Raw genomic sequence first — 103254 nt, 5'->3', positions numbered from 1 at the left:
ATAGAATCAAAATATTAGCTGACGTACAAAATTTCAGCGCTCTAGCTTTAAAACTCTTGGAGATACAGTTTTATCCGATTTGCCACGCCCCCAATGGGTGGAGATATATCCGCCATAGCTCGTGACCTTGGGTGGTCGACGCGGACCTATATACCAAATTTCAGCTTTCTAGCTCTTCAACTAACATGATTTTCCTAACATGCATTTTCCGATTTGCCACGCCCATAGTGGGCGGATCGGGAAAATTTTAACACTATAAATCGGAGATATACACGAGTATGTGCTCAAAATTTCAAGTCTTTAGCTTCAATAGCGCCGAAATAGATTGCGTTCATTCGAACAGACGGACAGACGGACGGACAGCCAGACGAACATTGCACAAAACCAATATACTGATTCATTTTCGTGAATGAGTATAATAGTATGGCCTAATATATACACATTTTTTAAAATTAATTCAAATTTGTATTCTGCGGCAAGAGTTAAGGAACTGATCTTGGCCAACGGCCTTGACTCTCACCCTGTCAATCTCTATAAATAAAAGCGAAATTACGAACACAAATTTCTCATTTGTCTACGGAATCAATCTATTATTTGATGTATTTAAATATAGAAGTATATACTTACATACATACATATATCTTTATATATTTTTATTAGCGTAATCAGCGTAACTCTTTTACCAACTAATTATAGCACTCAAGATTTTGTTATTGATATGTTTATTAAACCTACAGCGCGCTCGTGAGACGTTAACTCAAAATAAGACACATTTTGGTTTCAAAGCACAGCTTAGAGGTGTTAAGGTATTTTGCTCTCTATAAAAAGATGATTAATCAGCGACTAATTGAAAAGTTTTAACAATATTTATTTTAAAGTACTTTCAGAGAATTCGTGACGATTATTATTTTTTTAAATTCTTTATTTTATCAAAAAATGTATTCCCTCTTCCTTTCAAAATCGGACATGCTAAGGTTTTTCAATTTCCTAATTCGGACTTAAGATATTTTCTTAAACTTTTGGCATAATAATCAGAAAGGCCAATGCACATATAAATACTTAAATGCTGTTCATTATAAATATTGACAAAAAATGAGTATTGAGGTCATTGAAGATACTATTCTTTAACTGAGCTCAACGCATTATAATTTAGTTATGAGCATTGTTAGTTGGTTAAATTGCCTTTTTGGGTTTGGTTAGGGTATAGCAGCGAACAATGAGCCAAATACAAAAACACGCCTTCCCGCTTCGTTGCAAATATAAAATAAAAATGTTTCAGGAATACACGAATAACCAGTTATGGGGGACAATCAGCCAAATTTCAGGAAGCATTTGAGCGACGTCATCAGCGTTCACTGAAAAGCGAAAGGAAATAAACAGTTGTCGATGTTGCTCTTATATAATTTAATTGCAATACACAACATCGACAACAATTAGCTTAAACGGTATTAATTAGGCCTCTTTCGCTATGCCCCTTAGCCTACATAGACCTCAATGTACACATGGGGCTTTCCTAGTTACCCACCTATAACCTTATTACAATTCAAACCAATAGACGATCTCTCACCGTACCTTTTAATTATTTGTGGTTCATTTAATAACACCTGTGTTCCGGTCGCCTGCGTTGGTTTTTTAATTTTCAGTTTTTCTTTGTCAGCTGTTTAATGGCAAAGTTTTTGAGGCTTTCGTGTATTGGACAAGGGCGTTCAACTATATTCGTCAAGTATACCATCATGAACTTCTCATAATGTGACATCAAATTTGTTAGAATCAAGACAAATTAAAAACAAGTTTCGGCCTTGCATTGATCAAGATTGGCATACTGTTGTAGCTAAATTTAAAGTTAATTTGAAGAATTAACAATTCATCGACTTTAAATTAAGCTAGTGATTATGAAAATTATATTTGCCTGCATAAAGTACAGATTGCTTTATGTGGCCTGCGAAGGTGGGGTTTAGGGCATCAACTACTCGGTAAGACTCCAATGGTGCTCAGTGGCTCCAGTAGAGCGTCGATCGGTCTGTCTGAGTTCAAAGTGTCTTGTCGCCAGTCCCCTTCTATACATTTTATACTCCCTTATTTACCCAGAGTCCATGTGAAATGGAATTTTTTTAAATGAAACTTTTAATCACATACTTTCCATAAGATTTAACTGCTGTCGTCTAGTATACTCTTAGTTTTTAGAAGACTTTCTTTTGCAAGAGATTAAGATTGTTAGGTTTAAGCAAAAATACATACGTGTTTTGATTAAAGCACTACATGAATTATACGATAACTTGTTCCAAAATGCAAACAAAATACCAAATTTGACCAATGTCTAACAATAGTGTTATACTTTATTGTTTTTACGGGCTACGATCAATACAATGTTCTCAGTATTTACAATTTCTTATAATATAATTTATTATAACATACATCCTCTTCAATCTCGGATTTAATTTGATTTTTATTTTATTTTTTTAATTTTTTCTGTTTGTTTGTTTAGTTTTGAATAATAAAAATTATCGCATTTAACTCGGTCCATACTATATATTGAATACACATACATATACATTTTGTTTCCTGTATCTATATCATTTATATTTTCTATTTTTTATGCTTTTGATGCCACGTTTTACCTTTTCTCTATCTCTCTTTGTGGTATTCTGTTTTTGTTTTTTGTTTTATTTTTGTCCTATCACACATCGCTAGGTAATAAATATTATTCTTGGTTTGTACTTGGGTAAAGAAACATCGTACCTTTATCTGCAATGATATTGAAAGCTTTATATATAGTTAAATGTATGTAATTGTATAATTATCACAGCTAACCTGGATTGTTGTAGAAGTTTGCGCTTAGACTAGGTTTTGGTGGAAGTTTGGGTGTGCCATCATGGCTCGTGGCAATAGGAAAGAATTCCTTTGGGGACGAGCGTCTGTTCGGGTGATGTGATGGATGCTGATGCGTATGTGGATGCGAATTCGAATGATGCGGCTGTTGCTGTTGTTGAAAATTATGTTGTCCACAAGCCACGGGCTGTTGAGATTGCGTTGGCGGCCGATGACGATTTTGCTGCTGCTGCTGCAATTGGTATTGCTGTTGGGGGTAACTGCTGGAACCGTCTACAGTGCTGGGAATGTACGGTGACATGGGCGTCATAGGTGTCATAGGTGATGTGGTTGTCGAGGAGCTTAATGCTGGCGAGATCGACTGTGGTGGTTGCTGCAGTTGTTGTTGTTGTTGGTGCTGCTGGTGTTGCTGTTGCTGCTGCTGCAGCTGCTGATGTTGTAACTGTTGCTGAGGATCTTCGCTACCCGCTGCAATTGTTGCATTGGTGTTGTTGTTATTATTGGAGGTGCCTGACGTATTGACGCCCAGCGATGGTTGTTTGGCCGAATTTCGGCGTATCATAATACTGCTCGTGTTTGGCAACAACAAGCTGCTACTTTTGCCTACAAACTCCTTGGGCTGACGACCATAGCCCGCTGCCGTGGAATAGTTGAGGCGAGGCGGTATCGGCGGCGGACTTAGCTCACCATCACGCGGAGGTAACTGCCAAACGAGACAAATTATAAATAGTTTTTATTAAGTCAGTTAATCAAATCATATTTTTAGCTTACTATAGGCGCATCAGGAGCTTGCCGCTTCTGTGCCATATCCGCGCAGCTTTCAGTGCGTTCCTTACGTCGAGGCGGCAACGGCGGCGGCACAGCTCGGTACTCCATGCTATTGGCCGCTGGCACATTTACATGCGGGGATATGGGCACCGCACCCGGTTGCGGCTGTCCCTGCTGCTGGCTCTGTTCACTGTTGCAGTAGAAGCCCCCCAGTTGCGGACTAACATCCCCTAAGCCGCCGCCCCCAATAAGTGTCACCGTGCTAGCTATGCTGTGCGTAGGACTGTATTGCGTTTGTGCAGCGCGTCCATGGAATGGTGAACGGTTGCTGGCTGGTGGCACCGGCGGCGGTGGTGGCGCTGTTGCCTCATGCCGCGGACTAATCATCAACTTTGGCAAAGGCGATGGCGGCATCGTTTCTGTATCTGAAATCACATAACAATCGGACATAGTCCAGTTGCTGCCTGTTGCTGATGGCAACTGTTGATCTGATGGCAGAAATCCTTCCGTTGGCACATAGCTGTTATTCTGTGTCCAAACATGCGCAGCCGGTTTGCGGGGCAGATGCGGCGCCGGCGCCACCTCCCCATTGTCTGTAGTGCGTGGTTGCACCGCATGGCTACTCCAGCTATGCCCGCCATTACGCTCCGGTATTATGACCGGAGCAAACACTGAATACGCGTGCGGATTATGCTGCGGACTTTGATCTCCAATACTGCTGCTGCTGCTGACTGCTGTCGTTGTAGTTGTTGCTGCTGCTGCTGCTGCTGCCATTGGAGGAGGATCCACGTTAGCTGCCACATTGCTAGGCAACTTGTTACTGTTGTTATTTTGGTTCTGCCGCCGTGGTTTAATGCCCGGCGATTTGAGCGGAATGTTTGGCCATTTGCGGGGCTGCAAAGAAAATTATTTTAATGAATTCATTGTCCCAGTTGTGGCAGCTTTTAGACTTACAAATTTTGGTATTGTTTTACAGGCACGCGGCTCAATGCGTAGACTTTCATTATACAAGTAATCCGACATCTCCTTGTCAGACATTCCATTAAAAGGATCGAGCTGCTCGAAAAAGTGCCGTATGGTTGGCTCTTCGTTCAGGCAATAAGGCTGATTCTGATATTGTTGTATTTCGCCAATTATTTCCGACACTTTTCGCCGCTTTGAGAAATTTATGAGTTCTGTGTTGGTCAACAGATCCGGATTACCCTCCTCCAAATGCAATATATTTGTGAGATAGCGACCAAAGAATGGCACACAGGGTGGATTAATGGAACGTAAACGCTCCTGGTATTTCTTTAAATGATCCTCGCTCAGCTCCCTGCATTCATCCAAGAACTTGCGGTGCCGCTCCGGGAGTCCATTGAAAGTGGCACGTAAACGAAACACAGCCGCGGTGCCCATCGCTGCCACAATCGAGAGTATGCCATTGAAATTGTTTAGCTCCAGCATTACCATCATCACCTCAATGGCTCGTTGCATGATGGCCAGGCGTTCGTCATAGTTCTCTGCCTCCATGATAGACTTCTCAATCCAACGCGTCACATTTGTCGTATGCTTCATGATCTTTAGCAGATTGGGACTCTTTAGCTCTTTATCCTTTTTGGTCCAGGGCGACCCAACCAATTCCGATGGCTTTACATTCTTGTACATCTCAAACTCCAGTAAAGTGAGTTGACGCGCCACCTCCAGTGGATGTAGGGTAAGCAGCGTTATCTCATCATCAGGCACATTCAGATGATATTCAATGGGCGGTGGATCATGACCGTAGGCATAAACGATCTTTTTATTGCTTTGTTTATTCTACAGAAGAGAGAAACGAGCATTCAATTAAAATATTTATCAAATTGGATAAACCATTAGACTTAAAATCCTTAAGTCAGTGCAACGCATATATCTAGCACTTATCGAATGATCAACAGATACAACGCTGCAACAAATATTTACCTTGCGATCGACTATCTTGCGCACCGAGTCAACCCATTTGCGCATGGACTTGCTGTTAACTTCATTGAGAAACTGCAACAGTCTTTCCAGCAATGTTGGGTCCTTCTCAAAATCATAGAAATGATGATCCACCCAATGCCTTAGTACATTTAGCACACGAAATTGCACTGGTTGAACAAACTCTTTGCGATACCTTTTCCAATCCTCACGCTGCGAGTTCTTTAACATTTTATCGCTATCCACCGATGTGGCAGCAGCATCCTTATCGAGATCGGCATTGGCATTACTGCCTATATTATTTGAATGCTGCTGTTGCTCTTGATAGACCAAACTGGGCTCAGGTATTTCGAAACGCTCCATTAGCAGAGTGAGCAGCTGCTGGGGCGAACAGAAATACCGATATGTGGTGAGGAAGGTGCGCACAAATGTTGGATCCGCATAGATGTGATAGGTCAGCCGTTCGATTAGTTTGCACAGGGTAGCGCCCTTTATCATGGGGACCACCCCACTGTCCCGTTCTTCAAGCACAATATTCTCTGCACTGTCGGGCACAGCGAATTTGTAGATCTCCGGGCTGGGCATGCGCAACGGATGCTTGCGCTCAATATCCTGCAGTATACTATCCAATATGCGATCTAACATTGACTTTGTGTTCACCATAATCAAATCAGCCATCCAATCGTTTTTGTGTTGTGCATTCTTAGCGGACAAAATAATAGCAGGGTGCATCCGTGTGATTAGCTCAAAGCTATGCTTCAGCTCTTCCGTGTCCGCACGATCGTTGATCTCCACGCGACGCATAAAGAACTTTTCTTTTAAACGAAAGTCATATGCAGTCGCACCTGCCGAAGGGGTTTGCTTCTTCGTATTCGCTTTGCAGAGCACCATCAAACCATCAAAAAGAAACACCTTACGCTCGCTCCAGATACGTTTCCCGGAGCCGAGTTTGCTGAGAGCGTCCTCTGCGAAATATGATTGAAATTAGTAAAGTGCTAATGGAAGCGTAGCTACCACATACCCCGTATAAACTCGTTGCAATTGAGACCCACGTCCTTGTCATCCCAGTGCTCCACTTTCAACTGCAGCTCACGTGTGCGCTCGATAGCCATTTGTCGACGCACGCGACCGCTGACCGGCAAAAGTCGCTCCTTCGACAGATTGGCCATCACCTTCTCAAGATCGCAGTGCAGTGGATGAAGCAGTCCCTGCACCTGGGCAAAGCTCTCGATGTCATCTTGTGATGTGCTGAGATCCATCAAATGTTTGATATAATCAAAATAAACAAATGCATGGCAAATGGGCACCAGTAGCAGCTTGGGCAAATAATACTTGACTGCCTCTCGAAAACCATGACCCGCCGACATTAACGACAATGCATCAGGTTTGGCCAGCAGATTACTGAGTGCCTCTCGTGATGCCGCCGATGTTACATCGTGCGCGTACTTCTTATACACATCGAACTCTTCGGCCTCAGCTAGCTCTTCGAAACAGCTCGCCACGCATGGCGCATTCTGCTCCTGTGACATCTCAATAACATCCTCCAGAGAGCCCAACAGCGTCACAGTCACCTCGTATATATCCATAATGTTGGAAAATATAGGTTCAAGTTCCTTTGGATCACGCGCTATTTTCACCAGCTCTTCGCGAAAGACACGTATAATCATATGCAAATCTCTTTGATACTGTTTCTCATCATTGATAAGCTCCTTTACCGTCTCCTCATATGTGGCACTTGCTCGTTGCGCCGGCAACGACAACGGACTAGGCAGGACATTGCATTTGAGCTCCTCGCCGCTACTATTGAGCATGTCTAGTATCATGCCATCCGCGTTCAAGACCACTTCAATGTCCTCCTTAACAATCTCGCTATGTGCAATACGGCAAACATAGTCGGCGGCCGTTCTTAATATGTCAGAGGAAATACACTCCAGCACAGCGACTAGATATGCCGATACTGAGCTATCAATTTTATACTGAAGGACATCCTTCTGCAACAACGTATGGACACGTTCTGTTGGAAGCAGACATTTGCGTTTCTTCGAATTGATTAGCTCGTTGATCTCCTTAAGGGCCCGCTGGTCGAGTGGCGATGGGAATGATTTGATTACTTTAACTTCCACATCCTGCACTGAATGCGGCAAGGGTTTGGCACACAGCTTGGCCAATAGGCGCACGCACAGATGCTCCACATATAGCAAGGCATCTTCTTTGGCTGTTACGCGCGGATTCACCTGCTCCAGCACCTTGCGCAAAGATTGTATAAATAGCCCGCGCCAACGGGCCGCATTCTCGTCCTTTGTGAAGTCATAGCCATCGGTGTCCTGCACGGTGGAGGCAATGCCAACGCTAATTCCATGGCTGCCAACGCTGGAAAACATTTCTGCACTCCACACACACACATGCGTATACACACACACACATGCACATGCACACGCATACACACACGCGCGCTCTTGTTATTAGTCAACAGAAACGTCTTTTTCGGGCAGCAACATTTTCTAGCATTTTTTTCTCTTTTTGTTTGGTTTTCTTCTTTCTTGTTTTTGCTTGGTGATTTACGCTACGCGTTATGTATTTGCAATCGTAATGGAACAAAAACAAAACTTTGTTTTTACATGCTATACACACAATTTTTTCAATATATTTTCTCTGCAAATTCTGCTTATTACGGTGTTAAGTTAGCTGCAATACTCGTTTGTCAGTGCTGTAAAACGTCACTCATATATATTCGATAAGCGATAACATACATGCTGTCTTGCATATTTTTAAATGTAAATAAAATGTCCATAACAGAATCCAATTCTTAAAATCTGTTTTTAATTTTTTTTGAATGAGAATTATGAAAATATAAAATTAATATTAACAATTTGATTTGAACATTTTAAAGCGGGCCCAAAATGTAATTATTATTTTTTTAACTATACTACATTTTCAATCCAATCGCGATAATAGAAAACTCTAGTGTAATGTGTAAATGAATTATTCAATTCGCAATTGTCTCCCCTAGAGACCCCAAAAATTTCAAATAACCAGTTAGTAAGCTTCGGATGTGAAGTAAATAACGGACCGCCAGAATCATTTGGGCAAACATCTCCAAAGTTTTCTTTCGGCTTTGTACAGATGAATCGATCCGCGTTCAGCTCTTCTTCAGGTTTTCACAATGTTTAATATCCACAGAAACCAACTGTCCCGATTGCAAAGTATCCGCTAGCTGGTTTGGTTTTACAAAGCCCCAACCAGCAACTTGATACTCTCCATTGGCACTTAACGGATTCTTCGGTAAGCAAGCAGGCTTCACCTTATGTAATATATTTGCCGGTTCTGCCAATTTCAATAGAGAAATATCTGCCATTATAGTCGGGGTGTACAATTTCTGTGGCATAATATCGTGTATCAGATGAAATTCTTTCATGGGCACCCAGTCGAACAAAAATCTGACTATTAAGATTTATTATATAATTTAATATAAAATAATTCTTTCAATTATAATTGACTTACAATCCTGACTCGTTTCTTCTCGCATCGAAGACAGACAACTGTGTAATCTGAACTTTTAGTTTTCACCTCTACCAAGGCCATAAAGGGGTATTCATTCTCAGCTGCTGTAGAAGAGTTCCTGATAAGCAATGTTGTTGGACAGAAGCCTTCTATCTTTGAGTATTTCAAACAATCTGATATATATATGATTATATATATATATATAAGAAAGAATAACTAAATCGACTGCCACTGCGAGTCAAGTTTTGTGAAAAGTATGCAACAATTAAGTTCCCATAGTAAGCCACCACTTCAGCCAATGAGCGTTTATGCGTGCGTGCGTATGTCTATGTGTGTGTGCGTATGTGCATGTGCGAATAATTATTGAAATATCAGTTGCTCGAAGGGCTCAGGGGATCTTGTAGTCGGGCAGACTCGACTAAAGCTTTCCTACTTGTTTACTTTATAGATTATGTAGACCGTGCACAAACGGATCGATCAAATTAGGTATTCATATCATCGCAAACCAAAAGGCCTAAATATATACATATATATACATATATAGATTATGAAACAAGTAAGAAAGCTGCAGTTGAGCGTTACCGACTGCAGAATATACATTGTCAGATCCATATCCTGATTTTTTATATTTCAATATGCGTAGTTATATTCGGCATATCTGATTGATTTTGGGCTATCAACCTGAGGATATGTTCAAAATTTCAAGCCTGTATAACCATATAGTCAAATCCGTTTAGCCACGCTCCCCCCTGTAAGCTATTGTGGATACTTAATTTGTGATCGGTCTTTATAGGGTAACTCATGTCTAAAATTCGGGCTTTCTAGCACTAAAACTGTTGAAGGCAAGTGCGTCCGCCTCTAGTGCGCGGATCGACGAAGTCTTGACACTTTATAATTTGAAGGTACATATATAACAGTATATGTTCCAGATTTCATGTCTCTAGCTTTAATAGCGACTTAAAGGCTTAAATTCATTGTGACAGACGGGCGATCAGCAAGACGGACATTTTACTTTTTGAATGAGTATTAACATTCTTAACCATATTTGTTTTAGTAGTGCAGTACAGGGTGTATCATGGCTCTGATAACTTTTTTCCAATCCTAAAACTTTGTATTTCTCTGTATTTATACCCTGAACTCATTGAAAATGGGAAATCAAGGTAATGGTTTTATAAAAGTATTTAACAGGCAGAAGAAGGCGTGGCAGACCCCTCAAAGTATATATATTCTTTATCAGGGCGACCAGCTGACTCGATTAACCTCTGTCCGTCTGTCTGTACAGTCGTCCGTCCACCTATCGGTATGTACGCAATAGTCAACTTAACGGGTGTAGTCAATATTAAGTACTTACGCTCTTCATATTCAGGAGCAATTGTTTTTTGTTTTTCCGGACAGTGAACTGTATAGGTTGTTTTGTTGCAAAAGTTTACAAAATCAAAGCTACTGAGCCTTGTAGCTATATACTTTACATCTTTGCAATCGTTAATAGGAACACAGTCGTCACTGGCAGATATTGTATTGCTTGGATAACAATTACAAAAGGCTAACAATAATAAAAGTAATATTATCCTAATATTGCAACACATTTTATAGATCGTTTGCCGATATGTCGATTTCATCTGATTCAAGTCTTGACCAGTACTGGGCATCATGGTCTCAATATTATTTAAATAATCCCAATGCCGAAAGTGCGAATAAGGTTCCGACTTTAAAAGAAGACTTTTATTATCAGTAACTCAAATTTTAGGTCTTTAGCTTCAATCATGCCCAAAATATATATTTTGAAGCTAAATTTCTTATATCAAACGAAAAATCCAAACTCGAAACACTTTTTAAAGCTATATGCCGGGATGGCTCGTTGCGAATTAGTTTTTATGTCTTCATTGCTTTCAAAACGGGATCCATGAAGTGGTAATTTTTGTTTTGGAATCAGGAAAAAGTCACACGGGGCCATATCTGGAGAGTACGGTGGTTGTTCGATGATATTTGTTGAACAACACCACGAATTCTTCAGTTGAAGAAATCAAAGGTCATCCTGAGCGTGGTAAATCGTCACTTCTTCTCGCCCCTCTTTGAACGATTTATACCTAACGTAAGCTTGAGTTTTTTACATGGTTGTGTCACCAAATGTTTTTTCAACATTTCCAACGTTTCCAAAATTTTGTTTGAAACACAAAATTTCACACAAACTTCTTATTCGATATTTTTATCCATAGTAAAAATCGCAACGCACACAAAAGGTTGACTTGTTCCTAATGACGCCGTAACCAAACAAATGAAATATACATAGCATTAAAAATTCACAGAATAGTGGCTAACAGTTGTGCCAACCTAGGAAAATTTTATGTAATTTAAAATAAAAATTTCCGGGAACTTATTTGACAGAATCTATTTACTTATTATTTCGATCCGTTTTACCACGCTCCTAATGGGAGTCTGTTAAATTTTAGCTTCTAGTTATACCCTGAACCCATTGAAAATGGGAAATCAGGGTATAATGGTTTTGTGAAAAGTATGTAACAGGCAGAAGGAATCATCGCAGACCCCATAAAGTATATATATTCTTGATCAGGACGACGAGCTGAGTCGATATAGCCCTGTCCGTCTGTCCGTCCGTCCGTCCGTCCGTCCGTCCGTCCGTCCGTCCGTCCGTCCGTCCGTCCGTCCGTCCGTCCGTCCGTCCGTCCGTATGAGCAAAAGGATCTCAGAAGATATAAGAGCTAGAGAGCTGAAATTTGGCATGCATACTCGTGTATATCATAGGCAGTACAAGTTTATCATATTTTTTCGATAACTCATCCGATAACTTTTTTATCGAGAATAATCGAAAAATCGACATTGTTTTTTCGGCCTAATTTGAATACTTTTAGACCTTGAGACTTCAAATTTGCGTTGTATATAAAGTTAATGGACATGCAGATTTTGTAATTTACAGATTTTGGATACCACGCCCCCTTCGCCCCAAATTTGTAAAAAACGTATTTCAAGTACTAGAGACTTGTGCTTTGGAATGTACATACATTTTAGCTATATGATCATGTTCTGAAAGTTTCATTGAGATAGTCTCACTACAACAGATATTATTTAACTAATAAATTCCCATAATATTGCCCACACTGCAGCGCAGCCCAAGCGCAGTCGCTGCTTACTGCGCAGTTAGCAGAGCGCTTGCTTATGTGCCTGCTGACGTTAATATACATATATATGAATCAGGCAAAATCATTCGTCAATAAAGTAAATCAGTTCAGTCTTTAAGAAATTCCCTTTAGGTAGCACTATGGAATTCAAATGAAGCCCTTTTTATACCCTGAACCCATTGAAAATGGGAAATCAGGGTATAATGGTTTTGTGAAAAAGTATGTAACGGGCAGAAGGAGGCGTGGCAGACCCCACAAAGTATATATATTCTTGATCAGCGCGACGAGCTGAGTCGATATAGCCCTGTCCGTCTGTCCGTCCGTCCGTCCGTCCGTCCGTCCGTCCGTCCGTCCGTCCGTCCGTCCGTCCGTCCGTATGAGTGCGTCGATCTCAGAAGTTATAAGAGCTAGAGAGCTGAAATTTGGCATGCATACTCGTGTGTACCATACGCAGTACGAGTTTTTATTTTTTCGATAATTCATCCGATAACTTTTTTATCGAGAATAATCGAAAAATTGATTTTGTTTTTTTTAACCTAATTTGAACACTTTTAGACCTGGAGTCTTCAAATTTGCGTTGTATATAAAGTTAATCGATACAAAGATTTTGTAGTTTACAGATTTTGGATACCACGCCCCCTTCTCCCCCAATTTGTAAAAAACGCATTTCAAGTACTAGAGACTTGGGCTTTGGAATGTGCATCCATATTCATCCTATGATTACACTCTGAAAGTTTCATTAAGATCTTATGTCTACAAAAGAAATTATTCAACAAATGAATTCTCAAAGTATTGCTCACACTGCAGCGCAGCCCAATCGCAGTCGCTGCTTACTGCACAGTTAGCAGAGCGCAGGCTTATGCGTGCGTGTGGTTGCATGTGTATGTATGTGTGCATAAAAATGCAGAATGATTAGAAAATCAGCTTAGAGGGTTCAGGGTATCTCCTAGTCGAGCAGTCTCGACTAGAGCCTTCTTACTTGTTTTAAAACTGTAAAATGTACAGTTTTACCCGATGCAACGTCCCAATGGGCGTAGATATATCCGACATACTTCTTTGATCTTGGGTATTCAACATGAGTAGACATTCTAAATTTTAGCTTTCTAGCCCTTCAACCAATATTATAACGGGAAGATATGTTCCTAATTTAGGTTCCCAAGCTTGAATATCGTCAAAAAAATTCATTCATACAGACAGACAGTCATTGCACAAAACCAATATACTCATTTCACTCTCGTGAATAAGTATAAAAAGACAGCCAAAAGAATACATATACGAAATTAGCTCAGCTTTCCAGCGCAGCAAGTTCTTCAGCATTGTTCATCAATTAGCATTAAGCATTTTATTGGCTATTTGCAATGGTCCCACCATTTGATAAGTAGATTAACAAAAATAATCAAAAACTTGACAAGCGGAACGGGTGTATCTTGGACAGTTTTGTACATTTTTTAGTACTGAGAATTATGTCCTAATTTACTACCGACTGTAACAACCAAAAACAGCAGTTACTTAATCTTAAGTCACAATATACGATTGATTGGATTTTCAATATAAGAATAATATTACTTTTATCTAATTCCTAAGTAGATACATTCACTATTAATACGAATTATCTCTCCAGCAGCGTGCCTCGTTGCTTTTTCTGTGGAGGCGCGATTTCTTCGCCCTTGGGCTTCGCACCAAGATCCGTCAGTTTGCCACCTTTGCGTTGCAGTTGCTTCTCAATGATACGGGCGTTGTTTGCATAGCTATCGGCGATCTCACGCTGCAATAAATATCAGTTAAATATTTTGTACAACAAATTCTTATATATTATTTGGCTCACCGCCTCAATTTCATCCTCTTCCTCGTCTATTGTGGATACGGTTACCGAGCTAAATTTGCCCATATTCTTGGTGTGGCGCGTGACCATAACTTTTTTGCCACTGGCATCCACAATGCCGGAATCCTGGCCGCTGGGAGAAACTGTTGCTGCCATTAATGTTGGAGCCGTTGCCACATGGGTTGTGCTGATATTGCTGATGAAGTTTTTGTTGTTACCTGCTTTGGCTTTTGCCTCCGCTGCCAGAAGCTGGGCGAGCGGTTTTTCTCCTTTATTCTTATGCAAGGCATTGTTCATGACAAAGGTCACATGGGAGTCGGAATCATGGCGATAGTACAATGGCAGATTACAGTTGCGACACTAAAAAGTATATTATGTTTAAATGTAATTCGTTTTGTATAGGGTAAAAGCTTTTTTGAGTGGATAAAAGATTAAATGTGTTGACTGTGTTAAAATCTTTTGCTTTTGTTTATCATTTTATCTTTACATAGACTTCACGGACTACGAGTCTCACATTCAAGTCCTAGCTATTCACTCATTGACAGTTTTTACTGTGCTTCTTTACCCTTACACATATGTATTAATATATATGTACATACATTATAGCGGTACTGCTTTTCAATGCCCTTTCCTTTGCGTCGTATGTAGATCATCTTAGGCGTTGGGTTGTAGGTCAGCTTATTAGCGTGCTCATTGGCATCAATAACACGAGCATTGTCTGCCTCGCGCAACGGCAACTGTTCTAATGTGCAATCTATAATAAACATTTGTATATTTAATATAAACATTTAATCATAAAAAACACATTGTTACGAACCCAAAATCAGCGACATTTTGCTACACAAGCAATAGTATATGTTTAACGGTTTCTCTTCGTTATATTCCTCTTGATCTTTTGTATCTGAGCAGACAATGCTACGTGATACAACTTTCGGCATATTGTTTTTCTATTATTAAAACAACAAAATGTATTTGAATCAATATTTATATTTTGGTCACAACGACAGCCAATTTTTATTCTCAGTGTTGGATAAATACATACATATGTACATCTCGCTCGACAATCGACTATCGATAACTTTACCACATTGTTGCTTGTTGTTTTTGCATTACTTATGTATATTATTGTTAGCAAGTGTTTTACATGAGCCCTACGATTAAACCTTCACTAAAAGAAATTGCGGAATTGTGTTACAACAAATTTCGTGATTTGCCAAAAACTGGGAAGCCCGTAACAAAACAATGGACAGTTTTAGCAGGCATAGTGCAGTACGACAGAGGAGCACAATCCGGCAAAGTTGTTGCTCTTGCCACAGGGTTGGTACGAATTGAAGAAAAATTAATTTTTGTTTATGTTTATCCAGTTTTAATTAGTACTAGGTGTATCGGCGCAAGTAAACTTTGTAATAGAGGCTATATACTCAATGATTGTCATGCTGAGGTGTTAGCCCGTCGCGCCTTTTTACGTTATTTGCAAAACGAGCTCCTGAATGCAATGACGCAAGCGGGTGATGTGGACCACTCCGTTTTTATCTGGAAGCCAGCAACAGGTTGCTTTGCGCTCAACGAACAGCTGGAGTATCATTTTTTAAGCACTCAAACGCCGTGTGGCGATGCATGCATTGTAGCTGACGATGCACACTTAAGTGGAGTTCCAGCAAAACGATCGCGCTTAGACTTGGACACTGCGCAGCCACTAATAAATAAATCTTCGGTATACACGGGTGCTAAACTAATAAATCGACCGACTAATCCCCTCTTTGATGACATGTTGCAAACACCAGCAGAGCTGCGGACGAAACCGGGTAGAGGCGAACGCACTTTGTCTATGTCATGCAGCGACAAATTGTCACGTTGGAATGTACTCGGAGTTCAAGGGGCGCTGCTCGACATGGTGATAGACAAACCCATATACTTTATTAGCTACAACTTTTGTTGTTCCGAGGCAAATCCTAAGAGCCTGGAACGTGCCATTTACCGTCGCTGGCAGGGCAGAGAGTGCAATCTGAAACGCTATCAACCACAGCAGCCATGCATACGCGTAGATGATAATTTAACCTTTGAGCTGGCGCAGCGCATGGATTGGCAGCCAGCGCCCAGCAGCTTGATATGGGCGCTAGTGCCAGATTTGCTAAGGTGAAGTCTTCAAATATTATTTAATATATATATAATACATATATATATATATATTTATATATATAGACCATTTGAGATTGCAGTAAATGGAAAGCGTCAGGGTGTCACCAAACAGAGGCTAAACACAATGCAATCCGCGTTGGAAGTGAGTAAATATAAATTATTCATAAACTTTATGGATTTGCTATCAGGCTGCTCAGAAGTGCGTGAAAAACTGGGCCTGAAGTTAGAAGAGGTTAAATACTTGAGTTACTCCGAGCTAAAAGCCTTGTCAAAAGATTATCAATTAGCTTGGCAACAATTGAAAAGTAAATACTTTAAGTTATGGACTACCAAGCCTAAGGAACTGCTCGAATTTAGAAAACAACCCGTAAATGATTTCGAACTCAGCAAAAATACTGAAGGAATTGAGTGAGGATAATTTCGTTACTTTATAAAGTTATAAATTCAACAAATGTTTTTATTTCATTGTTTTAACACTTGTCCTTAATATTAATAAGATATAATAAAAAAAAGTAACAATGCATTCAAAATGACTATAAGAATTTTACATTTACAAATGTTCATAAAAGTGATCTGCTATATAAATTTCTATATATTTTCAAGCAGATATGCTAAAGCTTCATCATCCGACAGTCGAACCGATGTTTTTTCTAGCCTTATTAAGGTTACACGGAGTAAGAAATGTATTTTTTAACACAAAGGATGATATATTTTTCTCGATCGATTTTCGGCCGAAACCGCGGTGACCCTGATTTACAGTTAAATCGGATAAAAGTTGTCTCTGCTGGCGGCGTTAACATATTCTATGGGTAGGCGTCCAACTGGTCTTGATTTGATAATAATGAACTTACTGTTATAGCCATATAGGACAAAAGCCATTTGGTATGTTTTGTCATAAATCTGGACATACTTATATTACATTTTGCCAAGCTCTTTTTAAAAGATTCTCCCATTGGTGCTGATTTTTCTTTCATTTTTCTTCGGGCTTAAGTGGAATTATTTCAATTTATCCAACCCGAAACGGCAGATGCGCGACGCTTAATTTGTATGTAGATCTCAAGCAGTTGCTCTTAGGCGAATTCAATCACAACTACAATATTAGGGATTTATACACATCGGAGCAAAATGGACCAAAACACTTTGCACTATAATGACACATAATTACTTTTTGGCACAACTTGGCACAAAATTAGTTATAATCCACAACAGACGAGTTAGCAGTTTAGCTTTTTTCTACTTTTGAGCACCTCAAATAAACGCATGATGAGTTTTTTTATCAACAGGCATGAACAAAATATTTGTATACCCTGAACCCATTGAAAATGGGAAATCAGGGTATAATGGTTTTGTGAAAAGTATGTAACAGGCAGAAGGAATCATCGCAGACCCCATAAAGTATATATATTCTTGATCAGGACGACGAGCTGAGTCGATATAGCACTGTCCGTCTGTCCGTCCGTCCGTCCGTATGAGCAAAAGGATCTCAAAAGATATAAGAGCTAGAGAGCTGAAATTTGGCATGCATACTCGTGTATACCATAGGCAGTACAAGTTTATCATATTTTTTCGATAACTCATCCGATAACTTTTTCATCACAAAGATTTTGTAACTTACAGATTTTGGATACCACGCCCCATTCGCCCCCAATTTGTAAAAAACGCATTTCAGGTACTAGAGACTTGTGCTTTGGAATTTACACACATTTTAGCAATATGATTACGCTCTGAAAGTTTCATTAAGAGCGTATGTCTACAAAAGAAATTATTCAACAAATAAATTCTTATAATATTGCCCACACTGCAGCGCAGCCCAAGCGCAGCCGCTGCTTACTGCGCAGTTAGCAGAGCGCGTGCTTATAAGTGCATGTGTATGTATGTATGCATAAAAGAAGTCCAGAATGATAAGAATATCAACTTGGAGGGTTCAGGGTATCTCCTAGTCGAGCAGTCTCGACTGTAGCCTTCTTACTTGTTTAACACAAATATTCTAGTAAAGAAAAACGACATTTTGTGAATAAATTTATATATACGTAAATTGGTATAATGAAAATAATAATAGTTAGATGGATTAGATTATCTGGTAAGTAATAAATCGTTTATAAAATATATTTTTAGAGTATACAGTATATAAAAGATACATATATTAGATATATATATATATATATATATAAATGTTACCAGATCACAATGGAAATGGTTCGCGGCGAAGATAGTTGATGTCCACCCAATATTCGTGACTTGCGTTCAGGTGTAGTCCCAGAACTAATAACTCCTGATTGGTTTTCAAACTAATGGGATTGCCACCCCTCTTGCGACACTCTTGCACCGCTTGAAACCAATTGAGTTCGTCGTTGGCAATGTAATAAAAGTTACGACCGATCTGCTGGAAGGGCATTAGCTGTACATGATGTTCTGCTGGTACAATATCAACTTGCTTGTACTCCAATCGGGTTCTAAAGTTAAATGCTATTCCAAATTCTTTCAGCTCATACAAGTTTCATAATTGATGTATAATTTTCTCACCTTCAATCAGACGCATTTGCGTCAGCCATTCAATCAATACCATGCAGAAAACCATATATCCAGACATCTTGTATGATGCACCCACTCCACTTCTGCTTACTTAAAAGTTATAAATCCAATTACGTAGATTAGCAATATGCTCGCACACTGAAGTTATTTGCTCTTATCAAGCTTCAAATATGACTAAGAATTATTTCCGATATTGGCTATATATAATTATACCCTGAACCCATTTTCAATGGGAAATCAGGGTATAATGGTTTTGTTGAAATGTATGTAACAGGCAGAAGGAGGCGTGGCAGACCCCACAAAGTATATATATTCCTGATCAGGGCGACGAGCTGAGTTGATTTGGCCCTGTCCGTCTGTCTGTCCGTCCGTCCGTCTATCTGTCCGTCCGTCTGTCCGTATGTATGAACGCGTCGATTTCAGAAGATATAAGAGCTAGAGACCTCAAATTTTTTCTCAAAATGTCCGTAATTACAGTGCGGATATCAAGTTTATCATTAAAAATCGATAACTCATCCCGATCTTTTTTATCGATAAAAACTTTATCGAAAACCACTTATAAAATTATATCTTCTACACCTTTATTGCTAGAGTCTCCAAACTTTCAATGTATGCTTATATGCAATTTATACAATTTCGGTTTTTGTTAAAATTTACCCCCCACCTCTAAATTCACCCCCTCACCCTCACTTTTGTAAAAAGCGTATTTCAAATACTAGAGACTTGTGCTTTGGCAATTACATGCATATTCATGTTATAATCATAATCTGAAGATCGTACGTCCATAAAAAAAGTTATTAAACAATTAAGTTCTCATAGTAAGCGCACACTGCAGCCCATGCGTTTTTACGCGTGGCTGCTTGTGTGTGTATGTGTATGTGTGTGTGTGTGTGTGTGTGTATGCGTTTGTGTGTGTATGCGTGTGTGTGTGTGTATGTGTGTCTGTATGCGTGTGTGTGTATGTATGCCTGTGTGTGCGTACGTGCCTGTGTGTGTGCGTGTTTCTTGTGTAAGCTGAAAGACGCGAAAAATTATTGAAATATCTATTGCTCCAAGGGTTCAGGGGATCTCGTAGTCGAGCAGTCTCGACTAGAGCTTTCTTACTTGTTTTATTTATAATTTGTATATAATGTAATTTAGCATTACTCAACAAGCAACTTGATTAGAGTCCCAATAATAATTGAATAACAACAGCTACGAGTCTTGTTCAAAAAACTATATTTTGAAAATATTACCACGTAATAATCGTATAATATTCACAATAAAATATAATATTGAAACTAGTAAGAAAGCTTTAGTTGAGACTGCTCGATTACGAGACTCCCTGAATCATTCGAGCAGCTTCTATTTCAATAATATTCATGATCAGAGTTGATTTAAGTCGACTTAACCCTGTCCGTCTGTGTGTCCGTCTGTATGTATGAACGTGTCGGTCACAGAAAATATAAGAGCTAGAGACTTGAAATTTTGTTTCCTAGGTTAAAAGTTTCATGAAGAAAGTCCATCCACAAGAAAAGTTATTAAACGATAGGTTCCCATATGTCCCGTATGCGTGCGTGCCTATTTGTGAGTCTGTATGTTAGCATAAAGACGCGAAGAATTATTGAAGTATTGGTTCCTTGAAGGTTTCAAGGGATCTCGCAGTTAAGAAGTCTCGACTAGAGCTTTATTACGTGAAATCTCTCTTTTATTTTTGAAAAACATGCTATTTCATAGTGATGCGACTTCAAATCAATGTTTTAATTGCTTGCTACAAATGCCGATTTGTCACGCCTCCAGTGGGACCCAGTCCTTAGAAGGAGCCTATAGTAATATAATTGTAAAATTTTTATCTTATATTGAGAAAATTACAGGATTTTTTTCGATATGCCACGTTTTAAAGGGGTCATCGGTAAAGGCTATTAGTAACTCAACTACCCAAATTTGAAGCTCTTGCCCTAACACTAGTAAATACGAAGCTTGAATTAGAAGTCAAATCTGAGGTGACCGTCATGACGGTAAGTTATAAATATATTGAGATTGATCAATATTAAATAAATATATAAACCTTCTGGATATCTGCTACGTTGGAAATATTGTATGTTCTACAGCTGTTAAGGGGATACCGTTGTTTCAATCTTATTTGAAGCGATTTAGAAAACTATTGCGATTGCATTTGCCACGTTGCAACGCGTTGATTTATGAAATATTCATGAAGTCCGCCTAAAAGCATGCTACCGTTTTCTTGTTCTTAAGCACTCATAAAATGTGATATAAATGTATGTACAATATGTATTCCAGGTGTCTCGAAGAAACTCAATATTCGAAATTGTTGTATGGAAGATACGAAGAATTATCTATTATTCGGTCAACAATTGCAAGAATCCCATTTTTGTTGCAAAGTGGAAATATATGATTCATACAATAGCGAGCCGATGTGGACGTGGCCCTGTCCGTCTGTCTGTCCGTCCGTCTGTCCGTATGTTTGAACGCGTCGATTTCAGAAGAAGCCAGAGACTTCAATTTTTTTAAATGTTCGTATTTACAGCGCAGATATCGAGTTTATCATTAAAAATCGATAACTGATCCCGATCTTTTTTATCGATAAAAAGCCCTATCGAAAACCAGTTATAAAATTATATCTACTACACCTTTATTGCTAGAGTCTGCAAACTATTTATGTATGCTTATATGCAATTTATGCAATTTCGATTTTTGTTAAAATTTACCCTCCACCTCTAAATTCACCCCCTCAGCCCATGCGTGTTTATGCTTGTGTGTGTATATGTTTGTGTATGTGTGTGTGTATGTTGGTGTGTGTGTATGTATGCCAGTCTGTGCGTGCGTGCGTGTGTGTGTGTGTGTGTGTGTGTGTGCGTGTTTCTTGTGTAAGCTGAAAGACGGGAAAAATTATTGAAATAGCTAATGCTCCAAGGGTTCAGGGGATCTCGTAGTCGAGCAGTCTCGACTAGAGCTTTTTTACTTGTTTAAAAATTCTGTTACTATCTTTACAGACAGCTCTACACACCCGAGTAATAAAACAGCAGTTGTTCATTTTCAATATGCAACATCTAAAATTAATATATTTGTTATGTAATACCATTAAGTGTAATCTAATTGTCATTTAGCAAACGTTTAACAAACAAACGTACAACGCACTCACACAGGTGCAAGACGCAAGCTACAAATACAAGATACAAGTACAAGACAAGCAAATATCTATATATGTAAACATATATATATATATATGTATAACAAGAGGTAAAAGTGATTGCTTTATCAAGTAGTACAAACTAAAACGAGACTTTAACAATGTGCATCTGATGCTCTGCTCAGCGCGTGGGAAAGTGGGGGTATATATGGTGTGGTGGGTGAGGTATGTGGGTCAGAGCAGCTCATCCGATTCGCAAATGCGGTGCACGCTGTGTACATGTAGGTTTTTTATATACAAATATAAGCAACACGACTCGATTCATTTCGATTTTGACTTTGACCGTAAGACCCTTTCAATCCAATCATCAATGTCCGCCAATTTCGCGCAGCTCTCGTTTGCCGAGCGGCAGTGGAGGGCGGAAATTGTTGATGACCTTGCCATTGAACTCATTGCAAGGACACTCCTCCTTGACGTCGTAGGCATTGAGGTTGCGCATGGCATTCAGTTGATCGTCAGACACTTGAATGGGTGTCTTAAACACAATCCAAATGACGCACTCGGAGCAAGGCGGCGTGGTCAGTGAGCCCTCATATGTCCAATACGTATGCACATCGGGCAGCAGCTTGCCAGGATCGCAGCCCTGGGGCAGAGTAACGCGATCGCCCTTGTGCAGAACAAACTGCAACAAGCTGCTCACTTTGTCCAGCTCTGCGTGATGATTGCCCGGCTGTAGGAATACACCCAACACGGCCAGTCCATCAGGTGCGGCAGCTGCCTCGCCGAAGGACTTGTACTTTGTGGTGTTCCAGTGCACGAGATGCAGCTCACCCGAATAGGAGACGCCGTCGACCGTATGCTCCGACCCCTTCGAGTTGGTGCAGCCCCAATGGCAATGAAACTGTTCCAGTTTAAAGATCTGATCGCCCAGCGGTCCTCCAGTTAGCTCAGAATTGGCGCCGTTGACATCCACGCGCCAGCAGTATCCTGCAATGATATATAAGAAGCTAACTAGTACTTCGCTTTCTACCCGATTCAATCTGAAACCCACCTGGATTAACCAGACTCTTTGTGTCCTCCGGCACATATTTCCATTTGAGCGGTGACACCTTCAAATCACTGCCCTTTTTGGCGCTCGAGGGAGTGATGTCCACGGGCGACTGCCGATGTCCCGATGCCTGCGGGTAGTCCTTGGCCCAGTGTGCGGGTCCTGCGGAGGAAACCATGCGTTAATTAACAGCTCCTCTAGTCAAAGGTAATTTAGATTAGTTGCTACCACATGTTACAATCATTTATTAGCTCGACTTAATCATTGTTTAATTACGATCTATTTATAAAGGCTATTGTAGGCGATTTGTCATTGTACCAAAGAGTAATCAAGAAGAATAAGAAATTACTTTTCGCTTAGCTGTCATCAATCAAGTTTAAGGACCCAATATCTTGTCCTTAAGATCACCTTCAAATATTAATATGTTTAAAAAAATTACACCAATATATATCTTCTCTAATATTTACAGTCCTATAAAAAATTATATAAAGAAAAGTTCGAATTAGTTTTCATTAGAGCGTAATACCCAGAGAATATCAAACTAATTTTTAAGATTAATTGGTTTTTGCGTTGACTTCGTGTCGGAATTTTTAAAGCTCATATATTATGTTCAATGTCGAAATTCTTTGACTAAGTGAACTTTTAATATGTCGGAATTTATAGTCTGAGAATTTATTTCCGTCGGTGCACAGTTTATGGAAGAAATGCGATGTCTAAAGCATTTTACTTAGAAAACTTATCTTAATATCTCAGATCCTGTCTAAGACTTGCGCCAAACTTTAATTCCCTTGGTGGAAGGAATTATAAGTCGAAAACCTTTTACGTAGATTTGTCTACATATTTCATTTCTACACTAAAGCAGTTAAAGCTTTTATAGAGCTCTTGTCTTTAAAGATAAGAATATCTATGAAGACAATAACACGTATATTATTTTAAGGCTTGAACATTTTAATATCTAGGGATCTTAATATTTAAACAAATGTTTTCATATGCTTTCTCTTTTGACCTGGCCTTATAGCTTGGCAAACATTGAAAAAATAAATAAAAAATATAGAGAAAAAAATAAAAACAAAGTAAACAATTAAAAAATTTAGTTAAAAAATGTTGAAAATCCTAATAGAAGCAAAATCTATTAGAATTGATGAATTACTTAAAAATCGTAAAGTCGGCGTCAAATATCAACAAACCCGTTTACGCTATTAAATTTTAGCTCGTGCTCGTGTTCGTGTTCGCCTGCTTCTGCTGTTGGCAGATGTTAATTAAAAGTTCATAAAAAGTTAAATAAAGTAAATGTCAACTGCCAGCACAAAATTTGTTGCAAAGTAAAATATGACTAATTTTTACATCCATCTGCTTGACATAGAATTTTTATCTTGACACAGAGCAACCAGCAGAGAAGGCAGTATAAAATGATTATTTACTTTATCATAGTCTTTTATTTTCTTTTATTATTTTGCTATTGTTTGCCGCTGCATTTGCGCTTTTAATTATTGTCGTGTGCTGCAGAAAAACAAACAGCAACATCAACTCAAATATTGACTGGGATGAGGCGTCACGTGCTGCGGCATAGTGAATGACTAGGGCTGGAGCCGCTCAAGTCATGTGATATTTGGAATACGTAACAGGCAAAAGTGGGCGACATGTGGGAGTGGGCGTGGCAACTGATATATCATGCAAATACAAATGTAAAGGTGCACTTATTCTGGCGCTCACCTTATCTAAGATAACTCATTTGTCTTTTTGCCTGTGCCACATGATACATCATTGGGGGCTTAAAGTATTTAATTCTTGTGATTTCCAATAAATCATGTACGTATTTATATCAGTACATTTTCCTTATCGACATACAGGCAGTGTAGAAAAGCCCGACAATGAGCTTCAAATGTGCAAGCAATACGCAATTTCACCATGTGACAGGCAAATTGATAGGGTGTACAAATGCATATATATTGCTATATATAAAAATATGTACATATATAGTACAAACAAAAAATCACGTATACGCCGTGAGAGCCGCTATGCAAATGGAGCTCCCAATATAAAGCCATTTTGAAGTTTGCGATTAGCACATGTGACACTGCATTTTCGAATTTTTGTTTTTCGCGGATCAGTTATGCAAACATCCCAGGTAGATGTGGATGTGATAGTTGTGATATCACTTATATGCCAGCTAGGCTAACGCCTAAGTTTAACTTACTATGCGAAAACGTCGATAGTTTAATTCCGGGCGATCAATTTGGACTTGCCATCGACACTTGACAGCGAAAATAAATAGAGTAAATAGGAGCAAACGTTACTTGTAGCTGTAGAAGTCATGCAGCCATATGACTAAATCAATGATCCTTTGTCTGAACTGAACTCTCCCTTTCCCCTTTTGAAGTTGCTTCGATCACCACGAACTAATAGAGTTTGCATGCATTTGAAACACGTACATACATATATGCAAAACACGTATACGCCGTGTAGACTTTCATCAATCTCGTTCATTCATTGAAGCCCTGTTAATAGCAGATAAAGAAATCAGTATGCCAATAGAATTGTATTTATACATTCACCTAGATATATACGGCCCACAGAAGCTAAAACAGCGATTCGCTGGGATTGCCATTTCGGGTCTGTCTGAAGAGGTGCATCACACACCTGTCGTCTGTATGTATGCGCCATTTGTGGCAGCTGTTATTGAATTTTTGTTGCAATCCTCTTACATATCCCAATTTTAGTGCAAATATCCGGTTGATGATAAATTAACCAAATATTTCGTACGCTTATAAAGCTGTCATTTTACCAGCTGGGTTCTGTTCAGCTGGGTCGCTTTCCATATGCTCTTATTTGCTAACTTCATTTCATATTTTATTTTTTATTGCAGCACATTTTGCGCAATTTCAGGCAACAGCTGCCGCTGCTGCGGCTACTGCCCTGACTGGCAAGCATTATGCACAGTCAATTCTACAGATCCACACGCTAAATCGGATAAGCAACGGAGGAGTAAATGCGAGCGATAGCCACAGAAGTCCCGGCTCAACTACCCTGTAGAGATGATTTGATGCTCTAATTCACTTACCTAAAGGACTAAGGAGTATTTATTGCAAATGTATGTACAGCAATAAGGCTTTCGAAATTGTTTGTCTTAGCTCGATGAGTGCTGCAAAACGAATGAATGAAACGAATCATGCCCTTTGAAAGATTATCAAGTTTTTGCATGTACGCAAACATCCGCTACGGAAATGCACGCGCCTGTAATTTACAATATTGATTGATGTAGAATCTTGTCAGATTAACAACATTTGCAGTATATATATATATATATATATATGACAAAACGATTTTCAAACAGTTGCTAACTTTTACAGAACGAAAAAAGTAACGTAAATTGCGATGAAAATCGAAATGAATATTTAATTGAATTAACAATAAACTGAACGTTCTGAATTCGGCATAGCATATCTAATCTCAATACATATATTTATTAATATGTATTATGTGTATATCTGTATGCAACGATCAGTTGAACAGCCGGACTAAAACTTGTTTTGTGCAACTTTTGCCGGAGAATAAGGAGTTAGGTAACATTTTCATTGGAATTTATACAACATTTCTCAGCTATTTTCTTTCGTTTCAGTTTCAAAACAAACAACTATTTAGTTTGGCAGATGCTCGAATGAACGACTAGGACTGCCCTGTAAACGTATCGCAAGTGAGATCATATTCATTTACTACTTTAATCGACATTGTCGAAAGCGCTGGAATCTTCTTAGTTCAAATAGTGAGTAGAGAGACATCTGTGATGTAATAAGCGCACAAGTAAAAGACCCATAATAAAGACGCGATTTGCTTAGAAAGAACCTATTAACCGATCTGAAAGGATATTGGAAGCTGTTCCAATATATTAACTTAGCATAATTCAAAATAAAGCTACACGCATTTACACTGCTTACAGGGTATTCATTTGCTTCGAGTACAGCGTACATATGTTGTTCACGTTGAACGCAGGAAAGAAAAACTGTTTCTGCTGACGAACAAAAAACGGGTAGAAAAGTCGCAACTATTAACTTAAATTGCACGATCGTATCTCTTAAGTGCACAGTAGGCAGCTCGAACTTATAGAGACAGTCTCATATAGGCAGTTCATCATGAGTTTATTGCGTGTTTGTTGTTATTGTTTATGAGCTAAGGAACTGCTTGCTAATTGGACCCTGGGATAAGCAACGAACTGACCCCGCAGAATGTCGTTGGCAATTCGTGATTCGGCTTGTTCCTGCGTGAGTCAGGCATATAGAACATTGTATATATGTATATATATACATATATTGCCATATTTATATATCAATTTATTAGACATTGTCAGACTGAAATGACCCAACGTTGCTGCTTATATAGCCCGTCTCGCATCCCGTCGATTTGGGAAGCCCCATTAGTGCGGTAAGCCCTGGCACTTGCTTTGAAATTCAACCCTACAACCCTCCAGAAGACAAAACCCCTTTCACAGACCTCTTTGTACTTTTAGTGCAAATTATTTATTTGCATGTGACCAAAGAGCTACAGAAATAGATTTATTGAATGACCATAAAAACAAAATAAAGAAAACCTAAAAACAACTTAGCAACTTAACAGCTTAACAAAACACAATTTTATAGAAGAATAACATGCAAATTTTGAAAATTTATTGAATTGTCACGTACAGCCCGAAATTTCTGGAATGCTCATCTGCAGAGCAAAAGTTTTCCAACTCATAAATTTGATAGCTGTTTTTTAAATGTATGTACATATATATGCATATATACATTATATATTATATATACATGCACATATCACTTATATAGATATTATCTAACACATATGTCTGTGATACATTTTTTATCGCAGCAAGCGCTAATTTTATAGCCTTAGCCAAAAATAATAGTCATATATTCGAAATATATATTAATATATGTGGCGAATATTATCCCAAGCATCATTTTCTGACACCTTCAACATGGAGCTTTAGAAAACTTTGATCAGCTCTCAAGCACTCGGGATGTTTGTTTTCATAATATGTCTATATCTGTTTCTCACAGATCAGCAGCAGTTATTATGCGATTGCTTGAAATGGGCGTGGCAATGTGATATATTCATATTTTTGTCGATTGTTTTGTAATAAATATGTAGTTGTGCATCAATCCGTTTATGGCTTAGAGACGTCAATGGAATATATTACAAAATCGTAATAGAATAAGTCGATATATATATATATTCTAAAATATAAGTAGAAGGTATGTTCCGGTAGCATAGAATACGAAATAAATGTGGTTACATTGCTTGTTTGTTTTTTTCTATTCCGAATTTCAACACAACCAACAATGACAAATTGATAAGAAGAAACCTTTTCCAATTCAAAAGTAGGATATTTTTAGTGGATATTACTAATTTGAGTTCTTCAGTCCATTGAGTCATAATGATAACAAGTAAAGTATATACGTATATTTGTATATGTGTATATTTATACATAGATTAAATTCCATGGGATAGGTAATGAATAGCGTCAAAGGAGATAAGGAGAGTACAAAAGAGAAGTCTCATTTATAACCGATAACTAAGTAATGATTGACGAATCTATACGTCAGTTTAGAGAATGAAAATGAGTATATTGGTTTTGGCTAACTGAGCCAAACACCTCAGTCTGCATAATAGAGAGACCAAGGATTAAACTTGTTAGCAGTCGTATCCTCCATTTCTATCTCATATCGATGCTACCGAAAACTCAACAATATTGATGTTTGATAAGACTTTTGTGCTTTTAAACAGGGTATTATATAGTTGATTATGCCAGACTACAACGTTGTTACCACTTTTTTGTTTTCGGCTATTGTTATTTTTGTTACTCTTATCAATAAAAGGCGATTCGCGTCTTAAATGAAATTGATTTACAAAATATAAACACGCGACTTTTAATCTGCTACTCATCTAGCATAGAGTATAGACAGTTCTGCAGTTTTGACTGGGCCAGAGGTAGATTTGATTAGAAACATCGCGTAATCTGTATATGTATATATATATATATGCATGTCTATGTGTATATTCACATTTATATATATAATTTTTTACTGCTGTATATATAGGAGGTTTAATATATGTAAATAAAACTCGAGTGCTATGCACTTATGTTTAAGCTAAGGACCACTCTAGACTGGAGTGGATCATAAACAGATTCCCGGAGAATGTGTATACATATATAGAGAGATCGGCGGGCAGCGATAACGCAGCATAGTCATATAAAAGACATTGGAAAGTTACCAGAGTCAAATCAATCAACGCAATCAGCGACATTTACCGCAAATCAAAACAAATTGCCGAAATAAAAAATGGATCCCAACTTTTTGGTAGATGCACACATTTTTCTTTATTTTTATTGAACGATAAGTGACTATCATGTGACTATCATGGCAGGGCTTTGATATGGCAGACAGAACGTTTGCCAGGGTTTGGTCATGACGAGTCGCTCATGATGAAACCGGTCTTTAATACGTCCTTAAGAACCGCACATGCACTTGACCAACCGGGCAAAAAGCAAACGAACTGCCTTCAAAAGGCAACACACAACACAAAGAGAAGGCGAAACAGAAACAAACAGCGAGAAACCAGTTGACTGAGGCTAAGCGCATATATTAACGCATCGAATATTAAATACCCTAACTTTGGGTTAAGAGCAAAAAGATCTCAGGTCGATGCAAATAGTCTGTAAAAGTATTGTGGATCTTTGAAGAGATGAATCGATGTGGAGGTTCAGTAATTGCGAAATGAAGTATATACATATGCGATTAGAGCTAAAAAGCTCAACATATCATAAAAAGTATAGAGACGCTTCGATGTTGCGTTTCTTCAGAGGCTAAACAATGCTGTGCGGCAGTTGTATAATAGAATGTGAAATATGTTTAGCTTGTAATCAGTGCACACTTTTGTGTAACTAAAATCGATAATTATCGATTTGGGGCATAGTTCCTTATTCACAAAAATATTTACTTAATACTTGCTTAACAACATTTTGCCATATTTAGCAGTTCATGCGAACTGGGAAATCGATTGAATTCGAAGTTCGACTGGTTCCATGGGAATCACCTATATCCGCGACCTCACCCGCAGCCGCCGCAACTAGCGCACAGTTGCGATCACGAGACGCAGCCCGTGCAAAGCGCCGATTATCGGACATTGTCTACCCAGTCTACAGACCCCGTTTTTGCTGATTTGTTGGAGCTGCGCCGCGTAGACGATTTAATTACGGCTGTCGCATATTTATGAGCAGCCGACGAACCTATGAACGTGCCCAAGTCTCTCGAAGAGTGTGTACATTCGTTGTGTGGAGTGGCAAAGCGATGATGCATGTAATTGAGGCGCAAAGCGTCATTTCTCTGGTTAAACTGAACTTTATTGAATTAACAGCGAATGAACGAGCTGAAGTTTCGGACCAGTCTCAACCGGAATGAACCCAAAAATATACATTTTTTCAGCTGAGCAATCCAATAAAAGCATTTATATATAACATCGTCTTACAAAAGTAGCTTGGACTCGCATTCTATGTCCCTTAGATCGGAAAAACAGCGCATCCATATACATATATACGTATTATTCATGCATCGGACAATTAAATCTAAACAACAAAAAATTGAACAAATTACTTAAGTGTTTGTTATCAGTTAGATAACAGACCTGTATTCAATCAACAGAGTTGTCTCAATTAAACAGACAGCATAACAGCCACGTTCAATAAAACTGCACCCAGATCGCACATGTCGAAATCTCTAATGTTGTTCATACTTCTTTTTCTTATTTAAACTTGAAAACTTTCCCAAAGTCGTTGTTCGCATGCGCAGCGTGCGTCACGTTTGTAAACAAAAAATCTTAGCAAAACAAATAGTCGAAACGAAATTTGTGTGTAATTGCTCGAAGTTTGAATACCCTTACTCGATATGCATACATATTAAGATTCATATAGTAATAGTATAAAATCATATTGTCCAAGCTGTTAGCTTGGTGAATTCATTGCATAAAGAAATATCCATTGATTTATAAAGCTATCATTCAAATTAAGCAACTGTTAAAGGTTTCTCCGTTGTTTATATATGTTAATTAAAGCTTTTTTAATGCTCGACACTAAATTAAAGTAGCGCTTCTAGAGTATATAAGTTGCTTACCATTCTCTTCGGTATAGCCCCAGTGATGGCTCATCGTAGATCTGATCTTTGGTTAAAAGCAGAGTATAGATATGTAGAGAAGAAAACAAGCTTTTGTTCTTGTACTCGCGGTCGCTGTCGCACGTTTGATTCTTGTCGCGAATGCAACGGAACTTTTTATATAGACCCGATAAATGGCGGTAGAGTAACGTTTACAATTTTAGTTACGGTTTGCTAAGGTGAGCGCGTCTGCTTAGCTAGTCTGCTGACTGTATACTGATTGACTCGCGCCAGCGTCGCTGACTTCGAAGCCAAAGAAGAAAAAACGGGAGAAAAACACGCACGGTTAACCTGACTGAAACACAGTGCGAGAGAGAGAGCGGGAGAAAGAGCACGCTGTAAGCAGTGCATGAACGAGCAAGCTAGCGAATGAGCGAGCGAACGAAAGAGAGAAAGCCCAAGGAGAGCGTGACAATTGAGCAATTAAATTAGACCGCTGTGTTTAGCCGCGCTCACGCTGCGCTGGGATTGGGAGAGGAGTGAAGGGAGAGAGGAGAAGGGGCTAAGAACGATGGAAACGTATGCTGACAGTTCAAAATCGGACTGAGCTCCGCGACCTAACATTAATTGCATTGTGGTGCCAATTACGCAATGCTGTTAAGTGGCACTTAAAGCTGAAATGCATGTCGATCAATGGCTGTTAACTTGCTGTTAATTTTAACTGGATTGCTTCTAGTTGGGGTAGGATATTTAATTCATATTTAACTGTAAATTATACTGCGAGCCCACTGTGTCCACACATGCCGAAGAAATTGTCGCCTTAATTTATTGTTGAATTCTAGTACATTCTTTTTGCTGTTGTAGTAAAAGGCGTGAACATGATCGGGTGACACAGACTGTCATAGGACCACTAATAGTCACAATTTAACATAACTGTTTTTTTTTCCATTTTTTTTGTTTTTTCTTTGAAAATTTAACTACAGCTCGCGGATCCATTTGATGTGGGGTGGCTGGCGATGTTTGTTTTTTGGGGGCTTCGTTTGTTGTCCCGCAATTTTCGTCAACAGCAACGTTATTTCATTATAACACATTGCACACTGTCAGTTTAGCGAATTAAACCAAATTTGCAAACGAATTTTCAAATATATGTGTGCTTTAGCTCACATATAATAGAATAATTCCTAATATGATTGTCGCAGTATGGAACCATATCCGCGCCCGTCCCACGCTGCGTATGCGCCATATTTAGGCACAATTTTTTAATTATGAATGTAGACACGGCTTTCATATTTGCACTTTGCACAGTTTTTGTTTTTGTTTTTCATCTGCTCACGTGCACGCCAAGCGGCAAACTTTAAATGCATTTCCGTAATTGCAATTGCACAACAAATATTGCAACAATAACCAGAAAAACAAATGGAACGAAGGGGAATACGGAACAAGCAGAAATTGGTATCCAGATTTTTCAAGGTCAAATACATATATTAAATAGAGAGAGGAGAAAAAATTAGAGAGAGTGTCTCTCACACAGAAAGAAAAGCTAACTCTAATGAATTTTCGATTAAGCCAGAGTCGACACTGATCAGCTTAGCTCGAATGGCTTTTAACTGTTTTATACACCTAGAATTGCTCTTTCACCTATTCGTACAGCTAAAACTTAGTCACACTTCATGTTGATCTTACCAAAGAACACTTTACGTAAATTCAACTCAAGAGCCCAGCATAGGTCGCAATTTGAACTTTTTCATGGTCGCATTTTTTATGTTTCCTAGTTGTTGCTCTGTTTTTGTTTTGTCAACTAATCCATTTGCTTGATAATGAAATCAAAACACAGACTGCTGCTTTATTCGCCTAACCAATTTACCGCACTACTGTCCTTTTTTATTTATTTGACTTCTAACTAAACACGGCTACAGCTGTCATTGTTGTTGGTGACTTTTCAGAGCAACTAAGTTTTTATCTCTTAAATCTTTTATCTACCAGCTATCATAGAGTAGCACTTGACGCAGCTTGAGCAAATAATACTGCGATAATATAACATAAATGAGAACTTAATAAATTTTCTTAATTTACCCAGAGCTTATGCTACTGAAAGGTGAAATCTTGTACGCAAGATTAAACTAATTTTATAATGTACAAAAATGTAGTATACATGTGTCTGTACTATCTATTTATCTGTCTTGTCAATACCTATCAATTTACAGTTGTTTTTAATTTTGTTTATCATTAAATTAGGCGTTTCAAAAATAAGCGTTCGTTTGCAATTAACACTTATCGAGATCTTCTGATCTCAATAGATTCAAGTTCGTTCGAGGCGTCACATCGGCACATCAGCACACTGAGTGAGTTAGCCCGATTCAGTTTCCATCGAAATTGAGTTATAAACAAGATTCATTAGCATATCCCTTCGAATTTGTAAATCACACACTGGAAATATATTTGTTGTCCAGTCTCCTTCTTATACTCGAAACTTTCCTTTGCACGCTTCTCTCTGCTGTCTCGGACATTTAGCGAAAAGCAAATTCAATTTGCAAGGAACGTCAAATATTATTTGAGTTTGCGGCACGTGAGCAAATCTTCTGTTTGCCAGCAATTTAAAAAGCTGTTTATCAAAATCATTTCTAGCCATGCATCGTACGATCCCAGAGAGCTATTAAAACAAATAGCACTTTGTATACATACACATGTATATACATATATACATGCACGGTCGTTTCTTCATTTCATAAATGAAATCAATTTTTTATTAGTCTTTCAAAAATAAATTTTGGATTAAAGTTTATTGCGCTGATTTATTAATCAAATTCTTTCCAAGTGCCAAAGTCTTGCGATCTGCTGATTCAAAATATATATTTCTTTCTTTTCTTTTTTTATAATTTTAAGAATATTATTTATTTCGACATACATATACACATCTGCTTATTATAATGAATGCGACGCACACACATGCGCATCATAAAAATGCCATAAATGGATGCCAAAGCATTTGCAAATATAGTTAAACAAATTATCGATCGTAGCAACATAAAATGCTCGACTAATATATACTCAGTATTTGTTAAAATCGATGAAATTATATATGTATGTGTATATATATGATATGTTAGATATGAGTTTACCACCTGTGATCAGAAGTGATAATTGCAAAACTTACTTCCATCCAGATTAGATATATCAAGAAGAATGTCAACATGTGTATGGAATGGTTATAGAACAACAGTCCAGTTGAATCTTTAACTCTTAAAATGGTCAGAGATTAACAGTCCAGCTGAATATTTAAAGCATTTTCAATTAAATTTAACTCAATTTGACTGTAATACATTTAAAAAATAAACACATGTAGTCTTCGAATCGTCACAAATTAACAATTAAAATCTTTGGAGTTTCATCACACGTGCATGTTTTAGGACGCGCCGTTTCACCAAACACAGAACTCGAATATATATTTGTTGTTTACCATAAACAAAACTTTTATATAAGTTGTATGAGTGGCCCATCAACTACTCCTCTTTTCCTGTTCTCTCTGGCAAAAATGTAGAACGTCACCTTTAATGTATTTTGTATTATCGCGTCGAAAGATTGTAAAAAACTTTTTATTTTTGTATCATTTTTGAAGGCATATTTCTTAAATTTTATTTAATTATTGTTCTACGTTAGGGACTTTTCAGCCCAAGTGTAAAGACCCTCATATATATACATATATATAGATATATATATAGTTGTTAATATATATACATGTTATATGAGAGACGAACTTAAAACTTAAAAGCTAAATAATCAAAAATTATTTGAAATGTACAAATATTCCGCTATTAGGGACTAACAGATTCTGAGCAGCCCAGTTTATGCGAACTGTAGCTGTAATAAAGAACTGTTGCTTAACAGATTTGCCGCTAAGCACGCAATAAAATTTTATTATTCGATCGAGTCCCTTAACAGTGCACTATGGTCAAAAAGTAAAATTTTCTGACATAAAGGAAAGGAAACCAAATTCAGCAGCTTAAAACCAACCTTTGGTTATTGATATGTAACCATAAATGTAATGTAATTTCGCAATTGTTGTGTGGGTGATTGAAAAGAGATACAAAACATCAATGCTCAATACTATTATCCTGTTGTAAGTTGGTAAATGTGTAATTGTTGTTAATTTAGGAAATACATTCGCGTTTCGTGGAGTATTAATTGTTGTGAGTACGCTACAGCACTTAACTACAAATTTTATTTTCTGCGTAAAAGTGTGTTGTCCTGTTTACTCCATTACGAATAAATTTTCATGTTGCAGCCGAATTTGAGTTTGCCATTTATAGTTGCTGGAGAAGTCGACATTGGAGAAAATTAATAAAAATAATCCCAGGGTGACACAGTTTGATCATTTGAAAGAAAATATTATAATTTCATCACGCACATTATGAAGTATTTGACAAAGTGGCTCTCAAGGTGCGTTTTGCGGATGGTTGTTGTTATTTTTGTCGATCGGGGGGATATATCCCTCTCCATCTATAATGGACTGATCGGAAGGAGACTGAAAAGAAAATTAGTATCTGTCCTTGCATCACAAACAAACTATTCAACGCATTATTTATTACATGCCGCATCAGTTTCTGTGCACAAAACCGAAAAAGATGATTTGATGAAGGTATTAAAAGCTACTGGGGAAGTTAAACAAAAAACTTAGCTTGACTTAGCAAATCATTGATATGCAATGATCTACCAACGATCTACCAATGATAGGCTATTTGAAAAAGCTGTTGTTATTGTCGCCTTAAATAAGAAAGAGTTATTTTTGTATAGGTATTGGAAGAAGGGGTGTCGGCGTGGCCCGAATGTGCTAGAATAAGTTTGAATATGTGTGGGCACACGTATGGGTGAACTGTTATAGCTGCTGCACATGCGTTTCTTAATTGACCAAGCATTTTGTTATTTTTTAACGTCGATTGACTTAACGGAATTTAATGAAACTTTCAGCTTATGATCTATATATTCTATTAAATATTTGACAAATAAAAAAAATGAAAATTCATTCACAATTGGCTATACTGGCATCTAACTTGACCATAAATGTTTCTAATCGATAAAAACATAACGGGATGATTTATCGATTTTTGAAGATAAACTCAACATCCGCAGTATACATATACGGTCATTTAAAAGAAACAAAATTCAAGTCTCTAGCTCTTATATCTTCTGAAATCGACGCGTTCAAACACACGGACAGTGCCAAATCGACTCAACTCGTCACCCTGATCAAGAATATATATACTTTGTGGGGTCGACCACGCCTCCTGTTGCCTGTTGCATACATTTCAACAAAACCACTATACCCTGATTTCCCTTTTTGAATGGCTTCAGGGTATAAACAAGTAAGAAAGCTATAGTCGAGAATGCTTGACTACGAAATCCCCTAAACCCTTCTAAAAATGGATATTTCAATAATTATTCGCGTCTTTCTACTTACACGATGAACACAGAGGCATGCGCGCATGAGCACGCATGGACTGCAGTGTGGAATTACTATGGGAACTTAATTGTTTAATAATCTCAATGACACTTGTAGATCGCGATCATTTCATTAAAATGCGTGTATGCGTGTAAGGTTGTCATCCGTCCTGGAATTCCGGGACATGTCCCGCTTTTGGACGTAATGTCTCGGTGTCTCGATCTGACACGAAATTGTCCCGGTTTTCTGCTGTTTCGATAAAAAATTCGTCACTTTGACAAAATGCGACTCAAGATGCAAACTTGAAGAGGTTTTTACCGAGACGAATGAAGAATTTGTTTGAGAAAGCAACGTAGAGGAGGAAGTACAGTTTTTTGCAACAAACATACACTCGTGCTATTACTAGGAAGAATTATATATCGCTCATTCATGCGATTTCTGAGCACAATGCAAATTGCGAAAGTTGTTTCCTTATTAAATACGCAGTGGTCAGACGAAAGAAATAAGTTACTGGTGGAGAATGTTAAAAACATGCTTATTGTTTAATATAATATGGTGTACATAAGTTGTTCCCAGTTTTATAACATATTGATTTATGAATATTATGTATGTATGTATGTTTGGAAAAATAGACAGTGTGGAGAAGTATAACTAAGGCAATCATGAATATAAGAACAATGAAATATAAGGATGTCTTCATACTATGTATCAATATACTTGAAATTTGTCGGGGTGTACTTGTACTTGTTTGAGGGGGTGGATATAGTGGTGGAGGTTAAATTACAACAAAAATCGAAATTTTATAAAATACATATATGTACGTCTACATTTAAAGTTTATAGACTGTAGCTTTAAAGGTGTAGGAAATATAACTAAATAACTAGTTTTGGATAAGGTTTTTAATCGATAACAAAATATCGGGAGTAGTTATCGCTCTTTGAACATGACATGCGCGACATATGCACGAACTTAGGAAAAAAGATGTCAAGTCTCTAGCTATTATATCTTCTGAGATCGACGCGTTCATACATACATTACGATGCCTATCCAGCCCTGGCAGCTCACTGCCTTCGGAGCGACTTGGTTCGGCAATAAAATGCGTTGTCAGTGACTCGCCTAGTCGTATGACGGATATTCATATCACAGAACGCGGTTTTATACCCTAAACCCATTGAAAATGGGAAATCAGGGTATAATGGTTTTGTGAAAAGTATGTAACAGGCAGAAGGAATCATCGCAGACCCCATAAAGTATATATGTATATGCTTGATCAGGACGACGAGCTGAGTCGATATAGCCTTGTCCGTCTGTCCGTCCGTATGAGCAAAAGGATCTCAGAAGATATAAGAGCTAGAGAGCTGAAATTTGGCATGCATACTCGTGTATACCATAGGCAGTACAAGTTTATCATATTTTTTCGATAACTCATCCGATAACTTATTCATCGAGAATAATCGAAAAATCGACATTGTTTTTTCAGCCTAATTTGAACACTTTTAGACCTGAAGACTTCAAATTTGCGTTGTATATAAAGTTAATGGATACAAAGATTTTGCAATTTACTGATTTTGGATACCACGCCCCATTCGCCCCCAATTTGTAAAAAACGCATTTCAAGTACTAGAGACTTGTGCTTTGGAATGTACACACATATTCACCATATGATTACGCTCATTAGACGTCATTAAGACTATATGTCTACAAAAGAAATTATTCAAGAAATAAATTTTCATAATATTGCTCACATTGCAGCGCAGCCGCTGCTAACTGCGTAGTTAGCAGAGCGCGTGCTTATAAGTGCATGTGTATGCATAAAAGAAGACCAGAATGATTAGAATATTAGCTTGGAGGGTTCAGGGTATCTCCTAGTCAAGCAGTCTCGACTGGAGCCTTCTTACTTGTTATTCTTGTTTTTTTTTTTTGGACGGATTATAAATTTATTGTGGAAAAAAAGTTAAAAAAAAAAACTCGAAAAAAATTGATATATGGATTTTTTTAAAGTTTCATATCAAATATCATATTGATATACTTTCAAAAGTTAAAATATCATCGATACGATATTTAAACAAGTAAGAAGGCTCCAGTCGAGACAAAATCTTTGTATCCATTAACTTTATATACAACGCAAATTTGAAGTCTCCAGGTCTAAAAGTGTTCAAATTAGGCTGAAAAAACAATCTCGATTTTTCGATTTTTTTCGATAAAAAAGTTATCGGATGAGTTATCGAAAAAATAAAGCAAACTTGTACTGCCTATGGTATACACGCGTATGCATGCCAAATTTCAGCTCTCTAGCTCTTGTATCTTCTGAGATCCTTTTGCTCATACGGACGGACGGACGGACGGACGGACGGACAGACGGACAAGGCTATATCGACTCAGCTCTTCGTCCTGATCAAGAATATATATACTTTATGGGGTATGCGATGATTCCTTCTGCCTGTTACATACTTTTCACAAAACCAGTATACCCTGATTTCCCATTTTCAATGGGTTCAGGGTATAAAAAATATTCGACAGCCCTAGCCTGCATGCAAATGTGTTTGTGTGTAAATAAGTTTCATCTTGTGAATGCAGCAAAGCGAAGAATTATCAGTTCTTCAAAAGGTTCAAAGGATCTTGTAGGCGGTGAGTCTCGACTACAGCATTCTTGCCGTACCTCTTTCTAAATCTAAAATTAGGGTTGATAAAGGGAATGCTAGTATTTTCTTTAAGTACGCTTTAAGTTAATAAGGTTTAATCGAAGCCTTATTAATTGTATACAATTTATATATGATATTTATTGCTGTAATAGATATATTTGAAATATATAATTTGATTTAAATTATAGCTAGCAATATACAGGCTAAAATATAGCATAAGATTTATTATTATTTACGCTACATAATAATAGTTAGATAATAGATAATTCTTTAGGATGATTATATGAATGGTTTCACCAAGAACGTTTGCCAGAAATGAAGATAAACTATAGGCCACAATCGTACACAACATAAATATATATTTTATATGCCTATGTATAAGGCATATATACCAATACACATATAAACACATATTAATGCCGGACACACTCAAGTGTGCGGGTGCATGTATGTGTTTGTAAACATGATATAAAACAACAACACTCTTATTTAAACCTAAGTATAAGCATTACAGTTGCTTAAATAAATAAATATATAATATATATATATATATATATGTATATATATATATATATATATATATATATATGTATATATATATATATATATATATATATGTATATATATATATCTATATAATTTTTTATACAAATATATATCTGCTCACGGAGGAGGATTGGGGCCAATAAAGTACAATAAAGTAGATAACATAACAACAATGCCAGAATATTGGATAACTAAAAGGTTGCCCCTCGGGCCTCTTGGCCATGATCAACGTAGCTGGGGTCGTGGCTTCGTTAAGTGCATGCGCCTTGACTATTTAACATTCACATTCATAATATTGAATACTGGACCGATGCGCATAAATACACGCCTAAGGACACTTCGCAATTCGGGCTTGAGGTCGAAGCACATCATCTCACATAGCAGACTATAGTAGTTGGACACATGCGTGGCAAACTAGAATATTGATGTAAAAAGAAATTTAAATAATGCCAATTCTGTTTTTATATGTATTTATCTTAGCTTACCCTCGCATCGGACATCTTAAGTAGACGTGTCAAAATTAGTAGTAGGAGAGATGTCCATGCATCGCGATGCGCCTCGCTCTGTAGGCTGAGATAGTAGGCCAGCGCCTCCTTGCTGACTTGCACCAACTCCTGCTCAATGCCGGGCCAGTCGCTGCGACGATTCTCATCGCTGTACATTTTGAAAAAGATGCGTAAGACGCAGGCTAATGACGCTGTCTCCTGCTTCAGCAGATTTGGCTTGACAGTGCCCTTAAATCCCGCACGCCACAACAAATTGCGCTGATCCTGATCGGCATTGAAGCGCTTGGCGAAACGATGCGACTGCATCAGGCACTCGGCGAGTGTGAAGAGCTGTCGCGTACGCAGATAGCCATACATTCCCTGTTCCTCGCGTTGGCAATCCAGCTGTAGTTGCTGCTGCGTTTGGCGTCCGGTCAAATCTGCGGCTGCCTGTGCCAGCGTCTCAGCATCCTCCTTGCGCGAGGTGGCTGGGAAGAAGACTATATTGTCCATGGTCTGTATTAACTCCAGTTGCACGACACACTTAATATGTAGACCCTCAAAACTATTTTGCGCCTCTAATGGCGTGGAATGTACTGTACTAGAAGCACGACGTGGCAACTGATGTTGTAGCTGCAGCTGTGGTTCATTGCCCTTGGTGGGGCGCCAGCTGAGCAGTTCCTTGGGGAGCGTTGCATTAAATATGTCAAGGATGCATTGGCACGTCTTATCCCAGGTGACCTCATTAAACTTGAACCCATTCGAGATGACCAGATTCTCTAGACAATTGGTGCCAGAGCGGGCAAGCTGCTCATTATTTTGCTGAACGCACCAATGCAACTGAGCGAACAGCTCTTCCAGCAGTAGATGGCCAAGCACATCGAAGTATTGGGTGAACACGTCGATTATTGCGTACAATGCATGATTGCAGGTGGTGGTCATCCATTCCGACTTTTCGGTCACATGCTCCGGAAGTTTCATGTTGTCAAAGATGCGGAAAATCACATTGAATAAATCCTTCCACCAATTTGGCTTGAAACTATCGCCATGAGTCTTAACAATCTCAAAAAGAACGGTCAGACCACGTGTGCGTACATCCAACTTGCATCTATTGACCACACAGGAGAGAGAGAAGAGCATGGGAAACCAACCGCGAACCCAAACACGGTCTTCCTCCGCCACAGAGGCATCATTCTCCATGCCCGCATGCTCCGCAAACAGCTGGGGTGCATCATGCACACACTGAGCACAGTTCCGCACTAACCGTATGGCTTCCATGCTGGTGTCCGGGAAACGTGCATTGCACGCAAACTCAGAGAGGCACTTAACGGCATCCTGAAAGGAGTCCACCATGACTGCGAATTGACGTCGATAGAGGTCACCAATAATTTTTCCTGTTGTCTGGAATGCCAACTCCACAATTGGTTCCTCATGATCGCCGGCAGCTAAATGAAATATAGAAAATATGTTCTTCCAGCCGGAACGTATATTGTGGGCCTGTGAAAAAAAAAAAAAAAAAAAAAAAAAACATTTTTACAACATACATATATATTGATTGATCAACTGTCTCAATTCATTGACTAACCTGTGAGTTGACCATTTGGGCAATACAACGCACGACCATGTCACGTATGGCCGGCGAGTTGTTCTTCTTCATGATGTGCTCAAAGGGACGCAGGAAGTCCTTTTGGAAACGAAAATTGCTAAATTCCCCCTTCTCCATGAACTTCATGGAGAGCTGTCGTAGAGAATCCAGAGCAAAGAATGCAATCTCCTCGTTACTGTTACAGCCAACCGTATTGAAATGCTCGCCCAGCACCTGCCAGATACGTGACCATTGCAATCGAATACGCTCCATATTATAGTAGCTGATCTCTACAATTTTTTGCAGTGAGAACATGCGTGGCTGCGTCTGCTGCAATTCATCGACAGAGACCTGACAAAGTGCTTTGACAAAGTCCACAATCGCATCGCCATCCAGGCGCATGGAGCCGGTAAATATACGATCCACTGCCACAACTACACTCTGACTGCTCGTCTCACCAATGTGCTCTTTGACACTGGGATTAAGCGTGTCCTTCAGCGTCGTTTGCGCACCGGAAAGGAATTGAGGTCGCACTCCCGTGCCAATTAGCTGTGCCAGCTCCAACTGGCTAATGCATTTGACTATGTCCAACCAACTACTGCCCAGATAATTGCCATCAGTGTGGGCAACCATGATGAGCGTTTTGATAGTATCAATATTCTTAGCCTTCATCTCATTAATGGGCGAATTGGCATTTAGAAGTGTGAAACGTGCGAGCGCCTGAACATAGGCATCACGTTCAAGGGACATGTGGAAAATGCACGCAATGCGTATGGCACATCGAATGCCATCCAAGCAGAGGGTCGCTATTTCTGGATCGTCGCATACCTGCAAGCCCACTGAGAAGGCAGCCAAAAAAGGAGTCCATGCCATTTTAAACATAGGACGAACATGCTCTAGATGCTTGGCCGATGTGAATGGTGACTTAACATGCGATACAGACTGCATCAAATTGGTTGCCGTCAGGGAGATGACTTCCATTTCCATATTCCATAAAAGTTTACGTCGCTTTTCCGTTATGAATGGCTGTTTGCCCGAAGGCTTAGACGCCATCAGCATGGTTGTATTGTTTTTCATTTTAATCTCATGCTCGGCGATCTCATCGTAAATAGATGACAAATACTCCTCGGGTAGATCATCTTTGCTGTCACTAATGCCCCGATTCATTTTGATGTACTGCTCCTTGGTCATCTTGTGTTTAACTTGGGGCGAATGAAGATCTGTGGTCAACATTATAATGCTGAATGCCAGCACATAAACCGTGTCGGCGCTCTGGAAAAGCTGATTTTGAGGATTACATTCGCAGTATCTGCTCGCGAACTTCTCCATTAATCGATCGATCTTCTGCGCCTCACCGGGCAAACGGAACTCTTCAAGCAGAATGCGGAGAGCTGCAACCACTTCGAGCTGGCGAAAGTCAAAGGCATCGATATACGCACACATCACCTCCTTGGAGTGATCATCGTTCTCGCCCAGATAATTGCCAATAACGGTCTTATCGAGACGATCGTCGTCGTGAAGCCAGCGTGCTATATCTGTTGGGCTACTACCCAACAGTTGCTTCTCTTGCAAAAATTGGACGCCCTTTTGGGGCTTACGGTTGAATAGCTCAATGCCCGTCTCCATGACTTCCTTGCGCATCTTGCGCTCCTCTAGCGCTTCGGGCAAATCCAATAACTCCTGATTCTTAACACTGCCATACGAATTAAGGCTGTGACTCGAACCGCCATGTGTTGAACGCAGGCTGGAATTGTGGGCGGAGATCGCATCCACATTATCACCCAATTGCGTCTCTTGCATGGTTGACGTCGGCGACTGAATCGCCTGCACCTGCAATTAGAAGTAAGTTAGCCCAACGAAATAAATATGTATGTATGGAAATGTAAATGTTGTTCACCTGTAGAGCGGGCGCTGGCATATTGGGATTGACATATAGATCCTTACTCCACTCAACCATGCATTTTAATATAGATACAAGGCACTCGAGGCCGCGTTTGCGCATTGATTTCTCTTGCATGGGATTAGCGCCCAGCTCAAGGGCCTGGCGACCCTGCGCAATCTTTGATAGATCATTAACCAGACGCTCGAACAGGTTCGCTGCCGAGAAATCACAGTCGTAGTTCACATAGATGTCCACCACCGATTGCGCATCCGCACAGATACGCGTTAACGCTTGAATTACCATCCATTTGTGCTCAAAAGAACTCGAATTAGCCTCCAGTATATTCAAGAAGATTTCCTTGAAAAATACCTCGATCTGGCGCTTTAAATGCACCTTAAAATTTGAAAGTAGTGCCACAAATATAGAGAGCGACAATTCAAAGACCTCGGCCACCAGGCTAACCCCATTGTTGGATAAGGCAACACACAGATATTGTTTTATGGCCATAACGAACATCTCGTTGGACCGGAAGACGGGTCCGGCATTCTGTAATATAAGCAGCAACAAATGCAGAGACAACACCTTGGAGCGCAGTTCATGAGACTTTGGATCGGGTTGACCCTCGGGTAGTGGCTTCATCGACAGCTTACACAAGGCCCGGAACACAAGAAACGCATCCTTTTGCAGAATGTGCGTAAATTTAGCAGTAACTATAGCATCGTTCTCACTGTGCAACTCAACGCTATCGTGGTCAGAGTGCGAAGAATCAACCGAGCCATTTCCATTCACAGATCCCTCTATTTCAGCCAGTTCCGAGTCAGAGCCATGTTCCTTCATCGCCTCGTTGAAAGCAGCTAAAAGTATATAAATGCACAGCTTAGATTTTTATTTGTGATTACTGATACCCACACAACTTAAGTATTATTCGCATTGTGGATTTTTATTTTATACATCAGTAGAGTATATATAAAAATAAAAATATACATATTTCAAAGTCTTAATCTACATATTAAATACGTTAGCTGTTAACTGACGTATTGGTTAGCTTACAAATATTGCTTTTCTGTACGGCAGCTTACAATATGGGCAACACTGATGTATATATTGTGGACTCTATCTCTATCGATAATTTACAATTACTGACAAATCATTGCATAAGGTCCACTCACAGCACATTCACACTCACCCACCTGTTATTATCTCAGCAAGCAGCTCTGAGGCAATGGCTTCATCACCATCTGATGATTCCGTTACTACTGTTGTTGTTGTTGTTGTTGTCGCCGTTTTCGTTAAATCCTCACCATTACATTCCGGACTGCCTATGCTGCCATTGATCGTTGTCGTCGTCGTTGATGGTGGAGGCGGTACTTCATAGACTTGATTCTCCATTCGCGCAAAGATCACATTTAGCATCTGTGTGAGTGTAGCACGGGCCGTTGTCTGATTGACCAGGTTCCTGCTGGATAGGTAGATGTCATAGCAGGTGCGCACTGCTTGCAGCAGCGTGAATTCATGTATTTCTACATGCTGTGACGTCACAACGGTGAGCAGAGCCTTGATGATCTGCAGCTGAACGCCTTCATCCGTCTGCGGGCCATTAAAGCAACCATAAATGGTGATGACAATGCGATCGATGAGCAAATGACCCGGATTTGCAGAATCTTGAATAGCGCCCGTCAGATGACCATAGGCAATCAGCTTTTGCAAACAGTCCAAAGCTGTTACAACGATGCGTGGCGAGCGACTCTTGCATGCTAGCTCGAAGGGCAGGAAATAGGTTTCTGCGTTGATAATGCTCGCGGCATCGTTTTTGGGAAGCGGCAACGCGGCGCATGGTAATTCATTGCCTTCGGCAATTTGGCCCGCATTGATGAGCTCTGCTTTAATCTGTTCGAGAGCTGTGTCACAAGATTTCTTGAGCTGAGAATGATGTGAGCGCCGTATGTCCTTATCGGCAAGGATTTTCTCTAGAGCACGCACAATAAACATTTCCTTAGTTTTCGAGGAGTTATTTTGCATATTGTATGCAACTCCAAGGTCGTTTTGCAGTTATGTTTTTATTAACAGCCTCTTACTAATTAGTTTCTGCGTGCGTGCGTGTGTCTGTATAAGAAACGACAGCGACAGCGACTGCAACTTTCGCGCTGCCGCAACGGCGTGTGTTACCCCGTATGTTTTTGCTGTTGTCTAGATGACTCTAACTCGGCACCCGCAGTGTGTATGTGGTGTTATTTTAATGTTTTATGCGTTTGCATATTGTTAATGCTTCAATTTTTCACATCAAATATGCTTTAAAAAATACAATTCGTGAAAAAACGTCATCAGTGCTGCACAACATAGCCAGACTGTTAATAGATATCGATTAACGTAACTGACTTGCAATCGATTAAATACTAAACAATATAAATAGGTGCCAAATTGAGTTCATAAATTAAATACTAATTTCTATTGACTTATTACAGGGTATAAAACTTGACACAAAAAACACGACAGAAACACAATTGAGTACAATGATAAAATATTCTCTAACATAGATACATATATGTGCTAGTACTATAATTGCCACTCCTCCCTTGTACAATCCGACAGTAAAACCATGTTGCTTAACTGCTCGTCCAAGAATTTGCCATCTTGTGCTATCGCTTCTTCGCCGCCAGTTGTAAATATTCGTGTCGGTGGTAAGGCCGATGCTGGTATATGCAAATACTTTTTGGCCAAACTGTGCAGAAAGGGATGAAACTGTACAAGATCCTTCCACAGCAACAGTGGCTCCGTCTGTAGGCTGCTAATACCTGAGCAGAAATAGCTCGATATCTCATCCATACTTTCAGTCTCACCATTCATATTGATGTGTTTGTGCTTCTCGTATGAAAAGGCTCTATATGCTGCCCATATGTCGTAGTTGTCCGTGTTGGCTTCCTCATTCGATTCGACAGGCATATCCCCGCATTTCTCCTCGTAAAGCTCGTACAGCTGTGTCATATATTTGGCAACAAGCGATGCGTTTTGGAAGGGCATATTGCGGAAGCGTGGATCTAGAAGACTCGATAACGCGAATTGGGTGTTATTTTCCATGTCCTCGAAGCGTTCCTCCAAAAAACGGATAATAAATAGACGCAAATCATATGCGATTTGATGCTGCTGCTGCTCTGCGCTCTCTGGCTGCTTCAGTTCATTGAGAACGGTGTAGGCAATGGGTAATGCATTACTGGCACTGGGATACCAGCCGATATTTGTGCCACACAATTGACGCACTGCACTAGCTAATGGAGCCAACACTGTTATCAGTTCCGCAGCTAAATCTAACTCAGCGCCCGTCAATGCATCCGATGGCAACAGTTTCTGCTGTTGTGTCGCTTGCTTCACGTAGCGTTCCAGCATTTCATAGCTGCTCAAAGGCTTTCCAACCACATCTAACTTTTTCAATTGTTGGCCGTGATAGCGACGCACCTTGTCGCAAAGAGCACTAAATTCATGTCGCTGGACGACCAACTCGATCAGTTCTTCCAACAGATGGGCAAAGCAAGGCACGTGTCGTTGACTACCCAGCAGCGTAGCTACTGCATTCTCCATCAGTTGATCACTGCGGCTCACAATACAAACAATTTTCGATTTGTCTATATCGAATCGGTGGCAAATGCGCTCCAAACGTTCCACAATGGTGTTCTCATTATACTGCAGTGGCAACCTTTGTACGGAGAGCGCTTTTGACCGTCGATACAGGCCCTCGTTGTAGTGGGCAGCCACCTCCAGGTAGCTCAATTGCTGGTCAGACTTTGCATTGATGACGCAGCTCAGTGACAGACTTTGTATGTGGGCAAATTGTTGCCGCAACTGCGCTATTTGAATCTGCGATCTTTGGCCAATGTGCGCGGCGAGCTGCTCAGAGCTGGGTAATCGGAATATGGGACACAGCACCTGGACCAAGCGCTTAAACCCCTCACCCTGTATAATATTTAGCGGCTGTTTGTCGCGGCATAGAAAGTATGCTAAACTGTTCATATAAACATTGCTACTGCAAATAGAGAACAGTCAGAAACAGAAATAGTCAGCGGTATTTTAATATTGAATAATTGAATACTTGACCGACCTGACTATCAAATGATCTAATTCCTGATGCGTTCCGTCGTTGTGCATTTGGTACAGTGATCGTTGATCGCTGTGTTCATTTGCGTCATTTGGCTCAAATTCTATAATGTCCTCTGCGCTTACGGTCTCCGTGGCGGACTCGGTCTCTGCCCCCGTCGTTGCCCAATTTGTATAAGTTTCCTCATTCACGACACTTTCGACCGCTGCATGTGCCTCCGCATTAACCAGTTCGATTAGGTTGACATCCATATCGTTATTACCTTGTTCGGCATCAACTTCTTGCTGGGGCTCCGATTTAATTTTAATGGACGCATGCTTAAGTTGCTTTCGTCCACGACTTTTGATGGGATTGGGTTCACGTTTGAGGATGCCGCGTACTACAATCGAATCATGGTCATTGACATCGCTGTAAACAAACGCTACTGAGTAGATGTACTCAAATATTCTGAGCTGTTGGCTTACATTTGTGGATGGGTCTTCATGTGCTTCATGAGATTGGAGGTATTGCCACAGGTTTTTATTATCTTTTCGCAGAGTACACATTGTGCTGTTTGGAGATCTATTTTATCATAGTATTTCCAAATTTTACTACGCGCCATTATTATTTCTCTATATTGTTTGGCATCGATTTCGGAATTTACAAATTGTATCGAAACGCTTGCAATCAGTTCACTGAGGCAGCTCAATTTTGAAGTCCTAAAGAACCTCATAATGTTCATTGATTCGGTTCACTCCAGTTATTCGTTGTTCATATGACGTTCACAAAAACTAGCCACAAGTTCGCTCAATTGTCCAACCATTGAAAATAACAAGTAAGGAAGCTCCAGTCAGTGTTGCCGTTTTGGCTTATTTTTGGCCAGATCAGGTTTATTTTCAAATGCGATTGTGGAAGAAAATTTGGAAATCGTGGATAGCGGAAAATCTGGCTTATTATACCCTGAACCCATTTTCAATGGGAAATCAGGGTATAATGGTTTTGTTGAAATGTATGTAACAGGGAGAAGGAGGCGTGGCAGACCCCACAAAGTATATATATTCTTGATCAGAGTGACGAGCTGAGTTGATTTGGCCCTGTCCGTCTGTCTGTCCGTCTGTCCGTCTGTCCGTCCGTCCGTCCGTCTGTCCGTATGTATGAACGCGTCGATTTCAGAAGATACAAGAGCTAGAGACTTCAAATTTTTTTTAAAATGTCCGTAATTACAGCGCGCATATCAAGTTTATCATTAAAAATCGATAACTCATCCCGATCTTTTTTTTTATCGATAAAAAACCTTATCGAAAACCAGTTATAAAATTATATCTTCTACACCCTTATTGCTAGAGTCTCCAAATTTTTAATGTATGCTTATATGCAATTTATACAATTTCGGTTTTTGTGTAAATTTACCCCCCACCCTTAAATTCACCCCCTCACCCTCACTTTTGTAAAAAGCGTATTTCAAATACTAGAGACTTGTGCTTTGGAGACTCTAGCAATAAAGGTGTAGAAGATATAATTTTATAACTGGTATTCGATAAGGTTTTTTATCGATAAAAAAATATCGGGATGAGTTATCGAATTTTAATGATAAACTTGATATGCGCGCTGTAATTACGGACATTTTAAAAAAAATTTGAAGTCTCTAGCTCTTATATCAACTCAGCTCGTCGCCCTGATCAAGAATATATATACTTTGTGGGGTCTGTCACGCCTCCTTCTGCCTGTTACATACTTTTAACAAAACCATTATACCCTGATTTCCCATTTTTAATGGGTTCAGGGTATAAAAAATAAACAAGTAAGAAAGCTCTAGTCGAGACTACTCGACTACGAGATCCCCTGAACCCTTGGAGTAATAGCTATTTCAATAATAATCGCGTTTTTCAGCTTACACAAGAAACACGCACACACACACACACACACGCACGCACACACACATACACAAACATTTACATACATATACACACACAAGCATAAACACGCATGGGCGGCAGTGAGCGCTTACTATAAGAACTTAATTGCTTAATAACTTTTTTTGTGGACGTACGATCTTCATAAAACTTTCAGATTATGAATATAACATGGATATGCATGTAATTGCCAAAGCACAAGTCTCTAGTAATACGCTTTTTACAAAAGTGAGGGTGAGGGGATGATTTTAACAAAAATTTAAACAAAAACCGAAATTGTATAAATTGCATATAAGCATACATTAAAAATTTGGAGACTCTAGCAATAAAGGTGTAGAAGATATAATTTTATAACTGGTTTTCGATAAGGTTTTTTATCGATAAAAAAAGATCGGGATGAGTTATCGATTTTTAATGATAAACTTGATATGCGCGCTGTAATTACGGACATTTAAAAAAAAATTGAAGTCTCTAGCTCTTATATCTTCTGAAATCGACGCGTTCATACATACGGACAGACGGACAGGGCCAAATCAACTCAGCTCGTCGCCCTGATCAAGAATATATATACTTTGTGGGGTCTGCCACGCCTCCTTCTGCCTGTTACATACATTTCAACAAAACCATTATACCCTGATTTCCCATTGAAAATGGGTTCAGGGTATAAAAAACAATTTTAAAATATTAGCTTATTTTTCAGCTAATTGTTTCTGGGATTTAGCTTATTTTTGCATATGTTTTGTCCTGATTCAGCTATTTTTTCTCGGGAAAAACGTCAACACTGGCTCTAGTCGAGACTACGAACCCCTTTCAAGGAACCACGCGTCATTCTGCTAACACAAAAAAAAATACATATGTACACGCACACAGACACATATGCACACACGCGTGCACCAGGGCTGCCAACTTATCCTTTTACCGGCCAGATCTGGCCTTTTTCAACTATCGATTGCAGGAAAAATTTTAATCTAGCTGCTGGCGGGAAATTTGGCATTTTAAAAAATCAAATCAGCATTATTCAAAGTGCCTCCAAATTACTTGAATATTATTGGCACAAACAATTCGTACACTGCCGAGGAGAAAATTTATTTTATCGTGTGTCAATTTTCGAATAAAACTATAATTCATAACAAGTAAGAAATCTCTAGTCGAGCCTACTCGAGTACGAGATCCACTGAAGCCTTCGACCAACTGATATTTCAATAATTCTTCGCGTCTTTCTCTTTACACAAGAAACAACACATTATCACATATGCACGCACGGATAAAGACGCATTTGCTGCAGTGTGTGTCTACTATGGGAACTTAACTGTTTAATAACTTTTCTTGGACTTTTTTTATGGACATTCCAAAAACTCGTCGCCCTGATCAAGAATATATATACTTGTATACCTTGATTTGTCATTTTCAATGGGTTTAGGGTATGAAAACTGAAATGGCTATACTTCTGGCTATTCTTGAATTTGATCTAGCCTTTTCTAGCAGGTTTAAAAGGTTAATTTTGCATTTTCTTGCCCGGAAAAGTTGGCAGCACTGGCGTGCACACGCAGAAAGAAATTGAAGTTGAAATGTATGTATGCATTCGCCAAAGCACAAGTCTAGTATTTGAGATATGCCTTTCACAAGTTTAGGGTCTATAAAATTCATATGAATTAAAAATTTTAATTTTAATTTAAAATTTAAAATTTGGCGACTATAACTTCAGCAGATATATGTATGTAATTATACCCTGAGCCCATTGAAAATGGGAAATCAGGGTATAATGGCTTTGTGAAAAGTAAGTAACAGGCAGAAGGAATCATCGCAGACCCCAAAAAGTATAGCCCTGTCCGTCTGTCCGACCGTATGAACGCCTAGATCTCGGAAGTTATAAGAGCTATAAAGCTGAAATTTGGCATACGTAACTCATACGAAAACTTTTTTCTCGAGAATAATTGAAAAATTGGAATGTGCTTTGGAATGTACACACATTCTAACCATATGATTACGCTCAAAAAGTTTCATTAAGATTGTCCGATTACAAGAGAAATTATTCAACAAGTAAATTCTCATAATATTGCCCACATTGCAGCGCAGCCCGCGTGTTTATACGTAAGTGTGGATGCATGTGTATATATATGTGTATAAAAGAAGTGCAGAATAATTAGAATATCAGCTTGGAGGGCTCAGGGTATCTCCTAGTCGAGCAGTCTCGACTAGAGCCTTCTTTTATCGCTGATTTTCGATAAGGTTTTCAATCAACAAAAAATAACGAGAAGAGCTTTCGATTTTTTGAGATAAACTCGACATTCGCGGTATATAAACATTTTTTTTTTTTAATTCAAGTCTCTAGCTCCCATATCTCTGAGATCGACGCGTTCAGAAATACGGACAGACAGATGGTCAGTGCTACACCGACTCAGTTCACCGCTCTGATCAAGAATACATACATATATATACATATGTATACCTTGTGGAGTCTGGTGCGCTTCCCTCTGCGTGTTAAATACATTTCAGCAAACCCATTATACCCTGATTTCCCATTTTCAATGGGTTCAGGGTATAACAAGTAAGAAAGCTCTAGTCGAGATCCGCTCAACCCTTCGAGGAAATGATATGTCAATGATTCTTCGCGTCTTTCTGGTTACACAAGAAATACTCACACACACACAACGTGCTCAAACATACGGAGAGACCGACGGACGGACAGTCAGCAGACAGGGCTCAGCTCGCCGCCCTGATCAAGAATATATATACTTTGTGGAGTCTGCCACGCCTCCTTCTGCGTGTTACATACATTTCAACAAAACCATTATGCCCTGATTTCCCATTTCAATGGGTTCAAGGTATAGAGAGACAAATATATATAACAAGTGTATATATATTCGCCAAACCAAAAGTCTCTAATATTTAAGATATACCTCCTACGCTTCCTTCGGCCTATTATATATGTACATAAAAGAAACATTGTACCTCGATTTCCCATTTTCAATGGGCTCAGGATATAAAAATATATACAGTGTATATCCACTCGAAGTGGAGTTTGGGATTTTTTTACTTTGAGGACCCAATTGTGGCTGATGGAGTCTGAAAGTAAAATATTTGGTCAGATACGATGCAGGCTGTTTCATGTGTGTGGTATATCGACTTAAAATCGATGTTAAACAGATATTTATCGATACCATTTAATATCATTTCGATTCAGTAAAGTTTTTCGATATACATAATTTTATTTAAAAAATTGGTTAGAAAGTTTACATTTAAACGTAGTTTTGGGAACCCGATGTCGAATGTATGATTGATTTTGAATGTTTTTCGAATTTTAAAAAAATGTCTTCCAGTGTACATTCATTTACTGAATAATGCTCTATTATATTTTCCAAATTTTTTGCCAGATCTTGTGTAGTCTTAAATACTCTTGACCATATGATCTGCTCTTCAGTACAAACAAAGTATGTCAATGATCCTGCATGATTCTCCCGCAGATCCAACTGATTGAATTGTTGTTTAAGCATGTCGGTGATAGTATTGATATTTGTCTCCGTATCCATGTCAATTCGCATTTTCAGTTTAATTGTAAAGCCGCTTAATCGCTTGAGGGCGCAAATGTTATTCAGACATTTGAATTTGCCATTCGCCATGATGGCCAATCGATTGCATAGCTCCTCGCACTCATCCATGCTGCACATATAGAACAGAAGAGAACACCTGTTATTAGCGAGGAGAGTTTCGTGAGAGTTAAATTGGACCCACCTGTGTGATGTGAGAACCACTGTTCGATTTTCAGCCTGGAGGTCCTTAACGCACTTCCATAAGAGTCGTCGCGATTTAGGATCTACGCCCGTTGTCGGCTCATCCAGCAGCACCAGTGATGGCTCCCCAATCAGGGCCATGGCAGCCAGTAGCTTCCGTTTGGTTCCACCAGAATAGTTTTTCACGGCCACATGACGATACTTAACTAGATCCATTTTTATTAACCAGTATTCCACATTGTTTTTAACTGCCTGTCCGCTGTCCTCAGTCCTGAGAGAGAGACCACGTAGGAGTGCCATCAATCGAAGGGATTGCTCAGCAGTCATAAATTGATTGAGTGCATCGTACTGTGGACAGTACCCAAATTGCTGGCGAAAGAGAACTTCGTTTTCCCGTATATCAATGCCGTTGATCCGTATATGTCCGCTATCAAAAATCTCGTTGGCTGTGATCATTTGGAAAGTGGTCGTCTTGCCTGCTCCATTAACTCCCAGCAGTCCAAAGCATTCGCCGGGCTTTGCAGTGAAGCTGATACCACAGACCGCCGGTTTGCCTGCATAGCTTTTGCGCAGATTACTGACGATCAATGGATAATCATGAGAGTTATCTGATAGCAGCCGATTTGCTTGCTGTTCCTCACTGATGCAATCATTAATGTTCTCCATCTCCAACTGCGAACTTATGCCAATTCCAGCTGAAGTTAAGCTACTTTTCGGTGGTATCTTACAGCTCTTGCCATGGAAAAAGTCGAACAATTGCCGGCGATAGTACTTGTTTTCTAGCACAATTGTGAAGAAGCACATGACCAGAAAGAGCACGACAAGTGCATAAGCGAAAAATACGCCAGTAGATGGCGGAGCAACTGACGACTTCTTTCGCTGTGCCAACAGATTTTCGTTGATGAGCCGTAGCTGATGGTTCAAATTGAAATCAGGCAAGAAGCAGAGAAAGGCAATTTTTGTCTCATGAAGTTTCATTGCCTGAATATTGCCGGAGGTGATTAAAGGTGCGATCTCTGAAAGAATATTTAGCCGATTTTTTCATGTAAAGCAAAGTGCATTAAATTACAACAGAAGCCCAACTATGAAGGATTTATTAGTCCTCCTCAGTTTAGTTATAGACAAGACATAATCACTATACTACACACGCTCTTGGAAGCGTGGAAAATCGGAAAAGCATTTTCTGCAATGTTTTGAAGCTAGAAATGAGACTATTGAGATAGTTCGTATTCCTCTCTCACTTCTTAACCAAAAAACATGTATCTTTTGAATGAGTATTAGACAGTCGGTAAGGCCCGACTGCAAGCAGCATCAGAATATAAAATGTTTTTTGTTAGTCTTATTATGACAAAATTAGAAAATTCATGGAAACAACTCTGTTCTGTGTATATAACAGTTTTCAGATATTGATCCAGTTTTGATAAGAATTATACAAACTTTCATAATGCCACGGAATAAACAAAATTAGTTTTATACATCACTTGCTATGATAAGAAAATTTTTCGAAATTTACATATGTATCTGCATAGCAGATATTGATCACTTACCTGAAACGATAAACATAAGTAGCAGATATGTCGAAATTGTTGATATGGACTTAAAGTTATTACCCAAAACGTACAAAATAGGCAAATAGCTGCACCCATAAAAGAATATACTCCATGCGATTAGCTTCTGCTCTTCGACTTTATACAACTCATCGGGCATAAACAGCTGTTGCATCAGAAACAGCATGAGGCAGACGATGCCATGCAATAGCGAATCAAACACAAACGTGGCCCACCAATATGTGAAGCGTGACATGGGCTGCAGTTGACGAAATCCGTTCACATGCTCCCCAAACGGCAAGACGATATAGTAGAACATGTAGAAAAAATTGGCAGCTGATACGATTACTGCAAAGTATTCGAGCCGCGCGGAACTGACATCGCTAATAAAACGCCTAATGGGCTCATAACTGGCATCAATAAAAGATTTCTCCTGTCCACCTAGCTGCTGCAGCATGCACGTGTCCACCATATTTAGTAGTATGATACTGCTGTGGTAGCGATTACTGGCCCAATACATTTGTATACTGGGTTTCTCGCCAGTGGTGCGATCCGCTCCATCGATCGTAATCAGTCCAATGGTATCCTCGAGAAATTCAGCCAGATTATCGCGCTGCATCTGCTTCAACTCTGTAGAAAGTTTAAGCAGATTAGCGAAACCTAATAATAAATATTATATTCGATAATAAATTACCCTCCTTCATGGTAAAGTTTCCTCGTACCACTAACGTTTTAGCATTAAGTCCACTATCTTGAATGTATTGACGCAAATGCTGCTCGAACTGTGTATCATAGCCAGATGGGTTGTAGATATAAACACTGCCCGTGCGTAGTTGTGTGAGTTTGAGTGGCAAAGTATACTCATTATTCACCACAGACATATAATGCATCAGCAAAACAGCGAACACAATGCCAAACATGAATATGCTTAGCTGTATGGAATAAACAACGCATAAGGTAAACAAGTAAGAAAGCTCTAGTCAAGACTGCTCGACTACGAAATCCCCTGAACCCTTGGAGTAATAGCTATTTCAATAATTTTTTTGTATACCCTGAACCCATTGAAAATGGGAAATCAGAAATATTTTATTATCGATTAAAAACCTTTTCGAAAGCCAATTATTTAATTATATCTCCTACACCTTTAGAGCTAGAGCTTGCAAATTTTAAATGTAGACTTATATGTATTTTATATAATTTCGATTTTTGTTGTAATTTACCCCCCACCCCTATATCCACCCCCTCACCATCACCTTTGTAAAAGGCGTATTTCAATAAATTCTTGAAATGCTGCCCACACTACAGCGCAGCCCAAGCGCAGTCGCTGCTTACTGCGCAGTTAGAGCGCGTTCTAATACGTGCGTGTGTATGTATGTGTGTCGTAAAGAAGTGCAGACTGATTAGAATATCAGATTAGAGGGTTCAGGGTATCTCCTAGTCGAGCAGTCTCGACTGGAGCTTTCTTACTTGTTTTCTTTTCGCGTCTTTCAGCTTACACAAGAAACACACACACACACACACATACACAGACAGAGTTCGAGTTGCGTTTTCGTGGAGTGCGGTCGATGTTATTGTGATCCAACGTGTATGCTGTGGGCGCAATGTACCCAGCGAACCTCGAAAGCTACCAGAGACTTACTGCGCGGCGGTTCGTGGAAAACCGCGGTGGTAGAATCCAATGGTGCAAGAGAGGGGAGCAATAGCGTCATTGTTTTGGCGGCAGGGCTTTTCTCTTTCCTTTTTTTTTCAAGCGCGAAAAGTTTTGTCACTAGGCGTCACACTTTCGCAATTAATAACAAGAAAGAAAGCTTTAGTCGAGACTGCTCGACTACGAGATCCCCTGAACCCTTGGAGCAATAGATATTTCAATAATTTTTCGCGTCTTTCAGCTTACACAAGAAACACGCACACACACACACACACGCACGTACGCACACACACGCATACAGACACAAACGCATACACACACTCACATACACACACACATACACAAACACATACAAACACATACATACACATACACAAACACATACACTAACACATACACACACAAGCACCCACGCACCCACCTTGTGGAGGGAGTCGTATCGGCTAGATACTTTTGACCCCGCGGTCTTTTCAGAGGCCATTCAGTCTCTGGGCACAATTGGTAATGCTGAGGCCAGAGCATGCCAAATGGTGGCCCAAATACAGAGTACTTGCAATAGCAGCAGTTAGCAAGCAGTTCACGCAACAGCAAGAGCCTACGTATTGGTGGAATGCACAAATAGGTGACATTCGACGCAAATGCATGCAGGCGAGAAGAAGCTATCAACGGGCTCGGGATAGGTCTACGTTTTTCGAAAAACAGTTAGCTTCCGGCAAAATGGAAAGCCCAGAACCTGGTGTTGCTACTCAAGGCTGGCAAACCACCGGATGAGCCATCTTCATACAGACCGATCTGTCTCTTAGACACCATGGGAAAGGTGTTTGAGAAATTGATCTGCTCTAGACTGGAGACTGCGATTACTAGCGCCGGAGGCCTGTCACCAAATCAATTTGGATTCCGGAAGGCCCGGTCAACAACGGATGCGCTAAACAAAGTTGTTGGTCTGGCCACTTCCGCCATCCATGGCACAAGATGGAAGCATGGGACGAAGCAGTACTGCATTATTGCAACCCTGGACGTAAAGAATGCCTTCAACACAGCTAGTTGGGATATGATACTGAATGCGCTGTCACAATATAATCATTGGCTTTGCTGATGATGTAGCTGTCGTAGCCATAGAAAAGGAACTCAAAGATACAGAGGATATGTGCAGCGAAAGTATCAATCGCATACGAAGCTGGTTGACTGGAGTTGAGCTCGAGCTAGCGGCACACAAAACTGAAGTTGTCCTAGTCAGCAGTCGCAAAAGAGTGGAAACTGCCAATATAAAGATCGGGAGCGTTACCATTGCGTCAAAGAGGGCGATAAAGTATCTTGGTGTCATGATAGACACAAGATTAACTTTCCGCGAGCACTTAGAGTATGTGTATAAAAAGGCAGCTGATTCTTGTAGAGCTCTCTCGAGAATCATGCTTAACACGCGGGGACCTAAACAGCAACGACGTCTCCTTCTAATGAGCGTCATTAGGTCCGTCATCCTCTATGCTGCGCCAATATGGGCAAGAGCGATGGCAACGCCGAGCTACAGCCGGGGCATTTGCGCGATCTACAGACTGAGCGCAATCAGAGTCAGCTGCGCTTTCAGGACTATCTCCGATGACGCGGCGCTCGTCATAGCTGGTATGGTACCATTGGAGTACTTGGTCGCCGAAGCCGTGGAGCGGAATTCGCACGCGCCCGCGCGACTCAACGCTATCAGGGCGAACAGCATTGCACGATGGCAAAGGAGGTGGAATAGCTCAGCTAAAGGGCGGTGGACGCACAAGCTCATCCCGGAATTTTAAGCGCTTTGGCCACGAGGAATCTGACGAGTGCCCCTGGTGCGAGCGAGGGCATGTGGAAGACGCCAACCACATTCTTTTCGAATGTGGACGGTTCCTGGAGGAGAGGCGTCGTCTGGAAGAGGCAGTGGGCCGCTCCATCAGAGCGGACAACATAGTCAACGCCATGCTGGAATCGGAGGAAGCTTGGGAACTAACAAGCACTTTCGCGGCCACAGTGATGATGGAGCTCCGCAGAGTCGAGCGAATGAGAAGACGAGCTGTCCCAGGCTAAGGTATCGCACAGTGCTTGCGAAGCAATGCTTTACGGCCGTCCCGCAAGCATAGCGCACTATCCTAGCCACCACGCAACTTGCAACTTGTATTAAGATTGTCAATAAACGAATATAAAACCCACGCATAAACACGCATGGGCTGCACAGTGCGCTTACTAAGAGAACTTAATTGTTTAATAACTTTTTTTATGGACGTACCGAAATTGTATAAATTGCATATAAGCACACATTAAAAATTTGGAGACTCTAGCAATAAAGGGTATAAAAGATATAATTTTATAACTGGTTTTCGATAAGGTTTTTTATCGATAAAAAAGATCGGGATGAGTTATCGATTTTTAATGATAAACTTGATCAGCGCGCTGTAATTACGGACATTTAAAAAAAAATTTGAAGTCTCTAGCTCTTATATCTTCTGAAATCGACGCGTTCATACATACGGACAGACGGACAGACAGACGGACAGGGCCAAATCAACTCAGCTCGTCGCTCTGATCAAGAATATATATACTTTGTGGGGTCTGCCACGCCTCCTTCTGCCTGTTACATACATTTCAACAAAACCATTATACCCTGATTTCCCATTGAAAATGGGTTCAGGGTATAAAAATCAGGTGCATTCACTCTAACAGCTGTTAGTAGTGCTGGGAATTGCAGCGGACAATCAGCTGCTCACTAACTTTGGTGAGTTGCTAAGTCTTAGCAAAGACAGCAACCTAACATCTGGAGTGAAGACGCAGTTACTAAAAGTAGTGCATACTTTCGGGCTCTTGCTGTAGTTAAGCTGAGTTTAAGGTACTGCGGTCTGTAAACTCAAATTATATTAGTAGCCATTGCCCACTACAGGCTTCACGTCGTTGTAGTCGGAGCAAAAAATGGATGCCAGGATGGAGGACGAGCTGCAAGCTTTCGCGCGTTGTTCCCCGTGGCAGCGATCACCGCAGCAACAATAGAGGGCGCTGCCGCAGCCGTCGACCTTTAATCAGTCCCCAGTGGCTGAGTGCCAGGCACCCAACTCACTAAAAGAAGCGTTAGCCCAAATAGGAGTTACGCTTGACTGCCTTATTTGGGAGTCAGCGGCATTTTAATGCCCTAATGAGAGAGGAGCTGGCTAGGCTGGTCAATCTCCATAAGACGGCCGAAAAGCTCTGCAACTGACCAGTTAAAAACTGCGAGGTGCAGACCATGCCGCTCCAGAAAGTAGTGGAGAAAGCGAGCACTAGCGCGATCTCAGGTAGCAATACGCCCAAGCGGTCGAGGGAAGTTGCCACCGATCAGAGGAAAACACCCTCAAAAAAGCCGAGGCCCAATAAAGGCGCAGCGAACCCAAAAGAACCAATGGCTCTACGGGCTACAGCTGAAAATTCAAATCAGGCAGGTCGACAGACAAACCTGAACAGCTGGACAGCCGTTAAAGGACGCAAGTCCATGCAAAAACGACCCAGAAGTGACGTAATCGCGATTTCAGGCGTGGGTGGTTGCAGCTATGCGGACATGCTTCGTGTAGTCAAGACCGACCCAAATCTAAAGCATCTGAGCGGCGACGTTCAAGGCATTAGGAAGACAGCTAAGGGGGACCTTTTGTTGCAACTGAGCAGAAAGCCGGAGCATAGCGCAGAGGCCCTTCACGAAGCTGTAGGCAAGTCCTTGGGTGACCGAGCGATAGTTAAAACATTTACCGAATCGGCTCAAATTGAGATTCGTGACCTAGATGAGTTAGCGAGCAAAGAGGAGATCTTGGAGTCAATTAGGGCGGAGTTGAAGGATATCTCACTCCCCATTGAGGCTATCAAGTTGGTTCGACCGGCTTTTGGTGGACAGCAAAGAGCTACAGTTTCTCTTCCAATTGGAAAAGCCAAAACTCTGCTCGTGCTGTCCAAAATCAGAATTGGATGGGTTGTATGCCGTATTCGCGTCGTGGATCAGTCTAAACGCTGTTTCAAGTGCCTTGATTACGGTCATATGGCAGCAAACTGCGGCAGCGACTGTGACCTAAAGGGCGCCTGTTTCAGGTGTGGAGAGATGGGTCACAGTGCAAAAGCATGCACTAACCCACCAAAATGTAGCCTCTGCATCCGGAAAGGTGAAAAGCAGACGGACCACTCAGCAGGCAGCTTCAAGTGCCCATCCTACCGCGAGGCTGCTCGTAAAATGAAATGTTAAGGTTCCTTCAGCTTAACTTAAATCATTGTGTTGCTGCCCAAGATCTTCTAGAGCAGACCATAAGGGAAAAATGTATAGACGTAGCATTTCTCAGTGAGCCTCACCACTGTAGAACCAGCTGCCCTAGGACATGGGCAACAGATGCTAATGGCAAAGCGGTGTTGTGGGTATGTGGCAACACAACGAATGTTCTTTCGAATGTTAAGCCATTTAATGGGTTCGTACGTGGCCAATAACCGAGCCTATGGCTCTACAGTTGCTACCTGGCCCCCAGCATGCAGCTCAGTGATTTCACAACGGCGCTTGACGAGCTTGCCGAGGATGCTAGGGGTCGGAAGGCCATTATAGCAAGAGATTTTAACTCATGGGCGTAAGAATGGGGTAGCCACACAACAAATGCCAGAGGCCGTATCTTACTGGAGATTTTCGCTACACTAGATGTTGCACTGCCACGAGTTCACCTTCAGTCGGGCTGGATACGGATCTGTAATTGACATTACTTTTGTCACTTCATCCCTCGTTCGGGAAGCAACATGGAACATGGAGCCACTGCGATAGCTATACGGGCTGCGATCATACGGCACTTCTGTTCACAATAGGTGAGGCCAGGGCGTCAACCTTGTGGAGGGAATCGTATCGGCTGGATACTTTTGATCCCGCGGTCTTTTCAGAGGCCATTCAGTCTCTGGGCACAATTGGTAATGCTGAGGCCAGAGCATGCCAAATGGTGGCCCAAATACAGAGTACCTGCAATAGCAGCAGTTACGCAGCAAGCAGTTCACGCAACAGCAAGAGCCTACGTATTGGTGGAATGCACAAATAGGTGACATTCGACGCAAATGCATCCAGGCGAGAAGAAGCTATCAACGGGCTCGGGATAGGTCTACGTTTTTCGAAAAACAATTAGCTTACCAGGCAGCTAGAAGACAGTTCAAGAAGGCCATTCGGGCAAGCAAAAGAGAATGCTTTCTAGAGTTGTGCGACTCAGCCGAATATGACCCTTGAGGCAGGGCATATAAGATAGTAGTTAAAAGACTATACGCAGGTAAACAGGTGCAGCCGACGGATCGTCTGGAGCTTAAATCGATTGTGGAAACGCTCTTTCCAGAAAGATTAAGCTCCATTCAAGCCCCGGAGTCCGAGTCTGCAAATCAGGGCTCAACGAGCACTCAAATTGTTTTAGTTAGAGACGAAGAAATATTAGTAGCTCTCAGAGGTCTTAGAACCTCGCCTTGCACCCTAGTACGTTCGCCGAATTATTCAACGAATGCTTACTACAAGAGACGTTCCCTACAAAATGGAAGACCCAGAACCTGGTATTGCTACCCAAGGCTGGCAAACCACCAGACGAGCCATCTTCATACAGACCGATCTGCCTCTTAGACACCATAGGAAAGGTGTTTGAGAAATTGATCTGCTCCAGACTGGAGACTGCTATTGCTAGCGCCGGAGGCCTATCACCAAATCACCAAACTTTCAGATTATGATTATAATATGGATATGCATATATTTGTCTAAGCAAATATAGGTGTAGGGGGTAAACTTTAACAAAAACCGATATTGTATAAATTGCATATAAGCATACATTAACAATTTGGAGACTTTAGCACTAAAGGTGTAGAGGATATAATTTTATAACTGGTTTTCGAGAAGGTTTTTTATCGATAAAAAAGATCGGGATGAGTTATCGATTTTTATACCCTGAACCCATTTTCAATGGGAAATCAGGGTATAATGATTTTGTTGAAATGTATGTAACAGGCAGAAGGAGGCGTGGCAAACCCAACAAAGTATATTCTTGATCAGGGCGACGAGCTGAGTCGATATAGCCCTGTCCGTCTGTCTGTCCGTCTGTCCGTCTGTCCGTCCGTCCGTCTGTCTGTCCGTCCGTCTGTCCGTATGTATGAACGCGTCGATTTCAGAAGATATAAGAGCTAGAGACTTCAATTTTTTTTAAACGTCCGTAATGACAGCGCGGATATCAAATTTATCATTAAAAATCGATAACTCATCCTAATCTTTTTTATCGATAAAAAGCCTTATCGAAAACCAGTTATAAAGTATATCTTCTACACCTTTATTGCTAAAGTCTCCAAATTTTTAATGTATGCTTATATGCAATTTATACAATTTCGGTTTTTGTTAAAATTTACCCCCACCCCCATATCCACCCCCTTACCACCATGTTTGGAAAAGGCGTATTTCAAATACTAGAGACTTGTGCTTTAACAAATACATGCATATCCATGTTGTAATCAAAATCTGAAAGTTTCATGAAGTTCATGAAAAAAATTATTAAACAATTAAATTCTCATAGTAAGCGCACACTGCAGCTTATGCGTGTTTATGCGTGGGTGCTTGTGTGTGTATGTGTTTGTGTATGTGTGTGTTTATGTGTGTGTGTTTATGCGTTTGTGTGTGTATCCATGTGTGTGTGTGTATCCGTGTGTGTGTGTATGCGTGTGTGTGTGTGTATGCGTGTGTGTGTATGTATGCCTGTGTGTGCGTGCGTGTGTGTGTGTGTGTGTGTGTTTCTTGTGTAAGCTGAAAGACGCGAAAAAATATTGAAATAACTATTGCTCCAAGGGTTCAAGGGATCTCGGAGTCGAGCAGTCTCGACTATAGCTTTCTTACTTGTTAATGATAAACTCGATATCTGCGCTGTAATCACGGACATAAAAACAAGTAAGAAAGCTCTAGTCGAGACTGCCCGACTACGAGATCCCCTGAACCCCTCGAGCAATAGCTTTTTTAATCATTTTTCGCATCTTTCTGCTTACGCAAGACACACACGCATACACACACAAGCATAGACACACACATATACACACATCATACACACGCACACAAACACAAACAAATACACACACACACGCATACACACACAAGCATACGCACACACATATACACACACATCATACACACACACACACAGAGATACGAACGCACGTATAAACACGCATTGGCTGCAGTGGTGGCTTACTATAGGAACCTAATTGTTCAATAGCTTTTCTTGTGGATGTACTTTCTTCATGAAACTTTCAGATTATGATTATAACATGGATATACATGTATTTGCCAATGCACAAATCGCTAGTATTTAAAATACGCCTTTTACAAATGTGATGGCGAGGGGGTGAATTAGAGATGGGGGGTAAATTTTGCTAAAAATCGAAATTGTATAAAATGAATATAAGTATACATAAACAAGTAAGAAAGCTCCAGTCGAGACTGCTCGACTAGGAGATACCCTGAACCCTCCAAACTGATATTCTAATCATTCTGCACTTCTTTTATGCACACATACATACACATGCATCCACACGCACGCATAAGCCTGCGCTCTGCTAACTGCGCAGTAAGCAGCGACTGCGCTTGGGCTGCGCTGCAGTTTGGGCTATATTATGAAAATTTATTGGTTGAATCATTTCTTTTGTAGACATACGATCTTAATGAAACTGTCAAAATGCAATCATATGGTGAATATGTTTGTACATTCCAAAGCACAAGGTTCTAGTACTTGAAATGCGTTTTTTACAAATTGGGGGGCGTGGTATCCAAAGTCTGTAAATTACAAAATCTTTGTATCCATTAACTTTATATACAACACAAATTTAAAGACTCCAGGTCTAAAAATGTTCAAATTAGGCTAAAAAAAACAAAATCAATTTTTCGATTATTCTCGATAAAAAAGTTATAGGATGATTTATCGAAAAAATAAAGCAAACTCGTACTGCGTATGGTACACACGAGTATGCATGCCAAATTTCAGCTCTCTAGCTCTTATAACTTCTGAGATCGACGCACTCATATGGACGGACGGGCGGACGGACAGACGGACGGGGCTATATCGACTCAGCTCGTCGCGCTGATCTAGAATATATATACTTTGTGGGGTCTGCCACGCCTCCTTCTGCCCGTTACATACTTTTTCACAAAACCATTATAACCTGATTTCCCATTTTCAATGGGCTCAGGGTATAAAAAATACGAGATGAACTCGATATCCGTGCTTGCTCTTATATCTTCTGAGATCGACGCGTTCATACATACGGACGGACGGACAGGGCTAAATCGACTCAGCTCGTCACCCTGATCAAGAATATACATTTTGTGGGGTCTGCCACTCCTCCTTCTGCCTGTTACATGTACTTTAAAAAAAAAAACTATTATACCCTGGTATCCCATTTACATTAGGTTCAGTGTATACAAATGATTAATTGTGTCGCACACTTGTCCTCGGACTGTCATATCATACGGAATGGGTCGGATTTGTTTAAAAATTTGCTTGTATTTACCATATAGACAGCATAGCACCATTCTTTAGATAAAAATGTCCATTTTTTGTAGAAAATTGCAGCAATGAGTTGCAAGAAATGGGGCTCAATATTTGTCAACCGTTTGTATGGATGAATCAATGCAGATTCGCTATTGCGAGTGTCATCGGGCTTATCCACTTGATCGGTTCCTCCAGCACAACTTTAGAACAAAATAATTTATGTAAAGATGTCATAAATTTACGACAAACACTAAAAACTTACTTCAAAAACACGCTCTCCAAAGAGGTATCAGCAATGGAGATTGTTATAATACCCAACCTTTCTTTAGCTCCCTCCAAACTGCGCAGCATGTCATGATATTTCAAGTCAAAATCATATGGCAATCGAATATAAACCGTGGGCTTTACAAAATTCTGTAAGTAAATGATGTGAGTATATAATAAAATAATATATATCTATATATATGCTAACCTCCACGGAAGCATTTTGTATAAACCTGCGTATTTCAGATAAGATGGCATCTTTATTGAAATTCTCATGGGTTTCCAGCTTAAGGCAATAGCCGTTGCCATATTTACGCTTAAGTTCCAAAGGTGATCCGGTCCTTTCCAGCTTGCCGTTTGCCAATATACAAATAGTATCGCCGAGTTCTTCGGCCTCTTCCATATAGTGTGTGGTGACCAGAATGGCCTTCTCTTTGCGTAGCTCAAGCAAAATATCCCAAAGTTCGCGGCGTGATTCGATGTCTAGGCCTGAGGACGGTTCGTCTAGTATAACAATTCTGAACAGTGAAAGATTTTAAAAGTTAGGATGACGTATATAACACATTAGCAATGCAACATTTCGACCACAACCGAATTAAAAAAGAGTAATGCCATATAAATTTAATTATGTGTTTTGTAACTATTAAAAATAAAATAAAATAAAATAAATAAATAAAACTAACTAAAAATTGAAGAGTTTTGTTTATAAAAATAACACGAAATGTACTACTTTTCCGAAATAAGTAGAAAAAAACAAAAAATTAAATATATTAAGGACTATTAGTGAATAACTATTATTGTATTATTGTAGAATAAATTAGTTTTTGAATGTATGTAAAAAAGTTACTAACTTAGTATTGCCAGATATTGCAATACCTAGCGATAGACGTCGTTTCATGCCGCCAGACAACATACAACCATATTCATTTGCCTTGTCTGCGAGATTCAACTTTCGCAGCTTCAATTCCGCCCAGTGTTGTGCGTCAGAGCGCGTCGCTCCTCGTAGCTGGGAGAAAAATTCCAAATGTTGCTGACAGGTCATATAACTCATAAAGACGCTGTGTTGTGGACAGAAACCAATCAGGTGACGATACGACGTAACGTCACGTTCACTGCAAACAAGAATGCTTCCCGCATCCTTTGGAACGATACCTAGAAAAATAATCAAAGACAAGTTTAATATATATATATATGTGAGGTGCGGTGCTGGCCGGTTGCCACTATACTGCGTTGAGGAATACTTGGAACTTTGCCGTGAGTAGTGTACATGCCCGCGGAAGATCTGCTGCTACTAATCGAATGGAGTTCTAGATAACCACTGGAGCTCAAAGGCGACCAACTCATGGAGCTTGTTGGAGGATGGCATATCGAGATAAGCATCTCAGTCTTGGAAGACTAAGACGGTACTCCGCGGCAAGCAGACATTCGGCAGGAGCAAACTTGCGGTAGTGACGCACTACTTAAACAAAAAAACTTAACATTGATAGCCAATATTTTAAAGGATGGTATACAAAGGAAGGAATCGTAGGACTGTTTTTATTTCATATATACCCATAATCATGTTCATCATGGTCGTCTTGCCGGCACCATTATGCCCCAGCAGCACGGTGATCTCCTTGTTATTGATCGTCATATCTAAATGGTCTGCAATGTGAGTCTCGCGTTTAGTCGTCTTGAATTTCTTGCACAACTTTTTTATAATTATCGCATGTGTGCTAAGCGGTTCGGTTGTATACTCATTGCGCTGACGCTTCTTATATGTTTCCGGCTTCAAAAAGCAGAAAAATCGGTAAACTCAATTTTAAATAATATCACATACGTACATTTAGGAAGAATAGAAAGGGGCGCTTAAGACCGCCAGGTCCGGGAAATACACACACCAAGTAGTTGTACAGCAAAGCGTAAAACATGATTTGGCAGATGAGCGTTACATAAACTGTTAAGATGCTGCTGAAGTCATCTTTAATAACTCGAGTCAAGTCAGACAATTCAAAATTGCGGTCTGCCAATTTAATTCGGATCAATGAGTTTGTAGATAATCACATAAAGATCTTTTCGACTTACGTTTGTTACAGAACGTCTGCAGTACATCAAGGCCTTCCAGAAAAGCGTTTGTGGAAAATAATTTAAATGCCAGATTTGTTATCCAACCTCTTACAATACTAAACACGTATGGTATTATAAGTAAGATAAGTCCGCCAATTTTAGCATAAAAGACTGTAAAGAAAAATTACAAAAATATCTGTTTATGTACATAAGGGGGGAATTATTACCACTCACCTGAGAAAAAGCATACGGATATTAAATAGGAATACGACATAGAGGCAATAATATATAATAAATATAGTGTAAATATATATATAAAATGAATTGACCCCAAGGCGCCATATTGCCATGCGATCGTCAAGTTGATCACCAGGAAGCATCCATATAATAGAATACGTAAAATGAAAAAGCTGAGGCCATTCAAAAAGCTCATGGGCGTAACTAGATTGAGAAACTCATTGATGCCATTTTGTTTCTCTTCGACTAAAGGTACCAGAAATGTGCTCAACAGAAGCATTTTGAATAATATGCTAAATAGTGTCCCGAAATTGACCAAGCGATAGCTGTCGGCTGGGCCTAGCTCCAGATTTGGGATAACATTCACCAGCAATTCATATCTGGGATCAAGTTGCTGGTAGCGCATATACTGGAGATCAATAACATGTTGTAGTGTGAAAAATCCTTCACGTATATATTCATCATCATCTATAAGAGGGTTGCAACTAAGTATTAGCATACTTATATATATATATAAACTTTTGGCTACATATATACGAACTTTTTTGATGATTAATTTCATCATCATTCACAAAACGTTTTTTTGGCGAGCTGCGTATACGGTTTGATGAGAGGCTATACTTTATACCGGATCCTGTTCCTAAATCTGGCAATGACTGGAAATTGATGGCAAAACAGCTACCTCTGCACTGCTGCTCCATATCAATTTGCATTTCCGCACTATTGTTGTACTCGCGAATACCTTTAATAAGAAACCTTGCTTTAATTCATTCTATTTTTTTAAGCATATGAAATTGTTTAAAACGTACGTTCATATTGAATTCCCAGTTCATTTCTCACAAGGTCCATTAATCGTCTCGTATTTTCAGTAATTGGCGCATAGTATACCGAATCGTAATCATTTCCAGGAAAATAGCGTAGAAGGGAATCCTGAATTTTAAATAAACAAATAAAGCATGTCAGAAAAATATTTTTACCAATATATAAGAAAATATCAAATCATAGTTATGTATACAACTTTTACTTCATTCGTATGTAGAACAGTTAATGCAGTCAGGCGCTACCTATTGGTATATATGTATGCATACAAATTATATTGTATACAATATTGTATACATAATAAAGAGCTGCATGGCCGCACTCATAACCTAGCAAAATAGAGTGCACTCGAATTGAGACTGAGTGATAGGCATAGAATGTGTGGATAGAGTGGGAGATCGCATGGACTCAATATCTCATATCTCACTGCCTTTTTGCATACATAGGCTCGAGCAGTGCTGCCAACTTTTCCGGGCAAGAAAATGCTAAATTAATTATTAATTAATATAGCCATTTCAGTTTTAATACCCTGAGCCCATTGAAAATGGGAAATTAGGGTATAAAGTTATATATATTCTTGATCAGGGCGATGAGGTAAGTCGATTTAGCTCGGTCCGTCTGTCTGTCCGTCCGTCTAAGAAGACGTAAGAGTTAGAGACTTGATTTTTTTTTAATGTCCGTAAAAAAAGTCTATCCACAAGAAGTGTCATTAAGCACTTAAGTTCCAATAGTAGGCACACATTGCAGCCAAGGCGTCTTTATCCGTGCGTGCGCGTATGTGTATGTGTGCATGTGTTGTTTCTTGTGTAAGCAGAAAGAATTATTGAAATATCAGTTGCTCAAAGGCTTCAGGGGATCTGGTACTCGAAGAGTCTCGACTAGAACTTTCATACTTGTCATGAATAATATTTTTATTCGAAAATTGACACACGATTATCGACCTCAATAAAATCAATTTTCTCCTCGGCAGTCTACGAATAATATTCTAGTACTTTGGAGGTACTTTAAATTTTCCGCCAGCAGCTAGATTACAATTTTTCCTGCAATAGACAGTTGAAAAAGGCCAGATCTGGCCGGTAAAAGGCTAAGTAAGCACCCGTGACGAACACTGCTGTCTACATCAGTGCTGCCATTTTAGCCATTAAGTTGCTAGATTTAACAAATTTTGAATTTGAGTTTGAATTTTTATTATACCCTGAACCCATTTTCAATGGGAAATCAGGGTATAATGGTTTTGTTGAAATGTATGTAACAGGGAGAAGGAGGCGTGGCAGACCCCACAAAGTATATATATTCTTGATCAGGGTGACGAGCTGAGTTGATTTGGCCCTGTCCGTCTGTCTGTCCGTCTGTCCGTCTGTCCGTCTGTCCGTCTGTCCGTATGTATGAACGCGTCGATTTCAGAAGATATAAGAGCTAGAGACTTCAAATTTTTTTTAGAATGTCCGTAATTACAGCGCGCATATCAAGTTTATCATTAAAATTCGATAACTCATCCCGATCTTTTTTTATCGATAAAAAACCTTATCGAAAACCAGTTATAAAATTATATCTTCTACACCTTTATTGCTAGAGTCTCCAAATTTTTAATGTATGCTTATATGCAATTTATACAATTTCGGTTTTTGTTAAAATTTACCCCCCACCCTTAAATTCACCCCCTCACCCTCACTTTTGTAAAAAGCGTATTTCAAATACTAGAGACTTGTGCTTTGGCAATTACATGCATATCCATGTTATAATCATAATCTGAAAGTTTCATGAAGATCGTACGTCCATAAAAAAAGTTATTAAACAATTAAGTTCTCATAGTAAGCGAACACTGCAGCCCATGCGTGTTTATGCGTGGGTGCTTGTGTGTGTATGTGTTTGTGTATGTGTGTGTATGTGTTTGTGTATGTGTGTGTGTATGTGTATGTGTGTGTGTATGCGCTTGTGTATGTATGCGTGTGTGTGTATGTATGCCTGTGTGTGTGTGTGTGCGTGTTTCTTGTGTAAGCTGAAAGACGCGAAAAATTATTGAAATATCTATTGCTCCAAGGGTTCAGGGGATCTCGTAGTCGAGCAGTCTCGACTAGAGCTTTCTTACTTGTTTTTTAATTGCATTTAGCCACAAATATAGCTATTTTCAAAAATTTTTTGTGATTTCACAATAACATCATCTTAAAAAGAACCTAACTTGTTTAAAATCATAACAATATCGATAAATCGCACAAATTCGTTAACAATATTTCAATAGTGGTCGAGTATTATTTGTGCGCTAAGCTTTAAATTGTCTGCTGTTTTGTCAGATTTACTAAAAGTTTTATTAAATATGCCAAAAACCTATACCCAAAAATTTCGCGATGTGTGGTTGACGGCGAGTTTAAAGAGTGGATTCGCAAGCTTTGTGATGTGTGCCACCACGCTGCCACAGCGTACAGATATGGATTGGATAAATGCTGCCATAATTGTGTTGCCAAAAAATTGTTTGGCAAAAATAAGCGACAGCTCAAAATACGCTATTAATGTCGAAGAAAATGTATTCGAATAATTGGACAACATTTTTACTATCATTTAAAAATTTAATCATAAATGAAAGTAATAATAAAATTTGGAAATTTCTTTTAGCAATTTTAATAAAGTTTTTAGCAATTTTAGCAACTTTTTTTTTAATCCTAGCAATTCTTGCCCTCAAAAATATTTGACGAACACGTGTTCGTATCAGTGTTGCCGTTTTGGCTTACTTTCGGCCTGATCTGGCTTATTTTCAAGTGCCATTGCGGAAAAAATTTGGAAATCGCGGATAGCGGAAAATCTGTCTTATTTATGAATTGAATCAGCTAATACATTTTTTGTTTAATATCTGATATTAGTTACCAATTAATAGACAAATTAAGCTGGCAACTATTAAAGGCTAACATCACAAGTTCTACAATACTTTCATCTCTAACATATAGTGGTTAGATAGATTTGCTGTTGCGCTTCGCATGCATTCGTTACCTTGGTGGAATGCCGAAGTTGAAGGGTCTTTAGCCAAGTCAATTTAATAAAATATTAAATAAGAAATAGGATGTTGAGCTATCGAGATTTTTCGAATAGCTTTAAAGTATTAAACGATTGAAGTAACTTAACGATTAGTGATTATTAGAGTTTACAGAGTTTATGTGATAGACGCGAGCAAGCGACTAGGCTATCGTGCTGTCCGTTACTATGTATGTATGTAATAGTCAATCTAACACTGCATCTGCTCTAAACAAGAGTTAATTGCATACTAATTTCAATGCACGCGAGCCGGCTGATTTAAGCTGAGCCGCTGCGTGGGATAAAAAAACCACGCAAAAGGGAGAGCGTGATCTCCTTTACAAATTCTTTTAAATGCTAACATATTCGATGAACTACCGCTCTTAATAACAATGAAGCGATGATTACCGAGCCCAACATAGGATGAACATTGATACTCTAAACTCAATATCAACCATAAGGTAAAGGTTTAAAGAATTACAGTGTCATTAAAACAGAAACTTATATTTTCAAAAATTTACATCCGAATTGAGCCGAGATAACAGATGATGTTTTGATTACAGACTTCTTATAAACTGCCTCAAATCGATCGCAGCCAAGGAATATTTAAATTATGAGACCGAAGTGTCTGTAGACTATCTATTGGCAGATTTATAATCAATGCACTATGGTCCAGATTTCGTTTTTTTTTTTTTTTTTTTGGCATAAAGTCTAAAAATTGTGTTAGATGGTTGAAACTTCTCACATTTTATTGTTATGGTATTAATAATTTTATAAAAAAAAAAAAAATTAGGCCAGTGCGACCACGCCCACTCTTGCCGACTCTGCAAACTGATGGATAGTAGAATTAGAAATAATATATGTTATTTCTATTCAATTGCTTGATTTTCTAAATGCTATTATCTTCTTCATCCAGTTCTATATTATATAAATTCTCATCGTCATCAGAATCGGCCTGCAATTCTTTCTCATTTTCAGCTGTGAAAGAAATGTCCAAAAGATTTAATACCTCTTTTGAAAAGGTTTTTTTTTATTTTTTCTTTCCCTTTCCTTTAAGCAAACACTTGATAATAATGGATCAGAGGAATCCATAGCTCTGTAAAATATGTCAGTCATAGTATTTATCCGACTATTTTTCCTTGAATGTGACAATCTGTCTTTTTTGTAAATTTTATTGCGTGCTTCTGAAGCGTTTTCGCCTAATGATCCTAGGGGAACCAAACTCGAATTATTTATCTGGTATCGCTAAAGCTGGTAATAGATGCAAATAGGATAAGGTTGGGCGTCCCATTTGCTGTGGGGTCTTGTAGTTTTCATTAATAGTAATTGATATTTTCGACGCCAGCCATACAGTATGCTTAGACAAGAACCGTTCAAGCATATAGTTACATTTGGGTAGATATCTATGAATGTAACTATTAACATTACTGAATTTTTTATCTACTTCTTTCTTTATCTCATATTCGATATTGTTTTTATTTATATTGGTGTGATACCGATTGAATTTGCCGGTTGTTGCTGCGCCATATATCAATAAGTTCGTTGTTACTAAACAGAAACGGGCCTATAAATTAACAAATTGTGAGAAAAGGGGGACGAACGGGGATGAGTTTTTGGTTTCCCATGGAAGACAAGACTCACAAGTACAATCTGGACCAATTAGTTGCTTTCAGCATGGAACAGCTTATTAGTTATATTCCACGAAACATGGAGAACGCATGTTAATTTTCTAAGAAAATTCACATAAATTGAACATTACACAAAACTAAAATTCACAAACTATACATAAAATGAAACATTACATTAGATCGTGCATACCTGGAAGTTCACTTTCCATAATTAAGTTCAATTTTCTGGATTAAATTTACGCGTGTGGCAGAACACAAAGTAACAAATGATTATTGCGCCAATTTGTGTTCAATAATCAGCTGATCGATAGTTCACTTTTAAAAGCTCTCATAAAGCTTTCGTTTCACTTCTAAAACTTTTTATTATCATTTTTATAATGTATGATGAATTTACTTTAAGACAAAAAAAAATTTTAACGATTCATTAACATTGAAAAATAGACTTTATGCCAAAAAAAACGAAATCTGGACCATAGTGCAATGTAAACACTTAACATGGATAATGTTGAAATTTCAATTATTTTTCAGCTAATTGTTTCTGGGATTTAGCTTATTTCTGCTTATTTTTTGTCCTGATTCAGCTATTTTTTTTTTCTCGGGAAAAATCGGCAACAATCAATGACTTTATTGTCATGTTGTTTCTAAATTTGATTGTAGCATTTGACCATGGAAGTGATAATATTTCTATTGGAAAAAAATCAATCTCATGATACGAGATGTTTCTGCTAGCATCCTTATATGCCAATACTTCCTACGAAAATTTAACATTATCATTTGTATTTTTGTATTAATTTATGGTATTTACCATGGTATATAATGGTCAATATCATGTTAAACCAAAATGCCTACAAAAAAATTAATTTTTTTCGATTTGCTTTTATAGATAACCAAATAATATAAAATGGCAGAAATACTTTGCTTTTGTATTTCTGCCATTTTATATTATTTAGATTTATGGCTTAAGCATTTCGACAATTTTCCAGACTATTTCATTTCCAAATAGGCTAGATCTAGCCATAAGTAGGTAAAATGGCAACAATGCTGTGGATAGCCCCCTTAAGATCAGTTCGATTCGAGCGTTCAAGCTTAAAGCACGCATTTCAATATTAGAGAGCTGTATGACCGCACTCATAACCTAGCAAAATAAAGTGCACTCGAACTGAGACTGAGTGAGTGAGTGATAGGCATAGAATATGTGGATAGAGTGGGAGATCGCATTGACTCAATATCTCATATCTCACTGCCTTTAGTAAAAAGAATGAAATAAATAAATATAAAACACTTTAAACCACTTTCCTTCGTATTTGCTCGGCTCGGTCGCTGGAGGTTCGAGCAGTGAAAATATTGCACGACAAAGTCAATGCACTGCAAGCGCTCAAACGAAATGGTCCCATTCTTATACAGAGCACATCTACGAACCAGCAAAAACAAACAATCGCCGAATTGCAGCACAAGAAGGGCATAAAATTGATAAACTTTTTTTTTCGCGTTGAGAACATACATACATATGTATGTACGTGCTTATATGTACATACATATGTATGTTCGTGCCTATATGTACATACATATGTATGTACGTATGTATTTATCTGTGTATAGATTAAAAATGGTTGTATTTTGTTATATATTCTTTGTGTTTCGCGAGTAGTGAAATTATTGAGTACGTACATGGTCTTTAATTTCGAATTCCTCGGATTGTGTTTCACTTGATTTATTTGATAAATGTAAATAGGTCCATTGAACTGCTGTCCATATCGTGAAGATAATGATTAGAAGTTTCCAGTTATATCTCAAACTAAGCCAATTTTTCCACCAAAACGGCAGAAATAATGAACGGCTACATGCCATTAATATTTTTCTATTTTTATGCCGTTAGAATTAACATTAATTCAAGCAAAATTTCATAAAATTACTTTCAGTCAGTGACAAACAAAGCTGAAAAAAGGGCATCATTATAATCGATAGTTTACAATCTTGGAAAAATATCGATATGGTCTTTTCAGCCTAAAAACAAAGATAATACGAAATACGTCTGTGGAAAATCAAAGGTGAATTCTTTATATGATTTTAAATTATATGTAAATAATAACTATTCTTTTTTCAGATTCAATCGTTTTTTAAAAAGTTGGACAACACCACCAACCAGAGAACACATAGACTAGACATTTAGAACAAATTTATTCACCGACGAACACACAACTTCGTATTTGCTCTCTGTTCTGTGCAGTGGTGCCAGATTTCGAACGACAAAATAGGCCAAATTTCTCAAAAATATAAGCTAGAATAGGCTAAAAATTCGAAAAAAAAAAACTGGCTTAAAAAAAGGCAAAAAATTAAACAAAACATAAACTTTAAATGTTTAATTATATTATCTAGTTCACAGTCTGAAGGACTTGCGTATTTATCGCTGGAACTTATAAGATAAATATATTTTTCAGGCAATTCGTAATTATGGCAACATTTGCCATGCCGCCGCAATCCATATCTGTATAAATATAAGATATCAGCAGAGATCAAGCAAGTATATTTACTAAGTAATTTTGTTACTCTTATATCCGTGGATTCATCCAACATTAGGCTAAATTTGGATGAATCGATGTCCGCGATAAGATCTTCACGAAAATGAAGCGCTAGAACATTGTTAATGATTTGTGTGCATTTATGTTGACTGCGGCTTTACAGTCGTTAAATTGTTGCACACACATAGTGGACAAATGGTCTGTTGGAGCAATGGCAGAGTGCTCGGCAATATATAGGCATAATGCCGCCTCCTGATCCTCAGTTTTTGTGTTTTTTTTTTTTAAATCTATTTTATTTTTTTGGGCAATGCCTCCAATTGCGGACAAGTGCTTTTTCGTTGCCGCATGTTGCCGAATATCGTACAGTTTGGCGGTAACTGTGCATTTGCAAAAGCTGTAGTACGCCTTTGTTTGGTCGGCAGGTACTTTTACCAGCCACTTCTTAAACTCGTACCTTTTGGCCCAGGCGTCCCGAAAATTCTGTTCATATATTTTCTTTAGCATTATTGCTAATTAATAATTTCACAATTTCACAATTTTGAGCGCAATCAACGAATCAAAATGTGACCAAAACTTTTCAACAAAAATATACCATATATTAAAACTAATGGTATGGTATTTCAGAATTAATTTATGGTATTTACCATGGAATATAATGGTAAATACCATATTAAACAAAAAGGTCTACAAAAAAGTTTAGTTTGGTTCGCTTTGCTTCTATAGATAATCAAATAATATAAAATGGTAAAAATAACAAAACCAAAATATAAAAAAGGCTAAATTTATGGCTATAGGCAATTTGACATTTTTCCAGGCTATTTCATTTAGGCACTGACCAAAGAACGGAGCAACTACGAAGGTGAGTAGTCCCTAATGCACATTTTTTCGGTGGTGAAAAAGTTTGTTCTACATGTCTCATCTATGTGTTCTTTGGTCAGTGATTTAGACTATTAACTTAGTGCTAGACCACGATTGGTCGTTCGCCACTGTTAAAAAAACTCAATTCTGCTTTCGTTTACACATAAATCGGGAGAGTTTCATATTATCGATTGCTCGATTGTTTTGAGAAAATGAGCAGCAAATCAATATTTCCTATTAATTTGGATAGTTTTACGGATAAGGAACGTCACAATTATATTCTTAATCATTATGTGCGGACCTCTATTGCTGAAGGTGAATCGCGTAAGCATAAGCGGGATATTGACGTTATACGTGAGAATCATCGCTTTCTTTGGGACGAGGAGGCTGCAGCCGACATTCGCACATTGAGCTGGGAGCAACGTTTGGCCTTACGCTACTATCGAAAACTGTTCAAAGAGTATTGCATAGCCGATCTCACGCGCTACAAAGAGAATAAAATCGCTTTACGCTGGCGAACCGAAGAAGAGGTGGTTACCGGCATAGGTCAATTCCAATGTGGCAGTCGACATTGTGGTGAACGCGAAAGTTTACGTAGTTGGGAGGTCAATTTTAAGTATATCGAAGAAGGTGCTCCACAAAATGCATTAGTCAAGGTTGGTAGACTCAATGTAAATTATCTAGATTGTTCAATACGCTGTGTCTTACATTTTCTTTATTTATTGATCTGGCTATTAATTTACATATTTTGCAGTTGCGCCTTTGTCCCGTACATACGGAGCAACTCAACTATCGAACTAAGAAAAAAGAACATAAGCGACAGAGGCGCAGAGCGAAAGAGGAACGTAATAATGAGCGTAAGCAAAAGAGACGCAAAATAAATCAAGATAGCGAGAAAGATCTCATTGAAGGCGAAGAGTTAGAGGAAGAGCAACAGGCCACAAGCATTGTAAATGCAGCTGAGGACGAGCAGATTTGGAGTAAACAACTGGACCTAAGCAAGGAACAACCATCAAGAGAACAGGAATTCGAGCGTTATCTAGAGGATTTACTATTATAAAAGTTGACACCGGTTCTTAAAAATGGAAAACAATTATGGGTTTCGTTGAAAAAGTCTTTACATTTGGTTCTGTTGACTGAACTGTTGTAAATACAATAGCTTTCTCTTTATTTATATAGAGCTATAGCTCCTCTATGGCTATATCATCTACAGACTGCACTTTGCAGACATGTACATAAATATACATACATTTACATTTTACATTTATACAATACAGACATGTACAAAGAGTGTAAGAGGTCCTGCAATTATTTAAAGTAGATCCACGGACCTTTCACGGATCACCCATAGTATACATACATACATTTACATATATATTGTAAAACACCAACACCAAAGAAGTTGAACTGGACATTAAGGCTGTGACGACTGTCGTTTTAGAAACAATTGCGATAGAACTTTTTGAAAACAATTTGGGGACGACTCGTGATTAACTAAAAAACTTATTTTATAGCCCTTGTTAGTTTTGCGTTTGTTATTGAGCTTGCGCTAAGAGCTCGGCAAATGCCTGTGGCGGCTTAAAGCGTCGCACTTCGGTGAACACCATCTCCTTCCATTTCTCTACAGTATTTTCATCTTCCTCAAAACTTTGATCGTAGAGCGTTGATGTGGCTTCATCACTGGGATCATGCCATTTCTCCATATATGGGTGTTCAAGGGCCTGCTCGGCTGTAATGCGTTTCTCCGCGTCCAGTTCCAACATCTTTTCCAGCAATTCAATGGCCAGTGGATTGGCACCGCGGAAAACGTCGCGGAAGTTTCGACGCGGCATCACGGGCAACGATCGTATATAAGTGCGTGCGCTCTCCGACGAGATCTTGTTCATAAATTCATCATTTGGTGTGCCCAGCACCTCCATGATTAGATTCAACTGGTGTATGTGGTCGGTGCCTGGGAACAGGGTGCGTCCCGTCAAAAGTTCAGCCATGATACAGCCTACAGACCAAATGTCCACTGTCTGATTGTAGTGCATCCAATTAAGCATGATTTCAGGCGCCCGATACCAACGTGTTGCCACATATCCCGTCATCTCGCTCTCCGCTGGTCGAGCCAGCCCGAAATCTAAGATGCGCAGCTCGCAGTCCTCATTTACAGCTAAATTGGAGGGCTTCAAATCACGATGAATGACGCCGGCGCTGTGAATATACTTTAATCCACGCAATATCTGATAGACTAGAAATTGCACATGCTCATCAGATAGCTTTTGCGTGCGTATTATATTATTTAGATCAGCGTCCATCAGATGCGTCACCATGTAGACCTGCTGGAATTGATCTAACGAATCAGCTGGCTGCCCTGGATGGAAGACATCTAGCAGGCCAATGACATTCTCGTGATCCATGTGCTTCAACAGACATAGTTCGCGGTATGTGCGCTTCGCATGCACTGCTGATTGAAAGGGACGGGCCAATTTCTTAATAGCCACCTTTGTTGAGGTACCTCGTACCACGGCCTTGCATACCTGTCCGTAGGCACCCTGCCCAACAGCCTGAAGATTTTGGTATGTTTCAGGAATTTCCCATTCGGTGCGATTAATCTCAATTTTATAAAACTTCGGCATTTTCAGAGACATTATGGTTCTCGCCACAAAATTCTTTTTATCTTGTTATCCAAAAAATTTCACGAATTAAAGAAGAAGCAGTATTCTGATAGTGATGTACAAAAACAACATAGCGACGACTAGTCGATAGTATTTTACTAATGATGTTCTTTTGCTATCGATATTAAACGAAAGCCCTTTATAATCAGCTGTTATATTTAAGCTTTTAAAGTTTCAATTTGCCAAATTTGCGCCAAGCAGCATCAGCTGTGTGTATTTCAACTTTCAAGCTTTTAGTTCCAATCGGGCGTTTGCGAGCATAGCATGGTACGAACAGGCTATCGCAGTTTGAGTCTTAACATTTTTTGCACGAGTTTTTTCCTTACGTATTTATTCATTGACAAAAACTCAAGCTGCGCTCTGTATTTGTGTTTGTGAATATGTGCGTTTGTAAGGCCGCCTTTTGCGTGTATTGTGCTGGAGTGTGTGTTTGAGCAGCGTTGGCTCTGGATTACTTTGCAAAATATATTTCTCACAATTATATTAAATGTAATGTGTAAATAAATAAATAAAAAATTACAATTCAAAATTAGCATTGTCTTTAGTGTTCAACAGCTTCATAATAACAAAATAGCACTACATAAAAATATAGATCCTTTTTGAAAAAGATCAAGTAATTTACCTTGAGATAAGATTGATCGACCATAGGGGGCGCTGCAGCTGCAACCAATAGGGTGGAACAACAGTCAAACTTACAGAACCGTTACGTGTAAGCAAAATGGCCACGACTGCGGCTGCCGTGGCAGCCACCAGTGTTGTTGTATTGGATCGTGGCAATAATACGACATGCACAATCAACTTGCATGGTAAGTGTGTTTGTATATGTGTTTATAATTAATCATAATTTACCAAAACATAATGCAACAACAATTCGCATTGAATATATCTTCAGTTTTTCGTTGCTTTGGAGCTCTTCAGAAAATCGTTGGCGTTATTTTTAGCGCATGATTAGCAATATTTAAAAAAAATGTATTTTGTTGCTGTTGTTTGTTAATCGCTTTATGGACTTTCATTTTATAGAGTTAGGCTGCGTCAACAATTTATGCAGCCCGTAGAGGTTATCGGAGCTTAAATACACAGCGAAAAAACGCTGGGTTTTACTCAAAATTGAATTGAACTGGATCTTAATTTATAGCTTTTGGTAACCAGCTTTTTCCGGTTAAATGGAAAATAAGTAGCTAAAAGCTAACAAAGGTGTTCAGTTTAGAGTTATAAATCAGGAATTCTTTTACTGACCAACAGCGATTGCCTGTTTCTGTTACTGTATTTATTTTCGCCCAATGTAAAATATGGTGGTAACCTAGTTAACCTTGCAAATAGCGTGTATTAAGTTTACTTTGCAGCCATTTCAAAATAGACAGTGTAACCCGCTCAAGTGGCTTTCCTACTATCTTATCAGTATTGTGAATGATCTATCTATGCTCTACTCGTTCTCTCTCTCCTCTCTCTCTCTCTCTCTCTTTCTGTTTGCCTATGCTGAATGATCGTCATGTCTGTCACCTACTCGCAACACATTTCGATTAGGCGTTATATATATTTATATGTATATATAGGTACATATTTCTATGTACAGAGCACACTTTCAACAATTACGACGACTCGTTCGCTCTGCCCACGTTGCGTTTTGCGACGCGGTTTTCGAGTCGCAGCCAGAGATACATATTCCATACCACCACAAAATGCGATCCAACTGGCAGCCAGGCTTTTTTCCAGTCAAGTCAAACTTTAAACTTTATGCTAGAGTTTTGATTTCCGCTTGCTTAATATATTTGTTTTTGTTTTTTTTTTCTGCAACTTGAATTCTGCAGTTTTGAACGAATCTTAGACGGAGGCAGGCTTACGGCTAAAAACAGGCCTCATCGTACATACAAACTCACATATATGTATATATATACACACACACATCTACACCCACACGCAGCCGTGTTGCACCCACCCAATAGTCGAATGGCTATTGGAGCTGGGAGTCTCTCTCTTGTTCCCTCTAGCTGGAAGGTATAGTGGGTTAGACGAGTCTTTTGTGTCTATGTGTGAGAGTGTGTGTGCGTCATAGTTGCCAGCATTTTAATTCAGTTTGTAATTTACATATGAGTAATTATTTGTTCAATTTGTGAGACAAAAGGATTCAGTTAATGCCAACGTCATACCAGAATACTATGTGAACGGTACTAGTCTCTTAACAGTGGTAAAGAGATATTAGCAAATGAGTTCAAGTTAACTGTAAAAAAATATTAAGTCTAAGCTGTTAATGCAAAAACTTATATACAAATGGCAATTTTGATGTTAACGTGCTATAAGCAGATGTTGTTGATACTAACTAATAAGTAAATACACTTAAATATTTAAAACGTTTTGTACACTACTAAAATATTTAGAAATGATTATTAACATGGAAGCATAGTAGAATTTTTGTTTCATTTTTGGTAGCATACAAGTGTGTTAGAAGTCGTGATTTTCTTACAACTACATATATGTATGTATATATAGCTATTAACACAGGATTGTAGGTATTTATAATTGCTTCTAATAAAATGTCATTAATTAATTTTGTTACTGATGATTTTTATATATATTTATTAATAGGTGCGACTGTTGTGTCTTGGCGTGTTAATAATCAGGAGCAGTTGTTTGTTAGGTAAGCTTTTTTAACATTACGCATACGCCGTACTGGCTACTTTAAGCTCAAAGCGCACAGTCAACCGTTTGAAGTTGAAGCAACTTACGCAAGTCTACGGTAACTAACGGTGAGCAACCAAAAAAGTGTTGGGAAAAACTTTTCTACAGACGAATGCAAGCCAACACACACGAGCACACAGGTATACGCACACGCTCACTTGGACGTAAGCTAGCCACAAAGGATGCCCTGCAGTAGGAACAGAGGCGTATGCTTGTTGGGCAGCCTTAGCCATTCTGTTTGGCGGCAAAATGTTTTCGCTTGATAGACGACAACAAAAACACGAAACGAGCCAAAAGAGACGCACAAAAACCGACCAAAGAGAGGCAAGAGCGCCGCAGCATGAGAGAACGAGAGTAAGTGAGAGAGAGCAAGAGTTTGCCGAAGAGAGCGCGTGCTGCACATGCACAATTCGTAATCTGCGGCATGGGCAGCTTTGAGGGCCGCTTTCTTGCTGCGTACGCTATCCTGCTCTAACCAACGATAGCGACAAAAACAACAACAACAACGAGGAAAACAATGTGCTGGTTTTTATGAATGGAGTTTTTTGGCGCGGCATCTAGATCGATAAATCCCGACTACGGCTACATGATGTGCCATGTACACTGTGCTTCGGCTTGCACAGTGGCCCAAAACGTTGGATTGTGGCGTCGTGGTGGTCTAAAACGTCTTGGCACCAGCTGCTGCTGAGGCTTGCCACTTTCTAAACACCTTGCCATACCAGGTCATAAAAGGGATTTTACTCATAAATGCTTAATTAATTAATAATGAAATCAGTTTGAGAATCTCTACTTTGTTGAAAATTCGAGGAATATTGAAGTTTAGAAATACGAAATATATGGCCAAGACTATTTACAGGGTATGGTAACGTTGGGACTTATTTTTCTTGTGGCACGTAACATTTTCTTTGCTTAGCTTTTAAGTTTTTCTCAACATTTTCGTCTGTTTGTCCGAATGTTCGTTACACATTGCGTTCATTTTTTTTATATTTTTTTTATTACTCTTTTCCTTTTTTGTTTTGTTCATTGGCATTTGGAAACCCAGCAACAGCGGCGAAGAACTAACAGAAAAACTGCAGCGAGTTGAGTTGAGGTTGAAGTTTTGTTCCACAAAAAACCAGGGACACTTTTTTTCGAGTGTGCAAGCCAAAAGGAGCTACGTGTGGTAACGGAAAGATACAGAGCGATATGGAGAATGAGAGATAAAGAGAGAGAGGGAGAGAGAGAAAGAGAGAGAGAGCGAGGAGTGAGTGAGAGTAAGTGGGGGAATTTGAGGATTGGGTAAACTAAAACAGAAAATCAAAGCAGGCAGCTCAGTAGCTAATGCTTAAACAGTTGCCACAATAAATGCCACTTGGTTGAATTCCTCAAAGTGCCGCGCAAAACTGATCCGATGTACGTTGCACGGCCAACAACCTGACAATATTAATGACACAATTGCCTCTCCAGGTTCTTGGAGCACACAAAGGCGCAGAGCCAACCCAGTTGATGGATGCGTCGGCAAATTAGCGCACGCAAAAAAACCTAAAAGGGCCAACTGAATCACTGAGCAAAAAGTTGCCAGCCAAACGCCAATGGCCAGACACTTTTTTTCCTCCATCCGCAGCTCAAGCAAGAGATTCAGAAATTTCTGAATGTCTGCGCGCGTTTTTATGTCTCAACTCGGCAAAGATGCTTTGCTAGCTCTAAAAGGCTTCGCAATCTGCGCAACGGACAACACAAATGAAACTAAAAGCAAACTTCTTCAAATTTAACACAAATCGAAATCGAAATTTAGCAGAAAAATATAAATTCATGCTATCTGCTTAGAGATGGCTTTGGCCTTCTGATTGACTTCTCTAGGTTCTTGCACTTTCACCGAATCTGATATCTGAAAATATACGAAGTTTAGATAATTGCGCCTATCTTTGGGGGGCGTGGCACATAAGCTAACTATTTTCTGAAAACCCCATGAAAAACCCCATCCAAAGCGATTTACTGCTCAGCTCCTTTCAGGTCTTTTGGGTCGTGTTGTTCTAGTTAAAATGATATATTATGAGAAATTTTAATATTGCGTAGACAATCAAAACAAAAATAAATCAATACATATTTTATCTGCCATTTTCAGCAAGTTGGCATCGTTTGATGGTAAAAAGGCTATACGCGGGGGTATACCGTTTGTTTTTCGTAAGTACATACATTATATATGTATAACTACATCACATATCTGCGAAAATCTTTAAAAATTGTAGCACAATTTGGACCCTGGTCCTTTGGTCCACAGCACGGCTTTGCAAGAATCACACGCTGGCATTTGGATCGAGCCCCAGAACGACTACACAATGGCGATGTGGAGGCAATATTTTCGCTGATGGACAATGAGTTTACGCGTTCTATATGGAACTATCAGTAGGTGTCTGGCAAGCCTGTCAGTTGAGGTTGATTCATTCTTCTATTATGTGCAGATTTCGGATAACCTATCGCTTGATTCTGCGTGAAAAGGAACTACACTTTCACATCGGCGTTTATAATCCTAGCAAAGATCTGAGTTTCACATTCAACATGTTGTTGCACACCTATCTAAAAGTTCCAGATGTTCGACGATGTCAGATAACTGGACTTCAGGGCTGCCACTTTATAGACAAGACACGCGAGGGCGCTCTGTATCAGGTAGAGCTTTAGCTGACTCACTATATTATTAATTTATAGACATTTAAAGTTGCATACCCTGTATTACCTTCAGGAGGGTCGTGAGGTGGTCACTGTCAACGAGTGGACAGATCGCATCTATCAGCATACGCCACAGGAGCATGTGATAACGAATGTAGTATCTGGGCGTAAGATGAGGCTGCACAAATACAATTTCCCAGATACAGGTGAGTGAGGTTACTGTTTATGTGCCGTCTTGAATGATATTTGCGCATGACGTATAAAATCACTAGCTATATGACTAGTGATAAAGGTCATAAAACAGGTATACAATGTTAAAGGGACCTGTTGACTCAGCTGACTTTTAAAATATTCAGTAGTTAAAGCTCCTGTTAAGTTTCTTTAAGTTAAGTTAAGTTAAGTTATGTAGTGTTATTACTGTTACTGGTGCTATCTTTTTCGGTTTCTGCTAGCCTTTTAGCCTTAGCCTTTTTATACCCTAAACCCATTTTCAATGGGAAATCAGGGTATAATGGTTTTGTTGAAATGTATGTAACAGGCAGAAGGAGGCGTGGCAGACCCCACAAAGTATATGTATTCTTGATCAGGACGATGAACTGAGTCGATATAGCCCTTTCCGTCCGTCCATCCGTCCGTTTGAGCAAGCCGATCTCAGAAGATATAAGAGCTAGGGAGCTGAAATTTTGCATGCAGAGTGTCTGCTTATGCGTGCGTGTGGATGCATGTGTACGTATGTATATGTGCATAAAAGACGTGCAGTATCTCTCCTAATCGAGCAGTCTCGACTAGAGCCTCCTTACTTGTTTTTTTTTTTTTTGGATTAAACTTATCCATTAAAATCATATATGATGACATACCCACATTGCTTTGTCGCAAAATTGGTGGTGTATGTTGCCTTTTTTCCTTGACTATATAACTAAAGTGTGGCTCGAAGAGCACCAAAGATCTTCTTGTTGTGTGTGGTTCGAAGATCATGAATTTAAATTTGGTAAATATCTAAAAGCTTGTAACACTTTGAAACTTTGTAACGAATTGCAGTTATTTGGAATCCATGGATCGATCGGTCGCGAGAAATGAGCGACTTTGGTGACGATGAGTTTCCCAACATGCTATGCGTAGAGGCTGGCAATGTCAGCTCCCCAGTCATATTGCTTCCGGGCACTTGCTTTGAAGCCAGCCAGATACTACAGGTACATGCATATTCGATATATATAGCGTTATTATTTAATAAGCTGCAACCCACGCCCACAGCAATTTAAGTATCCCTATAATTTGGTACTGCCCAAGAAAAAAGCTCAGAGAAAACTAAAATGATTGCGTAAAATCTTAATTAAATCTATTATACTTTAACTATATCTATCCAGATTATCATCGAAGGAAATGTCAGCCGTAAGACCAAACGGAATCGCTAGCGTTTAAGGAATCGGAACCCGCTGAGGTGAACCGATTCGTACACCATTCATTGAGGTCGTCCACAAAATAAGCAGAAAGTCAGGAAGAATTAGGAACACTTTGTCAGTTGATTATAAGTGAATAACTTAAGTTACTATCCCTATAACTAGCGCATAAATTTTTCCTTCAAAAAAAAAAAAAAAAAAAAAAAAAAAAAAAAAAAGGATAAAAATAAGAATAATAAAATGAGTGCTGTTCAAGCAGAACTATGGTAAATGCTCACATTGAGAATGCGGTTCGTGTCGTCCCCCAAGCTAAAGAAAAATAATACTTCAATACATATTAAATTGTGCATTAACTAAACTAAACTAAATTAGCACTAGCCTCACATAGTACATGTGTATACGATACGATACGATCTACATATATTTTATAGCCTAGATTTAAAATTATCTCTGTGTAAAATACTAAAAAATTGAGGGAAATAAAAAGTTGAATACATTTACAATTAGTTTGCGCTATGCCAATTTATATATGTAGCTATAATCGATATATAAATAAATTCATTTAAATGTATGTACATAACTACACGTGTGTATATATTGATGGATACATAGTTATGTATAATTACAGTCCATTATGTTACTCGATCTTTTGAGGGCGACCAACGTGGAAAAACTGTTTCAGCCATGCTAAACAACGCATAGCTGATATTCCCAACGATATGATGTTTATCTGAAGAATCACGTGTCTGTTAAAAGGGATCAATGATATGTATTATACAGGAACTACTGTATTTAAACTGCATTTAAGAAGATCGACTCACTATGTGATAGTTGAAAAATTTACTCCGTGCTAGCGATTGTTGAATGCGAACTAAACACATGAATATGAATATACTTATTTTCAACATTTTGTGCGACTTTTGGCACACCTTACAACCACCGTCTGTGGCTTTTTCTATCCTACTGTCAAGCTACATATGTGCCGCACAATCGTTTTATTTATTGAAAAGCAACAAAGTTGCTGGAAAGCTGCACATATGTTATAACAGCTGTTGCTGCGAAGTCAAAATGCGCCTGAGTAATGCAATTTCCTGCGGATTCTAAAAGGCCTTTTACGAGCTTAGTTTGAGCAATGACACAAATATTTATCTGCGAACACCAAGTAGAATTTGACTAAGAAACAGTAAAGCTGATCAAATAAATATTTAAAATTATTTATATATATTATGTATATAATTTAAAGATGATAAGCAGGAACAGAATAAAGTCGTTGTTTCTAGTTTATGATTCTATTCTCAACTATCTGTTAATGAACAAAAAGCCAGCCAGCTCCTGACCTTCCGCAGTATTAACTAATAACGAAGGTGATATGGTCTCATTAACCCCTAGCGAATGCAAGTGCAAGTGTTACCGAAGAGGTTAGGCTCTATTCAATGTGTTTAATGTTATTAGGCACAGTTATAGTGGAGGATGACCTAATCTCAAGAGCATATAAACATTACAAGATCTTAGAGAAATAATTTTACTTTAATCACTTGGTCGCCATCTATACTTAGCTTACATTTATTAGATTTCCGGTTGTTTTTAGCTTACGATTAGGATTTTGTTTTTACAATACATATATAAATTAGGCTTTTCTAGAATATTATCTACGCAATGCACTCGAAAATTGAGCGACGCCCGTTAACTCTTAGTAAAGATTCTCAATCGGTGTTTTTGTCGTTAATTAAAGCGGCGCAGCAGCAGGTAAAGTAAACTTATAGCACACTTAGTTAAGAGAGAAGAGGGCTAAATAGCTTAAACAAGATTTTACACATGGCCTTTCTTTATAGACTCATTCATATATACATATGTATATACATATGTATATTGTATATAAATATTATATTATAGGTAATAAGTATTACGATCAAATGATATTGCAGGGATAGTTTGGTGTACAGCATTGTGTGCCAGATAGTGGATGGTTTAATCTATTTTCACGGCACCATAGATTTTAAGTATGAAAACATAGGCAGCAAAGAAGCCAATGGAGCCTGTCAATAGCCAAAACGTTAGCACCATTAGACCTAATAAAAATAAACAAATTATTATCAAATGACTGCAATGTATACAGGAATGACGCACCTGTGTAACCCAAGTAAAGCAGTGTGGGTATAAATTCTGTAATCTCCAGCTTGGTAAAAAAATAAAATATGCTATAGAAAAGCACATACACAGCCGAGCCACCAGAGACAATAAAGCTCCGCCACCACCAGCGATAATCCTGTAAGATAATAAAATTAATAGAGCATTATCAGCAGTCGAGTCTTTTGATATATATACCTCGCCACACAGCTGAAAGTAGGTCATAACGATGGAGATCTGAGCACAGCTAACAACTAGAATACAAAACACCAAAAACAGAAAACCAAACAAATAATAAAATTGATTCTGCCAAATGGCCGTAAAAACGAAGAATAACTCGATGAATACGGCGCCAAATGGCAAGATACCAGCCATTAAGGTGCTGTAAAGGAGAAACGATTAGTTACGATTATCATTGGGGGTAAGTAGCTAACCGACCTCAAGGCTGCATTCATATACCAATGCTGCGTGGGCACCTGGCGTGGTATCATATTCGTTCGCACTGGATGCTGATACGGTTGCTTCCGATAGCCTAGGTAGAATCCTACATAAACGAGCGGCACAGATATGCCGAACCACAGCAACAACAGCGATATCATTGTGGTAAAAGGCACAGCGCCGCTCGAGGATTTGTCCCAAATGAAAAAGTTCAAAATGAATCCCGTGCTGCAATGAATAAAAATACATATAAGTACAATTCAATTTAAAACCAAAGACCAGACTCACCCAAACACAATGCCCGGATAGAGTGTGGCAGTTAGGAAGGCAGCCCGTTTCCATTCCCTTCCCTTCATCGTTTTGTACAGACGCGCCGCATAGTACCCGGCAATGGTTCCCATGAAAACGTACATAAAAATGCCGGATGTCATGAGAGCCCCACGTGACGAGGGCGACAGCATGCCAAGCATAGCAAAAAAGATCGTAATCAAGGCCATAAAAAAGATCTGGATACCGCTGCCAATGATAGCAGAGAAGAGGCGCGTGTTCTTGGGCGGTCGGAATACGTCGCCATGGACCAACTTCCAGCCGGTCTCCTCAAGCGTATCCTCGATATTATCATCCGTATTATACCGAGCAATATCCCGCCTCAAAGTGCGTATCATGATCATGGTGAGTATACCCGATAAGAAGAAGACGACGACCAGCGAATTGATGATGCTAAACCAATGGATTTGCACATCGCGCATGCCCAAATAAATGTCCCAGCGTGAGGCCCAGCTAACCTTAGACTCCTTCCAAACAACAGAGTACGTGAAGTAGAGCTGCGTCTCGCCTGATGGATTAACAAGCTGTGGACTTGGACTGTCGGGGAAATTGCAGCTGTCGCCCTCAAATTTGAGTTCCTTGTGGCTAACGGACCCAGTTATCACTTCAAACCCAACCACCCGATATTTATCCTTTGTGTACATGTGATAGGAGAGAATGAACTTCAGATGGTTGTTAATGTAGATTTTATCGCCATCCACTTGTCCCAATCGGTACCCATGCTCGTACGTCACTTCAGCGGGATTCGTTGCACTGACAATGCGTGTCGCCACCGGCAAATTGTCCACTAGCAAGTGAACAAAATACTCGTGCTGTATACGCTCAGCAACCATTGCCGAATCCTCTTTACTCCAGGTCATGGGTAAATCTTTTTTATTGCAGAGCAGCTTACAATTCACGTCCTCGGCCATTTGAACCTCGTAGGGTGTGTTCACTATGCGATCACCACGCAGAACTTCACCGAGATTCTCTGATTTGAAGATTAGGGTTCCATTCTTGGGATAGCAGAAGCGCAGTGAATAATACTGATAAGGAAGCTGGGTTCGGCTGCTGGTCATTTTAACCGCTTTAACATCGATTTTTTGTCCACGCACGAACTCTACGGGTGCCACGCCGGGCACATAAAAGCAATCAACAATGACGACGACGCTGCTGCTGGCAAGCAGCGTCAACATCACCGTCCACTAGAAAAATTAAATATTATAAAATAAAAAGAGAAAAGAACATAAACAAAATTTGATTGCGTGTCCCTTTTGCCAACGTTTCGTTTATAGACAGTTCGCTGCATTTACTTAAGTTCTGGTGTGCACGTTGCAAGACTCACCTGCATGGCTACCTGCGGAATTGAAGCCTAGAAGCCTAAATGTGCACTGAATGTAAATGTATATATTTAACTGAAAATTTGCCAATTTATAAACTAGCTAAAAAAAAATATATTCTTTCTTCTTATTGCCTCTTCTCGTTTGCAATTGTCGCCCGCGTAGTGTAGAGAAACGTTCAAATTCGTTCTATGGTATTTTTTCTGTTGCTATTAACATAACAGCTGTACATTCAAAATTTAAATCGTAAGAACTTATACATATATATATAGTAGAAGATATATACTTATTTTATTGAGATATATTATGACAATCGTCGATGATTTTAAAAATATATATAATTAGTATTGGTAAATACTTTATAAATACAACATTTTATTTTAATAACACATCACCAATAACAGTCCACAATTCTGTTAAATCAGAAGCAGAAAAACGAACTAGATGAGCAAACCATTTTACACAAGTTCGCTTGGTTTAGTTACCTGAGTCGTTTGAGTGAATTTGTTCCAAGCGACTCTATACCAGCGAAAATATGTGTCTCAAATAGTGTAAAATTGTTCGAAATTAAACTGAATTTGATCTTTTGCGTTTGAATATATAAAGCACCAACAACGACTCAATAGTGTTCCGTTCGAAATACCGCTTCGCCCATCCTATTGTGCACTGCTGCTTTGTTGTTCTGGTTGTTGTTGTTGTGGCTGTTGCTTGTTCCACTTGTTTTCTATATTTGTATGTACAAGGACGGTGCTGCGACGCTGCTGAAGTTGTGCTCGTCCTTGCTTGACAAAGGCGCAACAATTAGCACGCGCAACAAGGCGGGTGAGTCTATGTGTGCGTGAGAAAATCAATACTAAAAAAATAACGAAAAAAAAAAAAAAAAAACAAAATACAAAAACTGCAATCATTGCTTATGTTTGCGTGTATGTGCGGGACTTGTGATTGTGTTTGTGTGCGTAGGTGTTGCGTACTAAACTTTCTTTTTCTATAAACAGCCAAACAATTGAAGCAGTCAGGAAAATACCAAAAAGTTAAATAAAGAAAATACCAAAACCTAGGCTACACATAGTATGGAAAATAAACAGAATGCTGCAGTTGCCGCCAACGCCGCTGCCACTGCCGCTTCCCCCGCCGTCGCCGCCAGCAGCAGCAGCAACAATGCCGACGACAATGACAGTGATAATGATGTGGTCACCGATTTTCTAAATTCCAATTGCAACAGCAACACCAACGGAGTGGGAGACGTGTCAGCTTCTCCCGCTGCGCCAAATGCGAAAATCTTGCATTCTGCTCCTCGTGTTACAGTGGAAAGTCAAAATTATTGCATACCTGTTATTAATGCACCTGTCCCAGCTGTGGCGCTTCCTGCAAATAACAACAACAACACTAACAATATAACACAACACGGCAACAACAACATGATACCCACAATTAATGTGACACCTCATAGCCCGGCCTCGGCCTCCAAGTACAACAACATCTTCGAGGACACGTTGAGCCAGTTGCAAAATATACGCGAAACGGTGCAGCAGATGAAGAACTCCTCCTCCAGCCACAATCAGCAGGATGGGCTGGCCAATAGCTATGGCCTGCTTAATGCGGCGATACTTAGCGCCTCGCTGCCCGATCTCAGCAATACGGGAGGCAGTGCCAACGTCAACGGCGCCGGTGGCATCAACAACATGGGCATCATGTGGTCAGCAGCGCCACAGCAATGCCTTCTCCTGCACACAGACCGACGGAAATCCTGGACGGCGGTGGATGATGGCAATGCGACAGGTGATTGTACCAACAAGAGCGTCAGCCTGTCCAGTCTGGACAGCGAGGAGCAGGAAACCATACGCGTTACCGAGCAGCGAAGGCGCTCCGCTAGGAACAGCACAGGCGGTAAGAGCATGTTTACTATATAAAATACTATTTTTCACTACTGTATCGGACTGACTTAATGATAGGCGATTTTTTTTATTCCTATCTAGGAAAATGAATGATACAAGTAGGATTAGAATAGTACATTGTACATTGACAGAATCGTATGCGTCCTTGGAATATGTTAAATTTTCATTTACTTGTCGGCTTACAGCAGTAAATATAAAGCATTCTATTAATGATATTTTGAATATTCATTAAATTGTAAACTATAAATATTGATACTATTATTATAAGGATGCTCCTTTAGCGATTTGCTCAACTTAAATAATGAATAGAAAGCTAAAGGATTTGTTTAGTCAAATAATCTGTATGGAATCATTGCTGATCTAGGAGTAGATGACTTTGCTAAAGCCGAGCTCTTCAGGTAATTGAATCCATTTTCTGATAATAAATACAAAAAGATCGAAAGCTTTGAAAAAACTAGTGATACAATAATTGTTGTTAATATAGCGAATTAAAGTCGAATATGAATTAATTTGAGAAGAAATTCGTGCGTCACAAACGCATCTTACGCGCTAATATAGCCCACGGGTCTAGTTCTAAGGAGTGTTTAGTTTCGATTACGATAAGACATTCCACAAAAGCCTCACCGCGCTCGTTATCAGTGCCTAGTACCGGAGTCCAAGAGTCGCATTCACATTTTTGCTGTTATTTCACTCGATTTTCATTTAGCATTTCCGTACATTTTTTCACATACTCATACTTTTCACTCGCAGGAATTTCAACTCATTCGCTGAACGAGGCGGAGCTGGCGCGAGATTTCGAGCGTATTGCGGCTAAGAGAAGTCTAGCCACGGAGATTATTAGCCGAATACCGCTGCAGAAGAGCATATCAACCTCATCGATCATTGCCAAGGAGGACATCAAAGCAATCTCGCGGCACCTCACAGATAGCGAGGATGAAAATCAGTCCTTGTTACGCTCACATGCCAAGATCGAGGTTTATGATCACGTAGAGAAGCGTCCAAAGCGTGGTTCCCTATTCTTTCGCAAAAAAAAACCAAAGACCAAGACGAAGTCGCTGGTGGGTGGCGTTCAGCTAAGCGATATGGAATCGCACCTGGAACGTAAGAAACTATCAGCAGGCCAGGACTATTGTGATGGCTCGGAGAGCTTGCACCACCAGCATTACCACCAGCATCATCAGATGCAAGAGCAAGAGGATCAACAGCCGCTGATACGTGCCGCCGAGCTGCAATTTCTTAATGAGCCGCCAATCGAGGCGCAGGACTTAGGAGCTGACCCCGTACTGGGCATTGTACTGCAAGAGCCCGACTCCTGGACGCCGAATGTACCCAAAGAGCAGCTAAAAACGCTTAAGGAACTGCAGATTAAGCGGCAGGAGCACATTTACGAGTTCATCATGACCGAGAAGCACCACTGCCAGACGTTAATTGTAATGCGCAAAGTCTTCGTGGAAAGTATGGAGCGGCATTTCCCAGCGCTGAATACGCACAGCATGTTTCCTCGGCTCCAGCAGCTGACAGAGCTGCACACCTGCTTCCTGCGCCAGCTGCGGCAGAAGCAACGCGAACATCTCGTTGTGGATAGCATTGCGGATATCCTGCTCGAGTTCTTCTCACTGGAGCAGGCGCAGTGCCTGCGCTTGGCCTACGGCGAATTCTGTGCGAACCATCGCAGTGCTCTGGAACAGTTCAAACAATGCCTCGCTGAGCCGAACTTTGCAGAATGGTATAAGCACTGTCTGCAGAATCCCCTGCTCAAAAAGAAGGGCATACCAGAGTGCATATTGTTTGTCACTCAGCGATTGACTAAGTATCCGCTACTGATTGAGCCTTTGCTGAAAAGCGCACGAGATAATAAGTTGGAGACGGATAAGCTGCAACATGCGCTGAACTTGGTCAAGTCTCTTCTGGTTGACGTTGATGCCTGTGTTGCGGAGAAGGAACTGCGTGAACGACAGTTGGAGATATATGCCCGCGTCGATGCGAAATCCTTTGCTATCTATAAGAATAAACCCTTCCGCAAGACCGAGTTGGGAGTGGAGTCAAGGCGACGTCTCAAGTTCGACGGGTTGGCCACGTTGATGCAGGGTCGAGCTAAGACGCAGTTGGTTTTGATTGTAGTGCTCACAGACTGCCTTTGCTTTCTTGTCGAGAATTCAGCGCATAATAAGTATGCGTTCTTCACGCCCGAGCACAAGGCGGGCGTGGTTCCGTTGCAGAAGCTGCTGATACGCGAGAAAGCGGGGACCGAATCTCGTGGAATCTATATCATCAGCTCCAATCCCGATTTTCCCGAAATGTACGAACTCAAGGTGCAAACGCCAAAGGACAAACAAACCTGGATACAGAGCATCAGGCAGGCAGTGCTCGACTGTCCTGCCACGGATATCATCGAAGCTGAAGCACTGACGGCTGAAGAGAAGCTCCGCATTGGTGTCAACAAGCGCGAGATCATTGAGAAGATGCGCCAAAAGGATATTGAGCAGGCGTTACTGCTGGAGGAGAAACTGATGCTACAGTTCAATCTGCTCAAGCAGCAACAACCCTTCGGCGAAGATCTGAATGCGGCTAACACGAATGGCAGTGCGGCCAATTTCCTGGCTGCCTTTGGCTCCTATAAGGAGTTGGTTTCTACAGACTGCGATACTGCGGAGCTCTGGCGACGTGTCCTCAACACTGTGCAGGACATTAGCCAGCTGGCGGCAAGCATTTATAGCGCTGCCACTGGGCTTCCCGTCTCTCGCACCGTCAGTAGCGTGGGCGAGAAACAAAGTGCCCTCTATGCGTCGCCCACATTGCCGAAACGTGCGGAAACCTTTGCGGGCTTCGATGAGAAAAGGGGTAAACTGAACGTGGGACGGGAGGCCAAACTGACGCCGCGGCTGCAGGAGCTAGAGGAGAAGCGTGAGCTGAAGACCCAAGCACCAGTTGAATTGGCTGCAGCGCCAACGCAGCTCCAACTGCACGCCAGCACGCTGCCCACCAATAGCAAGGAGCACAATTACGCGGTGCTCCAGGTGTCGCATCATTTGCACACGCTGCTCTGCATCATCTCGCAGCAAATGACTTGCATACAGAGCCTGCAGCTGCAACTGGCGCTGTATCGCGAGTCGCCCAGGAGCAGCAGTGTCGGCGGAGGCTCTAGCGCCGGCGGTGCAGGTGGGTCAGGAGCTGGCGGTAGCTCTGCCTACACGCACAAGGATCAGCTGGAGGAGCTGCGCAACTTGCAGGATAAGCTGCAGGAGGAGAAGACCGCTTGGTTGCGACAAAAGCAACAGCAAATGGACGAGCTCGTCGAAATGCGGGCACAGCAGCTGCAGCTGCAGCAGCAAATTAAGGCCGAACAGGAGGACATACGCCAGCAGCGTGAGCAACTCTATCGGAAAATGGAGCTGTTGTCCAGTCAAGGCCTTTTGCTATCGCCCAGTACTCCGCTGCCAACGCTTGCGCCAGCCCTCGCGCCTGTCGCTTTGCCGGAGGACGCACATGAGCTGGACACGCCCACGGCAACAACACCAACAACAACAACCGCCTCCACCATCGATAGACGTAAGGAGAAGTGGCTGAGCAGTGGATCCAGTTGCAAGACTCCGCCTGTGCATTTGCTTAGTGCGAATAACGCGCCGAAAGCGAATGCGACGCTCGTGAAACAGAAACTGCCCATGAAGCTATCATCGTTGTCATCCGGCACGCGGGTCGACAAATCAGCCAGCTTCAGTAACAGCTCCAACAATGGGTCCACGCCTGCTTCCGCCGGAGTGCAGCAAATGTTTCCACTGAAGTTGGCCGACAAGCAACGGCAAACGGCTACGCCTACGCCGCAGCACTCGCGCACCGGCAGCTCACCAGCCATCATACAGCAGGTCGGCGGAGCCTCGGTCACCAACTTAACCCCAAATTCTACAGGACATTACGCCGGATATGGAGGAGCCGCTGCAGCAGCAGCAGCTGCTCAGCAGCATCAACAGCGACTGGCGCAAACACCCACGAGCAGCCGCAACAATGCGAGTGCGAATACGAATTTGAATGTGAATGTGAATATGAATATGAATGTGAATGCAGCCGCACGTGTGAGTGCTCCTCTGGGCAGTTCGGGGCAAGCGCCACGCGCCAAGCCCGAGGAGGAGGAGATCTACTTCTGACGCAAATTCACGCCAGAGGTAGAAATCTAAAAATTTAAGCAGCCAACCTCCACATTCCAATAATAGCTCAAAGGTGTGGTATAATTTGCCTAGCAATTAGGAACATCATGTTCTTCATTTGCTGTAGCTAGGAGCTAAATTCCCTAGGAATACTTTATCATTCCAGCATTTCATACAAGACATACGTTATGAAATTCTAGATTAAGTGCAAGTTTTGTTTACTGTTTTTGCTCTTATTTCTTGTTTTATTCCACTTCAATTCTACTCAAAAAAAAGTCAGGACGAAAGTGCCACGAATCAATTGACAATTCACTTTTATTATCACAATTCACTTTCCTCTCTTTTAAATGAAATCATTTTCGTGTTTCACATTTGATGTGAACTCATAGAAATTAAAGATATGTTGATATATTAAAGGACACATAATAATAGAGAAGAGGACTTAATGTGTATTATTCCGCTGTTCCTTTTGACAAGAAATATGCTAAAGAAAATTAAAAAGTATTTACATAAAAACGAAAAGTAAATATTTAGTACAAGTAAGAATATTGGAAATGAAAGAGTTCATGAAAGAGTTCGTATAGAAATTATATGAAGACTAACTATGGAAAACATTTAGGATTATGGAATACTGAGAACTAAAACACATCTCTCAAATGCTTAAATATGTTTCCATTTCACATTCAAATACATTTCCATTAGGTAACCAATTAAAGTGTGGGCAAATTATACCATTAACCAGGCATCTCAAAAACGCAGTCTACTCGTTTGAGTGCTCGTCCATTAACTTAAGTAATCCCAAGTCTGTGTTTACCAATAATATATAATATATATATTTACATATATATCTACGTTTACTTAATTGTTTAAATTTCTTTAACTAAGTATCTCAAAAAGTATCAAAGTTTTTATAAATGTACTGTATAATACATAGAAAAAGATGTCTGGACTTTACAGAGTACAACTTTGTACTTAAAAGTTAAATTTATAAAAACTTTGATCGGGTCCTAACACCATCTTGTCAAACAGTTTTTTTTTAATGTGTTCAAAATCGTTTGAAACTATCAAATGCATTTTTAATCTCTTTTTGTATCAACTACTTCAATATCTGAATAGTCACGCAAGTAGTTTGAATTATTGACCTAACTATTTATTCTCTCAATGTACTTAGACTTTTGTATACTTCACAAATCTATTGTGTGTTTTTACTATAATCTTCTTCAAATCCAACTTAATTATGTATTAAACAATTACACAAAAAGAAACTCTAGATATTAGAAAGCGATATCGATAACTAAAACGAATATGAATGTAAAATATATATATATATATATATATATATATATAAACAAAATTTATATATATACATATATATATAAATCTATATATATACATACAACATATACAAATCGTTTAAATAACTGTACTTCAAGGAAGCTATACATGGTTTAGCATTTACTAAATCGTATTAGGCACTAAGGTCTGCTAATATTTTATTTCAGAAAATTCTGTATTATTTAAAAATATATATATTTTTGTTTATAAAAAATGTAAAACGAATTTGTAAATTCCATATAACTGAAACAAGTGGGAACTTTATTAAAATTCGACTAATAAAAAATAACCAAAATAAAAATTTATTTAAAAAATCATTATTAAACTTTTATTAAGTTTGGTTCTTAGAATTTATTATATTGACATTCTTCCAAAAACTTTTTTAATTCATTTTATTTATACAACTATACAACCCATAAATATATATTGTTGCGTTGAATAAATGCATTGTATCAACGATATTTTTCAAATTTTACAAAATATAAGTTTAGCAAAGATTCATTTAAAATATCTGTACCTAAATTTTGTTCATTTGATAAATATCTCTACAGTATCAATAACTGATATTCCAATTATACATCGGTTCGCCCTTAACAAATTCTATTTAACATCCCGTATATACAAAAGGAAATAATCTTGAATATTTGGCATCGAACTAAATCTCTTTGGCTGCGGCTAATGCCACTGGAAATTCGAAGTTCAAACACATCACTGACGATTTTCTTTTGAATACGTGTTCACTGTTTGCATGTTTATTTTATTTAATTTTTTTTTTTTTAATTTATAAAATAATTGTAATTAATTAATATTGTATAGACTATGTGCCAGGTTGGTTTATATGCAATTTGAGCCAAGAATTCCAAATTGGTATAAATCAAAGTTGCGGAAAATATACATGAAACAAAATGAATGCAAAATCTAAAAACTCTACCTCCAAAGACGTTCGAGATATAATTTAACAACTGAAGCTCGGTATGTTTTTAATACATAGATGTATGGATGGACTTACGTTACATATATATCGCATATATACAGAATGTGTTTTTTTTTTTGGCGCTATGTATAGATATATATATATATATATTTAGAATATGTTGATCGTTCCAATAAATGTTTAAAATTCGAACCTAATACGAAATGAGGAAGCCGTTGTTTCAATAGTCGAAATCCTGTTTGCGAGGACACTTTTGGCGGGTGTGTCCTTCTTCGCGACATAGACCGCATCGACGTGTCCGATTCCCAGCAGGAGCCGCTACACCTGCACCAGATTTTGATGAGCTGGCTGCTTGGAAAGGTATTTCGGAACATTTATAGATTAAAAATGCATTACATTAGTTAATACTGAACTCACCTGGCTGCTCATGTGAATCGCCCCATTGAAAAAAGCCGCAGGACTTTTCGCGATTCGCGCATGCAAAAAAGGGTCGTCCCTTATTGGGCCCATCCTTACGGACGATCAGACTGCTCGCGGGCTTATCGCAATTGCATTTAGTGCTGCCATCGATAGCGATTCGTTGAGTTATGGTCACAGTGCTGCTGGAATTAGACCGGATGTGTGAGCTCTGGGAGCTGTTGTTATTGCGATTAAATGTGGAGCTGGCTTGGCTGCTGCTGCTGCCACGATTCCAATCCATGTTTTCTGTACTCCAACTGGAGGTGCTGTGCGCATTAGTTAGCTGGCCACTTGCCCTTTGCTGTGTAGCTGAATTTGTCCCCCAGTTTGAGCTGCTGTTGCTACTTGTTGATGCTGCTTGGGCAGCACTTTTCGTACCCCATCTAAAGGTTGTCGGCGATCTGCTTCTTCCTTGTTCCAGAGTTCCAGCACTGCCCAAATTTGAATCATTGGAATTTTGAGAGTTATTCCGATTCGCTGTTCCCTTTGTACCCCATGAGAGAATCTCTTGGGAATTGCGCCTTTCTTCCCTGTCAACTGCTGATGTGCCCCAACTGGATGAGCTGTTGGTTTCCTGCTCTGCTAACTTGCCCCAATTGCCGATGCTCGTGGCGGGAACAGCTACTGTTGGCTGCTGCTCGGCCCACTGAAAGAATTTGCACTCATTAGGTTTGGGGCATTTGTAGTAATGCCGGCCCTTGTTGGGTCCATCGCGCAGCACAGTAAGCTGGCGAGCAGGCTGACGGCAGCCAGTGCAAATCACCGCAGCATGAGCTTCAGCTGCACAAGCTTCATTTAATCGCGCTCGCTTCACTGTTGGCTGCGCTTCAGCTGCTGCGCGTGCCTGCCTGCCCCATAGCATGGGAGCCTCCTCGGCCTCGTAAGCATCGCGCATCCATTGCGTTAGGCTGCCGTCCAAGTTAGCCGCCATTCTGTTATTGCTTGTGCTGTTGCTGTTGTTGCTTTCCGCCAGCAACGACTCAAAGTCCGCATCATCATCTGCAGCAAATGCTGCTGCAATGTCCTCATCCAGCTGATGAGCTACCGCGGATCCAGACTCGGCTACAGCTGCAGCTGCCAGCAGCTGCTCATCGAAGCCATCGTTGTCGCTGTCAAAGAAACCATCTAGACTTGCAGTGCCCCGACTATTGGTGTGCGTGAAGAAGCTTCTTATGCCACCTGCTGCTGTTGTTGCTGCTGCAGCATTCGCTTTTTTTTCTCTAGCTGTAGTTTTGGTGTTCCGTTTCGGCTTGGCTGGCTTTTGTGAGCCTACATTACTTGCTGAGCCCAAAGAATTGCCACTTGCCGGATGTGTACCTAAACTGGGAGTGGTCCCACCATAAGTTTTCCCTCCACCTCCACCACCACCACCCGGTCCCGGTCCTGGTCCCGGTCCCGGTCCTGGTCCTGGTCCTGGTCCTGAGCTTCCCGCCTGTCCCACAATTCTGCCCACGCGCTTCACTTGGTCCAAATTGATGTTGAAGGTGCTTCTAAACAATTCATCACACCGTAAGCAATTCTTGTACCATCCATGGGGAGCATTGAACAAACCACGATAGTAGGCGGTGTTTAGCTTAAATTTGAGCATTTTATAGCCATCGCCACAAGTCGGGCAGCATTCCTCCAACACGGTTAACTCCTTGCACTCCTCCGGCAACCAAATGACATTTTTGCAGTCCGGGAAATTAAGGCAACCAATGAAAAAGCTTGTCTGATTCTTTTTGGGTTTTAAGGCGAGCGGTGCCTGCTCGCATTTAGGGCACTGGAAGAGCTCGTGCACCAAACCACTTGACAGGTTGGCGGTGGCGGCCGTTGGCGTTTCGTTAATCCTTTGCGCTATTTTGTCATCCATGGCTGTGATCTTGTCCATAATCTGCTGGTAAGCTGTTTTATATTTAGCAATTTGCTCGCGCAGCACAAGCTTTGGATCCTTTTCGCCCAGGCAAATGAGTTTCAGATCAGCTTCGAATTCAGCGCGCAGCAGCGGCTTCGCCAAAGTCAACTCCATGGCATCGTAGCCCTCGTACAAGCCCATGCCAATAACACCTGGCACTAGAGCTCCTTTCTCTACCACGCCTATATAGCCGCGCTCCTTTATCGTGTTGATGTGCTCAGCATGTGTGGCATCTGTGCCGATTCCGTGTTTTTCCATCAACGCGATCAAATCAGCTTCTGTAAGCAGCGGAGGCGCTGTAGTCGCTCCCTCATGCAGCATAATCTCCGTCGGCTCAAACCGCTGACCCTGCTGATAGTTATGAATCTGCTTCGCACTCCACTTATCATACACATAAACGTCCAAATAGTTCCTTTCGTGTATAACCAATCCACTGGCGCTAAACTTCTCTCCGGCTATATCGATGCTAACAATTGTCTCCGAGCCTACTGCATCCTTGCTGACGCATGCGAGAAAATGTCGCACGACCAGCTCATATACGCGCGCCTCGTTGCCCTGCAGATCTGTTAAATTTAAAGTTATAATAGGCCAGGTTTTCAGTTACTCAATTCAACTTACTCGAGACAAGCTTAGTGGGGTGGATAGGAGGATGCGCTTGATCGGATTTGTTTCCGTTCCTTGGATTTGGTCCCCACTCTAGAACACGTTGTGCGAATGCACCCCACGCCTCGTGCCCCGTTTGCTGTTCCACAAGGGGTGTCAATTCAAATTCCTTGGAGAACTGGTTAGTCTCGGTACGTGGGTAACTTATAAAACCCTTGCTATAGAGTTTTTCGGCTATGGTCATCGTTTCCTTGGCAGATAGCTTCAGTTTGCGTGAGCCCAACTTTTCCATTTCCACAGTATCCAAAGGCGTGGGTCGCCACTTATGCTTCGGTTTTACCACAACGCTTTCAACAGTGGCTCTCGGCTCTGGCTCTGCTAAGCAGAGCAGCAAATAGTTCTCGCATGCCTCTTTGTCAAACAAACGATTACGTGCCCAATTGAACTCCACTGTGAGATCCTCAATGGTGTGCAGCACTGCAATGGGAAATGATGGAGAATATTAAATTTTTTTTATACATACAGACACTATAACAGATAGTTCCAAAAAACTCCTCTGTTATATAGTTTCATTGGACCCATTGTATGAATAACTACCCCTGATTTTCCAGAAGGGCTCGGAGACAAAGGCTTCGATTTCCTTATAGCGCTCTGCTACGAAGCCCAGTGTGGGTATTTGGCAGCTGCCATATGAAATTAGCTTGTCTGCAATATTGGCAGGGAATAGACGCTGTAGTCGCATTGTTTGGAAACGTGTAATGGCTGCGCCAGTTCGCAAATCAAGCTCGGTGCGCACATCCACCGCATCGCTCTGTCGTTTGTCCGGCAGCCCCAGCTGCTGCAAAGCGCGACGGACTGCAACTGAGGTAATCTCTGAGAAACTGGCACGGTGAACGGTCAAATTGGGTTTGATGGCGCGACATACTTCAATGATTTCATAGCCTATGTTTTCGCCCTCGCGATCGCAATCCGTCCAGATTATTAACCCTTGACAACTACGCACCTCGCGCTCCAACGTTCGTTTAATGGGTAGAAAGTTTTCGCTGACGGTCTTACGTATGGGTGCATCGAATAGTGAGCGTGGATCGACATTCCGCCAATTTCGATACGATTGAAGAAACTCCAATTCCATCAGATGTCCCGAAACGGAAGTCATAACCATTTTGGCATTACGGCCGCGTACTGGCGCCTCAAAATCGTAAACCTTATTGTACACCGAATAGCCTTCGCGCTGCATTGTAATTAATAAGTCCACAAATAATTAGCAATATAGATTCGTGGCTCACCCGCTGCGCAGCGCCATTTGAAAGTAGGCCTGCAATTGTTTTGGCCGCATCATTCTTTTCCGCCACATTTAAAAACTTCATATCCTTCGGTTGCTTACTATAGGAACGTGCATTTTTTACTAAATGTAAGCATTTGAATGCATTAACAAGCATTTGAAAACTAATTTAGCAGGAAATCCATGAAATCCCGCCTTATTTTCATTAGAGATGTGCAACAATTTCGATTTTTTTGCTGTGATAATTGCTCGTCGCCACTAACCAGAGAACACATAGACCGGACAAGTAGTGTAAAGCGTTTTGCACACTTTTTTTCGGGAGTTATCTCCCAGACACTTCGTATTTGCTCGGCTCCTCACTTTTTGGGTTCGGGCTACGAAAAAATACGAAAGCACAATCATTTCGCTTCATGCGCTCGACCGAGATGGTCGACTGTTGAACAAAAGATCCCTCTGCGCTGAATGTTTCCCTTGCTCTCTCTCTCTCACGATGCTCTCTGCTCTCTCAAATATGTATATGTATGTATGCATGTGAGCACAAGCAGCGCTCACAAATTGAAATTTCTTCGCAGCGAGAGCCCATGCCTACCCTTATGTGTGAAGAGTATACCGAACTTTTCAAACCGTTTGCCATGCGTTTTCGTTATTATTTGTGGGAAGGGTATGAAAGCGTTGGTGCGCATAATGAAAATGTTTTCACGACGAGCATGCACACACACACTTACAGTATGCTGCATGTACTATGAACATTTGTATGCCTGTGTGCGAAGCTCTTGCT

General features: G+C 39.9%; 14 protein-coding genes and 1 long non-coding RNA gene across 28 annotated transcripts; 4 read left to right on the top strand and 11 right to left on the bottom strand.

The window, feature by feature from the left end:
* Window positions 1-2305: 2305 nt before the first annotated feature.
* Sos (Son of sevenless guanine nucleotide exchange factor) lies at window positions 2306-8255 on the bottom strand. Its single transcript, XM_018004226.2, has 6 exons — window positions 6557-8255; window positions 5539-6500; window positions 4552-5394; window positions 3601-4491; window positions 2812-3532; window positions 2306-2745 (listed from the first exon to the last, which is right to left on the bottom strand). The coding sequence occupies exons 1-6, from the start codon at window positions 7914-7916 to the stop codon at window positions 2702-2704; spliced, it is 4821 nt and encodes a 1606-aa protein (XP_017859715.1). The 5' UTR covers window positions 7917-8255; the 3' UTR covers window positions 2306-2701.
* Window positions 8256-8845: 590 nt separating this feature from the next.
* On the bottom strand, window positions 8846-11418 carry LOC149270028 (uncharacterized). The gene is made up of 3 exons (XR_016268993.1): window positions 10388-11418; window positions 9037-9140; window positions 8846-8976 (listed from the first exon to the last, which is right to left on the bottom strand). It is a non-coding gene; the product is annotated as an uncharacterized LOC149270028 (long non-coding RNA).
* Window positions 11419-13500: 2082 nt separating this feature from the next.
* On the bottom strand, window positions 13501-15056 carry LOC108611534 (STING ER exit protein). 2 transcript variants are annotated; one of them, XM_089463689.1, is made up of 5 exons: window positions 14813-15056; window positions 14595-14749; window positions 14214-14355; window positions 13999-14138; window positions 13501-13938 (listed from the first exon to the last, which is right to left on the bottom strand). In XM_089463689.1, the coding sequence occupies exons 1-5, from the start codon at window positions 14931-14933 to the stop codon at window positions 13783-13785; spliced, it is 714 nt and encodes a 237-aa protein (XP_089319815.1). In that variant the 5' UTR covers window positions 14934-15056; the 3' UTR covers window positions 13501-13782. The 2 variants fall into 2 exon arrangements, with proteins under 2 accessions (XP_089319815.1, XP_017859719.1); XM_018004230.2 differs by having other exon boundaries at window positions 13999-14355; window positions 14813-15055.
* On the top strand, window positions 15047-16664 carry Adat1 (Adenosine deaminase, tRNA-specific 1). The gene is made up of 3 exons (XM_018004227.2): window positions 15047-15312; window positions 15370-16131; window positions 16198-16664. Exons 1-3 carry the CDS (start codon window positions 15140-15142, stop codon window positions 16544-16546), a joined length of 1284 nt encoding a protein of 427 aa, XP_017859716.1. The 5' UTR covers window positions 15047-15139; the 3' UTR covers window positions 16547-16664.
* On the bottom strand, window positions 16655-21555 carry LOC149270027 (C-type lectin 37Db-like). The gene is made up of 2 exons (XM_089463690.1): window positions 18658-21555; window positions 16655-18600 (listed from the first exon to the last, which is right to left on the bottom strand). The coding sequence occupies exons 1-2, from the start codon at window positions 18722-18724 to the stop codon at window positions 18317-18319; spliced, it is 351 nt and encodes a 116-aa protein (XP_089319816.1). The 5' UTR covers window positions 18725-21555; the 3' UTR covers window positions 16655-18316.
* Window positions 21556-21692: 137 nt separating this feature from the next.
* On the bottom strand, window positions 21693-31282 carry CAH1 (carbonic anhydrase 1). 2 transcript variants are annotated; one of them, XM_018004183.2, is made up of 3 exons: window positions 31010-31282; window positions 22848-23006; window positions 21693-22783 (listed from the first exon to the last, which is right to left on the bottom strand). In XM_018004183.2, the coding sequence occupies exons 1-3, from the start codon at window positions 31041-31043 to the stop codon at window positions 22164-22166; spliced, it is 813 nt and encodes a 270-aa protein (XP_017859672.1). In that variant the 5' UTR covers window positions 31044-31282; the 3' UTR covers window positions 21693-22163. The 2 variants fall into 2 exon arrangements, with proteins under 2 accessions (XP_017859672.1, XP_089319814.1); XM_089463688.1 differs by lacking the exon at window positions 31010-31282 and adding an exon at window positions 25142-25282.
* An 8127-nt stretch (window positions 31283-39409) lies between these two features.
* On the bottom strand, window positions 39410-45626 carry Sec71 (ADP ribosylation factor guanine nucleotide exchange factor Sec71). The gene is made up of 5 exons (XM_018004193.2): window positions 44756-45626; window positions 43581-44419; window positions 41684-43513; window positions 40099-41595; window positions 39410-40027 (listed from the first exon to the last, which is right to left on the bottom strand). Exons 1-5 carry the CDS (start codon window positions 45582-45584, stop codon window positions 39884-39886), a joined length of 5139 nt encoding a protein of 1712 aa, XP_017859682.1. The 5' UTR covers window positions 45585-45626; the 3' UTR covers window positions 39410-39883.
* A 357-nt stretch (window positions 45627-45983) lies between these two features.
* LOC108611504 (uncharacterized) lies at window positions 45984-48468 on the bottom strand. 2 transcript variants are annotated; one of them, XM_089463680.1, is made up of 3 exons: window positions 48117-48468; window positions 47656-48060; window positions 45984-47577 (listed from the first exon to the last, which is right to left on the bottom strand). In XM_089463680.1, exons 1-3 carry the CDS (start codon window positions 48371-48373, stop codon window positions 46119-46121), a joined length of 2121 nt encoding a protein of 706 aa, XP_089319806.1. In that variant the 5' UTR covers window positions 48374-48468; the 3' UTR covers window positions 45984-46118. The 2 variants fall into 2 exon arrangements, with proteins under 2 accessions (XP_089319806.1, XP_017859683.2); XM_018004194.2 differs by having other exon boundaries at window positions 45984-47580; window positions 48117-48464.
* Window positions 48469-52733: 4265 nt separating this feature from the next.
* Window positions 52734-76065, bottom strand: Eato (Engulfment ABC Transporter in the ovary). Of its 5 annotated transcripts, none has more exons than XM_089463673.1 (16): window positions 75109-75214; window positions 74634-74900; window positions 68325-68445; window positions 68057-68257; window positions 67513-67983; window positions 67297-67449; window positions 67056-67234; window positions 66784-67000; window positions 66084-66384; window positions 65441-65750; window positions 65231-65382; window positions 64988-65168; window positions 55517-55754; window positions 54823-55452; window positions 53277-54291; window positions 52734-53204 (listed from the first exon to the last, which is right to left on the bottom strand). In XM_089463673.1, the coding sequence occupies exons 2-16, from the start codon at window positions 74811-74813 to the stop codon at window positions 52784-52786; spliced, it is 4770 nt and encodes a 1589-aa protein (XP_089319799.1). In that variant the 5' UTR covers window positions 74814-74900; window positions 75109-75214; the 3' UTR covers window positions 52734-52783. The 5 variants fall into 5 exon arrangements, with proteins under 5 accessions (XP_089319799.1, XP_089319800.1, XP_089319803.1 ...); XM_089463674.1 differs by having other exon boundaries at window positions 75151-75169; XM_089463677.1 differs by lacking the exons at window positions 74634-74900; window positions 75109-75214 and adding an exon at window positions 75939-76065.
* Window positions 76066-76099: 34 nt separating this feature from the next.
* LOC108611895 (protein FRA10AC1 homolog) lies at window positions 76100-77603 on the top strand. Of its 3 annotated transcripts, none has more exons than XM_089463687.1 (4): window positions 76100-76228; window positions 76299-76343; window positions 76431-76998; window positions 77097-77603. In XM_089463687.1, the coding sequence occupies exons 3-4, from the start codon at window positions 76555-76557 to the stop codon at window positions 77400-77402; spliced, it is 750 nt and encodes a 249-aa protein (XP_089319813.1). In that variant the 5' UTR covers window positions 76100-76228; window positions 76299-76343; window positions 76431-76554; the 3' UTR covers window positions 77403-77603. The 3 variants fall into 3 exon arrangements, with proteins under 3 accessions (XP_089319813.1, XP_089319811.1, XP_089319812.1); XM_089463685.1 differs by having other exon boundaries at window positions 76423-76998; XM_089463686.1 differs by lacking the exon at window positions 76100-76228 and having other exon boundaries at window positions 76268-76343; window positions 76423-76998.
* On the bottom strand, window positions 77443-78975 carry p38b (p38b MAP kinase). Its single transcript, XM_018004733.2, has one exon. The coding sequence runs from the start codon at window positions 78973-78975 to the stop codon at window positions 77878-77880; it is 1098 nt and encodes a 365-aa protein (XP_017860222.1). The 3' UTR covers window positions 77443-77877.
* Window positions 78976-79156: 181 nt separating this feature from the next.
* LOC108611102 (uncharacterized) lies at window positions 79157-86224 on the top strand. Of its 5 annotated transcripts, none has more exons than XM_089463682.1 (9): window positions 79157-79491; window positions 79548-79808; window positions 81586-81637; window positions 83783-83841; window positions 83907-84063; window positions 84120-84324; window positions 84398-84530; window positions 85363-85514; window positions 85576-86224. In XM_089463682.1, exons 2-9 carry the CDS (start codon window positions 79721-79723, stop codon window positions 85636-85638), a joined length of 909 nt encoding a protein of 302 aa, XP_089319808.1. In that variant the 5' UTR covers window positions 79157-79491; window positions 79548-79720; the 3' UTR covers window positions 85639-86224. The 5 variants fall into 5 exon arrangements, with proteins under 5 accessions (XP_089319808.1, XP_089319810.1, XP_017859052.1 ...); XM_089463684.1 differs by having other exon boundaries at window positions 79157-79808; window positions 85576-85634; window positions 85676-86224; XM_018003563.2 differs by having other exon boundaries at window positions 79157-79808; window positions 85689-86224.
* Window positions 86225-87229: 1005 nt separating this feature from the next.
* TM9SF4 (transmembrane 9 superfamily protein member 4) lies at window positions 87230-90126 on the bottom strand. Its single transcript, XM_018003561.2, has 6 exons — window positions 89938-90126; window positions 88575-89797; window positions 88287-88514; window positions 88047-88230; window positions 87849-87987; window positions 87230-87790 (listed from the first exon to the last, which is right to left on the bottom strand). Exons 1-6 carry the CDS (start codon window positions 89941-89943, stop codon window positions 87690-87692), a joined length of 1881 nt encoding a protein of 626 aa, XP_017859050.1. The 5' UTR covers window positions 89944-90126; the 3' UTR covers window positions 87230-87689.
* Window positions 90127-90380: 254 nt separating this feature from the next.
* On the top strand, window positions 90381-97621 carry cyst (rho guanine nucleotide exchange factor 18 cysts). The gene is made up of 3 exons (XM_018003559.2): window positions 90381-90754; window positions 90928-91819; window positions 92578-97621. The coding sequence occupies exons 2-3, from the start codon at window positions 91003-91005 to the stop codon at window positions 95967-95969; spliced, it is 4209 nt and encodes a 1402-aa protein (XP_017859048.1). The 5' UTR covers window positions 90381-90754; window positions 90928-91002; the 3' UTR covers window positions 95970-97621.
* Window positions 97622-98022: 401 nt separating this feature from the next.
* On the bottom strand, window positions 98023-102724 carry Top3alpha (topoisomerase 3-alpha). Its single transcript, XM_018003564.2, has 5 exons — window positions 102481-102724; window positions 101792-102425; window positions 101210-101671; window positions 98656-101154; window positions 98023-98586 (listed from the first exon to the last, which is right to left on the bottom strand). Exons 1-5 carry the CDS (start codon window positions 102631-102633, stop codon window positions 98459-98461), a joined length of 3876 nt encoding a protein of 1291 aa, XP_017859053.2. The 5' UTR covers window positions 102634-102724; the 3' UTR covers window positions 98023-98458.
* Between the last annotated feature and the right edge of the window lie 530 nt (window positions 102725-103254).

Source organism: Drosophila arizonae, chromosome 3 (assembly GCF_054131065.1).
Source record: "Drosophila arizonae isolate 15081-1271.41 chromosome 3, UAZ_ARI_1.0, whole genome shotgun sequence".
NCBI classification, from domain to species: Eukaryota; Metazoa; Arthropoda; class Insecta; order Diptera; family Drosophilidae; genus Drosophila; species Drosophila arizonae.
The sequence above is the reverse complement of the archived record's forward strand: the minus strand, read 5'-3'. Positions and strand labels throughout refer to the sequence as shown.

Bases quoted from the DNA above. Each gene is read 5' to 3' on its own strand.
- LOC108611102 (XM_089463684.1), top strand. From the start codon at position 79,721: ATGGCCACGACTGCGGCTGCCGTGGCAGCCACCAGTGTTGTTGTATTG. The intron at 84,064-84,119 runs GTAGGTGTCTGG...TATTATGTGCAG, and splicing joins CGTTCTATATGGAACTATCA to ATTTCGGATAACCTATCGCT. The intron at 84,531-85,362 runs GTGAGTGAGGTT...AACGAATTGCAG, and splicing joins ATACAATTTCCCAGATACAG to TTATTTGGAATCCATGGATC.
- Sec71 (XM_018004193.2), bottom strand. From the start codon at position 45,584: ATGCAAAATAACTCCTCGAAAACTAAGGAAATGTTTATTGTGCGTGCT. The intron at 44,420-44,755 runs GTGGGTGAGTGT...ATATACTTTTAG, and splicing joins GCTTGCTGAGATAATAACAG to CTGCTTTCAACGAGGCGATG. The intron at 43,514-43,580 runs GTGAACAACATT...TTCTAATTGCAG, and splicing joins TGCCAGCGCCCGCTCTACAG to GTGCAGGCGATTCAGTCGCC.
- LOC108611504 (XM_018004194.2), bottom strand. From the start codon at position 48,373: ATGAACATTATGAGGTTCTTTAGGACTTCAAAATTGAGCTGCCTCAGT. The intron at 48,061-48,116 runs GTAAGCCAACAG...GTTTGTTTACAG, and splicing joins ATGAAGACCCATCCACAAAT to CGATGTCAATGACCATGATT. The intron at 47,581-47,655 runs GTCGGTCAAGTA...CTCTATTTGCAG, and splicing joins TTAGATCATTTGATAGTCAG to TAGCAATGTTTATATGAACA.
- cyst (XM_018003559.2), top strand. From the start codon at position 91,003: ATGGAAAATAAACAGAATGCTGCAGTTGCCGCCAACGCCGCTGCCACT. The intron at 91,820-92,577 runs GTAAGAGCATGT...TTTCACTCGCAG, and splicing joins CGCTAGGAACAGCACAGGCG to GAATTTCAACTCATTCGCTG.
- LOC149270027 (XM_089463690.1), bottom strand. From the start codon at position 18,724: ATGTCTGGATATATGGTTTTCTGCATGGTATTGATTGAATGGCTGACG. The intron at 18,601-18,657 runs GTGAGAAAATTA...AATTTGGAATAG, and splicing joins GCAAATGCGTCTGATTGAAG to CATTTAACTTTAGAACCCGA.
- Sos (XM_018004226.2), bottom strand. From the start codon at position 7,916: ATGTTTTCCAGCGTTGGCAGCCATGGAATTAGCGTTGGCATTGCCTCC. The intron at 4,492-4,551 runs GTAAGTCTAAAA...TTTTCTTTGCAG, and splicing joins GTAAAACAATACCAAAATTT to CCCCGCAAATGGCCAAACAT. The intron at 3,533-3,600 runs GTAAGCTAAAAA...CTCGTTTGGCAG, and splicing joins AAGCTCCTGATGCGCCTATA to TTACCTCCGCGTGATGGTGA.
- TM9SF4 (XM_018003561.2), bottom strand. The intron at 88,515-88,574 runs GTGAGTCTGGTC...TATTCATTGCAG, and splicing joins TATCCGGGCATTGTGTTTGG to CACGGGATTCATTTTGAACT. The intron at 87,988-88,046 runs GTATATATATCA...ATTATCTTACAG, and splicing joins ACTTTCAGCTGTGTGGCGAG to GATTATCGCTGGTGGTGGCG.
- Top3alpha (XM_018003564.2), bottom strand. From the start codon at position 102,633: ATGCTTGTTAATGCATTCAAATGCTTACATTTAGTAAAAAATGCACGT. The intron at 102,426-102,480 runs GTGAGCCACGAA...ATTACAATGCAG, and splicing joins CAAATGGCGCTGCGCAGCGG to CGCGAAGGCTATTCGGTGTA. The intron at 101,672-101,791 runs GTAGTTATTCAT...TTCCCATTGCAG, and splicing joins GCCCTTCTGGAAAATCAGGG to TGCTGCACACCATTGAGGAT.
- CAH1 (XM_018004183.2), bottom strand. From the start codon at position 31,043: ATGAGCCATCACTGGGGCTATACCGAAGAGAATG. The intron at 23,007-31,009 runs GTAAGCAACTTA...TTTCCTCCGCAG, and splicing joins GGGCTATACCGAAGAGAATG to GACCCGCACACTGGGCCAAG. The intron at 22,784-22,847 runs GTGGGTTTCAGA...ATATCATTGCAG, and splicing joins AAAGAGTCTGGTTAATCCAG to GATACTGCTGGCGCGTGGAT.
- LOC108611895 (XM_089463687.1), top strand. From the start codon at position 76,555: ATGAGCAGCAAATCAATATTTCCTATTAATTTGGATAGTTTTACGGAT. The intron at 76,999-77,096 runs GTTGGTAGACTC...CATATTTTGCAG, and splicing joins CACAAAATGCATTAGTCAAG to TTGCGCCTTTGTCCCGTACA.
- Eato (XM_089463673.1), bottom strand. From the start codon at position 74,813: ATGGCATGTAGCCGTTCATTATTTCTGCCGTTTTGGTGGAAAAATTGG. The intron at 68,446-74,633 runs GTACGTACTCAA...TTTAAAATTCAG, and splicing joins AATTCGAAATTAAAGACCAT to GATTCCCTTCTACGCTATTT. The intron at 66,385-66,783 runs GTATATATGAAA...TTATTTTTCTAG, and splicing joins CATGATGAACATGATTATGG to GTATCGTTCCAAAGGATGCG.
- p38b (XM_018004733.2), bottom strand. From the start codon at position 78,975: ATGTCTCTGAAAATGCCGAAGTTTTATAAAATTGAGATTAATCGCACC.
- Adat1 (XM_018004227.2), top strand. From the start codon at position 15,140: ATGAGCCCTACGATTAAACCTTCACTAAAAGAAATTGCGGAATTGTGT. The intron at 15,313-15,369 runs GTTGGTACGAAT...AGTTTTAATTAG, and splicing joins GTTGTTGCTCTTGCCACAGG to TACTAGGTGTATCGGCGCAA. The intron at 16,132-16,197 runs GTGAAGTCTTCA...TTATATATATAG, and splicing joins CTAGTGCCAGATTTGCTAAG to ACCATTTGAGATTGCAGTAA.
- LOC108611534 (XM_018004230.2), bottom strand. From the start codon at position 14,933: ATGCCGAAAGTTGTATCACGTAGCATTGTCTGCTCAGATACAAAAGAT. The intron at 14,356-14,594 runs GTATGTACATAT...TATACTTTTTAG, and splicing joins AAAAGCAGTACCGCTATAAT to TGTCGCAACTGTAATCTGCC. The intron at 13,939-13,998 runs GTGAGCCAAATA...TATTTATTGCAG, and splicing joins AAGAGGATGAAATTGAGGCG to CGTGAGATCGCCGATAGCTA.